At 44.9% G+C, this 103,843-nt stretch overlaps 2 protein-coding genes across 6 annotated transcripts; both read left to right on the forward strand.

Annotated features, from left to right (window-relative positions):
- The first annotated feature begins 3,501 nt into the window (after positions 1-3,501).
- Positions 3,502-51,139, forward strand: GMPS (guanine monophosphate synthase). Of its 3 annotated transcripts, XR_014564344.1 has the most exons (17): positions 6,322-6,648; positions 18,986-19,167; positions 24,853-24,967; positions 31,905-32,002; positions 32,656-32,759; positions 33,808-34,001; positions 34,423-34,588; positions 36,397-36,548; positions 38,033-38,206; positions 38,762-38,867; positions 40,342-40,457; positions 41,572-41,697; positions 43,852-43,967; positions 45,203-45,333; positions 46,217-46,389; positions 47,043-48,557; positions 48,682-51,139. XR_014564344.1 is itself a non-coding variant. In XM_083739475.1 (16 exons), the coding sequence occupies exons 1-16, from the start codon at positions 3,608-3,610 to the stop codon at positions 47,142-47,144; spliced, it is 2,094 nt and encodes a 697-aa protein (XP_083595601.1). In that variant the 5' UTR covers positions 3,502-3,607; the 3' UTR covers positions 47,145-51,139. The 3 variants fall into 3 exon arrangements, 2 of the variants coding, with proteins under 2 accessions (XP_083595601.1, XP_083595602.1); XM_083739475.1 differs by lacking the exon at positions 6,322-6,648 and adding an exon at positions 3,502-3,646 and having other exon boundaries at positions 47,043-51,139; XM_083739476.1 differs by having other exon boundaries at positions 47,043-51,139.
- Positions 51,140-58,314: 7,175 nt separating this feature from the next.
- Positions 58,315-87,904, forward strand: LOC310844754 (vomeronasal type-2 receptor 1-like). 3 transcript variants are annotated; one of them, XM_083739275.1, is made up of 7 exons: positions 58,315-58,614; positions 60,553-61,003; positions 69,472-69,763; positions 72,752-73,624; positions 79,162-79,389; positions 83,844-83,967; positions 86,347-87,904. In XM_083739275.1, the coding sequence occupies exons 1-7, from the start codon at positions 58,593-58,595 to the stop codon at positions 87,336-87,338; spliced, it is 2,982 nt and encodes a 993-aa protein (XP_083595401.1). In that variant the 5' UTR covers positions 58,315-58,592; the 3' UTR covers positions 87,339-87,904. The 3 variants fall into 3 exon arrangements, with proteins under 3 accessions (XP_083595401.1, XP_083595400.1, XP_083595402.1); XM_083739274.1 differs by lacking the exon at positions 58,315-58,614 and having other exon boundaries at positions 60,423-61,003; XM_083739276.1 differs by lacking the exons at positions 58,315-58,614; positions 60,553-61,003 and adding an exon at positions 68,213-68,350.
- Positions 87,905-103,843: the final 15,939 nt, after the last annotated feature.

Below are 103,843 nucleotides of genomic sequence, written 5' to 3' on the forward strand. Positions count from 1 at the left end.
AGAAAGAGGCCTTGCCTGATGGAGTCTCTCCCCTCACCATCAGTCAAAGGCACTCAAGGAGGGTCCAAAGCAGGACTGGAGAGAGGGTGGTCTGAGTCCCAACGGAGCAGCCTAGAGGTCTGTGTTGGTCTCTGAGCCTGATAATTCTCTATCCATGCTCTAAAGCAGGCTTCCTCAACCTCAGCCCTCCAGATGTTTTTGGCCTACAACTCCCATGATCCCTAGCTGGCAGGACCAGTGGTCAGGGATGATGGGAATTGTAGTCTCAAAACATCTGGAGGGCCAAGGTTGAGGAAGTCTGCTCTAAAGCAGCACCTTTAGCAAACTACAATTCCTGTGAGCTGTGCCATTTTCTGTTTTGCCTCAGGCAGCAATATGTCTTGGGCCTGCTCCGGTGAACTCAGTGTGGTTTTCTTTTTCAATATGAAAAGGAGCACGTGGTTTTAGCTCAATCATTCTTATGTCTCTGTTCAAATACTGAGTTCAAGTAAACGTATTCCTACATACGCGTTCAGAGAGTTTCAGTCTTGCTTGAAAATAAATCTAATTGATTTCCTTATGGAAATTAGTTTTAAGAAAGTATACTTAGGATTGCAGATTGAGAGATGAAAACAGTAACATCCGAACATGGTTTGGTGTAACAATAACCACACACAGATACTTTTATTTTTTTGAAGATGTAAGGGACTCTTATGGAAGTAGCCAAAAGCATTCAGAATATTTAGGTAGACCCTTTGTCACAAGTGCTGAAAGCATTCAACAACAGCGGTATTGAAGCCTCGTGGGTCCACTTGAGATTTAAGGGACTGAAAGTCTTTTCAGGGTTGCCGCTAAACTGTCTGATTTGCTTTCGGCAAGGCCAGCTCTTTTGCAAAGTCTGATTGCATACAAAACCATCTAATCTACCAACCTTGAACTTCAGCTGTTGACTTGCCAATTAATCCAGCTTGAACTTTCAGTTTGCTAAACATCAAACGTAACAAAGCCAAAGCCGTTTGTGTACTTAAAGTGAACCTGAGGACTCAGCTAAACCAAAATCTGAATGATTTTCATCCGTTGAAAATATCAGTGTACAGTGTATTTCAGCCTTAACAAGGAGGAGTTAAAAACCCTTAAGAATATCACAAACGTGGTTGGCCCTTTTGTTAAGCAGACTGAGGCAGCTGCCTCAGGTGGCAGATGATGGAGGATGGGGAGTGTGGGCAAAATGTTGAAGGGCAGAGTTGTGTTTGCACTGCATGGCCTGCCACCCACCCACTAAGCTAGCCCACTGCCTTCAGATGTCATGGAAGATGTGTTTCAACCAGTGTTGAAATTAGATTTAACTGTCAATCCAGCTTCTTTCTGTATATGAAATTGTTGAGTATGTTGCCCTTCACCTCAGGCAGCAAAATGCCTTGTGCCAGACCTGATTGCAAAATAAAGGAAATAAATTATCACCTAAAAGCCCCTTGAACCGTGGCTCAAATTTTGGTGTGGACAAGAAGGGTTGGATCTATGAAGGTATGGAGTTGTAAAGGTGTTCCAAGGGTGTTTTCCAGGCCCTATGCTGGTTCTGAGGGGCATCCTAGGCCGGGAGAAAGGCTCTTTTTAAGGCAATCTTCACCAATGTGGCATCTTCTAAATGTCTTGGACTACAGCTCCCATCAGCCCCAGCCAGAACAGTCCGACTGGCTGAGGCTGATAGGGGCTGTAGTCCAAAATATCGAGAAGGTGCCAGGTTAATGAAGGGCAGCCGCTGGAAAAGGAAGATGGCAAAGTCTTGCTTCCTGTCTGGTTCTGAGTGGCCTTGCTTCACCACCCTCAGCAGCAGTCTTTGCACAGCTGCCACTCAAATAATGTGATAATGCTGAGAACCATTGCAGTGAGCAGGGTGCAACTCCTATCATAGGGAAAACAAACAGAAAAGTTAGAAACGGGTGGTTTTTGGGCTGATTCCAGAGCAGCCCGGCTTCCTTTACTTGACCTAGACAGGAAGTTTGACCATAGATGTTAGAGGACCCAATTCCATTGTCTGGAAGAAAAGAAGACTTCACATGCAGTGTTAGCTCCCCTGTGAGAAGTGAGAAGAAGGCTAACTCTCAGTTTCAGAGGGCCTGGTCCAGCCCCCCACCTCCCCAAGCAAAAGTTTCTCACCCCAAGACCTCTACCCCTCAATTTTGGAAAGGCAAAGAATTAAAGCAGACATAGCACCGAGTTGGGAGTGGGGAATGCAAATTGCAGGTGGATCATTTTATGAGTAGAGTTTGATGCAGATTGGTCATTTTATGTTTGGAGATAGCCCTCATTTTGCTGATAAGGGGTGTGTGAGCTTGTGTGGTGGACATGATAGTGTGGGGTGGCTGGCCACACCTCCCACCTCCCTGTGGCCCCTAGATGGTTTTGGCCCCTGAGCCAATGAAAAAGTTAGTCACCCCTGGTCTACACATTCAGTTAGTACAGTGGTACCTCGGGTTAAGTACTTAATTCGTTCCGGAGGTCCGTTCTTAAACTGAAACTGTTCTTAACCTGAAGCACCACTTTAGCTAATGGGGCCTCCTGCTGCCGCTGTGCACGATTTCTGTTCTCATCCTGAAGCAAAGTTCTTAACCTGAAGCACTATTTCTGGGTTAGCGTAGTCTGTAACCTGAAGCATATGTAACCTGAAGCGTATGTAACCCGAGGTACCACTGCATGTGGAGACAGTATTGTCGCCCCTGGCCTCACCTACAAGCTCCAAACATTCAAGTGGTGATGAGAAAGGGTTCTGCATGTGTACGATTGAATACACACAAGCCCTCCTCGTGTGTTATGATTCAGAGTAAACCAAACACATGAGGTGGGCAGCAAGGAAAAGCACACTAACTCTGCCCTTGCCCTAAACTTGTGGAGGGTGACTGATCTGAAGTGGAGCAGTGGGGGGCGGACCTTCAGCACTTGTGGAGGCTCCCTGAACATTGATTTTCCAGGTTTCTAAAGTTCAAAAGGAGCCTCATGTATAGGCAATCACTGCAAATTGAGGGTAACGCAAATGACCAGGAAAGGGCAGAGCTAGGCGTCTCAACGCTGCTGCCTGCCCCTTCATAACACATGAAGAGGGTTATTGCACCAGGTACATAAAATGCCTATTTGTGCACAATAGTGCCTGTTGTTGCCTTCATCTGAACATGTGGAGGAGACCAAGGAGGCAGGCCAGCCAGCAGGGTCCTGCTCCTACTCTCAGAATACATAACAAAAGTGAAAACAGAGCTATTGTGAGGTGGAAGAATTCTGATGCGGTGGCAGAGCTGAGCGTGCCATTTCATATTGCAGACGGGGATGGCCCTTTAAAATGTTTCCTTAAAAAAACACCACGCACACTTGCAAAAGTCTAGCACATCAGAGGAGGTCTAGCTCAGAATGTTCCCAGCTGTACTCATTTGGGACTTGAAGGGGAGGAATTATTATTCTTTGAGGCAAGGCAGCAATCCTGAAAGGCACCCACCACCACCATCTGAAGTGGTACTGTCCATTATGCCACCTCAGATCTCTTGTTACTTCTGCCTCTGCAGACCCAAAGCCTAAACTGCTGCTCTTAGGGAACAACGTGGGAGTGGGGCAGTTTACCCCTGTCTTGGTGCCAGCAAAAATGTTTTCCTTTTTCTTTTTCAAGTGGATAGCATCCAAGGTACCGTATTCCATGATGAAGTCCCTGGAGCAGAGGTACAACACAAACACACCTACCCACCCACCCCGTGGTAAAAGGTAAAGGGATCCCTGACCGTTAGGTCCAGTCGCGGACGACTCTGGGGTTGCGGCGCTCATCTCGCTTTATTGGCCAAGGGAGCCTGTGTACAGCTTCCGGGTCATGTGGCCAGCAGGACTAAGCCGCTTCTGGCGAACCAGAGCAGTGCACGGAAACACTGTTTACCTTTCCACCGGAGCGGTACCTACCGGTATTTATCTACTTGCACTTTGATGTGCTTTCGAACTGCTAGGTTGGCAGGAGAAGGGACCGAGCAACGGGAGCTCACCTCGTTGTGGGGATTCGAACCACCGACCTTCCAATCGGCAAGCCCTAGGCTCAGTGGTTTAGACCACGACGCCAAATTTAGGGGATAGTATGGCAGTTTTCATTTCATAGTGGTTAGAGTGTCTGATTATTAGCTGGGAGACTAATAATCCACACTCGGCCGTGAAGCTCACCTTGGGTCAGCCTAACCTACCTCACAGGTTTGTTGTGGGGATTAAATCAGGGGTATAGCATGTAAGCCACCTTGAGCTCCTTGGAGAAAAAGGTGGCATATATGAAGGAGAACTACCTGAAAATGATTTACAGATGGTATTTAACTCTGAATAGGCTTGCTAAGATGTACAGTATAAGACTGAATCAGATAAGTGCTGGAGATGCAATGGGGTTGAGGGTACATTCTTTCATATGTGGTGGACCTGTAAAAGGGTAAAAGAGTATTGGGAAATAATTTATAATGAATTGAAAAAAATGTTTCAAAGCACTTCCCAAAAAACACAATCAAACAACCAGTCTTTTTTTGGGGGATAATTCAGACGGAAATTCCCAGGTGTCAAAAAAGGTTATTTATGTATGCCACTACTGAGGCCCGTGTTTTGTTAGCCGAAAAACAGAAAATGAGCGAGGTCCCAACTAAAGAAGAATGGCAACTTCAACTGATGGAATATGTGCAGCTTACAGACCTAACATATAGAATAAGAGAACAAGAAGAATATATGTTTAAAGAAGATTGGAAAATGTTTATTGAATATATGTGAGGAAATTGTGTACACTTGAAATCGTTGGCAGCATTAAGATAAATTCAACAGTGTAAATAAGTTTTGATGGATGTAATAATGCAATACTGAATAGTTTAGTAGTTTATGTAAAATATGCAGGGATTTGTTATGCAAAATGAACCATGGAAAGAGAAGAAGGGAAGTCACCGATACATAAAGGTTGTTTAAATGAATAATCTAAATTGTAAAACAGTAAGTTTAATAAAAATTATATATATAAAAGAGAAAAGGGTGGCATATAAATGCAACTAAATTAGGAAGTTGTGATCAAGAACCCTGCTTCCCTTTTGCTTCAGATTTCTTGAGGACTACATACTTGCCTCAGACATCCTGGGATGGAGCCTGTGGCCAATGTACGTTCAAGTTGATAAGCGGGTTCCTAGTTAGGTAATCACAAGACGGGGACAAATTTTTAGGTTTTTAAGCTAATATAAGTAGATTAAAAATAATTATTTGGATATTTAAACTCTGACTCCTGCCCCATTTGTGGTACCTTCAAAACAAAGATTTAGTTGATCTATGTAGGCTTTCCCAAACTTGGGTCTCTAGCTGTTTTTGGACTACAACTCTCATCATCCCTAGCCAGCAGGACCAGTGGTCAGGGATAAGGGAGTTGTAGTCCAAAAATCAGCTGGAGACCCAAGTTTTGGAAAACCCTGATAGGATGGTGGAAGGAGGCAGGAAATCTGACCATTTGGTTAGTTGCCTTAAGCAACACATCAAAGGCCGGAGACCCTCTGGGAGTCCAGTTCCCGTCATCTGTGACCACTGGGTCTAATGGGAGTCGAAGTCCACCAACAACTCGGATGATCTCAGCTTCCTCACCCCTGCTATGCAGGGTGCATCTTAGTTATTTACTGCATAACATTTATACACCGCTTGACTGCTAAAAAGTGGCTGCTGCAACCCAGCCAGATGGGCGGGTTACATATATGGTCATCATCATCAAAACCCAACCGATCAAAGCGGTTTACCAAAAGATCGAGACACCCCAAAGACAATTTTTTGGTGGCATGGCTTTCGCGGACTCTCCAAAGCTGATGCCGTGACATATTTTTTTAACCCTTTACGTGCCTCGAGACTTTTGGTAGGAATCCCCCTCAGTGGCGTAGCGTGGGGGGTGCAGGGGGGCCCGGCCGCACCATCTGGGGGTTAGGGTTAGGGGGCGCAAATCCACGGGTTAGGGGGCGCAAATTACTTGCCTTGCCCCGGGTGCTGACAACCCACGCTACGCCACTGATCCCCCTCTTCCCGTTTCCCCTCCGGCCGGGCGCAACTGCAACGGGCTGCATTTACCCTCGGGTAAAAAAGCGTGCCGAGGATCGTGGCCCTGTAAGCGGGGCAAAAAACAACAACTCCAAAACCTGCATTTCCCTCCTTTCAAGCCAGCCTTTATTGCTCGAGGCGCGCGGACACCCCACGGGCGAGTCTCCCTCTTTCTATAAATGGGTAGCATTGCGTTCCCTTCCCCCGGCGGCCTCCCCGCGCCTTCTCCGTCCGCCAGTGGGCGGGCTCGGCGCGCCGCTCTTGCTCCTGCCCTTCTTCTCCCGCCCGGCGCCGAAGAAGGCGGTCCGCGGGGCGCCGGGCTCCTCCTCGCGGGCGGCGCGTCCTGGCGGGGCGGGCGGGCAGGATTAGCTCATCTCGGCCGCGGAGAGGCAGCACAGCGGCGGCAGCAGCAGCAGCCAGAGCGGCGGCCCCTCGGTAGCCTCGTCCTCCTTCCCGCCCGCCTCGTTGCGCGCTGCTTCCCGGCGCCCTCTCCCTCGGGCGGCGGCGGCGGCTGTGCGCACACGGACCCGGGCGCGCAGCAGCTCGTCCCCCTCCAAGCCTCCGGCGTTTCCAACCCCGGCCGGCTCTATGGCTGTGTGCAATGGAGACGCCAAGGTCAGTGCCGCGGCGCCGGCGGCGGGAGGGACGGGGAGGCGAAGGGGGAAGAGCGAGCGAGGCAGGCGGGGAAGGGAGAGCGGCGCCGCGGCCCCTCCGCCTTCCGCCGGCCCTGCCAGGCGAGCTTCCTCCGGGGGGCTTTGTGTGTGGCGGCGGCGGCGGCGGCGGCGCGTCGTGCCGGAGGCGGGAGCCATCTGGGGCGAAGGGCGAGCCCGGCTCCCCGCGCGGCTTCCACCTCCTTCTAGGGTGGCCCCCCACCCAGGCAAACACCCCCACGGAGCTTCGCCTCTTCAGGAAACGACACCCCTCTCCCTCTCCATTTGCGCGGCGTTCCCCTTTTGCTTCTCGCCGGGCACATGGGGAGAAAAGGCGCGGGGGGAGGGGAGGAAGAGGAAGGGAGGGTGGCTGGCACCCGCCTCCCCCAGCGCGGGCACCCGGGAAGGAAGGAGCTCGCCGAGCGCCCGGCCCCCAAAGTCCGCGGTAGTCCCTCCCCTTCCCCTCCAGGCGCGTTCCCACTGCCACTTGCCCCACATGGGCTGTTTTTGCTGCTGCGGCTGCTGCCTCCTTGCCTGGCAGAACGAGCCCCCACCTTTCTCTTTCTTTTCTTGCCCCCCACCCACCCCTATTACTGGTCACAGGAAGGCAATCAACTCCTATGCCACTGGCAGAGCGGGCTGGATTATTATTTTTTTGGGGGGGAGAGGAGAGATAAAGAACTTTTGCCCAAGTCTGATTCTTTTCAAAAGACCTCTTCCTCTTATAAGCCTAGGCAATGTCAGCTGTCTGTTATGGGGCAGTCCCCCCCCCCCCCCGCCAACCCCCTTTTAGATGAGGATTTGTGTGTGAACATTTGTACCTGACGGAAACAGTGTTTAAGAAGTGTGGTGGGCTCTGCCACGGTAAAAAAAATATACTTTTTTTACTGCATCCTCGTACTTTTACAGTTGCCTGTAAGTTCTCGTAACACCCCTTAAACTCTGCTTATCGGGATGGTCAAAGGCTTTGCACAACACACACACACTCTCTCTCTCTCTCACACACACTTACTTTTGAGTGCATGCTTGTCTGTAAAGTGTGTGTAACCCGTCTGAGAAACTTTGAGAACAGGGACGTTTTGAAAGCATACTCATTTTGAAGTTTTAATACTGGCACGGTAAGAAGTCTTGGAGGAATTGCTCTTTCCTTCCCGGTTGAGCATGGGTCAGGGGTGGGTGGGGTGGAGACAACTCTCCGGGTTCACCTTTGGAAAGCTTCCCTCCTGTGACCAAATTGCTTCTGTGTTGTCTGATGGTTGTTCCCCAGGGCACCCCAGACTTAACTTGAAAGCAACACTTCCCCCCTTTTTGATACAGCAAATATGTTACAAGTCTGTGTCTCTAATGCAAGCCTAATTCCCAAATAAGAGTTTTCAGAACTTTGAAGTTCTGTATACAGTAGATGGCAAAGCTAGAATTGGTTCAAAAGCAATAAAGTTTATATTTTACCAAGCAGACCGAGGAATGATGTGCTCCAATATTAGGCTATTTCAGAGGATGCTAATGATGTGTACATTTAATAAATAATAAGCAGGGACATAAGTGGATTGGAATGGCTTATGTCTGTTGAGTCAGACCTCATGGCCTTTTTTCCTGTTAGAGAAAACTTCGTACATTTGATTTAGTAGCAGAGACGTTACTAGACTGGTAATATGCTACAAGATGGTGGGGGGAAATAGCCAAAATCCTATTTGTCTATCCTGTCTAGACTGAATCAAATGGGCACAATCTCTTTCCCTTGGAATTCCCTTTTCTGGCTCTTCAAATAATCTGGGGAAGGGGAGTGTAGCAAGTTTCCTTACACTGAATTAAACCATTGGTCCTGCTAGTTCAGTATTGCACACACCAGGTCTGCAGGATTTCAGACATGGGTCTCTCTCAGGCCTACCTGGAGATGCTCCCAAGCCTACCTGGGGCTTTCTGCATGCAAAGCAGATGCTCTACCACTGAGCAAATGTTTAATGTTTCAGATTAAAGGCATTGATGATATGGAAGAGACATCATTTATTTCATAATTTATAAAGTGCCCAGAGAATGCCCAAGCAGTGTACAGAAATAGAAATGTAAAACCCATTGCTAAATGACCTGGTTCCAGCTCTAAGGTCCTATGATTTTATGAAGACCAAGAAACATTAAAAGCAACAGAAATAAAATAGACTGGTTTGAGAAGGCACGGGAGAAAAGAAAACACATTAAAAAAACAGCACAGTGTTGGAAGTTGCTTCACTTTTGAGACAGTGTTGGAAACTCAAGATGAATAAGACGTAGCTCAGTTGGTTAGTGCGTGGTGCTGACAACCTCCAAGGTTGCCGGTTCGATCCCATAAGGGACAGCAGCATATTCCTGTATTGCAGGGGGTTGGACTAGATGATCCTTAGGTTCCTTTCCAACTCAATGATTCTATGAGATATCCCGTTTTATGAGATAAGCTAGGTGCCAAATGGCTCCTTAAACCGGGGTTGCAGTTGGCAAAACGTCTAGTTGCTATTTTGGGGCAAGACAGCTCGAAAGTCTTAGATGGACAGACTGTGATTGATTCTCAGTTAAACATCTGGCTAGTTCAGATGGTAACCTTGAGCTAGGTTAAGAGATTTGAGAACTTAAAGAAGAAGAGCAACTTGATTCAGGGACAGTCCACATATATATTGGCCTATTCCGACCTCTTTCTTTTCCTGCTGCTCAGGCTGCACAGAAAAAGCATTTTGGCTCCAGAAATTCATTTTCCGACCGTGTAGATAAAATATAACAGATTTCTACAGGATGGGGTGTTAATGTGGTGAAAGCAGTCCAGATCCAAGGATCCCCCGGCATGCACCTCCAGATGGGTGACATCTGGCTTGAGAGCAGTACATGTGAAAAGGATCTAGGGGTCTTGGTTGACCACAAACTTGACATGAGCCAACAGTGTGACGTGGCAGCTAAAAAAGCCAATGCAATTCTGGGCTGCATCAATAGGAGTATAGCATCTAGATCAAAGGAAGTAATAGTGCCACTCTATTCTGCTCTGGTCAGACCTCACCCGGAGTACTGTGTCCAGTTCTGGGCACCACAGTTCAAGAAGGACACTGACAAACTGGAACGTGTCCAGAGGAGGGCAACCAAAATGGTCAAAGGCCTGGAAACGATGCGTTATGAGGAACGGCTAAGGGAGCTGGGCATATTTAGCCTGGAGAAGAGGAGGTTAAGGGGTGATATGGTAGCCATGTTCAAATATATAAAAGGATGTCACATAGAGGAGGGAGAAAGCTTGTTTTCTGCTGCTCCAGAGAAGCGGACACGGAGCAATGGTTCCAAACTACAAGAAAGAAGATTCCACCTAAACATGAGGAAGAACTTCCTGACAGTAAGAGCTGTTTGACAGTGGAATTTGCTGCCAAGGAGTGTGGTGGAGTCTCCTTCTTTGGAGGTCTTTAAGCAGAGGCTTGACAACCATATGTCAGGAGTGCTCTGATGGTGTTTCCTGCTTGGCAGGGGGTTGGACTCGATGGCCCTTGTGGTCTCTTCCAACTCTATGATTCTAAGATGGTGGAGATATCAGGCACTATCCTGGTACCCAGGCATCTTCACTTGGTCTCAGGTGGTCAAAAGCCAGGAGCAAAATGCGCCTGGCTAATTTCAAACACTGTTTTGAGACAAGAGAATTCCAGAGAACCGGTGCCAAAACTTAAAACGACTTACCTGAGTCCCAGCAAACTTCACCACAGGGACATGTGGCACTATTAGCAGGTCTTTATACACACACACCTGAGTGACCCAGGTAGGATGTGTGTGTGGCGGGGGAGAGGCAGCTTCTCAGATCCTTCCCAGATCCCAGTAGGAAAACCTTGACTCGATAACTCTCTTAACAAAGGTGTTGCATGTTCTTGATAGATTGCCCCAGTGAGCATTTGTTCCAGAGGCTGGCATTGCCTTCTTGTAAACGCCTTGCTTGCCTTTATAGACTTGCAGTATTCTGATCTGGTGGGTCATTTTGTATGGTAGAGAACAGTGGCTGCCTAGCTGATGTATGTAACCCACCTAATTTTGCAAGGTGGGGGTGAATGAGTGAAATAAGCATGTGTGAATAAGAGTGAGAGTGATCAGAATACGCAGCACGCAACCAGCTAACACCAACTGTGTCAACCGTAGAATTTTTATTGGACATGTTCTTAGTAATTCTGCTCTGTTTTCTCATTTCTCCGCAGAAGGTTCAGCTACTTTTTCTTTGCACTTCCAATGCTTAAGTGTGTACAGGTCGCAACACAAAAAACTTTTGCAGCCTGAGCTGTCTGTGAAAGTGTTCAGTTTTCAGAAAGTTTTCCCAGACTATGAACCTGTTATATTAGTAGATTTCTCTCCAGTCTCTTCATCTACATAAGGAAGCTTTGAACTCCTTACTTGTTGCGCAAATCTTCTGACGATTTTTGCCTTTGTTTCAGCCTGATTCTGTGCAGGGTTTTGTGAGCCCATTGAAGTCAAGGTGGGTTGTGTAACTCACTTTGTACAGGAATGCAGCCTGCTCCCTCCCTTTTAAAAACATGCATGTGTATAACATGTTAGAAAGCTTGTTTGCTGTTAGCTGCATACGCCTGGTAATACTGGAGTTTTCTAAATGCTTTCTGACAGGAGGAACGATGAGCAAGGGGTTCTCTATGGCATCTTTTATAAGTCTGCTGTGGTCACTGACACTGACTAAGGTTTATCCAGTTAGAATGCTAGTGGACTGTCCCCCTTTCAAAACTTTTCTAGGGGGTATGTTATTCTAGATGGTTGCTGGTAGCAGTTTAGCTTTCTCCATGATGCCTCCACAGTTTCTTCTTTGTGGCCATGGAACGTGCGTACCAATGTGGAATATAATATAGCCATCCCTAGCCTGGTACCTAACAGATGCTGTTGGACTACAACTTCCAACATCTGGGACCATTAGTGATGCTGGCTGGGACTGTGGAGCTGGAATCACAACAGCACCTGTGAGGGTAACAGTTCCTGATCCCTGTCATAACATCCAAATCACAAACTCAGTGGCAGTTCTGGTGCCAGTTCGACATAGCTACAAGCCCTAGCATCCTTGAGCACTAACCATGCTGCATAAGGCTGACAGGAGCTGTAGTCCAAGAGATCTGGAGGGTACCAGGTTGGGGAAGCCTGGTGTAATGTGTGCAGATGAAGACGGCCTGTTCTCTCCCCCTCCCTTGTGTTAAAGTAAAGGTAAAGGGACCCCTGACTGTTAGGTCCACTCGTGACCGACTCTGGGGTTGCGGCGCTCATCTCGCTTTATTGGTCGAGGGAGCCGGCTTTTGTCCGCAGACAGCTTCCGGGTCATGTGGCCAGCATGACTAAGCCGCTTCTGGCAAACCAGAGCAGCACACGGAAATGCTGTTTACCTTCCCGCCGGAGCAGTACCTATTTATCTACTTGCACTTTGACGTGCTTTAGAACTGCTAGGTTGGCAGGAGCAGGGACCGAACAACGGGAGCTCACCCCGTCGTGGGGATTCGAACTGCCGACCTTCTGATCGGCAAGTCCTAGGCTTTGTGGTTTAACCCACAGCACCACCCGTGTCCCTTCCCTTGTGTTAGGGAAACTGAATTATCCTTGATCAGCTGTAGTTTCCTGGGAGTCTGTGCTCATAGGTGGGTGAGTGCGTGCTGCTGCTCTTTTTGGGGAACTTGAACGTTATGATTTTGTCAGACTGAGCCCCCACCCCCTTTCCACATTCATCTTTGAATCAATTTCCCAATTGCTTCCTCTTGCCGGTTCCACGTTGGGGATGTTTGTTATGACCAAGCCTTGTCAGGTGCGAGGTTTGACAAGTAACAGTCATCGTGATAAGTTAAACACATAGCTGTCACTAGGGAAAGTATAAGAAATATTCTCCACATGATGTAACCAGTGGATTTGCCTTGTGAAAAGTGAATGTGGCAGATGGGCTGTGGGAAGACACATTAGATACAGAGAACTGCTCCTGTATGGATGACCTTTGTTTCTCAACTTAGAAACAAAAGGGCAGGGGGAGAATTCTGTATGAACATTGGCATCTGTGAACTCAGAACAGCTCTGTGAATTGAGATGAGTGCATGCATGTGTCAAGCATGTCGAACGGACTTCATTTAATGCTGGGAATCTGTTTGCCTTAAATTGTTAATTATCCCTGAGTATGCTGATTCTGAGAATATTTTGATGAAAAGGTCCAAATCAATCTTTAGCTGATCTTCAGAGGCCTGTGGTAGAAATTGCACTTTTTACTTGGGCAGCAAAAGCTTTTTTAACATCACCTGGTCAAATGGCATTTAAATTCACTTGTGATACTCACTTTTCAGTGCAAAATAATCTTGGATGGTAGTGAATATGATAATTTCCATCCATCCTTCTCTGTAAGTACTTAGGGTGGATTTCAGAGATGTAAAAATGCAACATTAGGTAAAGGTAAAGGGACCCCTGACCATTAGGTCCAGTCGTAGCCGACTCTGGGGTTGTGGCGCTCATCTCGTTTTCAGCTTCTGGGTCATGTGTCCAGCATGACTAAGCCGCTTCTGGCGAACCAGAGCAGCGCACAGAAACGCCGTTTACCTTCCTGCTGGAGCAGTACCTATTTATCTACTTGCACTTTGATGTGCTTTCGAACTGTTAGTTTGGCAGGAGCAGGGGCTGAGCAACGGGAGCTCACCCCGAGGCAGGGATTCGAACTGCTGACCTTCTGATCAGCAAGTCCTAGGCTCTGTGGTTTAACCCACAGCGCCACCCGCGTCCCACCCAAGCTGGGTCCTAAAATATATATATCTCTTAGGTGTCAAAAAGCCTGAGTAAAGGAAGCCTATGATGAAAACTGTACAATGAAGGCACCAGATGTGCCTTTCTGGGCAGGGAATTCCATAGTATAGGGGCAAGGTAAGGTGTATAGATTTGATTTATATTTATTTGATGCCTTTATTTCCCTTCTTCCTTTCCCAGCTACTTACATAGCTAGTTGGCATGCGCATGCCACACATTCCACCCACCCACCAGTAATGTCAATGACTTTTGCTAAACCAGTCCTGATGTTTTGAGTGTTTTGACATTAGAGCAAAGAAGGGGTTCCTTTTGCAGAATAGGCTAGTATAGGATTGGGCTCCCATCTTTGTTTCAGTTTGGGGTATTCATGATCTCTAGAACTTGCACAGGAAACTGCCAGTAAAGCAAATCATGAGATGACTTTAAAAAAATATTTCATCATGTAATTGGTTTGTTTGGTTGATCAGTCACAGATAACTGCAGACTTCTCATGAATGAGATGATTTATTTCAGTGCGGACGCTTGTGATTTGAATTAATCTACACAATCTGATATCTTGAAAAGAGAAGAAAAGGGCCTATTGTAATTTTATTCTGACCTCCCTTGTCTCCCGTCACAGCCTTCTTTCCTGAATGAAGTTTTTCAATTCAAATGTTCTTAGCTCGTTAATGATTTCCCCTTTATCTAATTTCAGTTGTATTCGAAACTATGTGCCATGTAGAATCCTACTATTGCAGCTACTGACCACAGTACTCTGCATTCACTTAGAGTGAATCCACATGATGGTATTATGACAGGGGTCAGCAAACTTTTTCCGCAGGGGGCCGGTCCACTGTCCCTCAGACCTTGTGGAGGGCCGGACTATCTTATCTATCTACTTATCTATCTATTCCTATGCACACTGCGAGGGGGACAATAGTCCTCCTCCCCACCCACCCCAGCCCCAGCCACCTTCTTGGTTTGCCGCCTGCCTCATTCGCTGAAGGGCTGGCAATGTTGGCACGAAACGGGCATCCTCCCCGCCTAGAGAAGGAAGGTGCTGTGCTTGCTTTCCCAGGGGCTGCTGCTACTATCACCACCACTGCTGCTGCTTCTCCTGAATACGTTGCCTATTGCTCAGGCTGACTGAACGTCGAATGGTTAAGTCATGTCATAATACAGGGGCCAGCAAACTACGGCCCCTGGGCAGGGTCAGGCCCACCTGGGTCCTAAATCTGGCCCGTGCCGCGAAGCCAGAACCTGCCGCGGAGCTGAGACTCCTGGCAATGGCAACGGAGGAAGAGGCCGAGTGGCGGTGGCTCTGCCAATCAAACGCCACTCCTGGTTTACCTCAGCGCGGTGTGGGGACATCTCTGCCAATCAAACACCGCACTTGGTTTGATGGGCAGAGCCACCACCACTCAGCCTCTTCCACCGCCACTACCACCTTGGTGCTCCTGTGGGCTCAGTTTGGTTAAGTTGTGATGTTAACCATAGTTAGCATGCAAGAGGATGGTAAAAAGTAAAGGACCCCTGGACGGTTAAGTCCAGTCAGAGGCGACTATGGGGTGTGGCACTCATCTCGCTTTTCAGGCCATAGGAGTGGCGGTTGGTCCACAGACAGCTTTCCAGGTCATGTGGCCAGCATGACTAAACTGCTTCTGGCACAACGGAACATCATGACGGAAGCCAGAGCTCATGGAAATGCCGTTTACCTTCCTGCCACAGTGGTACCTATTTATCTACTTGCACTGGCATGTTTTTAAACTGCTAGGTGAGCAGGAGCTGGGACAGAGCAATGAGAGCTCACCACCGTCATGTGGATTTGAACCGCCGACCTTCTGATCGGCAAGCGGTTTAGACCATAGTGCCACCCATGTCCTGTGTAAGAGAGAGACCACAAGTGGGGAAGGAGGAAAATAGAAGGGAGAACGGAGAGGAAATAAAAGTTTCTGGAATATTGTTAGCCACCGTTAGTACTACTTTACTAGGGGAAAGGAATGTAAACGGAAGTAGAAAAACAAGCTTTGCCCAATGCATCCCCCTTCAATGTTCCATTTGTGCTTGTATGGCAGAAGAGCCTTTTGTATTTTGTTTTGAAAACAGATGCAGTACATATACACTGCAAACCTCTAAACCCCGAGGATATTGCTATATTTAATCCTCTGTTACTTTTGCATTTGGCAGTTATAGTCTCTCTCTCTCTCTCTCTCTCTCTCTCTCTCTCTCACACACACACACACACACACACACACACACATTACAAGATTGCCTTAACACCCAGTCGAAATCTGTAATCTTGTATCCAGTTGCACTCTTATAAAATCAAACTGATTAGCGTGAGATGCATGCAACACATGACTGACTGCAGTATTTTAATGTGGAACCCATTCCGTACCTCTTCCTTAAGAGCATGCGTGGAATGATGCATAGCAGCCTTGATTTCTTAAATCAAGAATGATTGCTTATTCACAAATGACATCCAAGGCTCCCTGATGCCATGGACATTAGGAATTGAACCATGGTTGCTGGAACCAGACTGGGACCTAAGTCTGGTGAGTTTAGGGCTTTAGGTAACATGAAACCTCTGGGTTGTAGAGGCCTAGTATAAAAATACTTGTGTCTGTGCCTGACCAACAGAACAGTACCGTCTCCAACTCCAGCTCCTAATTTTGGGGATCTTTTATTGCCCAAGTTCATGCACACCTGAGCCATAAACAGTGTTCAAAATTAGCCAGGTGCCAGACTCGTTTTGCAACTGTTGCAGTTCCAGTTGCGACCACATGGAGATTTCCGCATGACAGGTTGGCGACTGGGGAAAGCAAATGTCATTTAGAGAAGGATCTGAAATATTTTCCTTGAAACAGTTTTATTCTGGATTGTTTTATCTAATGTTTTGATGTGCTGTAAAATGCTTTGAGCTTTGTTCTTTAAAATATAAAGCGGTATAGAAATAGAATGAATCTTCATCATCATCATCATCCCATTGGGGGTGGGAACAGTGCCTAGGCATTCCATTGTGGCAGCCTATGCGCCAAGGAGAAAATGCTTAATTTAGCACAGTATAAAGGAAGTGTTCTGTCTGTGAGTTGTTTTCTTCTGATTGCAGTCAGTCTCTTAATTTAAAAAAATTACTAAAGTGTGTGTCAGGGCTGCGTGAAATCTGGTTTTCAACATTGTGATATATCACCAGCTAAATATTGTGTTATACTAATATATCACAATGTCTGAAATACGGATGGAGCTATGTAGAGGCATTGGCTGGCTTCACAGTTTTCCCCACATCCTGATTTTTGCCAGTGAATGCTTTTGTGATTTGCTGCCCACTGTGTGGAGCAGGGGACAGCTGAGCCAAAAGAGTTAACAGGGGCTTCAGGAATTGAGAGAAGCATTGACTGGCTTCATGGTTTTTCACTCATTGTGGTTCTTGCATAGCACACACACACACACACACACACGTCATGATTCGTGATATATTGCCAGGTCAGAAATGATGAAACTGATATCACAATATGGACTTCAAACGAGTTTTGAAGCCCTAATGCGTAGGTCATTTCAGTTCATACTGTGAAGGAGAGTATTATGGTATGGGCAGACCTACAGTGGTGCTCCGCAAGACGAATGCCTCGCAAGACGGAAAACCCGCTAGACGAAAGGGTTTTCCGTTTTGGAGGCGCTTCGCAAAACGAATTTCCCTATGGGCCTCCTTCGCAAGACGAAAGCCCATAGGGAAATCTCCAGGACAGCGGGGAAGCACAGCGCGTCTTCCCCACTGTCCTCGAACCTCCTCCGAAGGCTGCCCCGAAGGCTGGCGGTGGGGCGGAGAGACCTCCTCCCCCCGCCAGGCTTCGGAAGGCTCCTCCGAAGGCTGGCGGTGGGGCGGAGAGACCTCCTCCCGCCGCCAGCCTTCGGAAGGCTGCCCCGAAGGCTGGCGGTGGGGCGGAGAGACCTCCTCCCCCCGCCAGGCTTCGGAAGGCTCCTCCGAAGGCTGGCGGTGGGGCAGAGAGACCTCCTCCCACCACCAGGCTTCGGAAGGCTCCTCCGAAGGCTGGCGGTGGGGCGGAGAGACCTTCTCCCCGCACCAGCCTTGGGATGGCTGCTCCGAAGGCTGGCGGTGGGGCGGAGAGACCTTCTCCCCGCGCCAGCCTTCGGATGGCTGTCCTGAAGACTTGCAGTGGGAGGAGGGTTTTCCTTCCCACCGCCAACTTTCAGAATGCTGTTCTGAATGTTGGTGTGGGGAGGAAAAACCCTCCTCCCACTGCAAGCTCCTGGAACAGAGGAGAAGCGCTGCGCGCCTTCCCCTCTGTTCCCGTACCTGTCCTGAAGGCTTGCGGTGGGGAGAAAAGCCCTTCTCCGCACCGCCAGCCTGGCAAGCAGTCTCCATAGGAACGCATTAATTGATTTTCAATGCATTCCTATGGGAAACCGTGCTTCGCAAGATGAAAAACTCGCAAGAAGAAAAAATTTGCGTAACGAATTAATTTCGTCTTGCGAGGCACCACTGTATTTGTATGGAAGTAGCCCCATTTATTCCCTTCATGAGTGCAATTCATTTATTTATATCCATCTATCAGTCACTTCCCTTGAAATACCTCAAAGCAGTTTCACAATAAAAACAATTTCACAATTTCACATATACACATATCATATTTTTTGTTCTATAAGACTCACTTTTTCCCTCCTAAAAAGTAAGGGGAAATGTGTGTGTGTCTTATGGAGCGAATGCAGGCTGTGCAGCTATCCCAGAAGCCAGAACAGCAAGAGGGATTGCTGCTTTCACTGCACAGCGATCCCTCTTGCTGTTCTGGCTTTTGAGATTCAGAATATTTTTTTCTTGTGTTCCTCCTCCAAAAACTAGGTGCGTCTTGTGGTCTGGTGCGTCTTATAGAGTGAAAAATACGATATATACAACTATAGACAATTTCACATCCTATACCACCTGAATCTCTTAAGCTACGCTTCCAGATACATCCACAAAGGTTGCTAGAATATGCATTTTATTAGCCCATGTGTCTCTGCAGCTAGTGCTAGTAATTTATTGTGACACATCCTTAGCCTGATTAAGGATGCAGTCTCATCTCATTTCTAAAATCTTCCCATCCTGTTTACCTGAAAGTAGTACGTTTTTGCCCAAGCTGAGTGGCTGTTACAAGCTTCCTCTTGGGTGACCCTCTCCCATAAAAGTGTTGCTAATTACTAGATGCTGCTTCTAGCAGAAGCAATTGCAAAAAAGGAAGGAAGGGTTAGAGCCCTAGGAAGGGGTGCAAAATGACCAACATTGCATCTATATTCATTAATAAATAGTGTCTGTTAAACTTGACTAATGCAACGTGTTTTTCCTAAATTTTCTATTTATTGCATATAATGTTACAGTCTAGGGTTGTTGTTGCTTTTTTAAAAAAACCCATGCATTCTTAATTATTCCAAGAGACTTCCCAAAGCAAGAGCTTGCAAGTATCTTAAATAATTAACTTAGCTACTTACTTCTCATTTTAAAAGTAGTTTAATTTTCTGTTCTTGCTCTGTGCTGGTAATCCGAGTGATAAAAGTGTTTATGTAAATAATGTTCACAGTTGGAGAATGCTGGAGAAGATCTCAAGGATGGTCTCTGCCGCTACGATGGAGCTGTAGTGATACTTGATGCTGGGGCGCAGTATGGGAAAGTCATAGATCGCCGAGTCAGAGAACTGTTTGTCCAGTCAGAGATATTCCCTTTGGAAACACCTGCCTTTGCCATCAAAGAACAGGGATTCCGGTAAGATTGGTTCTGTTTTGTGTTTTACATTTTAAGTTCTGAACTTCGTCTGGGAAGCCAGAAGGAGGACTTGCATGGTGCTTTTATGTAGAACTTGACTGTCAAATCAATTTTCCGATATCAGCTTTGGAACACCTAGTGAGGGATGTACTGAGGAAAATGTACATGGTTTCTTATCCTGGGATTATTATACCATTAGAGCAGTGATGGCCAAACTTGGCCCTCCAGCTGTTTTGGGACTATAATTCCCATCATCCTTGACCACTGGTCCTGTTAGCTAGGGATGATGGGAGTTGTAGTCACAAAAAACAGCTGAAGGGCCAAATTTGGCCATCACTGCATTAAAGGGTGGAGATGGAGGATTGAATGTTTGAATGCTTCCCTTGCCAGGCAGAAGACCAGTACAGGATAGAAGTCTACTCTAGAACCTTCACTATAACCTATGTTTCTCCTATGTTTAGGGAGTGTTCCATAGAGGGGGCATTTAGTCATTCAGTTGCCAGGAATATTGTGAGATGATACAGAACAAACAACATACTGCCCTGCTTTTTTTTTTTTTAAGCAAATGCAGATTGGATCTGACACTCAACATATCAGATGTTAAAACATGCAAAATCCTTCTGAAAGCATTCTGGTCTTGAGAGGGAGGGGATTTGGATAGCCAAGCCATCAAGGACCATCCTGGAATGTCCTTTAACATGCTCACATATAGCAAACACTGGGTCAGATTCAAGTTCAGTGGTGGGATTCCTGGCTTGACCCTTTTCAGATCAGAAGACCTTTGAGCTTTCCCTCTACTGAGACACTGGGATTGTGGGAAGTAAGGGTTGAATGGAACAGAAAGATCAAGTTGGGTGTTATCAGCATGCTGAGGACAAGCTCACTCGGAACCTTTCTGCTGTTTCTCCCCCAGTAGTATTAAGGTGGAATCCATCGGGATTCCTTAATAGAGAGATGAGGGGGAAAGACAATAAGCAATTTGCTTATTTTACTCTCTGGACCTTTCAGTTGAGGAGCAAGTACCACATTTTTCGCTCCATAGGACACACCGACCATAGGACGCACCTTGTTTTAGAGGGGCAGAACAATAAAAAAAAATTCTACCCCTCTCTGCGCAGCGCCCCTTCAGCAAAGCGGCAGGAGAAATGGAGCCCCTTCCATTTCTCCTCCCGCTTAGCTGAAGGGGTGCTGCACCTTGGCTGAAGGCCTACCCTTCAGTGAAAGGAACCCGAAGCCTCCAAACTCCTGCTGCGCTCTGGAGGCTTCAGGCGGCTATCTGGAGAGTGAGATGGGTCAGTGCGCACCAACCGCTCTCGCTCTCCAGATAGCCTCGGGTTCCTTTCGCTTGTGGGGCTGGCGGTGGGGAAAGCCGAGCTTCCCTCACCGCCAGCCCCGGGAAAGCCACCGCCAGCCCCAAAGAGCAGGTTGGGGAGCAGCAGAAAGGCTGTATGCAGACTTCCCGCTGCTCCCAGAGCTTGTCAGGGCTGGCGAGGGAAGCCTGGCTCCCCCCCCCACCCCAAGCCCCAGGGACCACACATTTGCTCCATAAGACGCACAGACATTTCCCCTTAGATTATAAGAGGGGGAAAAGTGCGTCTTATGGAGGGAAAAATACGGTAATTGCTTTTCAAGCAGCTATTTGAACAGTCACACACTTAGACCAGGGGCAGCTCGCTTGTGGCCCTACAGATGCTGTTGGACTCCAACTCCCATCAGCCCCAGCCAGTGGCCAAGGATGGTGGAAGCAACCTTGACTTAGAACTTCCAGTGCCACAATTGTGGCCTAACAAGATTCACAGGACAAATGGCACCCAGTCAATGTCAAAGCAAGCATTACTGGTAAAAAACAGATGAGTGGTACAGCAGCCGTAGGAAAATATTATTTTAGTGCTTAAGATAAAACCAGTGGTGGCTAACCTTTGGTCCTCCAGGTGTTTCTGGTCTACAACTCCCATAATCTCTGACTATTGAATATGCTGGCTAGAGCTGATGAGGTTTGGGAGTCCAACAACAAATAAAGGCATGCAATTTAGCCACCTCTAGGATTTGCCAATGAGAATGAATTCAAACACGCTTGTAGGACTGAATGCAGAAGGTAACAGCTTAAACCTCCTAGATTTCAAGTCCATTTACCTCCCCATAAAAAGCTTTTCTTATCAGAATGTTAAAAACGCAGTAGCTTCAGAGACAAGAGGTGTGCACTTGTTTTCCTAAACCTACCAGTTCTGTGGCACAGTCTTTAAATGCTATTATTGCAGCTGGTTGCTTGTTTTTTTGTTTAAAACCAGAGCTCTGTCTTCTGTTAAATGGAAGGAGGGAGCGTCTGTTAACAGAGTGAGTGGCAGGAGTTGAACGAGTAGATGATGTGCGGCCATTTCATAGTTCAACAAGGCTGTCAACAGGAAAGTAATCCTCATAAATGTCTCCCAGAGAGGTCTGGAAATCCAGCCAGTTCCACGATATCCTGAAGTGGGTTAGGATATTATAAACCAGGAGTTGTGGGATGTGGCAGCATAACAACCACATACTCCTTCCTCCCACTTCCTTTAAATGCTTGTTTGAAACACCCAGCCCCTCTCTAGATTGTCTTCACAACAGGAGTAAAGGTTCACAAGGAATCTGTTCCTGCATAAGATAATGGGCTTCCCATGACAACACTGTCTTCTCTAAATTTCCTGTTCAGATTATTCTTTGCCTGATGCATAGATTGCCTGTGTCTTGCTCTAAAACATGCCTGTTTTCCTTTGGAAAGATTGTGACAACAGAAACATTCACAACTTAAGTTCAATACACAGAAGAAAATGCCCCCTCTGTATCTGATTCTCCCAAGGGAATATTACTTTCCCATTTTTGTTACAAAGTCAAATAAACAGCTTGTGATTTCCTTGAGCTGAAGCTGTATAAAACACACACTCCGTTTCCGCATTCCAGCGAAAAAACTTGGAGATTATTCTCCCTCCCCCCCCCCCCCCCCGCTTCACTTCTGCTTATTTTTGTAGATGACAGTAGACATAATAATGGTCTGTCTGAACATTCATAGTTTGTATGAACGGCACAGGGACTTTGGTTCATAAATCCAGCAAATGTCTGAGCCAAATGGCGCTTGCAGATTTATTACAAATTCCCACATTAAAAACAAACTAAACAAAGATTAGTTGCCTGCCTGCTCAGCTTATTTGTAGCCCACCCTTATCCCAAGAAACCTATTTACAGTGGTGCCCCGCAAGACGAACGCCTCGCAAGACGGAAAACCCGCTAGACGAAAGGGTTTTCCGTTTTGGAGGCGCTTCGCAAAACGAATTTTCCCTATGGGCTTGCTTAGCAAGACGAAAATGTCTTGTGAGTTCCTGCGGGGTTTTTTCCCTCCCCCCCTTTTCCTAAGCCCTAAGCCGCTTATCAGCTGATCCGCTGATAAGACGCTTATCAGCTGATCCGCTAAAAGCCGCTAAACCGCTAATAGCGCTAATCCGCTAAGCTGTCAATGGGTTTGCTTCGCAAGACGAAAAAACCACTATACGAAGAGCCTCACGGAACGGATTAATTTCGTCTTGCAAGGCACCACTGTAAGTGTAAAACTTTGAGCTGAGCAGGAATCGTAGTGATGAGTCTCACGTGAATTACACCCCCTCCCATCTGAACGGCTTCTGTCCCAGAAGAAATGTACCACAATTCTCCCGCCCCTTAAAACCTATATGTTTCTTTAATAGAGACTCTCAGGAGGTAGGAATAGGCATAGAGCCTTCAAGAAGTGCCTTAAGTAATTAGGGCACCTCCTTAAGGCCCTAAGGGCCAATTTGTGCAATCAAAGGATCAAGTGGCTTAAAGTCCATCAGGTTGCATGCTTTGAAGTTGGCCTGTGAGGATGCTAAGTTAACTCTTTCCCCTGACAGGATTTTTTTTAAAATAAAAAATTTCATAGCAGAGGGAGATTTCCTTCCCCTGCTGCAACACAAGGGGGAGAATATTTGAATATGTAACACCCCCACCCTTCTGGGTTCACACATCCTGTAGTGGTGCTGTCCACAAAAAACCTTGCTGCTTGTTTGTATTGTGGACCCCTAAGAAAAAGAAAAGAGTGTTAAAAAAGAGCCTCAAGCCAAAAAGACTTCAGCTGAAAAGTTTGCCCAAGCCTACAAATAAAGTGCCTATTGCAACACTGAAGTTCGATATCAGAATTATAGTTCCTCTCCCCACTTATTTCCAGGCGTTTAAAGTCAACTTGGTTAACAAAGTGTTAAGTAATTTCCAGAAATCTTAAAAAAAAAAATCATTAATACAGTGGAAAGCGTTCCATAAATTGTCTTCATATGTAAATCTTTTACAAAGAGTTTTTACTACATTAGTGAACTCTTTTTGGTAGCTTTTAGATATATAGTATCCTTCCCTGTCTTTTAAGTATTTCTAGATAATATTTAGGATTCTGTTCTGGAGATTTTCCAGAGACAGGACGATTTGCTGTTCTAAAATAGCTGCTGAGAATGCAGCTAGTGTCACGTAACAGTGTTACACATGGGAGACCAGAGTTCGAATCCCCACTCAGCCATGTAACTCACTGGGTGACATTGGGCCTAACCTACTTCACAGGGACACACACACGTTTATGGTATACTGTCCCCAGGGTCAACCCTGTCACCGTCTTGTTGTTTGGCAAATACATTTTTGTTGCTTTTAGGCAACACCTGTGTTCTAGTACAGCTACCATATATTTCTGTGTATAAAACTAGGTTTCCCCCCTAAAAAATAATGTCCAAAATTTGGGGGTGGATAGATTCCCCCCCCATTTTCTTAAATTGGAGTCCCCCCAAATAGGGGGCATCTTATACATGGGGGCGTCTTATAGATCGGAAAATACGGTAATTCTGTTTCTAACTATGTTTGTGATTTTTATTGTATATTTTTTAAACTTTGGTTTTAAATAACTTTGAGATATATATATTTAAGTGGGATATACCGCATTTTTCAATGTATAACACACCCCGGGTATAAGAAGCCCCCTCTTTTTTGGGACTAAAAATTGAGAAAATGGGGGGGGGAATTGCCCAGAGTTGTTGAGCTTTTTTCCAGAGGGGGTTTTTTTTTGGGGGGGTGCCATAAATCGCTCACCTGCAGGGCCGCAACAGCCAAACACACACACACCGACAAAGCCACCAATCATCTGCACGAATAAAGGACTATACTGTTGTATAATAATGTGAAAATGCTAATAAACTATAGGGTGTTTTTTTTAAAAAAAGTTTTCACAACACCTATAAGAATTATTCTTTGTAAGAATTAACAAAAGAAGCCTCAGATTCTTGAATCAAAAATACCCCTCAACCTTTAAACTAGGAGTTGTGAGTCATTGGCATATATCATAATTTTTGTTTTTGCTGGATGCTGAAATTTCGAAAGGCAGAAATCTAACTATAGGGTGGTTCTCATTTGCTACTAATTTTTTAAAAGCTGCACTAATGAACATCTTTTTTAAAAGTCTTTTTAATGTCAGTCATGAGAATTCACTGTTCCAGTAAAGCACGGCTTGCTCATTTTATAGATCAGGATGCCGCAATTTTATTTATAAAGGTTTTTTGTTTTTGTTTTTGAAAGTAGGTATTAAAATGGAAATTTAATTAATGTGGTTTAGTTCCAAAAAAATCAATCTTTACTTTTTTATTTTTTTAAAAAAATTACCTGTTTCTTTTGCAGGGCTATTATCATATCTGGAGGACCAAATTCAGTTTATGCAGAAGATGCTCCCTGGTTTGACCCAGCAATATTTACGATAGGAAAACCAGTTCTTGGAATCTGCTATGGCATGCAGGTGCAAATATCATTTTATGGCTGTATGTTTTTGTAGCTCAGTTAAGAGCAAATTGCTGGCTTTTGTGTGTGTTGTATAAGCTGCACAATGCATGAAAATTATGTTTGAAGTTGATTTAAGCAGATGCAGATAAGGACCCTTTTGAAAAAAAGAGAGAAATGGCTGTGTATTAATTCCTTGCATATCACGCTCAGTGCAGTCCCAGGTGCAATCTTTGCATGGATACAAGGATTTTGCAAGCACATCTGTTGTTCAAAGTGTACAGAAGCCTGCTGTGTGGTGATTCATGAGCCTTTTGAGGCCATCACTATTGAGGGAAAAACATGCATAATTTTAAAAACAAGGGATGGCTGTGGCCTGTCAGTTATATTAAATGGGCTTGTATTGGTATTTAAGTTTGCTTTGATATTTAGCATTTACGCAAATTAATCTGGGGGCTCTCATTAAGGCACTGTGAGAACTTTACATGCACAGACTTTAGGTTTACTTATAAAAAACAAGCGCTTAAGATATATGAATTCCTGAACGTGAATATTGGGAGCCTGCTCTGTCGGCTCCCAATCCAGATAACAATACGAGAGGTGGTTTGGAGGGAAATGTTGCAAAAAAACAAAACAACCTCAAAAAGTTAAGAGGGCAGAAAATAAGCCCCGATGATTGGAAGACAAATGCATCAAAGCAGGACGTTATCAAGAATGAAATGTCAGAGAGAGAGAGAGAAAGTGTGTTTTAATAATTTATTAAATGAGAACAAAGAGCAAGGCTGCCAAATATTTCAAGAGAGAGATTTCCGTGCCCAAAGGGGTCGTGAGAGAGAATACACAAGACAAGGAATAGCACAACGGAGAGTGGAAGCTTAGTAAGAAGATTAGTATCTGATGAATAGTGAGACCAAGGAGGAGAATAGAGAGAAAACAACTAAGATGATAACAGGCCAAGACCGTGAAGAGGCTTGGAAGTCAACGGCAGTCTCGGTTCAATAGAGGAAACCAGTGGAGAGAACCCTTAAGAGAGGTGCAACGTGATTAAAGCATGAAGAGAAGAAAATGAAGCACTTGGGGAAGTGTTGAGAATAGAGATAATAGGTTTAAGTGGACGGGTAGGAAGAAATAGTAAGCAAATGATTGCAATAATCAGCGTAAAATAGAATAGGGAGTTTGTTAGAATAGGTAGCTATGAAAGGATGGCGTTTGGAAAGGCTAGACCTGACATACCTTAGCTGGAGCGAAAATTGGAGTGGCGTGAAGGAGTGACAAGGCCTCAAGTTGTGACCAGCAGAATGAGTTGCCACGGAGGAAGAAGGTTTGAATACAAGAATCAAGAAGAGAGAGAGAGAGATCTTCTGGAATATAGGTTCTGAAATTTCCAGGAACAAGAGCACAGAAGAAGAGCAGCTGATGAAAGAGGTAAATCCGAACTTAGAAAGGCCAGGGGGATGACCGAGAGGCAGGAGAATTGCATACATTAAAATGAGCATGAACTTCTAAAGCAAATGGGAAAAGAGCAATTGGAACTGGCAAGACCATGAGAACCGTTGTGGTTTACCCAACCACGTGCCCTGCAGGATGGGTCTAGTGGGAAAAGTTTAATGAATGGTGAAATAGAGAGCAGGGGCTGAGCCTAAGGGTGTCAGCAAGGGAAGTCCAGCTTTCTGTGAGAGCAGCACGAATGAGGCTGAGAGGTCCAATGTGGCTGTGTTTCTCTTTTTGAAAAGGAAGTATTTTATACAGTTCATTTTTTTACATCGGAGGTAAGTGATATGAAACGTGTTTGGGTTAGGACTATACAGTAGTACCTCGGTTTACGAACTTAATCCATTCCTGAAGTCCGTTCCTAAACCAAATACATTCTTAAACCGAGACACACTTTCCCTAATGAGGCCTCCCGCCGCCCGTTCCCTTCTACTGTTCAGCTTCCGTTCGTAGACCGAGGTAAAGTTCGCAAACCAAAACACTACTTCTGGTTTTGCGGAGTTCGTAAACCGAATAGTTCATAAACAGGACTGTTCGTAAACAGAGCTACTACTGTATTGCACTCCATAGTCATCTGCTTTGCCACTGTGAGAACAGAGTATTGCTGAATTTGATAAGCCTTTGGTCTGTACGAGATGGGCAGGTCCTGCGTTCTATTTAAGGGTGAAGTCTAAACCCCAGAAATCATTGGAAAGCCCTGACTAAATTTGGGGAAGCAAAAGCTGGTTTCTGCCTCTACAAATTCCGAAGTATGTGTTGTGCCAAGAAGTGGGACTATCTCGGTGTTGTACTGCAGCGCATTAGTGTGCAAATCCAGGAACAACAACACCAGCCCCATGACTGAGCCTGAGTGAGCTTGCAAAAGACTGTGTACGGGGTCTGCTCGTCTCTGTGAAATCAAATACCGCTGCTTAAAAGTTTGCTGCAACAATGTGGAAACAGTCAAGCGCGATGAATGCCGTGTCAAAACAGAACTCCCTCAAATAGCAAGGCTTTGTGAGAGATCAAATACACTATGGTGAGAAATAATAATAAAGCAAGTTTTCAGATTGCTCGCTGAAATAGTCATGCTTATACGCACAAGGAGTAGTCTGTCGTTGGCGAAGGCTGTAATCCAAGATAGAAACATTGGCCCCACTGGTTGAGTGGAACGGATAATCTTCTGCTATGATGCGATGCTGAAGGAATAATGAATGGCTTTCCCCCCATCTGTATGAACACTGTAATAAAAAAGCAGATACTCTAGTGCTTTAGTAATACATATCACTAAAGGAGCTGGAAACCAGGAATAGCAGTGCCTTGCATGTTTCCATATGTCCAGTGCAGACATAGAATCATAGAATTGTAGAGTTGGAAGAGACCCTGAAGATCATCTAGTTCGTACAGGGGATCAAACTTGCAAGCTTGGCATCATCAGCACCATGATCTAACCAACTGAGCTATCCTGAAGGGCAGTGCACCTAGATCACTTTTATGATGGTTTGGACACACACCCCTGCCTGAATGCACCCTTTAATGGCGCCTAGTTATCGCAAACAGTAGATTAGGCGGTGAAGGTCCTGTGTGAGTGTCTGGAGGCGGTTGGAGGATGGATGGTGGCTAACAGGTTGAAGTTGAATCCTGACAAGGCAGAAGTACTTTTTGGGGGGGACGGGACGGGTGGGTGTGGACGACTCTCTGGTCCTAAATGGGGTAAGTGTGCCCCAGAAGGACCAGGTGTGCAGCCTGGGAGTCATTCTGGACTCACAGCTGTCCACGGAGGCGCAGGTCAATTCTGTGTCCGGGGCACATGTTTATCAGCTCCACCTGGTACGCAGGCTAAGACCCTACCTGCCCACAGCCTGTCTCGCAAGAGTGGCGCATGCTCTACTTATCTCTCACTTGGACTACTGCAATGCGCTCCACGTGGGGCTACCTTTGAAGGTGACCCAGAAACTACCACTAATCCAGAATGTGGCAGCTAGATTGGTGACTGGGAGCGGCCACCGAGACCATATAACACCAGTGAGACCATATAACTCCCAGTACGTTTCTGAGCACAATTCAAAGTGTTGGTGCTGACCTTTAAAGCCCTAAACGGCCTTGGTCCAGTATACCTGAAGGAGCGTCTCCACCTCCCAACGTTCTGTCCGGACACTGAGGTCCAGCGCTGAGGGCCTTCTGGCGGTTCCCTCGCTGCGAGAAGCCACGTTACAGGGAACCAGGCAGAGGGCCTTCTCGGTAGTGGCACCGCCCTGTGGAACACCCTCCCACCAGAAGTCAAAGAGAAAAATAACTACCAAACTTTTAGAAGACACCTGAAGGCAGCCCTGTTTAGGGAAGCTTTTAATGTTTAATAGGTTATTGTATTTTAGTGTATTGTTGGAAGCCGCCCAGAGTTGCTGGGGAAACCCAGCCAGATGGGCAGGGTATAAATAATAAATTATTATAATGTTATTATTAGGTGACAAATCTGTTTTAAGGTTATAGCACTCTGACTCCAGATAGGGCCATCCAGGAAAATCCAGACCAGGCTTCCCCAACCTCGGCCCTCCAGAATTTTTGGGACTACAGTTCCCATCATCCCTGACCACTGGTCCTGCTAGCTAGGGATCATGGGAGTTGTAGGCCAAAAAACATTTGGAGGGCCAAGGCTAAGGAAGCCTGATCCAGACCCTGAGCACAGAACAGTAGATGTTCTTCCACATATAGGGAATTGGAAGAATAGAGGAGCGATGCGTTCTGAGCTTTAGCCTTGAGCAGTATAATCCAAGGACAGGTGAGCCAATTCAGCTGTCAGTGAGATTAAGGCCTAAGCATTTACAAGCAATTGAAACTGGGTTCAGTGGCTATCCAGTGACACGAGATGCGGTTATCCAGTAGATGTTTTCTTGTGATTGTAGCTTGAAGCAATTTTCACACCTCCAACGTTCAAACTGCTTATTAGACTCTGCAGAGGATTCTTTTAGGTGTGTAAAGAATCATTTTTTTTATTAGAAATGGTTTTGCAAACAATAAAACAGCAACAAATACAGTGGTACCTCGCAAGACGAATGCCTCGTAAGACGAAAAACTCGCAAGACGAAAGAGTTTTTCGTTTTTTGAGTTGCTTCGCAAGACGAATTTCCCTATGGGCTTGCTTCGCAAGACGAAAACGTCTTGTGAGTTTGTTTCCTTTTTCTTAAAACTGTTAATACCCAGGGAATCAGTGCTTCGCAAGACGAAAAGACTCGTAGAACGAAAAAACTCACAGAACGAATTAATTTTGTCTTGCGAGGTACCACTGTATTGAATATGTGCTCACTCCTGCCAACTTAGCAATTCAAAAGCATGCCAAAAAGTGCAAGTAGATAAATAGGTACCGCTCCGACAGGAAGCTAAACAATGTTTCCGTGCACTGCTCTGGTTCGCCAGAAGTGGCTTAGTCATGCTGGCCACATGACGCGGAAGCTGCCTGCGGACAAACGCCGGCTCCCTCGGCATATAGAGCGAGACGAGTGCACCAACCCCAGAGTGGTCCATTACTGGACCTAACGGTCAGGGGTACCTTCACCTTTACCTTTACAATCAATTACCACAAACCCTTTTCAGAATGCTTCAGAGCCAGTAGCTCTGTTATTACATTGTATTATTGGATCCCCCCCCCCCAATGTATGCTGAGAAACAGGCAAATGCACCTCTCCTTTGTGGAGGTTAACATAAGTAAAAAAAAGGGGGGTAGGGGTAGCCACACTTCCCCAAATTTACCTTGCTGATTTTTACCTGAAGCAAATCTACACTTTGATGTTATTTCTTCAAAAGCAGTTTAGGTGGTTGTTAGGTGTTCCTCAAGGGGAAATCCCTAGGAAACCTCCAAAACATTCCTCAGCGGTAAAATAGGGCCTTGTGTTCAAATCTGAGCTCTGCCAGGAAACCTTTATTTCAACCTTTGTCCTGAAATTGGGAATGGAACAGATTAGGAAACAATCCGAATCTGCGCAGCCGGGTTGTGTTTTCAAGGAGCGTATAAGCTTTGTGCTCCAGACCAGTTCAGAATGTGCATTGCTGTGTGGAATTGACCCAACCGTGATATTAGTGTTACGCAATATTCAAATGCATCCCCTCAGTGTTTTGGCTGCTGTGGGCTCTAGGGATGGGGCCAAGGGCAAAAGAACTAAATAGGGCATAGGAAAAAAATTAGGCATGCATTTATTTGTATTGCCAAGTGAGCAAAGATGATGCTAAACAGTGCTCCATAGCCTGCTGAAGAATAATGTAAATTATCTCCCTGTGCCTTGGGAGGCTAATTAAAGAGGAGACATATAACTCTTTCTTATCCTTTAGCGGAAATACTCTCAAGATTATAAAGATGCTGGGAACAGGCCTTCTGGGATGTTTTGCAGCCCTATTGATTGCGGGCCTGACAGAAAATTGCACTGGGCTCTGTGAGGTTTTCTCCCAAATAAGTGTTCTTATTTTCTTCTCTAGTCACTGCAGTTGGAGGCGAAATATGATAGGCTACATAACTGGTTCAGTTAGCCAATCTCTCCCAGTCAAGGAAATTTGTCTAAACATTATTTGCGTTTGCTGGTCTCCTGGCAACCCATTCTTCTAGGAATGTACAATTTTGCCATAATACAAAACATAATACAGTACAATAATAAATGTGATAAAATGCAACAATGGTACAGGGGAGAAAAGTAAATATATAGAAAAGGGTATGGTGATCCCAATGGAAGAGGGAAATAATATTGAATGCTCTCAGGGCAGACTAAAGCCGAATAATTTTTAAAATAAAATTTAATGTTAAAAGTGGTAAACAATGCTAAAGTGCATGGATGAGTGCAACAAAAAAAAAAGTCTTCACCTGGTGCTGAAAATATGTCACTATGGGTACCAGGTGAGCATTCTGCAGTGCGGGGCAGCTACTGTGGTGTGGTGTAGTGGTTAAGAGCGGTAGTCTCGTAATCTGGGGAACCGGGTTCGCGTCTCCGCTCCTCCACATGCAGCTGCTGAGTGACCTTGGGCCAGTCACACTTCTTTGAAGTCTCTCAGCCCCACTCACTTTAAATTTGTGCTTTTAATGCAAGCTAGATACCCGAAGAAAGGCAGAAGCAGCTAATAAACCTTCTCTTTCCCCTCCATAGCATTCCCCATCATTCAGTAGCTAGTAGGAATCCTTTGGAATTAAATATAAAACAAAATGAGAACCAGTCTATTGCTGTATAGTGGGTAGAGGGGAGCAGCACAGGCAAACATAAGAGAGGCTGGATTACGAATCCCATGGAAATTACATGCAGTGTTGAATTTTAATATCTAAATTAGCTGCGGCTTTGTCGCTGGCTATGGGTTTCCATCATGCTGAATGAGTTGCCTGATCCCTGGCTCATTTGTGTGTGGTGATGCTGGTGCAAAGGGGGAGGGGAGCCCAGTGTTGTTGATGGTTCAGTGTTGCTGATGGTAGGACTGGATTGTGGGAGCTCATTGACTTTTTCTGATTTTGTCAGATGATGAATAAGGTGTTTGGAGGCACGGTACACAAAAAAGATGTCAGAGAAGATGGAGTCTTCAGCATTACACTGGATAACACATGTTCACTGTTCAGGTATGCAGATACTGGAAGGGGAAGCTAATTTGTGGGACAGCCTTGAGGTTTATAAAGGGCAGTTTTTAATGGAAACGTGTAGGTTGAATTCAGCATTTCACCAGCAGGTCAAAGACTTACCCCTCCTCTCCTCCTTCAGCCCCCTGTGCTCCTCCCCAATTATCATACTTTTCTGTGTATAAGACTAGGTTTTTTCTTTAAAAATTATGCTAAAAAGTGGGGATTGTCTTATACATGGATAGTGCATAGGGTGGACATTTGATTGGTTGTTGCTGCTGCTGCAGCTGTCAGCGGCATGTTATTGGTTGCTGCGTCAAGGGCTGGTGTTGATTGGCCGATGCTGTGGCAATTGGGCAAGCAATTGGCAGCTTCTGCCAGCGGGGGACAGACAAGGGGCGGAATTTTCGCCGTGTGGGGGTGAGCCATCTTCCCCCGTATTCTTCAATTCGAGTCCCCCAAAACAGGGGGCATCTTATACATGGGGGCGTCTTATACACAGAAAAATACGGTACTCTCCTCTGGACATAATCTGTTCCTTCTGAACCATTTTGAAGAAATATGGAAAAATGTTAATTGGTGCAATAAATAAATAGAACTATTGTATACTTAAATTTGCATTAAGGGTGATCGTGTTTTTTCCTGTTTTTACTTAGGGGACTTCAGAAGGACGAGATTGTGCTCCTCACTCATGGAGATAGTGTAGATAAAGTAGCGGATGGATTCAAGGTTGTTGCACAGTCTGGAAATGTTATAGCAGGTTTGTATTATCCTCACTGTTAACCATTGATTGGCTCATAAAGAACCTGTAAAGCAAGAATGTGGAACAAAAACAATGCAAAGCTAATGGGCGATATCCAACATTAGCCATACTGAGAATGAACCCATTGAAATCAACAGACTTAAGTCTATTGAGTTCAGTGAGTCTAGAGCAACTTAGGAATCTCCCATATCTGTACATTCAAATGGCAAGCATTTTGCATCTTGGATTCCTAGCAAAGCTTAAGAATTTAAAAATGTGTATTGGCATGTATATTCCAATTGAAACAGAAAAGTGTGGCCCTCATCTTAGTTTTCTGTTATAAATTGCAAGGAGTTAATTTTTTAAATAGTATTTTAAATTAGAGAAGTTTGGATACCACATTGTTGTGATCATCTTGCAAAGGAATTCATGTGGGAAACAGCTTTGACCCCGATCACATCATGGGCATCACAGTTGATGGTTTGGCACATTCAGGATAATTTGGGTGGTTCTGAGCTTGCCTACTATCATGCGTGGGGAGCAAGCCACGATTCCTGCCTCAGTGTTATGTCCAGACAAGGGTTTATTTCACTTGAATCGTGTTCAGTAAGCCAAGAGCAATCCTTACTACAAAAAGAAAGTCTTATTCTGGTATTTTGTTCAGCGTATACTGTTTGTTTCCTTGCCTCAGATTAACCACATTTAAGCCTCACATAGCTGAATTCTCTATGTGTTTTAGATTTTTCTCTTGTTTTTATATTGGTTTTAATGTATGCGTTCTTTATTGTTTAAGTTGCTTTGTGTTAACTTTGTCAAAAAAGTGACTAATAGGTTAATAATAATAATAATAATAATAATGTGCATCTACACACAGAGTAACAATAGTATATGCTTAGATTTCCTCAGGAAGGATGGTGGTAGATACAAAATTTAACCATACTTTAACAAATACTCCCCTCTGGTTAGTTTTATTGTTGATTTGCAATTCACTACCCAAATATAAATGGTCTCTTGTCCATATTGATGTGATTCTTAAGTGTTCTGACTTTTCTTTTCACACCCCAAGCTATAGCAAATGAATCTAAAAAACTGTACGGAGCCCAGTTCCATCCTGAAGTTAGCCTAACAGTGAACGGAAAAGCAATGTTGAAAAACTTCCTTTATGATATTGCCGGCTGCAGCGGCACCTTCACTGTTCAAAACAGAGAACTGGAGTGCATTCGAGACATAAAAGAAAAAGTAGGCTCGTCAAAAGTCCTGGTAAGATTTTGAAAGTTTGATTTCAATGCTCATTCCTCTTCATAAGAATAGCAGTTGCTTATGATGCAACTTACTGCTTCCTGTTTACATGGTTCAGCCCAGCGCTCGCCAACCTGGTGCCCTTTGGATGTTTTGGACTACAACTCCCAGCAGCCCCCTGTGCTGGCTGGAGCTGCTGGGAGTTGTAGTCAAAAACACCTGGAGGGCATCACGTCAGCAAAGGCCGCTTTAACCTATTGTCATTTTTTACAAAAAGAGTGGGATGCTATCCTACCATGTTTGGTGTACTGTGGCTTTGATACTTCAGTAAACTATGGAAAGGTAGTAAAGCAAATGAAATTCAGTGAGTAGATGAAGGCATTTTTCTGTTTATTGAAATTCATTTTAATGATTCTCACCCTGCCCCCATCAACCCTTGCAGGTTTTACTCAGTGGAGGCGTGGACTCAACAGTGTGTACAGCTTTACTGAACCGGGCTTTAAATCAAGACCAGGTGATAGCAGTGCACATAGATAATGGATTCATGCGCAAGAGGGAAAGCCAGTCTGTGGAAGAAGCACTCAAAAAGTTGGGAATTCAAGTCAAAGGTACAACAGCACTCCCTTCTTCACAAATACAAAAAATGTAAACCCCCCCCCCCCCGAAGTTCCGGTTTCTTTCCATAATGCTAGTTTCTGCATTTGTCAGTTAGTTAGTTTTAACATTAATTTGTTTCAGACCATTAACTGCTTTTCAGTGTCTGTAGCCCAGAAAATTCAGATTCTTCTGCAGCTATAGCTAGTGGCTTCCAAATGTTGTTGGATTCCATCCCATTCTGCATGGCCAATGGCCACAAGTGATGGGACCTCTCATCCAACGACTCTGGGAGTGCACCCCAATTTAGGATTTTATTATTCTTGGAAAACATCTGCTGGAACTTCAAACCACCAGGACAGTCTGCTGATTAGAAATAAAACTTCTCTTGGCACGATGTTAGAAGCTACCCCCTCTGTCGCATATCTGTCTCCTGTTTTCAGGCTCACCCACACTCCCTTTCTGCCCCATAAACTTCCCCTAGTATGCCTGTGTGGCTCCAACTTTCCCTTACTCCCCTCCCACCCCCTTTCACAGCTGCAGAGAGCATGTAACACTGGTCTTGAAAGACCTACATTGGCTCCCAGTACGTTTCTGAGCACAATTCAAAGTGTTGGTGCTGACCTTTAAGGCCCTAAACGGCCTCGGCCCAGTATACCTGAAGGAGCGTCTCCACCCTCATCATTCAGTCCAGACACTGAGGTCCAGCTCTGAGGGCCTTCTGGCAGTTCCTTCACTGTGCAAAGTGAGGTTGCAGGGAACCAGGTAGAGGGCCTGCTTGGCAGTGGCGCCTGCCCCGTGGAACGCACTCCCATCAGATGTCAAGGAAATAAACAACTATCTGACATTTAGAAGACATCTGAAGTTTTTAATGTTTGATGTTTTATTGTGTTTTTAATATTCTGTTGGGAGTCACCCAGAGTGGCTGGGGAAACCCAACCAGATAGGTGGGGTATAAATAATAAGTTATTATTATTATTTGCCATATTTTCCCATGAAATGTTTGGTTTAATGCATTCTCCAGTGGCTCCGAGTTAGGATAGTTGTTTGTTCTCGGAAAATGCCTCCTCTTGGTTAATGGCCGAGTCCGGAAGCAAGAATGACACAGACTTTGTGAGGTAGTCCCTCTGCTCCCAGACCAGATGTTGACAATACTCCTTGCCTGTAATCTCCGATCCTCCCATGTCTCCATTGTAAGGTTTGCAGAGCAGGGATCTGTCTCCTGGTTCTGTTGCTTTTTAAAGTGTCGTGTCAATAATAGCGATAATATAACAAGCCGCCTCATGTTGTCATCTTTTGGGATTACTTACACACTGTCATGGAAGAAAGGTTACTCTCATTTTTCTGTCTTGTGGGTAATGACTAGCTGCAGTTTACAATTTTGCCTTTTATTATGCCAATAAACAAGAGTCTGTAAAAGCCAGCGTTCAGTATGTTTTTACATTGTACAGTTTAGTTGCCAAATTGTTTTTTTCTTTAGTACCCTGTGTTTAAACTGGTCTGTCCCCCCCCCCCCCAATTGATAAAGCTATAGTACAGGCATAGGCAAACTCGGCCCTCCAGATGTTTTGGGACTACATCATCCCTAACAGGACCAGTGGCCAGGGATGATGGGAATTGTGGTCTCAAAACATCTGGAGGGCCGAGTTTGCCTATGCCTGCTATAGTATAACTTGGCGGGGGGGGGGAGGAAGCAAAGGAAATGTTTTGTTAGGGGGAAAAAGATGTTTTAGTTGGCCATGTGTAAGGGAATATCTGAGCATGTGAGTTCTCATATCATTTCAGAGTTTTTCTTAATAGCAAACCTTATCTGTTTCTTCAGTGGTAAATGCAGCTCATTCGTTCTACAATGGCACAACAACTCTGCCCATCTCCGAGGAAGACAGAACTCCACGAAAAAGGATTAGCAAAACACTGAATATGACAACAAGTCCCGAGGAAAAACGCAAAATTATTGGTGACACCTTTGTGAAGGTATCTGTTCTAGAATTTAGGGAGAAACTTCAAATGTGCCCTTTCCCCTGCCCTAGTTTTCAAGAGGAGGATGTTGAATTTTCAGTTTTAAAGTTTTACATTTGCTAGCGCGCTCTCTCTCTCTCTCTCTCTCTCTCTCTCTGTGTGTGTATGTGCCCATTAGCTGATTTGGGCATTTTGCTTCCAAATTACAATCTCTAGACATGGAGCTGAAAAAGCCTCTTTTCTGTTAATTCAGCAGTTCCCAACATTTATGGGATGCATTCTTGTTCAGAGATGTGCTCGTAGCATGACCGAGACATTGTCACAGTGATATTACACCCCAAAGGGTCAAACACCATCTCATTATGAAGACCTTAGATTACCTCCTTTAGGATATATTTAAAGTGTAATGGCTAGTTAGAATATACTGTTCTTATTGTAATACGTCCTTATTTCACTTTTTCCTTGGACTAGAGGCCTCAGGTTAAATGAATTGGTGGTAGCTCCAGATGTTTCACCCAGATGTTTCTAGTCAGTTTGGGTCTGTGGTATAGATTTGTAAGGAGATCCGAATAGGAATAACAAGATTGAGCCTTACTGGCTTGAGAAGTGTTGTTTTCCTTTTTTTCAAGGAAGTTCCACATCTCTGGAATAGCCAGGAAGATCACTGAAATGGTGGAATTAGTGGATTATGCAAGGGCTGCAGCTCCCTCCTCAACAGAGTACCTATAACTGGAGTCCAGCTTTTAATGTAGATGAAATGCAATAGGCTTTAAAGTAGAACCCATCCTTTTGTCCAGTAGAGGTTACCCACTATCATTTGCATTTTGTGTACGCTCAGAATGACCATTTTGTAATTCCACACTGGCAGGGCAGGCCGGCCCTTAAAGCACTTATTCTCTAACCCTGACACTTAATTCACAAATAGCTATAAAGGAAATGCTTGCATCATTAGAAAGAGGTTGCTGCAGCAGCTGGAACAGACTCTTAAGAGTTTATTTATTGCTAGCTTGGCTAAAAAATAACGAATGCATTTTTGCTAACAGCTTGCATGGTTAAAAAAAAAAACTGTGGTAGAAACACAGTGTGTAAAATGCCAAACATTAATCTCATACACACACACACACGCTTATTGTTGTGCCAACAGAAATAATACATTTAGTACATTGTAATAGTGCAATATCTGCGGTTGAAAAAATATGAAGAAGGCTACATTGTTGTACAGTTCATTGTTTCTTCCCAGCGTTACAGAGTTCATAGCTTTGGTAAAATCAGTTGTTACATTAACAATAAAAGGGGATGGATAAATGTTGGTAAATTAAATTTATGCTTCCTACTAAGTGGAAGGCACGGAGCATGAATATCTCCTTATCATGCAGAGAGGGCTGCAGTTCTCGAGGAAAAATGAAGCCTACAGTTTGTAATAAAATTTGAGGACTTGATTACAGGGAAGCATCTTCTCTGCTTCTCTTTCCTCTTCTCCCACCCCCAAAACCCCGCAGATTGCTAATGAAGTTATTGGAGAAATGAACCTGAAACCGGAAGAAGTCTTCCTCGCTCAGGGAACGTTGAGGCCCGACCTCATTGAAAGTGCTTCTGTGGTTGCCAGTGGCAAAGCAGAAGTCATCAAGACTCATCACAACGACACAGAGCTCATCAGAAAGCTGAGGGACGAGGTAAATAGAAAGTTACGTCTAATTGTTCAGATGGGCCGGTTGACTGTGGTAAGCGACACAAGACCTGTTGCATTTCCTTCATGGCTTTGTATGTAGCGTTGAGCAGTATTTTCAAGTAACGCTTTTAGAAATTGGTGGTGGTCCTATCATGTATAAAGGCCTTCTTCCACCCCCAATACTAACCCAACATCTCATGGGTATTTGTATACAGGACAACTTACAAAGAGATTTTTATACTGGATAAACAGAACAACCATTTCAGATCCAGTCTATGATATAAATCAGAATTTGTTCTGGTTTAGTCGCCAGGAGACCAAAAACAGTTAGACTGCATTCATTTTACGGAATGCATTTATGCCTTATTGCAGCAGTTTCTAAGCTTTGAATCACTTCCCTGTTGGCTCCTGCGAAGTTTTCGTTGGGGTGGGAGAAGCGAGGTTTAAATTACAGTCCCAGTTGTATAGCGGCATCGTTGTATTAGATTTGTTTTCTCATTAGTTCTGTATTACTCCAAAGAGAGGGCCTGAATGCGAAATGTGCTGTTTTCCATTGCAGGGGAAGGTAATAGAACCACTGAAAGATTTCCATAAGGACGAAGTGAGAGTGCTTGGGAGAGAACTGGGTCTGCCGGAAGAGCTGGTCTCAAGACACCCATTCCCAGGTACAGCCATACCTCTTGTTACGTTCGTTTCAGGTTGCATCCCACAGCGACCCAGAAGTACCGGAAAGGGTTACTTCCAGGTTTCGCCGCATGCACAGATGCACAAAATGACGTCATGCGCAGAAGCAGCGAATTGCAACCCACGTCTGCGCAGACGCGGGTTGCATTCCTTTCAGGCTGCAACCAGAGGTACCACTGTATAGGTGGTTTCTGTTCCAGGTTTTGAGGGAACTTTGAGCAACACATCCTTCACAGGGGCCTCCTCTCTCAGTGAGTCTATCTCCCAGGGGGCTCTTAATGGCAGACCCCCTTCTCAACCATGGTGATCCTTGATGCTGCCCAGGGCATCATCGCATTAGCAGAATTCACCAAGAAGTGGATCCACCACTGCCCTTCTGCAAAAGGAAAGATTTTCTGTTCGTGGAAGTGTGTATACAGATGACTGTGGTTGGAGCCTGACTGACGGACTATAGACAGTGTCAAAACTTTGCAGTAGAAACTCTATTGTAGTCAAAAACAGTTTTAAGTGGAATCTTTTTAAAAACTATAACTTTTACTGAATTTGTATGCAATTCCAACACAGCGTATTTGTATGGTGCCTTTCCATAATTCAGCAGTGCTCAGTGGGTCTCACAACATCAAAAGTTTAACCCGGCTCACTAACGGTTGCAAGGCGTCACAAAGTTTAAATGGTCATGAGCAATAAGCTTATGGAAACGCCTCCTGTTATTAAATGAGCAATGAAATTTAACAAGCCACTGATAGTTTATAATTAAACCATTAACAGCAAAAATAATACACCTCCAAATCTTGACCCTTAGACCAGGCATAGGCAAACTCTGCCCTCCAGATGTTTTGGGACTACAACTCCCATCATCCCTAGCTAACAGGGCCAGTGGTCAGGGATGATGGGAGTTGTAGTCCCAAAACATCTGGAGGGCCGAGTTTGCCTATGCCTGCCTTAGACAATGCCCTCCCCACACAATCTGTAGCCATCCTGAACCGCAGAAACAGTCAAGGCCCTGGCCTCCCAAGCCAGGTGAAAATAAGCCAGATAAGCAGGGAGCAGGTCTTGCAGGATTCACTGTGTGATTGTCTTTCCAAACAATGCAGAATAAACTATTCCAAGCTTGCCTTTCAGCTGAAGAATGTGAAGGGGTTTGGACTATTTGGTGGGGAGGAGAAACGGAAGCCAATTATAGGGCAAGGAAGATCAAGGAAGTAGCACATGGAGCTGGGAGCAGGAGTGAGCATACAGCCCTTTTTTTCAAGTGAAGCATCACAATAGGAGTAAATAGTGCTTCAGACCTCACTGCTGCTTTTGCATATGCAAGCCAAGCGTGTTGCAAATAAATGGCACCATGGCCAAAACACTCATAAGTGCAGTCATGTACGTAGCATTGCTGAAATACAAATTGCCACTTATATGTTGGTAACTGATTCCACGGTGCTGTTCCAATATTGTTTTTTTCAGGTCCTGGCCTTGCAATTAGGGTAATATGTGCCGAAGAACCGTATGTTTGCAAAGACTTCCCTGAAACGAACAACATTTTGAAAATCATAGCAGACTTTTCTGCGAGTGTTAAAAAGGTAATTAATTGTGACTAGAATTGAAGGGTATAAATTCCTATGCGGGTTATGATAAGCCACTGCGATAGATAAGCTTGGCTTAATTGTCCCTTTATTTCAATTTCCTTAAGACACTTGCTGAAGAACCCTCAAGACATTATTCTTTCTAGTGCACTTTCTTCCCATCCCTCCTGCTCCATATCCTCACCTTCCTTTCCTGTGTTTCTCATCAGATTATGCTGGCTTTCCCTGTCAGTTCTCCTTAAGCCATTGTTTGCAGAGTAGGCCCTGCAGTTTCTTTTCTTCCTTCAATAAAGTTCTCGAGATGAATCCCCTCCGCTCCCCATTTTATGTCTTCTGTCTTGGTTTCTACCCTTATGTTCTGATCCTTCATAGCCTAGCAATTTAAAACGGGTTCCCTCTTTTGTATTTGTTATATCAGATGTAGCTAGCATGGTGCCCTCCCAGTGTTGCTGGGACTACAACTCCCAGCATTCCTTGCCATTGGCTATGCTGGCTGGATTGGTTGGAGTCGGAATCCAACAGCATTTGAAGAGCACCATGTTATCTTGCATTTATCACAGGAGTAGCCAAGCGCAAGTGCAAGGGATCAGCAAACGTTTTAAGCAAGGTCCCTCAGACCTTGTGGGGGGCCGGAATATATTTTGACAATAAAAATAAAAATGAACGAATTCCTGTGCCCCACAAATAACCCAGAGAAGCATTTCAAACAAAAGCACACATTCTACTCATGTAAAAACACCAGGCAGGCCCCACAAATAACCCAGAAATGAATTTTAAAGAAAAGGACACATTCTACTCATGTAAAAAGACGTTGATTCCAGGACCATCTGCGGGCCGGATTTAGAAGGTGATTGGGCCGGATCTGGCCCCCGGGCCTATGGATTATATATTTGTACCGTGTGTAGTAGATGATGCGTGGTTTAGAAATAACAAATTGGACCTTAAACTAACATGATATGGCAGCAGTGGTCTAGCCACACTCCTGGCCTCTTTGTTGAAAAACCCCTTATTTTCCAACCTCTGCCTTTATGCAAAACACTAGCTTCCAGTGAGATGTAGCCGAGTAATAATCTCAGGTGTTTTGATTGGACTTTTCCCCTTTGCTGCCCAGCCTCACACTCTGTTGCAGAGGGTCAAAGCATGTACAACTGAGGAAGACCAGGAGAAACTGATGCAAATCACAAGTCTACATTCGTTGAATGCCTTTCTGCTGCCAATCAAAACTGTAGGAGTACAGGTGAGTGCATTGCCGCTGTGGTAATAATACGTAAAACTTGCATGGCTAGATTTCAGGTAACAAATTTAGTGTTTTTGGAGCCAAAATAGAGTACATCCAAAATGGGTTGGGATTAAGCAATGGAAGAGCTATTTTTTAAAAATATATATGTGACAGCCTCTAAATGTCTGAATGGTCGCTTTGGTAAGGCTTGGAAATACTGAAGCATTCTTAAGATTAAATAGCATCACTCACACCGTATTCCATCAGGTTCAGGCTTCCGTTGGAGAAGCAGCAGCTGGAGGCTCATACATATATTCCTACCAATTTGCTCACTGCAGACAAAATTCTGCTTTTACCTGTTCTGCTTTTATAAGACTCGTTTTACTGTCCTCCTTATACTGTCCTATTATTATTATTTTTGTGCTATTTTTCTATGCCACTTAGAGATACTTGAAATACATTGGGGCTGAGAAATGCTTTTCAATAAACAAGTAAACAAACAAACAAACAAACAAACAAACAAACCAGTTCTGCTTTCCTGGTGCAGTTCAGGCACCTGTCAGACACAAAGCCAATTAAAGGCTCGGAACTGCATGCGTTGTAGCTTTATTGGCTCTGGGAGATAGGCCAGTTGTCTGTTCTGGACAGAGTCCCAATCCCTCTGAAAGAAGGGGCTCGCAGTTCAGGGCTGCGCATGGATTCATCTTAGGTGCTTAGAGGCTCAGGTGGCTAGGAGTGCCTTTTGCCAGCTACATCCTTGAAAAGGTCTTGCCTCAACCTGGTGATTCCTAGACTGGCAATTTGATCATTGCAATGCATCATGTGTGGAACACTTGAGCTTGGCCTGGATGCTGTGGCCGATTTAAGATGCCACAAGCTAGAGTTGATGATAACTCTGGTGCTTAAAAGCTTGTACAGTCGTACCTTGGAAGTCGAATGCCTTGTGAGTGTTCCGGTTTGCGAATGTTCTTTGGAACCTGAACGTCCGCCGGGTTCCTGCAGCCAGTCGCAAGCCGCACCTTGGTTCCCAATTGTTTTGGAAGTTGAAAAGACGTCTGGAACGGATTCCGTTCGACTTCTGAGGTACGACTGTACTGGCTACCCATATGCTACCAATAGGCAGGGTGATACATCAATACATTGTCCAAAATTGGTTTGAAGCCCGTATCATGATAACAGTTTCATAATGTATGACTTGGCAATTTATCGAGAATCACAGTGTGTGCGTGTGTGCGCATGTGCATGTGCACTATGTAAAAAATTCCAATATGGGGGAAACCGCGAAGCCGGCCATCACTTCTCTCATAGCTCCTGCTTCCTGTTGCTTATTACTATAAAATAACAGCTGTTAAAGGTAAGTAAAAATGCATCAGTTTTAGACCCCTAAGTAGTAGCAGCTGCCAGTACTCCGTTTGCCTCTGCATAGTTGCATCCTTATTTCAGACATCGTGATACAGTGGTACCTTGGTTTACGAACTTAATCCGTTCTTAAACCAAAAGCGTTCTTAAACCGAGGCGCACTTTCCCTAATGAGGCCTCCCGCTGCCGGTGCCCTTCCACTGTTCAGATTCCATTCTTAGACCGAGGTAAAGTTTGCAAACCAGGACACTACTTCCGGTTTTGCGGAGTTCGTAAACCGAATCGTTCGTAAACAGGACTGTTCTTAAACCAAGGTACCACTGTATAGGTATATCACAATGTTTAAAACGGGATATCGCACAGCTCTACCTTACCAGTCCTTGCTGCAAGGCCCTTAACTTGGGTCCAGGGTACAGACCACTTGATGCTTTATATTCCTGTCTGATTCCAGAAGTATTCAGGGGAGTCATGTTTAGTGGTTCCCCCATGACTGAGATGCAAGGCTCATATCTGCCAGAATCTGTGCATATTCAGCATTCTGTGCCTGGTTCTCTGAAGCTGCCCCTTGACTGACATCAGGTAGGACCCCCCTATTGAATTTAAGGCATTTTGGGTAGGCATAATTTCATCAGGCATTTCAAGTAAGCTTTTCTGAATTAATTTTTGCTAATTTAATCCTTTGTACCTCTTTTCCAACATCACCGTACAGGGCAGTGTGCAAAACGGTATATAACTTGTTGCAAGGAAAGAACTCGATGAGGTTTCAGCTAATGCAAATGTTTCAGCTGTCGATTTTGTTTTGCTGCTTTTCAGGGTGATTGCCGCTCCTACAGCTACGTATGTGGGATCTCCAGCAAAGATGCTCCACACTGGGAGTCCCTTATGTTCCTATCCAGACTCATCCCCCGCATGTGTCACAACATAAACCGGTATATATCTGCAGTATTTAAAAAAATACAGCTGCTGCTGATTTTGTTGTTTGCTTACATTATTGCTTAGATAAATTTTTAACTTACACACGAGAAGTAAAAACGAAACTACCGTATAGAAGAATATGCTACTGCCTTTCTTGAGTGCTTATTATAAATTGGAGATGTAAAACTTTTGGAAATTTTGAAGCCAGCGGGGCGGGGATCTTGTTTTAGGATTGCTGGGAATCGAAGTACATATGCAATACCTTCTTATCAAACCTAAACTTATTTTATTGCTTTAACCACATTAAATGCACCAGTTGCAACGTATTTATCAAATAAAATTGTACTTCGGCATAGTCATAACATTTATGACAGAATTGCCTTGACTCAGAAGTAAGCCCCACTCTGTTTAGCGGCGCTTACTTCTGTGTAAGCACACGTAGGCTTGCATGCTGCTACGCTGAGTGTGTCCCTTTGAATACATGCCTAGGATTGCACTGTTAGTGTCAGAGTGAATTGATGGGAGAGATGAAAAGGTTGACCTTAAGAGAGAGAAGCCACGTCAAAAGCTTTTGGTATCTTGAAACTTGTAGGCCAGAGACCATCAAAGCGAGGCCAGCAGCAATTCACAAGCAATAAAGGCTCTGTAAGCTTATCTCATGAAGATGGCAGGCACCCTTCTAGGTGGATCTGAGTATTGTATGTGTCTGTTACAGGGCACAGGAACTAAAATGCTCTTCATACTACAAATTCAGAGTAAAGCCTTGTTTTTTAAAGAAGCATTCCACTCGATTCAAAAAGAGAAAATAATTCATTCAAAAATGAAGGTAGCACTGTATACTGGAAAGCTAAGTGTCAAGTGCTGCAGGCATGAGTGCTCTTAACAGTGGGGGCTTTTAAAGCAAGGAAAGGAAGCAGACTTTTGCTTTAGTATTGGAATAAAAAGACTGCACGTATTCTGAATGTTAATGTTTTCCAAACGGGATACCTGGCTTTTTAAATAAATGATGTAACGACTGCCTGGGGGAATTAAAGGCACTGTGCACCCAAGTTTTACATGGTTGGACAAAGCCAGAATTTATAATACTGTCTGCTATTCTGGTAGTTTATAGATATATTGCTCATCTTTCCCAAACCTGGCACAAGAAGTTGGGACGGAAACTCCTTTTAGCCCTAGCCAGCGAAGTGCTTGCATTATTCAGTTTGCAATATACCACACACTCCAACGCTTCATTTTCATCCCTCTTTAGAGTTGTCTATGTGTTTGGCCCACCTGTCAAAGAACCTCCCACAGACGTTACTCCCACTTTCCTGACAACAGGAGTCCTCAGCACATTGCGGCAAGCTGATTTTGAGGCTCATAATATTCTCAGGGAGTCTGGTTAGTATGTGCATTTTTTTCAGCGGAAGGTCATTGCTTAGTTAATTGCTAAGCGGTCTGCTGCCCTTGAGTTGCCATTGGCAAAGACCACTTAACAGTTTAGAATTCGTCAAGCAACCCAGATTTTGGTGCAAGACAATAAAGTAAAAGTTTGCATAACAGATGTTTATTTTGTAGAACCCTGGCTTCAGAAAGTTGAATTTTCTTCAGGGACCCTGCAATTTCTTGATTTTGTAGCAGAAATACTACATCAAAAGTGAATCACGTGAAAGCTTTAAAAGAAACTACAGTGGTACCTCGGGTTAAGTACTTAATTCATTCCGGAGGTCCGTACTTAACCTGAAACTGTTCTTAACCTAAAGCACCACTTTAGCTAATGGGGCAGCCTGCTGCCGCCGCACCGCCAGAGCACGATTTCTGTTCTCATCCTGAAGCAAAGTTCTTAACCTGAAGCAGTATTTATGGGTTAGCGGAGTCTGTAACCTGAAGTGTATGTAACCCGAGGTACCACTGTAATTTGATTAACCAAGAGCAGTTTCTGAATTGTACCATAGAGTACAGTCTGTCCTTATGCTTCTCTTTGTTTTCGTTTGTATCCTGCCCTTCCTTAGAGGAGTTCGGGATGGCAAAATGAGCTCCCTCCCCCTATTTTATCCTGACAACAACCCTGTGACATAGATTAGGCCAAGATAGTGATTGGCCCAAGACCAGTCGTGACCTTCACGACTGAATCGGGAGTAGGAATTCTGGTCTCCCAAGTCCTAGTCCAGCACTGTAGTTGAGGGTCATTCCTGACGATCTGCTCTAATCATTACGCTGCGCCGGCTCTCTCGGTCCATATAACAGTTTGTTAATTGCACTATTCTTGCTTTCCCATGCCAAGGTTATGCCGGAAAAATCAGCCAGATGCCAGTCATCTTGACACCGTTGCATTTTGACCGAGATCCTCTTCAGAAGCAGCCTTCCTGTCAAAGATCTGTGGTCATTCGGACCTTCATCACTAGTGATTTCATGACGGGTATTGCAGCGACACCCGGCAATGAGATACCAGAAGAGGTAAAACTTTCAGAATAATCATTCGGAACTGCCTTTTCTTTCTTTGCTAATATGGAAACTGTGCTTGTTCCTTTATTCAAAATAGTTTAAAAGTTCGTTTTTGTAGCACAGAAATAAATGTGTGCTCTGGCCCTTAAACCGCTCCTGGGCGATGTATCAGTACATTGCCCAGGCCTATACTGTACAGCTGTACCTTGGATCCCGAATGCCTTGCAATTCTAAGTTTTGGCTCCCACACACCACAAACTCGGAAGTGAGTGTTCCGGTTTGCAAACGTTCTTTGGAACCCAAACGTCCGACAGGGCTTCCACGGCTTCCGATTGGCTGCAGGAGCTTCCTGCAGCCAACCAGAAGCCTCACTTTGGTTTCCGAACGTTTTGGAAGTCGAACGGACTTCCGGAACGGATTCCATTCTACTTCCAAGGTATGACTGTAGTAAGTTTATGAGCTTCTCCAAAATGTTTGCCTGATTTTTAAAAAAATTTTTGCAAACAAAGTTTGATGCACCATTCCTACTCCCTTCTAGTTGGGTAAAGTAGTCTAATGAATACCCTGTGCCTTACATTACAGCCCCAATTTATCCCTCATTCAAACCAGGGATCCTGTCTACTTAAGTGCTCTTCTCACTTTGTTTTGTTCCTAAATAAACGCAGGTTGTGTTGAAGATGGTGGCAGAGATTAAGAAGATTCCTGGCATCTCCCGGGTGATGTATGACTTGACTTCAAAACCACCAGGAACAACTGAGTGGGAATAATTATTCCCTCCCCCTCCTTGTATGAAAGTACTGTATGCAGTTTTAAATTATATCAGAAACCATTCCCAGTGTTGACATGCAGTACTGTGAAACAGAGTCGCTGGAGCTGCTGCTACATCATACGTGATTCTCTCCCCCCCCCCCTTTCCTGGAGCATAATCTGCAAATTAAGAATGATGTTGGGGGGTGGGGTGGGGCGGGGAGCAAGGTAAGTGGGCTGAGGATACGTACGGGTAAATAATTAGGGCAGTGTTGCCTACGTGCAGATAGATTCATATTGCTTTGCCTTTTTTGGGGTCTTATTGACTGTTTCTACTGTTACGTCATTTCAATGTCTCTTTTTATTTTTTATTTTTATTTTCTTTTGTATACTGTGTAAAAAGAGACCGTTTATTTACATTTACCAAAACCAATGTCGGAACCTATTAAAATAAGGGGAATGGGGGGGGGGCGGGGCGGGAAAGCGACCAACAACTGCTTTTGAAACAGATTTATTATAAATAAATATTTTGCCAAATGGAGTAGTAGGTATTGTTGAGTTGTGGAATCAATGTATAATTTGTTTTGCTGCGTACTGTATGAATTCCTGTTCCGTATCGTTTGGAGTATTAAGCCCATGGCAATAAGTGTTGACTTTTAAGACAACAATAACACCTGGCACTCAAATAATGACTGTGTCTCCCCCCCCCCCCTTGCTCTCCTGTCCCTCCTCCATAATGCTTTTTAAAGCAAGTTTTGTTTAAAAATGTAAAAGCATACATTTCCCCCACCGTGCAGTGATATCTATATTTAATGTACATTAAATCAGTTACAAGGGAGCCAAACATGAATTATGTATACAGTTGGAAATCCATCTTGCGGTTCAGGCAAAATCAAAGGGAGGAACAATCCACCTTCTAGCCATCAAAATCTTATCTGCCCTTTCTCAGTTTTTGTCTTTGTCTTTATGCCGAACTATCATTCATACCGTTGGGCTTATATTTTATATGAGGCTGCTTTGGAAAAGCAAGGGAGAATAATTGCTCTCTGTGTACTCCTTTCCAAGCCAGTGTGGTGTAGTGGTTAAGAGCAGTAAACTCGTAATCTGGTGAACCGGGTTCGTTTCTCCGCTCCTCCACGTGCAGCTGCTGGGTTACCTTGGGCTAGTCACACTACTTTGAAGTCTCTCAGCCCCACTCACCTCACAGAGTGTTTGTTGTGGGGGAAGGAAGGGAAAGGAGAATGTGAGCTGCTTTGAGATTCCTTCGGGTAGTGATAAAGCAGGATATCAAACCCAAACTCTTCTTCTTCTTCTAAAATGTGCTGATTCATATGTGATTGGGTTTTGGAGGCAGCAGGGCCTAGATATAAATTAGTTTGTGCATTTCTTGAAAAATAAACCACCAATAAGTCAGAAGGGTTACCGTATTTTTCGCTCTATAAGACACACTTTTTCCCCTCCTAAAAAGTAAGGGGAAATGTGTGTGCGTCTTGTGGAGCGAATGCAGGCTGTGCAGCTATCCCAGAAGCCGGAACAGCAAGAGGGATCGCTCCGCAGTGATCCCTCTTGCTGTTCTGACTTCACTTCGCTGGAGAGGCGCAGCGCAGAGAGGGAAAGCTATGCAGCGCCCCTTCAGCGAAGCGGCAGGAGAAACGGAGCCCCTTCCATTTCTCTTCCCGCTTTGCTGGAGAGGTGCTGCGCAGAGAGGGAGAGAATATCTTTTTCCTTGTTCTCCTCCTCTAAAACTAGGTGCATCTTATAGAGCGAAAAATGCGGTAAATAGAGTTAACCTCTCGGCTCTGGTTTGGTAAGGATCAGAAGCTGGGTGGTTTTCAATATGTGCGGGTATTGAGCCACATAGCTTCATCTGAAGTGGAGTTGCTTCTACAGCATCTTGTCAGGGTAGATGGTCAAGAGAACAGCGTTAAGGTCACACCCACATCCTATATTTAAAGCACTCTTTAATCCACTGTCAATCATGGCTTCCCCCAAAGAATCCTGAAAACCCCTTACTTTGTTTAGGGTGCTGGGAATTGTCGTTCGGCGCCTCACAGAGCTACAATTCCCAGCATCCTTAGCAAACTATAGTTCCTGGGTTTCTTAGGGGGAGGCCATAGCTGTTAAGATGGTAGAAGAGGGCTTAAAATGCTAGAATAAAGAGAATAGGGCTGGAACAACTTCACTCACCCATTCTGAATACGGCCTTAGCGCACCACAAATCACTGTAACCTTACACAAACTTTGATTTGTACCCAATAGATCTCAAGTGCCCAAGTATTACTGTGTTGATTAGCAGGATACAGATGACCATTCCGCCATGCATTGATGGATCGGAAGGTCACTGCAGGACAAGAGAAAACTTGTGGAGGGGCAGTGAACTAGTCACTTCTGTTGACAAATGTCCTTCTGCTCAATATGATTTTCGCTGTCATTATGTGAATTAACCAAGACATGGCTGGTTAAGATGCAGGGGTCAGGGCTCGCTGGATGGTCTTGCTGGATGTGTGGTAGAGCGTCTGGCTGGAATAAAGCAGAGGGACGGATAAAGGGGAAATAAGGGCAAAAGGTACTCGCTATAAAACCATTATTATGATGGGGCAGGTGTACCTGGCGTTTGGAGAGCTGGGATGAGCTGGTGGTTCTCTTGCTAACTTGCCTCACCAATGCCACATGTTGTCTCCTGAAGACCTTTCCTGCAGAGGTCTTGGAACATGTACGGGAGCGAGTAAACTGGGTGGCACGGACCAGTGTGTAGGAATGCAGTGGGCGAATCATAGAATTGTAGAGTTGGAAGGGACCCCCCAGGGCCATCCAGTCTGACCCCTTGCAATGCAGGAATCTCAACTGTGAAGCATCCATGGCAGATGATTTGCAAATCTGTTTGCCCTGTTTCATCCAAACCCAGGGTGTGCAACAGAAGTGCTTTCCTGTATAGTCCGTGTTTGGGAATGGGTGTGGTCAAGTTGAGCAGAAGTGCAATCCAGACCCAAGTGTTTTCTTAGCAAACTCTACTAGGAAGTCCTCTTTATGCCTGCTGGTGAGATTATGGCACCTGAGAGTATAATGTAATGATCACTTGCAAGCTCTTGCGTGGTGGGAACTCTTATTCAGATGCCTCCTAGACAGTCAGGTTCATAGCAGGGGGATGTTCCTCGAGCTATTGCTGTGCTTTGACATTGTTTACTTGGCCATTTTAAATGTCCTTTTTTAAAAAAGCTGATGTTTAACATAAAATATGTAACCCTATTATAGTTATGGTCCAAGCTAGAGAAATGAGGTATATATAATGCATGGTTCCATTCATAAGAGCCAGAGGTTTTAACTGAGTGGTGTGTCTACTGACGGTAACCTTCGCAGCTGGAGCTAAGAGTATTTTGTGTCCATGTTCACTATGTTAGATGCACAGATAGTCAAATTATAGGATTTCCATCTTAACAAATGTATACGTTTAAGTCAGCTCTGGGCTATAACTTTATAAGCTTGTTTTGTTTTTTTAAAAAAAGATTCATGAAGAAAATGGGAGTTTGGCAAACTTTATTAAGAAGATTAACATTGCAGCCAGAAGCAAACACATGTGTAAGAGGCATGATTGGTTAAATCTGAATCCAGATTCCAGTATTGTATGGAGCAGGGTATTATTTTTATTTTTTATTTTAAAAAAACCACACAGTTAGTTTGTGAGGGAAGTGGAATGTAGCTTCATCGCCATCCTTCCAGTCCTTGAATGTATTTCAATGTGTTCATTCATGTAATCTCAGCCGGATGGAGAAACACAGATTGTCGTCTTCTTGTGGTCCAGAAGGGAATGTAGCTTATGAATGCGGTTGCTCTTGTTCAGTTTGTTTACCCCTCTCTAGTCCTTCAGTGAGACATGTCAACGTATTCAAAGGAATTTGTATAGGGAAATAATTCCTAGCATTCTCGTTTTTTTAAAGAAAGAAAACATTTTCCGCTTGTAAATGATAAGTACTGTGAGCCTTAATTTTTATCCACAAATAAAAGTTACCCATTTGGATACTTGTGTGATTATTATTATTATTTTAAAGACACTCCTTCCAATTTGTTCCCTAAATGATTAAGGCCTGCTGTGGACAACGGTTGGCTCTTCTGGGTGAGCAGAGGAATATCACGGAAACAAACCATGACAGGACAAGCAGTGGAGAGAAGCCATCGGGTGTCTAGAGCTTCAAAATGTGACCTGAGTATTTTGCGGCCTAGTCCAGAACCCCAGGCTCAAGCACCCTTCCTATGAGACATATCACTTAATACAGACTGGTCTGCTGGCGAAGTCAGACTGGAAATGCAAGGGCGAATAGATTTTTTAAAAAAATGTTTTAGAACAAGTGTTTCCCAAACTTGGGTCTCCAGCTGTTTTTTTCGGACTACATTTCCCATCATCCCTGAACACTGGTCTTGCTAACTAGGGATGATGGGAGTTGTAGTCTACTTCTGTGTTAATTCTGTGCATCCTGGAATGGATTTAAATACCCTTTTTCATATGAATGATGTACTGTATTTTTTGCTCTATAAGACTCACTTTTTCCCTCCTTAAAAGTAAGGGGAAATGTGTGTGCATCTTATGGAGTGAATGCAGGCTGCACAGCTATCCCAGAAGCCAGAACAGCAAGAGGGATTACTGCTTTCACTGTGCAGCGATCCCTCTTGCTGTTCTGGCTTCTGAGATTCAGAATATTTTTTTTCTATTTTTCGTCCTCCAAAAACTAGGTGCGTCTTATGGTCTGGTGCGTCTTATAGAGCGAAAAATACGATAAGCGTAACCTTGTTCACCATCCAGCCAAAACCCATATTTTAGATGTGTCTTTTGCTGTGCAGGAGCTGATGGTCAGTTAACTGTATGGTTAACTATACAGATCAATGGTATGCATGTCTACTTCAACAACAGGTTTGTTGTTAATGAGGCTTACTCCCAGGTAAGTTGGTAATGATGGCAACCTAGGCCTTGCCATTGGGGGAAAATGGGGTTCTTGCGCCTTTTTATCTCCATAAGCGGAACCAGCAGGACATAGCTGACTCCCCATGGTAAATAGGAGGCCTAGGGGATGGGAAGCAGAAGCAACGATGTGCACATTCTTTCTAATGTTGTGTTACGCCTTCAAAATGGCAGCCATTTTGCGACTGGTGACCTCAGCACTCTCGCAAAATTCAAAATGTTCCCATTGGTCCAAGACTGTTAGCGACTTCAGAGTGCGAAACGAGGTTATCTGGAATATGGGACTGAATAACATGCGGCAAGTGATAGCCAATATTATTGTTATTCTCTTTTTACTATATGTGTTAGCAATACACATCCATACGTAAGGTAGGATCCCAGGGAGTAGGTTAGTGGAAGGTTATATTCCTCTTCTTGGTGCTGTTTTCAATGCTGTCCAAAGAATTACAGCAATGTCGCAGGTTCCGCTTTTTATTTTTGACCACAGAATGCCTAAAGGTAAAGGTACCCCTGCCCGTACGGGCCAGTCGTGACCGACTCTGGGGTTGCGCGCCCATCTCGCTTAAGAGGCCGGGGGCCAGCGCTGTCCGGAGACACTTCCGGGTCACGTGGCCAGCATGACGAAGCTGCTCTGGCAAGCCTGCACCAGTGCAGCACATGGAAACGCCGTTTACCTTCCCGCTATAAAGCGGTACTTATTTATCTATTTGCACTTAAGAGTGCTTTCGAACTGCTAGGTGGGCAGGAGCTGGGACCGAACGACGGGAGCTCACCCCGCCGCGGGGATTCGAACCGCCGACCATACAATCGACAAGTCCTAGGCGCTGAGGTTTTTACCCATAGCGCCACCCGCGTCCCTTTAAGCCTCCTTAAAGGCTCAAGGCTGTGTTTCTAAACTTACTTAGTAGTAAAGACCATTAAAATCAATGGGATGTGCTTTCAAGTCGCCATGCTTGATCAGAATGTTAAAATGCTTGTGTTGCTAGATGATTGGGAGCTACAAGACTTGTATATAAAGCTTGCTTCAAGGATCCTTGTAGGATGCTGAACTCTTACTTAACTTTGCTTCCTCTTGAGTCACATTGAGGAGAAAGTCCTGTTGTCACACGGATACCCATGCCCTTATAAGGGCTTATATTTTGCACAAAGCTTGGAAGCAAATTAATTCTAAGCCACAGCAAGAGATTTTCAGTATTTCTTGCGATTCTTGTCATTTTCTCAGGAAGTAAGCTGGAAAATAATTAGTATTAGAAAATGGAATTGTGGCTTTAAATATAAATATCTGCATATGATATTTTGCAGTGGCTTGGTTTTTTTGTGTGAACATTTTCTTGTCTTTGTACGTGTTCAGAAAATGAACCGCGCCTTCAAAAAGTTCTGGGACTCCTACGAACTTGCACATTCTTAGTGGACCATTATCTTTCTATATATTCCCCAACACACTGTCACTGCCTAACAAGGTAACGAAACAGGCCTAGGAAAGCGGTTCAGGTGAGAGTTGGCTGGGTGCTTGGTGCTCCCTCACTTTGTGCTGCGGGAAAAATGGTTTCACCTGAAGTAGAGGAGAGGGAATAGGGAAATGACTAGCTTTTATTGCATGCCAGTTGTAATGGAGGCCGCTGTTTTTGTAATATAGAGGCCTCCTTATTTTCATCCTGGGCAAGCCTGCTGTGGAAGGAACAGTTGTGTGATTAAATGCAAAGTGCTAAAGTCACAAATCTTAAGTTTTGCCTGCCCTGCATGAAAAATTAAACCAAAAGCCCTTTCCATACCAATACCTGGCAATAAATGTGACTGGCGTAATTTCATATTTTTTTTCAAGTACATTTTTATTAAATTTCCACTTTAAACAACAAACAATAAAATTCCACTTTCATCTACACAACTCCTTTTCCACCGCTCTACCGAGCAATGACTTCCCTCCCTCCCGGCCACAGGCTTTCTTTTTCAATCTACATCTCACAGTTTCTTGTCCTTTCCAGAAATCCACGTCGTAAGATTTATTTCAGTCCTGTTAATGTCTTCAGACTTTTACAGTTATTGCTTATATAGTCAATAAATTTACTCCAATCTCTTTGGAATTTTCATTCTTCCTGGTTTCGGATCTTGCAGGTCAGTTTTGCCAGTTCCGCATAATCCATCATCTTCGTCTGCCACTCCTCCAACACTGGTAACTACTGTAATTTCCAATTTTGGGCTAATAAAGTTCTCGCCGCTGTCGTGACTTGTGTAATTTCAAAGGGACGAACAAAATTAAGAATACTTTTGCAGAGCTAGACAACTGTGTGTGTGAAAACATACATCTCCCTCTATGTCAAGTGTTTTACTGCCACCTGGTGTTTTAAAGAAAGAGTAGCATACTTGCTGACTTTAGTAGCTTTGGGTTAGTTTATATTATAACAACAGAAGATCAGTAAGTGCAGGAAGGCGTTGTTTCTGATGATATATTTAAGTACAGTGGTACCTCAGGTTACAAACTTAACTCATTCCGGAGGTCCATTCTTAACCCGAAACCATTCTTAACCTGAGGCGCGCTTTCGCTAATGGGGCCTCCCGCTGCGCAGCCGGCATGAGATTTCTGTTCTCATCCTGGGGCAAAGTTCACAACCCAGAGCAATTACTTCCAGGTTAGCGGAGTTTGTTACTCGAAGCGTTTGTAACCCGAGGTACCACTGTATTTGGGTATTCTGCTGATTGTGTGAAACAACTTCAGAATGCAAGGCTGGAAAAAAATGTGCGGCAAAGAACATTTCTAGACACACAGATTATGTCCACTCTCAATGGTTAGCTCCAAATAAAATAAAGGTGGATGAAGAACTTTAAAACCATAATGGTTCAGGTCACCATCATCAGTGAATGTTTAATGCAGAGTGTGAACGGTAAGTAAAGGCATGTCATTCTTCCCAGGCATGGTATTTCACTGCCCCCTGCCCTCTCAGGGCCCCCCACCAGGGACTTTAAACACTCTGTTGGCCCTGTACATGCTTAGTCCTCATTGGGCTTTTGGGGAAGGTTGCCTCCCCCCGTTTTTTTAAAGTGGCTTTTTTGTACTTTTGCAGATGTCAGAGTTCCTCTGAGCTCGCTACGTTAATACAACACTTGCTTTTCTGTGGTGGTGTTTCAGCTACAATCCTGTTGGTGCTCTCTGCCAGTATTTGCAGTAGATGTAATTGTATGAAATCAGGCTGGAGGTCCAGGAAAGATGAAAATATGTAAAAAAAAAAAAAAGAAGAAGAAGAGAAAAAAGAAAACTCATCAAAGTTCTGCTGAGGTCTACTTAACAAAGTTTGAATCTCCCATTTGCACTCTGTCTCAGGAACCAGCTCAGATAAAAAGGTCACAGAGCACTTAGGAGACTGCAGTGCTGTGCTGTGTTGTCATAGCTCTATTAAGCAATGGAAGAAGTTGATGTTCCAGCTTTTTATCTGCTGCCTTTAAAACATGTATATCTAAACATTGCATCCTTTAATTTTTTAATAACCAGCATATTATCAGTGTGAGGTACAGTACTCTTGTTGACATTGTTGTTGACGTTGGGCCTAATCTGCCTTGCAAGGTGTTTGTGCTGATTAAATGTCACAGGAAAGAGCACTAAATATGTTGCCTTGAGCTCCTAGGAGGAAAGGCTGTACAGTACATGATTGTGAAAATGAATAATATAGTTGACCTGCAATGCCCACTTTGCAACCGTGGTTTTTTTTAAATGTATTTTTATTAAAGATTTCTTGGTTGTTCAGGCTCCTTCTGAGCTAAATTTCCACCCACCCACTCCCTGGTTACACTATGGCAGCTCTGGGGTTTTTTGCAGCCTGCTAACTGAACAAATAGGTACATATTAAAAATAATTGTTTTACAGAAGAATGATGTTTTCGGGGGTTTTTTTAATAAAAAAAAATTGTAACCACCACTTCCGCCTCCAGCCTTTTGATTTCACAACTCTGCTTTTCTCTTCTTCCAAACATCCTAATCACATAATTACAAGATTTAAATAGGTAGAGGAAGGAAAAAGGAAAGAGGAGTAGGAAGGAGATACAATGGGGGCCGTCAAATTCACAGCTAGACTCTCACATCTCCCTGAATATCAACCTTCCCCTTAGAATCATAACTGCAGAGGAAAAAAGAAAAGAAAACAAGACTTCTGCCTTCACTGGATCTGTTCCCCTGGTGCCCATTTTGGATTTTGTAACCTTCTGGGGTTCAGGTGTTTTCTGTTGCTACCAGGTAAAGACAAGTAGTGACAAGTCGTGAGGTGTTTATATTGGCTTTTAGCAAACATCGCCCCAGAGGATCTTAGGACGGCATACAGTTTTATACTATGTTCTCACAACAACCTGGTTGGGTAGGTCAGACAAGAAGGAAGCGACTTATTCGTTGCCAACCAGAAGCAATTCAAATGTAGATCTCTCTGGTCATCATCCAACCCTTTCAGCCCAGTGCCTAAGTACTCTTGAGACCAAATCCCACTCCTCACAGTATCTATTTATTTAATTCATTTATATTCCATCTTCCAAAGATCTCAAGGTGGTGTATTTGGTTCTCCTCATTTCATCCTCTCATTTCATCCTGTGAGGTAGGTTAGGCTAGGAGATAGTGACTGCCTCAAAGGCACTCAGGGAATTTCATGGCTGAGTGGGGATTCAAACTCTGGTCTCCCAGGTCTTCGTCCAACATTCTAACCATTTTGCCACACTAGCTTCCAGTAGTCATGGTATGATAGGTCATAAGAGGATAAGAAAAGTCCTGCTGAATCAGATGAAAGGCCCATCTGGTGTAGCATCTTGTTCCTAACCATGGCCATCATCTAGGCAGAAGATGAGGGTAATAGCCCTCTCCCAGTGTTGGTGGATTTATATTCCATGAATTTATTTGCCTAACCCCCTTTTAAAGACTAAGTTGGGTAGCCATCACTACACCTTGTAGAAGTGAATCACACAGCACAAGGCTGTGCTGAGTAAAGAAGTCTTTCATCTTGCCTGTCCTGGATCTTCTATTCAACTTCATCTGATAACCCTGGTTCCCTATAATAATGTAATAATAATTTATTATTTATACCTCGCTCATCTGACTGGGCTTCCCCAGCCACTCTGGGTGGCTTCCAACAAAATATTAAAATACAGTAATGCATTAAACATTAAAAGCTTCCCTAAACAGGGCTGCCTTCAGATGTCATCTAAAAGTCAGATAGTTGTTCTCTTTGACATCTGGTAGGGGGGTGTTCCACAGGGCGGGCGCCACTACCAAGAAGGCCCCCTGCCTGGTTCCCTGTAACGGGTCCTCGCAGTGAGGGAACCGCCAGAAAGCCCTCAGAGCTGGGCCTCAGTGTCTGGGTAGAACGATGCAGGTGGAGACGCTCTTTCATATCTACTGGACCGAGGCCATTTAGGGCTTTAAAGGTCAGCACCAACACTTTGAATTGTGCTTGGAAACGTACTGGGAGCCAATGTAGGTCTTTCAAGACCGGTGTTATGTGGTCTCGGCGGCTGCTCCCAGTCAGCAGTCTAGCTGCCGCATTCCGGATTAGTTGCAGTTTCTGGGTCACCTTCAAAGGTAGCCCCATGTAGAGCGCATTGCAGTAGTCCAAGCGGGAGATAACCAGAGCATGCACCACCCTAGAACTCTAGTTACGCAAGAGTGAGGTAAAACCACCTCTCCATTCATTTTCTCCACATGTAATTTTTAAAAACTCAATCATGTCTTTCTCCTCTTCACACCTTTTCCCCCAACTAAAAAAATAAATAAATACAAATCTTGCCTCCTTTCCTCATAGGTGAGGTCTTCAGCTGATCATTTGTGTTGCCCTTTTCTGCCAATTTCCAAGAAGTGGCCATTTCTCCCACCATGTACCCTGGCCTTCCTTGACATATAGAGATATATTATTTACCCACATCATAATCTTGCTAAAGTACATAGCACATAAATGGACAATGTAATATTCAATTGGTAAACCAGAGTTCCAACAAAAGGTGAACGGCAGGGTCAAAGAGCAACCAAGTCCACATTGAGTGATGTATCATTTGATGACAACATGAGACCCAGCACTATTCAACGGGGCATTTGGAAAGTATGCAATACATGTACCAAAATCTAGGGTGGCTGTTCTGTGTTATGGTATAACCATCCCATTTTTGGCAAGAAGTATAGGTAGGTTGCATATTTTCAGTGTTCTAAGCCTACAGTAGAGATTCAGCCAAGATGGTTGTTGCATTACACAGAGCTACAGTTCCCAGAGTGGTTTAGCAATCAATCGCCCTTCCCAGGGAACTCTGGGAATTGTAGCCATGTAAGGAAAAGGGTGTCCTAGCATCTCTCTGCACCTTTAATAAACCACAGTTCCCAGGATTCTTTGTGGGAAGCCATGAGAGTGTTGAAAGCAGTGCAATACTGCTTTAAATGTGCAGCGCAGATGGGGCCTTCGTCACAACTCACTTTAATTTGGTTGAAGCCACTGTCACCTGCATAGACAAAGAGACAGGGCCTAAGAGCATACCCCCGGATTTCTCTAAAATGCACCTCCAGCATGCTGGGGTCCCTCAGTAAAGGTGCTGACTTGGAAAAGACTCCCTGGGGAGACCTCACCTGGAGTACTGTGTCCAGTTCTGGGCACCACAGTTCAAGAAGGACACTGACAAACTGGAACGTGTCCAGAATGGTCAAAGGCCTGGAAACGATGCCTTATGAGGAACGGCTAAGGGAGCTGGACATGTTTAGCCTGGAGAAGAGGAGGTTAAGGGGTGATATGATAGCGATGTTCAAATATATAAAAGGATGTCACATAGAGGAGGGAGAAAGGTTGTTTTCTGCTGCTCCAGAGAAGCGGACATGGAGCAATGGATCCAAACTACAAGAAAGAAGATTCCACCTAAACATGAGGAAGAACTTCCTGACAGTAAGAGCTGCTTGACAGTGGAATTTGCTGCCAAGGAGTGTGGTGGAGTCTCCTTCTTTGGAGGTCTTTAAGCAGAGGCTTGACAACCATATGTCAGGAGTGCTCTGATGGTGTTTCCTGCTTGGCAGGGGGTTGGACTCGATGGCCCTTGTGGTCTCTTCCAACTCTATGATTCTATGATTCTATGAATGACTGAAAGCTTCTGCTTTAAAAGGAGGAGGGGCCCCTGTCAAGAGGCCAGATGTGGCTTACTGGGTGTTCACATCTGGCCCATGATCTGCCTGCCTTGCTTTTGCACACAGGCAGCAGTTAGGCTTGGAAAGAGCCTCCCATTGGGGAGTTTAAAATGGGTAGGTTGTGTTGATCTGTTGCAGCAAAGAGACTTGTGGCACCTTCATACGCTAATGCAGGGGACCTTTGCAGCAGGGGGCCGGTCCACTGTCCCTCAGACCTTGTGGGGGGCTGGACTATATTTTTTTGGTGGGGGGGAATGATGCAAGAGCACCACAAACCCCGGTGGCTGCTTACCTGTGTCTTGCAAACAGCAGGGGCTGGCAGTGGGACGATGAGCAGCGTGCAAAAGGGCTCCGGAGAGGGGCTGTTTAAAATGGTGGCTGCTTGAGCGCTGCTGCTGCTGCTGGCACCAACAAAGCCAAGTCCCCTTCCTCCTCTAGGCAGGGCGGGGAGAAGCCAAGAGGAGGGAGGGAGGAGGTGGCACCGCCATCGCTGTGTGAGGAAGAGGGAAAGAACATGCGTGCTGGCGATCCACATGGTGATTCCGGACCGTCCGTGGGCTGGATTCAGAAGGCTATTTGGCCTGTTCTGGCCCTCAGAACTTAGTTTTCCTACCCCATGCCCTAATGTGTTACGGTATCCGTTGCCATGGACAAGTGTTGTGGTTCCCACACTTCCCCCCCAGGAATGTTTGGAGGAAGCCATGACTGTTTAAAGTGGCACCATAGTGCTTTAAGGGACGCGGGTGGTGCTGTGGGTTAAACCACAGAGCCTAGGACTTGCCGATCAGAAGGTTGGCAGTTCGAATCCCCGCGCCGGGGTGAGCTCCCATTGCTCGGTCCCTGCTCCTGCCAACCTAGCAGTTCGAAAGCACATCAAAATGTAAGTAGATAAATAGGTACCGCTCTGGCGGGAAGGTAAACGGCGTTTCTGTGCGCTGCTCTGGTTCGCCAGAAGCGGCTTAGTCATGCTGGCCACATGACCCGGAAGCTGTACGCTGGCTCCCTCGGCCAAAAAAGCGAGATGAGCGCCGCAAACCTAGAGTCGGTCACGACTGGACTTAATGGTCAGGGCTCCTTTACCTTTATAGTGCTTTAAAACTGTGGCGTGAATGTAGCCTAAGTGTCCTCCATGTTTGATCCAGCAATGATTCTTAAATCTTTGTTGTTTATTTATCCTTGTACGCAGGCACCTGCGCTAAAGATCTAAGCAAAAGATGGGAAATAATGGCATCAGTATGAGAGAAGGGAAATGCATGAAAAGGTGTGGGTCACTCCATTTTTATTAGTGGGGGAAGGAGCAGTTCTTTTAAAAATAATAGTAATAAAAACCACAACAACCTTTCCTATCCTTCCAGTACTTCATAGACGAGGTTGTGCCTTGGCAGCTGTCGCAGCAAAGAGAATCCGCCTGTGTGGATCCTCATGGGAGCAGTCGTTCTCCTTCATAGGCTGGCGAACAGTCAACACGCGAGAGTCTCATAAAAACCCTCTGCTCTTTTTTTGGGAAGCAGCAATTATTTCCTTCCAGCGGCTCAGAGTTAAAATGGCCCGTGCAAAGTTCTGGCTGCTCACAGGGCTGCTGGTGCAGGCCTTGTATGTGTTTGAGCCCACCCGAGGCGAGGAAGAAGACGCAGCTGGGGAGGAGGGAGAAGAAGAATGCCGGCTGCTTGGGAAGTTTGATCTGCGCGGCTACGTGAACGCAGAGGATGCCATGCACGTAATTGGAGGGATGTTCCCTATGCATTTCAGGACCATCCTGGAAGAAGATCCGACCAGCACGCCACCCAATTCACCAAAATGTGAGGGGTAAGCTGCTTCCTCCTTTTCTCTAGTCCTCCAGAGAGTTTTGCCGTATACAGAGTCAGAACCGTCGGTCCATTGAGTTCAGAGTTGACTGGCAGGAACTCTGTAAGGTTCTGCAAAGGGATTTTCTCCCAGCCCTAGCTGGGAGATGCTGGGGATGGAAGCTGGGACCACATGAAAAAGATGTTCTGCTATGGAGTGGCAGCATTCCCCTTGCTTGAAAAAACAACTGTGGCAAGGCAAGGGTGTGCATGTTGTTATTCATGGTGATAGCCGGGCAAAGGCTTTCTCAATATCCCAAGCTGGGGACAGACAATAAATGCATCAGAGGCCGAAAGGGGATATATAATATAGGTATTGATGCTCAGGTGGGTAGGCATTTGCTACTTTTGTCCTGCCATCACCTCTGTTGGAAAGGGCTGGTGCTCAGAGGGAGAGCATCTTGTTTTGCATGCAAAAGGTTCCAGGTTCAATCCCCAGTCATCTCCAGGGAGGGCTAGGAGAGATTTCCTGCCTGAAAACCTGGAGAGCTGATGCTAGATCAGGACCAGTGGTCATGGATGATGGGAATGGTAGTCCACAGACAGCTGGAGACCCAGATTTGGGAAACCCAGTGCTAGACTCATTGAGCTGACTCATTGCAAAACAGCATCCCATGCTCCTAATCAGATATGGAAGGTATTTTGAAGTTATAAACTACGAGCAAAGGCCAGGCGTCAGGAGGCAGTTTATCTGAAGTGGTTTTCCTGCTTGGTTGGCAGCATACCAAAGGGATGGCCACCCATCCTTTGCTTCGGTAAATACCAGCGAAGCAGAGCCCACCACCTCCCGAGGGAGACTGTTCCGCTGTCAAACACCTCTCTCCATTAGGATGTTGTTTTGCCATAACTTGCTTCCCTGCAGTTTCCACCCATTTGCTTTTAGTCTTGTCCTCTGGGGGCAGGAGAGAGGTGGGCTGAACTCATGGAGCAGAGCCCATTGAGGGCATCTTGCCCGCCAAAGCATTGAGCCATCACTGCTGAGGACAGAGCCTACAGTGGGATGAGGGTTCACACCGTAAGCAGCAATGCTTCTCTCATGCTACCTGGGATGTGGGTTCCGGAGATGAGGGTTATTGTTAAATAAAGATCGCTGGGTTGGATTTGCCATAGCACCAAGGATATGGCTCCATTAGCGCAAGCATTTATGCTTGCCTGATGAAACAATCACCCCTCTCCACCCTCACGCACTGTTCTGGGGGTCATCCTGATCCTCTGGAGGAGATTTGGGAGAGCATGCAGTTGTGCTCGTGTGCTCAGATCCTGCTTGCAGAATTCCCACAGGCATCTGGTTGGCCACTGTGGGAACAGGAAACTAGATTAGATTGGCCACTAGTCTGGTCCAGCCATCTCTTCTTCTTACATGTTGGAGGGTCCTCAAACTGGTATTATTATTATTATTATTATTATTATTATTATTATTATTACTGCTGCAAGAGTGACCATGTCTTCACATAGCAGGGATATCAGATGGTGCAGCAAGCATTCTCCAGAGGATATAGAACTAACAAGAAAGCAGATTCTGTCTGGACATTAGGAGAAGCTTCCTCCATGGTAGGCTGAGGCACCGTGTTGTCCCCCAAGATTGAGAGGGTCTGGCATGTGGCGGATGTATGTGATGTCACACAAGCATCACATGCCGTGTGTCGTGTGCAATTCCTGTCACTGTTGCCCTTCGGTATATAGCACCCTCTCCCAATCCTTTCCCTCTGACCTCTCCTCAGTGTCTCGCCACCAATCCCTGGGTTCTGAGCCTTCCTCCTCTGGGATTTCCCTTGGGGGTCCCTGGCTGGGGCCTCCCACCACTCCTCCTTGTCCAGTCAGTCCCTGACAATGAATTCATTTAGCTGGAGTCTGTCCCTGGAGTGGAATGAGGAGGTACAGTGCTGAGTGGGTAGAAAGGATTACACCACTTGAGACTGCTGGTGGGGGAAAATATGCATTTTGGAATGGCCTTCCCCAACCTTAATGAACTCCATGCAAATTGTTCATTCATTCATTCATTTATTCATACATTTATGTCATGCTTATGTGACAAAATGGTTTCTATATGCCAAATAGAGCACTGAGACAATGTAGGAAAAGATGGAATGGAAACTTTCTCCCTGATGATTTCTAATTGGCAGGGAGTCTACCATCCATTCTGCCACATCAGCGTTTTCCCATCTCATTCAGACTTCATTCTGTCTGCTATTATATGCTAACAGCCCTGTGCATGGCTTGCTTGGGAATTCTAGGGACGCCTGCCCCCGCCCTCCACCAATGTGGTTTTTTAAATCAGTGGTTTAAATTAGTACCGTTTTGAAAGGTTCTGTCAGCCATCTTGATTCAAAATGGCATCCAAATGTATCCAGTCATAGATAAGAACCAGCTCCTTGATCTGAAAAACAAATCTGGTTATGATAACTTAAGAGGCATGCAAATGCGTAGCAAACAAAACAAACTTTCTAAAATATGAAGTAGACGTAATGTATAAATATATGCACTTTGTATATGTGTAATCTCCCAGTCTGAATCTGTAGCAACGAAACAGCAGAGGGCTATGGCTGTTGTTGGTGTTTAAATTTACATACTACCCTTCATCCGAAGATCTCAGGGCGGTTCACAAGATAAAAACACAAAATTAAAGCACAAAATAAATACAGTGGTAACAAAGAGTCGGACACGACTAAACGACTAAACAACAAACATCTTGGTTCTCAAACCTAATCTGTTCCGGGAGTCTGTCCCACTCCCGAAACAGTTCGAAAACTAAGGCATGGTTCCAGTTGGCTGCAGGAATTTTCTGCACTCAAGCGGAAGTCGTGTCGGACGTTCGGCTTCTAAAAAACGTTTGCAAACTGGAACACTTACTTCTGGGTTTGCAGCGTTTGGGAGCCAATTTCTTCGACAACTAAGCCGTTCAAGAACCAAGGTACCACTGTAGTTAAAACAAGAACAAAACCATAACCCCCCTCCCACATTTACCTATCCATCACATTTATCTATAATATGAACTGTATTTATTTATTGCCATGAGGTTCTACAATTACCGTATTTTTCGCTCTATAAGACGCACCAGACCATAAGACGCACCTAGTTTTTGGAGGAGGAAAACAAGAAAAAAAATATTCTGAATCTCAGAAGCCAGAACAGCAAGAGGGATCGCTGTGCAGCGAAAGCGATCCCTCTTGCTGTTCTGGCTTCTGGGATAGCTGCGCAGCCTGTATTCACTCCATAAGACGCACACACATTTCCCCTTACTTTTTAGGAGAGAAAAGTGAGTCTTATAGAGCAAAAAATACAGTATGTGTAATGGAAAATGCTGTCTCTTAACCAAGTTTGGTTTGTTTTTTTTCTTCTGCTTGTGGCAAAAAGGGCAATCAATCAGATATTAACTCATTTCTTACAAGCACAATCTGCTAGCATCACTTACCTGGAGAAAGTTGCTCCATGATCCTCTAATCCAGGGGTAGAAGACCTAAGGCCTGGGGGCCGGATGCGGCCCAATCGCCTTCTCAATCTGGCTCGCGGACTGTCTGGGAATCAGTGTGTTTTTACATGAGTAGAATGTGTCCTTTTATTTAAAATGCATCTCTGGGTTATTTGTGAGGCATAGAAATTCATTCATTCCTCCCCCCCAATATAGTCCAGCCCACCACATGGTCTGAGGGATGGTGGACTGGCCCACAGCTGAAAAAGGTTGCTGCCCCCTGCTCTAGTCAGAAGAGGGACTTAATCACAGAGGTGTTAAAGACAATTCACAATGTCCTGGGGTCCAAGGCTATTTAGAGCTTTAACTTTCAGCGAACACCTGAGATTCCACCTGTGCTGGGTAGAAGAGTTCTGCCTCTATCTCTTTTTTCACATGCAGATTTTTGCATCATGATTTTCCCTATGTAATGTTCTCAAATGTTACTCCTATACAGGAGAACTGCACTGCAAAATTCAGGGAAGTGTGAATTTTGAATAATAGTTGTGTTTTGGTATGAATGTTTTTTGGAAAGTACAAATTTGTGAGGTTCACATTGAATTTCTCCTTCACCCCACCGCCACAATGGCTGGTGCTGGGGGAAGGAGTTCCTGCAAAAATATGGACACCCTCCTTTTAGTAACCAGCATTTGCTTAGCTTTGCAAACTGAGTTTACGCACCAGCCCAGGCCTCCTGGTGCCGATGGATTTCTGAGCAGCTGTTTCAAATAAAGCTCATTTAATTAATTGTAATCACTGATTAGTTCCATGAGGGAATGGATTAGAAGGTAGAGATACGGCATTGAAAAATAGTTACAAGAAAAACGGTGACATTAGAAATATTAAAGGCTTAAAGGAAGCTTTAAAACTTCATGTGCCCTTTGCAGGGAGTGAATTGGTGTGTGTGTATCTCAATATCTGCAGTGCACGTGAGAGAAGATATTGGCAGGGGAGTTGTATAGGCAATGCTACATTCTCCCACCTGCTCTATAATTAACACACACATACACGTTTTCAGGGAAAACATAAATAATATGTTTTCAGTGAAAAAATAATGTGAAAGAAAGGAAATGTGAAAAGAAAGGGGGAAAATAACCAAAACAAGAGTGTATAAGTCAGGGGTCAGCAACCTGCGGCTCCGGAGCCGCATGTGGCTCTTTTACAACTTTGCCGCGGCTCCGGGGCGGATACTAGCGAGGGGAGGAGGCACATTGTGCGCCCCGACACTCCCCACTGTGGTGGGCGCTGTACTGGCTGTGACATCGCATGGGGGCGGTGCGTGCATTAGTCACGCACCGTCCCGACGTCGCCTTCCCGCCCGCCCGGTACATTGTAAGGGGCATGTATGCTGGTCACTGCATTGAAAGGGGGCATGTACGCTGGTCACTGTTTTGAAGGGAGTGAAGAACACACACACACAAAAAGGTAAACTGTTAATTTAACGTTTATTTCTATGAGGAGGAGTAATTCTGAGGGGTCAAACAAAGAAATAATAAAAAAGTGACAAAAAAGTTATTTTTATAATGACGAGTTTTGCGGCTCCCTTTTTTTTTTCCTTCGGAAACGGGTCCAAGTGGCTCTTTTTGTCTTAAAGGTTGCAGACCCCTGGTATAAGTACTTACTGTAAGTGATACAATTAATCCAATAAATGTTTTTCTTTTCTGAGGCTGGCAAGGTTTATTTTAACAGGCCACTTTCCACCAATCCTTTGAGACTTAATTGGGGAATGTATCTCTCTCTCTCTCTCTCTCTCTCTCTCTCTCTCTCTCTCTCTTTCTCGTTTTTATTGGTCCAGGGTGAATGCTGGCAAGTGACAAAAGAATTCACTGTGGCTTCTGTAACAATAAAGTATCTGGCATCAATGATTGTTAGGAATCGCAGCCATCTCACTGGGAGTAATACCACGTACTGGAATGCATTGCCAGATCGTGGGGTATGCACTCTGAATACAAAGCAGGGATATAGTTGACCTTTCTACCAACTGCTATGTAAACTGGAAGAGAGTCGTAGATTTGCTTCTTGCTCTCTTCTGGGAATTCTTTAGCTGCTAAACAATAGGTAGAGGGTATTTAAAATGTACTATTATGGAAGCCTTAGCACCGGGACAGAAAGGGAGACATCAGCCCTGTGGGATCTATAGATGGTATTTGGCTATGTTTTAGTCAGAGTAGACCTATCTTAGACATGGTCAGTACTTTCAGTGGGTCATACTACTCTATGTTGTTGTTTTTTTACTAGAATTCTAAGGTCCACCTGCCAGAACCAGGTAGAAACAGTGATTCAGTCAGATGAACTTATTCATACTCAAGCTTAGGAATTTGTGACAGTCATTCCTAGAATCAAACACAAACTCCTGTCACATAAAAATCCACTCCTTGGTTCTTTCCAAGCATCTTTTTTTTAGGGCTCCAGGGAAGGGCCATAGATCAGTGGCAGACGATCTGCTTTGCTTTCAGAAAGTCCCAGGTTCTCCTAATTTCTCCTAATTTTGCATGCAGTACTGCCTACTATACATATATTTGCCAGATCCCGTCAATATAATACAGTTCTACTAACATACACATTTTTATGCATAGTAAAGGTAAAGGGACCCTTGACCATTAGGTCCAGTCGTGGCCGACTCTGGGGTTGCGGTGCTCATCTCGCTTTATTGGCCGAGGGAGCCGGCGTCCAGCTTCCGGGTCATGTGGCCAGCATGACTAAGCCGCTTCTGGCAAACCAGAGCCGCGCACGGAAACACCGTTTACCTTCCCGCTGGAGCGGTACCTATTTATCTACTTGCACTTTGATGTGCTTTCGAACTGCTAGGTTGGCAGGAGCAGGGACCGAGGAACAGGAGCTTATCCTGTCGTGGGGATTTGAACTGCCGACCTTCTGATCGGCAAGTCCTAGGCACCACCCGTGTCCCTTATTTTTATGCATGCATCCTCCTAAAACATGCATTTTCATACCTACTGTTTTGTTGGTGTCTCACACCGCAAAATTTAGCAAGGTGTGAAACACAGGATACCTCTGTTACAGCCTGAAAACCTCTTAACGCAAGGCCTGGAGAATAATGGAAGTGTTATATTTTCCCTGAGTTTCCCCAAATGATGTCAATCTAGAGAACAGGAAGGTCATAAAGGAAGTGTTTTGTTGTTGTTTACTCTTGGCCCTGAACAAGTCATACTATTTCAAAAACTAGAACTAATACATCCACCTACAAAAAACAGAAACCATCCTTTATAAGCTTGCAGAGGGTTCAAGCAAAAGCCCATCAGGCACAGGAAGAAAAAGCACATGGAGTTGAGGGTGGAGCCAATGAAATTGAAAACTCTGCCTGTTTCTTCTCTTTTACATTAGGGCAATGTATGTGCTTATATCACCGGTTCCCAAAGTGGGCTGACTACCAGATTTTGAAAAGCTGGTATTGCTGGACCAAGTTCATCAATGTTGTTGAATTAATTAAACTCAATACTTTTCATGGGAATAAATGTGCAATTAATGGTTATTATTGTTGGAATATTATTATATTATTATCTTCCTTAGTGGGTTGTGCAAACTGCTATTCAGAATAATGCTTTTTATAGGCTAGGGGGGCACTGGGGATGAATTTATGGAACCAAGGAGACAGTGCCCTCCCACCCAAATTTGGGAAGAATTGCACTATACCTTTAAAGCACATTCAGAGCACATTCTTTCTCTCAAAGAATTCTGGTAACTGTAGTTTGTTAAGGCTTAGGAAATTATAACTGAGGTGGGGTTAAACTACAGTGCCCAGAATTCTTTGAGAGAAAGAACAGGCTTTGAATAGGCTTTAAAGGTGCAGTGTGTCTATGGCATAGACTCTATGCACCAGCATGAAGAAACCTAAAGATGCAGGTGAGAGCTGGTGTAATGTAGTGGTTAGAACTATGCATGAGCAAGGTCTCAGTGGTTAAAGCCTGGCCTCAGCACACATCTGCAACATGGAGCAATAGTCCTGGCTTACTTTACTACATGCTGAGAAATAGGACTATCATTTGGTTAAATGAATTTTAGTTGATTGGGTTTAGTTGATTAGATTTATGGAGTAGAGAAATCAGTGTACTGTATTTCACGTTAATGCTCCTATTCTATAAATATAAAAGGTAAAGGGACCCCTGACTGTTAAGTCCAGTCGCAGACAACTCTGGGGTTGTGGTGCTCATCTCGCTTTACTGGGTGAGGGAACCGACGTTTGTCCACAGACAGCGATCATGTGGCCAGCATGACTAACATACTGCTTCTGGCGAACCAGCACACAACATACTGCTTCTGGCAAACCAGAGCAGCACACGGAAACACTGTTTACCTTTCCGCTGGAGCGGTACCTATTTATCTACTTGCACTTTGACATGCTTTTGAACTGCTAGGTGGGCAGGAGCAGGGACCGAGCAACGGGAGCTCACCCCATCGTGGGGAGTCGAACCGCCGACCTTCTGATCGGCAAGCCCTAGGCTCTGTGGTTTAGACCACAGCGCCACCCGCATCCCTCTATAAAGATACTTTCTCTTAAATGAGTCGTCTTGATTTTGATGAAGTGAAGTTCCGAGTAAGGATGCTTAGGATTTCAGCCTGGTTTTAAGTGCCAGCATAGCAGGGATAGACTCCAACACCTATTAGCCCTAGCCAGCTTGTCCAATGGCCTGAGATGGTGGGTGTTGTAGTTCAACAGCATCCTGAAGGCTACAGTTCCCCATCCCTGGAGCACATGATTCAGTGATTTGCTACAATTTGGATGCAGAAAGTGCTTATCCTTGAAGTAACCATGGGGTTCAGCAATGGGAGTGGGCAATTACTTGCAGGGAGGCTTCTTCCACCTCACCCCATTCTGGCCCCATTTGTGGAGCTTGCTTCTTCTACCGCAGTACTCACCAGTATGAACAACCTCTGGTAAATATGGAGGATGCAGCTTTCCTTTTAGCATTTTTCTTTTCTTTTAGAGAAAGTCCTGCATGCGTTCATATTCTTCTTCTTTGCAGGTTTAATTTCCGGGGTTACCGCTGGGTCAAAGCCATGATACACGCCATAAACGTCATAAACAAGGATGAGGATCTTCTGCCAGGCATCAAGCTGGGTTACCAGATCTACGACACATGCTATACAATGTCCAAGACGGTCGAGAACTCCTTGGCTTTCCTCACTGGGCAGAATGAAACAACCCCTGTGTTCCGATGCAGCACCGGTGCTCCTCTAGCAGCAGTCGTTGGAGCTGGTGGATCAACTCTTTCCATTGCATCCTCAAGAATCCTAGGGCTTTACTATTTCCCTCAGGTATCATGAATCCTGGAAAGCAGGGGTACAGAACCTCAGGCCCGGGGGCTGAATGCCTCCCTCTAGGTCTCTATATCTGGCACTTGGGACTCTCTCCAGGCCACACCCCCTGTCCCAGGCCACACTTACCACTGGCTTTGCTTTTTACCTTCCTTGCGTATTTCTTCCTGGCTGGACTGTCCTTGAACTCTGGTCATGCTTCTTGCTTCTCTGATGGAGGACAGAGAGGGATGTGTGAGTGTGTAGAAACTAGCCTATTGTACCAAGGTAAAAATTGTATTTGTTGCTCTACTGACTGTGGCCTGTGGCCCTGCCCAACATGTGGCCCCTGGAAGGTTGTGCAGAAGAAAATGTGGTTCTCAGGGTTTCCCGCCACTATAATGTTTTTACTGTAAAAAACCAACAGAAGGTCATCTTCTGACATCAGAAGGACATGCTGTAGGGAAGGGGAAATTATGGCTTTCCAGGATTGCAATGCCCTTCAACCACAGTAAGCATGGTTGATGGTAAGGGATGTTGGGAGTTTGACTCCAACAACATCTGGAAGGCCACAATCTCCCAATCCTTCATATACAGAAAACATGAGCAGCAGAGCCAGGAATGGAGTCTTTATTCTCCAGAACAAACCACATTCCCTCTCTCTGGAAGTTTTGAAAGGTGTTATATGGAAAATAGCAGTGTATTAGAACTGCCAGCAAGTCCTGCCTCTCCAGCTTCTTTACCTTGCCTTCCATTCTAGCTCATTGGTCCATTTCTCTAAAGTGCCCATGGCTGAGCCTTGGCTTGAGGGTGAATGGGTTGGTCAGTTCTCAACCCATGTGGCAACAGTCTGCACGATGCATTCTGCATTCTGCAAGGAATGGGGTGGCAGATTTTTGCAATTCGACATCCTTAGCAAAGTCCAAACAAATACTATGAAATACATTCTGAGCTTGAGTTACAAAAATCATGACTACTAAACAAACAAGTACAGAGGAGCAAGTCTCATCCCTCCACAAAAGAGTTGAAGTAATGCTTTCTTCTTTTGAGTTCTAATTTGCTTTGCTATTATGAATTGTTTTGTGGAAAAATCTCTTTTGCAGGCCTGAGCTGTGGCCCACTTGACCTTCTTCCTGCAACTGTTGTATCATTTTCCTTCACATTTTCCTCTTTTTTTGCATTTTTTATACATGCCCTTCTTAAATCTCAGCTCATCTGTAAGCTCTTTTTGCAGCCACATTGGTTTCTTTAGATGCCTCCCACTTCAATTTCGTGTTGGAACCATCTGTATTTGTGCCTTCAGTAGAAAGTTTAAGAAAATCCCATCCATATTGGACTCCCCTCTCTTTGAGTATTTCTGACCATGGAATCTCAGCCAGTATTTCCTTAAGCTTTTTGAAATCAGTCTTCTTAAAGTCCAGAGTGCATGTGTGACTACACTCATCTTTCCCTTGCCTGAGTACAATGAAACCCAGGAGGACATGATCACTTCCTCCCAAGGTTCCCAGTACTTTCACTTTGTCAATCAGTTCCTCCCTGTTGGTGAGAACTAGACCCAAGATAGATGATCCTCTTGTTGCTCCTTCCACTTTCTGGGAAATGAAATTGTCAGTGAGGCAATGGAGGAATTTGTTGGACCTTACATTCTTGGCAGAGTTTGTTTCAATAGATATTGGAGTAGTTGAAATCTCCCATAAATAGTATATCTCTCCTTTTGAAGATTTGGTGGTCTGCCCTAGGAAGGCATCACCCAAGTCTTCACTCTGGCTTGGAGGTTTGTATTAGACACCCACAGTAAGTTCACTGTTGTTTATCTCTCCTACAATTTTTGCCCATATGCTCTCAATCTGCTTTCCAAGCTCCAGGTCATGGATCTCTTCATAAATGGACACATCCTTTAAATATAATACTCCTCCTCTCTTCCTGTTTTGTCTATTCCTTTTGAACAGATTATACCCCTCAATTTCTACATTACAATCATGAGTCTCATCCTACCAGGTTTTAGTAATGTCTGTTAAGTCAGATTTTCCATCCTGTATTAAGATTAAAATTCTTCTTGCTTGTTTCCCATACTCTGTGCATTAGTATTGGGACAATTGAAACCATGAGTCATTCCCTTGAGCTGCTTCCCTTCTTGTAGTTTCTTGCCAGTTAGAAGGTTTATATAGCACCACCTCAGCTTCCTGTGCATCAAAGCTATTACCAATCCCCCCCCCCTGTACCAGGAGTTCCCCTGTCGCCTGTAATTGTGAACATAAAGTTAGAAAATATTAGTTTCAGGGATCAAAGTCAGGTTGGAGCACTGGTGAAAAATCTCATAAGGAGGGACAAGGCCAACTTTTGGAAGTAGGACCTGGTTAAGACAATTCTGGAGGCAGTGTTGATTACAGGCAAGAATCTGAATCAAAGTGTCTGTCTAAAGGAAGCTAGATGGCATCCTGACAGATCCTAGCAAAATCAGTCTTCTTCTGTCCATACTCCTTCGTTTCAACAAGAACCAGCTACTTGAAGTGTGGGATTATTTCCCATCACCCTGCTGTTTCTTTGGCCCTTCTTTGGCTCAAGCAGTCTGTCTTCCCAGTGCCCTCCTAGATTTGGATAATACATGTATGTTAGTTTCCCTTACCCCTGCCTGCCTCTTACTGACCTTTCTGCTGCTCCTTCAGTTCCTGGTCCTTAGTCACTTGGTGATAGGAAGAGAACACTATTTGTCCATTTAGATCAGTGTTGTCTACTCTGACTGGCAATGATACTCCAGGGTCTAAGGCAGAAGTATTTCCCATAATCTGCTATCTGATGTCCTTTGAACTGGAGATGACATGAACTGCACTTGACATGTCTTGCATGCAAATCACATTCTACTAATGAACTGTAGTCCCTCCTGTTAGCCTCCATTGCTCTCAGTCAACAGAGATGTCCAGAAGTAGCAAACAGCTGAGAAAAAACAGTAGCGCATGGGACAGCAACATTTGCCTCAACCTTGCTTGTTTTTCTCTCTTTTTCTTTTAGGTTGGCTACGCCTCCTCTTCTTTACTTCTCACTGATAAGTACCAGTTCCCTACCTATCTTCGCACTATTCCAAGCGACGCTGTACAGTCTAAGGGAATGGCAGACTTAGTTCACCATTTTGGCTGGAGATGGATAGGCACAATAGCAGCTGACGACGATTATGGCAAATACGGCGTCAAAGCTTTTAAAGAAAAAGTGGAGAACACCTATACCTGTATTGCTTTCTCAGAAACAATCCCCAAAATTTACTCCAGGGAAAAGCTTAAAAAAGTTGTCGAAACTATAAAAAACAGCACTGCTACGGTAATTGTGGTCTACTCATCTGATATTGACTTCCATCCTTTACTGGAAGAGATGATGGTTAGCAACATCAGTAGTAAAACCTGGATAGCAAGTGAAGCATGGGTCACATCAGCCTTAATCGCTAGGCCTGAATATTTTCCCCTCCTTGGTGGGGCTATTGGTTTTGGTGTACGAAAGGGTGACATACCAGGCCTCAAAGAATTTCTTCTCGACGTGCGTCCAGGTGAAGATCCTGAGGATGACATGGCAATTGAATTTTGGCAGTCTGCGTTCAACTGCACTTGGCCGAATGCCAACATATCGTATAATACAGACAACAGAAAAAATGTAACTGGCCATGAGAACAGAGTCAATTTTGCTTCGGATGTTTTGTGCACAGGAAAGGAGAATCTTGCAGAACTTAACAATACCTACCTGGATGTTTCAGAACTTAGGATAACTTATAATGTCTACAAGGCTGTATATGCTGTTGCTTATGGCCTTGAGCAATTACGCACCTGTGAACCAGGAAAAGGACCATTTATATCCGGCCCTGACTGTACCAAGATAGATGAGTTTGAGCCCTGGCAGGTAAGCACCAATTTATTAATTTATTTCAGACATATAACAACAACATACATATACATAATAACATAATTCATCCTAACCCAGAAGCTGGTGTTTAAGCAATACATACAAAAGAACAATCAAATAACATAAGTTATTATTCCCAGACTACAATTTATACAGAAGCCGATAAACAGTTTAAGTTAACCATTTTTTTTTATATAATGTAGGGGCATTTATGTATATGTTTTTAGCCATATACATAATAAAGCTGTGCCATTCATTCCCCAAGTACAGTGGTACCTCAGGTTAGAGATGCTTCAGGTTACAGACGCTTCAGGTTACAGACTCCGCTAACCCAGAAATAGTACCTCAGGTTAAGAATTTGCTGCAGGATGAAAACAGAAATTGTGCAGCAGCAGCGCAGCGGCAGCGGGAGGCCCCATTAGCTAAAGTCGTGCTTCAGGTTAAGAACAGTTTCAGGTTAAGAACGGACCTCCAGAACGAATTACGTTCTTAACCCGAGGTACCACTGTAGTATTCATGCTTCAGGCCTTGTGCAAATTTTATTTTATTGTTTAATTTTCCCACAAGTGCTATTTGCCATACTTTGTTGTACCAATTTGCCCATGAAACACCCCCTTAAATTCTTCTAGTATCTCATTATTATGAGCCTGGCTTCTAGTAGAAGATAACTGATTAAAGGTTTAGACTGTAAGTTAATATTGTCTCTCTTGAAAAGATTGAGGAGACCCAGCCCTGGACATTTAGAAACATTTTGTCCAGTAATTGCTTTTATTTGGACAAATATGTTCTCCCAGAACTGAGCCACATTCACACATGTCCACCACTGTTGTAAGTTTTGCTAAGATAATATAAATGTATAACATTCTTTTGGGTCCTCTTGCCAATATAATGCTCCCCTCTTTTGACCCCTATTCTCTTTGGGGGAACCTTACAATTCCCCCAAATGTTTTCCAAAGTTGACCCGCTGACAGCTACTGTTTGAATAAATTGATGCATGCCTTTGGACTTGCTGCAGTGAAAACAATGAAAACTCTTGTAGAACATTAAATTATTATAGCATAAGCTTTTGTAGACTACAGTCCGCTTAGTATTATCCTGAGTTACAGATCAGAAGGAAATAAATGCAGAAAAATGCAGGCAGCATTATTAAGTGTAGCCATTCACGAAAAGCAGTTGTTGATGACACAGACATTCTAGCACCAGGAAACCAATGGACACATGTCGCATGAGAAATCTCACTGAATTTTGCATAAAGGTAAAGGTAAAGGGACCCCTGACCATTAGGTCCAGTCGTGACCGACTCTGGGGTTGCGGCGCTCATCTCGCTTTATTGGGCGAGGGAGCCGGCGTACAGCTTCCGGATCATGTGGCCAGCATGACTAAGCCGCTTCTGGTGAACCAGAGCAGCACACGAGAACGCCGTTTACATTCCCGCCGGAGTGGTACCTATTTATCTACTTGCACTTCGTGCTTTCGAACTGCTAGGTTGGCAGGAGCAGGGACCGAGCAACAGGAGCTCACCCCCTCATGGGGATTCGAACCGCCAACCTTCTGATCGGCAAGTCCTAGGCTCTGTGGTTTAACTCACAGCGCCACCCGCTCCACTTAAATCCACATTTTGCATCCCTCCACTTAAATCCACATTGGACTCATAGGCTGTGACTTCTCTCAAATGGTATTGTAGGAATAGATGTTCTCAGGTGCCTCATATAGTAGGCTGCTGTTCTTCAAGCATAAATAAACTCTCTTAGCTGGTATTACAAGCCCTATCCTTCCTGAAACCTGGACCCCCCTTCAAGCAAGAAGAGAGGCAACAGAATTGACACACGTTTAACAGTCCACTCCATAGTGCACTGCCAGGCAAAAGAAAACTGTTGTGGATACAGGAGAATCAAAATCTTCTGTACAAGACCTTCTGTATAAGATGTTCTGCATGACAAAAGAGAATTGTTGCATTCTCCATATTTCCATAGTAGTTTGTATATTTTTTTAAAGTCCTTGTGAAAAATCACTAGCGCTTTAGTGTGACTTTCCCCTAATATACACATTATGCAAAGCAATTTTTGCAAATGTAAATTTAAGAGAAGCATTCTAATGCACACTGTACTCTACAGTATACATTTTTGTACACATATTACTTGGCCGGAGAACTACATTGTGAAATTCATAGAAATGCAAATTTCAAAAGAGGGCTGTGTTTCAGTTTGGGTACTGTTTCAGAAAGTGCAAATTAGGTAGGTTCACTTTTAATTGTAAACTGAACTGAATATATCCCTCATCTCTACATACATACATACATACATACATACATACAGTGGTACCTCTGGTTACGAACTTAATTCGTTCCGGAGGTCTGTTCTTAACCTGAAACTGTTCTTAACCTGAGGTACCACTTTAGCTAATGGGGCCTCCTGCTGCCGCACAATTTTTGTTCTCATCCTGAGGTAAAGTTCTTAACCCGAGGTACTACTTCTGGAGTCTGTAACCCGAAGTGTTTGTAACCTGAGGTACCACTGTACAAACACACAAACACAATCAAATGCACAAAGCCATTTCCCATGAAAACAAAGCGTGGTCTGTAGAACGGACCCCAGAATCCTTTGCAGGCATTTGTCGACTAATTAATCTCATACATTTCTGCAAAGACAAGAGGCGGCATTAAAAGGTTTGTGCAAACCAAACCTAATAAGAACACAGAAAGCAAGCGAGTAATATTGCCTGGGACACAGAAGACGTCATTCATAGATTAAGGACTGTATTCAAGGAAGGTGTCCCATTTGCACAATGACTTAATGGCTCAGCAACAAACAAGGGCAAAGACTTGCCCCCCCCATTGCGGGGGCATGTCACATGGCACGTCACGTGACGTGTCCCGCCCCTACCTAGTGGGCTGGGTCACAGGGACATCCTGCCACTGTGATGCTGGCGCTTGTGTGCTGGGTGGGGAATGTGAAGCACGGAGCTGGGCTCTGGGTCAGCTTCCTCTTGCCCGTGTGATATTAGCCGGAAGGTGGAGGTGGAGCAGGGCCGCTGGGCTCCACATTCTGCCTCCTCCCCCCCATGCAATATCAGTGGGGTGGAGGAGTGGGACCACAGGATTTTGGGGGAGCCTAGCTCCCTCCTTGAAAAGTGGGGGGGCCCTGAAGACCCCTAAGCCCCCACCACCTGGTGCACCTGGTAAAAAAAAAAGGTATCCCTACCACTTCCCTCCACCTCCCAAATCTGTTCTGGGGCTTGCCTGAACCTTCTGGAGCAGATTGGAGGGGGTGCATGGAGAAAGGAGAGGGAAGGGAAACCCCATTTTGCAAACAAAACTCCTTGTACAAATGGGGCGACTTCCTTTGATAGAACACCTAAGTTTGCCTGTGTATTGAAAGTCAATAATAATAATAATAATAATAATAATAATAATAATAATAATAATAAATTTATTTATATCCTGCCCTCCCCAGCCGAAGCCGGGCTCAGAGCAGCTAACAACAATAAAAGAAACACAGCATTCTAAAATCAATTCATTCTAAAATCAATTCAAAATCAAATTAATGGCAACCATTGGGCTAGAGTTCTGTGAGGATTACCAAAGGAGGGGGTCAGACTGTGCCTTGGCCAAAGGCCTGGTGGAACAGTTCTGTCTTACAGGCCCTGTTATAAACAGAAGAGCCTAAAAAATCAGATCAGAAGGACACAAAAGAATATCTATGGCATTTCCAAAAGCTGGGGCAATCGCTGAAAAAGCCCCATAGGGAAGAACCTGGATCAGGATTCTCAAAGATGACCTTACCATATGGGGAAAGGTGCTTTCTGTCAGTCTTTGGCCATGGAGGAGGTTTAAAACAGGAACCTCAGTGCTGAAATGGCCACCAATAAGAATATAATAATAATTTATTATTTATACCCCGCCCATCTGGCTGAGTTTCCCCAGCCACTCTGGGCGGCTTCCAATCAAGTGTTAAAAACAATACAGCGTTAAATATTAAAAACTTCCCAGCAGGGCTGCCTTCAGATGTCTTTTAAAGAGAAGATAGCTGCTTATTTCCTTCACATCTGAAGGGAGGGTGTTCCACAGGGTGGGAGCCACTACTGAGAAGGCCCTCTGTCTGGTTCCCTGTAACCTCACTTCTTGCAATGAGAGAACTGTCAGAAGGCCCTCGGCGCTGGATCTCAGTGTCCGGGCAGAACGATGGGTGTGGAGACGCTCCTTCAGGTATACAGGACCATGTGCCGCCCTGCCCTAGCTTAATCTCCCAATGCGTTTTCAAGAGCATCTCCCGTGGAGTGCCACCACAGTAGCTAATCCTTGAGGTTGCAAATAGTTAACGAGCTCTTTATAGAGGGACGAAGCCAACAAACCTGATGCAATGGGGGGAAATGCCAGCTTTCTGTTCAACAGTAGCAACAGAACCAGGTGGATGTGCTGGTGCATACCTGCTCTGGCAGGACAAGTCATCCTGAAAAACAGTTGACTCACATAGTCTTGAAGCCAAATACAGACAGAAAACATTTAGTCAATGTTCTGCAAATATCCAAGAACGGAGAGGATCTCTTAAGAGTGTGTGGCATCACAGTGCAAATATGGGGTGGGGTGGGGTGGGGCGGGGCACTTCAATAACCTGACCCGAAGCCAGGGATGAAAAACAGATACCTTCCTGATTTTTGTATTTATTTACTGAAATTCCCAGCAGTTCATGTGAGCAGGGTCATGGCTAGGCATGATGGGAGCTATTGTCCAGAAACTTCTTCTTTTTGGGGGCTGGGGGTGGGGAGAGGGATGGTCACAGGTTCCCCACTTTTATCCTAAACCTTTCAAAACAGTAGGTAAAGGTAAAGGGATCCCTGACCATTAGGTCCAGTTGTGGCCGACTCTGGAGTTGCGGCGCTCATCTCGCTTTATTGGCCGAGGGAGCTGGCGTACAGCTTCCGGGTCATGTGGCCAGCATGACTAAGCCACTTCTGAAGAACCAGAGCATCGCACAGAAACGCTGTTTTACCTTCCCGCCGGAGCGGTACCTATTTATCTACTTGCACTTTGACGTGCTTTTGAACTGCTAGGTTGGCAGGAGCTAGGACTGAGCAACGGGAGCTCACCCCATCATGGGGGATTGGAACCGCTGACCTTCTGATCGGCAAGTCCTTTGACGTGCTTTTGAACTGCACTTTGACGTGCTTTTGAACTGCTAGGTTGGCAGGAGCTGGGACTGAGCAACGGGAGCTCACCCCATCATGGGGGATTGGAACCGCTGACCTTCTGATCGGCAAGTCCTAGGCTCTGTGGTTTAACCCACAGCGCCACCCGCAACCCTTTCAAAACAGTAGTAGTACTAATATTTGATACTGAGCCTGGAAATGAATTGGTAACCACAGGGCCACTGATTCGAACCCTACTTGCCTCCCCATCCCACAGGCACACATATCCAAGAATTCTGGCGCCTGGATTTTACAGAAGCTGAAGTGTTCAGCCCCTTGCTCAGAGTATTACATTCATCCAGTCTGGATGAAAATTTGACACATCCTTACTTTTGTCTCCTGATTTGTAGCTAATGTACTACATGAAGAATAGAATGACATTTTCGGTTCTTGGAGAGGACGTACACATAGATGATAAGGGAGATGTGTATACTTCATATGACATTCTAAACTGGCAAAAAGGTGAGAATGGCGAAGTTGCCTTTGTGCCTGTTGGAACATTTAACATGACGACGGAAAACGATATGGAATTTCATATCCAGAACGACTCAATATTTTGGAATAATCCAGCAGGAGCAGTAAGTGAATTGCATTTTCTATGCCTTCCTCTAGTTCAGTCATTTCCAAAATGGGTGGTGCCACCCCCTGGGGGTGTGGAATTACCTGGGAGGGGGGTTGCTAAGAAGCAAGTGGGTGGCAGGGGGAAAGCTGGTATCGGTGGATGAAGTTCATCACTTTGGTTGAATTAATTAAGCTAAATCGTTTTAATTGGATTTCAAATATGTTAAATGTGAAATTAACTGTTACTGTTTTGAATTTTAATGTGTTATCTTCTTTATTGGGTCATACAAATCACTATTCTGAATAATGCTTTTTATAGAGTAGGGGGCACTGGGAATGACCTTATGGAACCAAGAAGGTGGTGGGCCATAAAAGTTTGTGGACCACTGTTCTAGTTTAACCATCCATGCTACTACAACTCACACAAATTTCACAGGAATAATAAGAATAAGAATAATTTATTATTTGTACCCCACCCATCTGGGTACCCCACCCAGCCACTCTGGGCACCTCCCAACAGAATAGTAAAAACACAATGAAACACCAAACATTAAAACAGGGCTGCCTTTGGATGTCTTCCAAAAGTCAGATAGTTGTTTACAGTATTCCCTTGACCATACTATTCTTATATGTATGGTTCCATTCAGTAGTTTATAGACTTTTCACATCTTCAGTGGTTTTCTCATATTTCCTTCTAAGATTGACAACCCCAATGGACATAAAGTGAATTTCAGAAGAATTTATATGATTTCCCTTGAGAGTCCATGTGGCAACTGGTGGGATTTCCACCTGTCTCTTTTTGTTTGTTTGTCTGTCTGTTTGTAAAGTTTGTTTGTTATAAGCAATCTGGCTGTTTGTAGTAACCCTAATTTTAAAACAAGTCTAACGATTGCTCTTTGAGGAACAAGAATAAAAGGGGCTCAATCCTACCTAGTATGCACAATATTGGGTTCGGATCCAGGCTCACATCCCATGCTAGCCATGGGGCTCATTTTCACTGCTGTTGTTGGAAATCCAGAGCCAGCACTGCCTGACAGCCAGAGTTGCATGTGCAACAGGGCCTGACAGCTGGAAGTCCGTGAGCAGATTGTGTGAGATTTTCAGAATACCTGTGGTTACCTCTGAGTTTCCTCCTCCAGGGGGCAAATAGCAGCTGGGGCCAGGATGTTCATTCGGAAAACAGCCAGGAGAAGAAGGGCAAACACCAGCATGCCATCACTGTCCCTGTGTGATTCTCTCCCCCCCCCCCAGCTGCTATTTCAATTAAAAACAACTGCAGTAAATTCACCGACAGATCTTCCATAACCAGTGTCACATCTATCTGTGTCCCTTGATAAAACAAACTTCATTCTACTCTCACATGCCCTTTCCTTCTAGATTAACACCACAGTGCTATAGATTCTGGCTACTGTTTTCAAACCACAAGTGAGGAAGTGTCATGTTAGGGCTTGTTCTTGTGGCATCTGCAGCAACAAGGAGCCTGCAATGACTTGTTATCTTGCCCTGGAAGATTCTGGCTATAAAAGTCCCAAAATGTCTTCGATGGAGACATAATGCCCTCTTTCCACACCTCCTTTGAATAGGCTTTTCAAGTGTCTACACAAGCAAACACACACACACATTTTGTTGGACGTACCATAGTTCAGTGGTAGAGCACTTGCTTTGCATGATGAAGGTGTCAGGTTCAAGCCCTGGTTTTGGTGTTGGCAATGCTGCCAGTGTGAACAACCCCCCCCCCCATATATATAACAAAATTAAAAAGAAAATATGCCACCCATCTGTTAACAAAAATATATTATATAAAAAGTAAAATGTTACTATGAAATAAATGTTACATATACAGTGGTACCTCGGGTTAAGTACTTAATTCTTTCCGGAGGTCCATTCTTAACCTGAAACTGTTCTTAACCTGAAGCACCACTTTAGCTAATGGGACCTCCTGCTGCCGCCGTGCCGCCAGAGCACGATTTCTGTTCTCAACCTGAAGCAAAGTTCTTAACCTGAAGCACTATTTCTGGGTTAGCGGAGTTTGTAACCTGAAGCGAATGTAACCTGAAGCGTATGTAACCCGAGGTACCACTGTACATAAAATAAGGTTCTTCCATCCTTTAAGACTTCCGTCTCTCTCAGCGTGGGTCCCTCATTTTCTCAACACCTGCATTTGTTATAACAATTAACTTAAGATATATTGTCTGTTTTCTTTACACCATATTATATTGCAAGAGTGAGTCAAAGCATGTTAAAGGTTTCATATGGGAACAATGTTCTATTAAGTTTACAGTGGTACCTCAGTTTACGAACTTAATCCATTCCGGAAGTCCATTCTTAAACCAATACCGTTCTTAAACCGAGGAGTGCTTCTCTAATGAGACCTCCTGCTACCGGTGCCCTTCCACCATTCGGATTCCATTCTTAGACTGAGGTAAAGTTCTCAAACCGGGACACTACTTCTGGTTTTGCAGAGTTCTTAAACCAAATCATTCGTAAACAGGACTGTTCTCAAACCGAGGTACCACTGTGCTTTGTAATTATCCCATTCTTAACTGAACTGGTGTGTTGTTTGGTTCCGAATTCTCCCTGTCAATTTTGCGAGTTCTGCATATACAAATTTTTTCACCTGCCATTCTTCTTTTTGCCAGTGTGGACAAAACTGAGTTTAGTTGGGCCAATGGTTTGACTCAGTATTAGGGTTGCCATATTTTGAAGAGCAAGAAAGGGAACACGTTTGCCAACTTCCACTTTTAACTATGGATCGCTTTGACGGCTCTAATTTTAAATACCCCTACCATATGTAGGCTATAGAAGCTGTTATATATTCTAGTAGCAATATTCTAAACGTTCAACAACTACAACATCATAATAATACATATTGCTCCCTCACTTGCCACATGAAAGTATTTGGGCTCATGTTCACATCTTTGTGAATGTAAGTATGCTCACAATTTTGTGAACAGAACAATTTATTAAATTGTTAAACATGTACGGGACTCTACTTAAGGGCAGGGGGGGTGTTAACTCTTGCCCTCCCAGACTCCTCCTCCAAGATCTTGTAGCTGAGCCAGTGTCCTTTTAGTTCAGCCACAAGAGACGGGATTTATACAGTGTGTAACTAGTTAAGATGCTGCTCTGTCGTGATTCTCTGCTGCAGACTAGCTTAGCTGGGTGCCTTAGATCTGAGACCAATGCACTAGAATATTTTTCTTGGGCTAGTGTAAAACAAAAAACAACCCCCCCTGTCATTTTGCCAAATTTTAAAAATCCACCCGGACAGAAATTTTTATCCTGGAAAGGAGGACATATCCTGAAAAAAGAGGACATATGGCAACCCTAGTCAACATAAAGCAGATTTCTATATTTCCCAATCCAAACTGCCTTGCAGAACTTGACTGTGCACATATATTGCATATATTACTACTTATCATACTTAGCTGCTGCTCTAAAGTCTTGCAGAGAGCAGGGGAAGTGGTAAGGCACCCTTCCTTTATTACTATTATTATTATTATTATTGCTCACAAGACAACTGGGCTCACTGCAAGGTGCAATGCCAATGAGACCACACAACTACCCACCATTTAAATTTGTTCAATGGTACCAATATGTATTAGGGATGTGGGTGGTGCTGTGTTCTAAACCACTGAGCCTAGGACTTGCCGATCAGAAGGTCGGCGGTTCGAATCCGTGCAACGAGGTGAGCTCCCATTGTTTGGTCCCAGCTCCTGCCCACCTAGCAGTTCAAAAGCACATCAAAGTGCAAGTAGATAAATAGGTACCACTCTGGCGGGAAGGTAAACGGTGTTTCTGTGCACTGCTATAGTTTGCCAGAAGCGGCTTAGTCATGCTGGCCACATGATCTGGAAGCTGTCTGCAGACAAACACCGGCTCCCTCAGCCTATAGAGCGAGATGAGCACCGCAACCCCAGAGTTGTGGACGACTGGACCCAATGGTCAGGGGTACCTTTACCTTTACTGATATGTATTAATTGGCATGCACCTTTGTCTCATGGACCTGTGTCCCAGGTCCAAAAGGTGCCTAGCAATGTTCCTGGTTGAGAATCTCCTTGAGAGCTACCTAACAAGGCTCTCAGTCAGGTGCATTGCTAGGCACCTAATGAACTCAGGACACATGGATGTGATTGTAGCTGAGTAAAAATGGCCTCCCAAGTTCTCCACCATTTTTGTATCCTGAGGGATTCTCCAAGGGCAGGAGAAATCCCCCAACAGTTTTTTGAGGGTGTCCATTAGCAATGGCATCAGCATGACTTCTCATTTCCTCCCTCCCCCCACCGTCAAAGATTTCAGCATTAGCAGCAACTGTTGTGGGCAGCCTGCCATTTTGTATCTCCACGAAAGGCCTAGCATCATTCCAAGTCACTGAGGAGGGGGAAATATAACAGCCACAATAGTCACCTCCTTGTTGCATGGCAAAAACAGATACATAGGAGAAATAATAGGTCTTTTCTGTGCCTTTCAGCGTCCACGCTCTACATGCAATCTGAACTGCCAACCTGGTTATCGGAAGGGGATCCTGCAAGGAAAGCCCTCATGCTGTTATGATTGTATAAGGTGTGCCGAAGGACAGATCAGTAATATAACAGGTATGGATGCCTATCAGCATTTTAGCCAATGGGGGAAAAGAGGACATTTGTCTAGACCCAGGATGGGGAACCTGAGACCTTCTAGATGTCAATGGACCACCACCATCCCTCAGCATTGGCCATGCTGCCTGGGGGAAGCTGAAGTCTAACAGCTTTTTTTGGGGGGGGGTGGCTCCCCATCCTTGGCGTAGACTCTAGAGAGCTGAAAATTAACTCAAGTCCAAGTCTTGCATTGGTTCAAACTGGAATCCTATATTCCACTACAATTGTAGTTTCTCTTTCCTTCCTTTTTCTTCAGAGGCTTCATTGGAATAGGGAGGAAGAGAGTATGAGCTGAAGATTGAATAGGACAGATTGAGAGGATAGTGAATAAAGGAAGTCTGTCACTTGGCAAGAGACTATCTGAGGTCTAATTCTCATTGGCCTTTTTTGTACTTGAGTACTGAATGTCTGCATGAGCATGATTCAGGCAGTAGCACCAACAGCTGCCAAGTGTGCATCCACACCTTTCATTCATGCTTTAGTGCCCTATAGAACAGTACTGTGTGCTTTAATTACATGGAAACTCTGAGCTGAAGAAATGGAAAGGATCATGGGGGGAGGACTTCTAAGTAGGCCATAGAGCTTTTTCTTTTGGATTTCTTTTTGGACACACACACACACACACACACACACACACTTATATTTAATGTTTTTAAAAATTTTCCCCTTATCCTTTGATCTTAATTTATAGCAGACACTTTCTATCAAAATTTTGCCTGAAAGGTGGCAAGGGTCATGGCTGGCACCACAAAGTTGATGGTGATGGCATTATGCTTTCTTTTAAAATACAGTTATGCTTGCACAGTTAAGGAAATTCTGGACAACGAATCAAAGGTGCTTTTATCAATTGATTGAATGAATTGCATCTGCTAGAATGTGTATATTGGAGTGGGGGAAGAAACAATAGTTCTGAAGAGGGGAAATCCTTGGGTGAGATCCAACTGTCGTAATCAGATTGGACCCCTTCAGACAAATGGTCTTAAGTTCATTGATTTAAGTGGGCTTACTCTGAGTGTGCCTAAAACACCCCTGGTGTTTTCGATGGTGCACACATTTGCTGCAGGAGGGAATACTTTCACAAAGACAGTGCTAGACGCAAGCAGTTTCTCTAACTTCTTGGATATAGGCTGACTTCTGAGTATATATGTATAGAACCGCACTATTAATGTTATAGGTTGACCTTTCTCAGACTTGGGTCCCCAGACATTGTTGAATTATAACTCCCATCTTCCCTAGCCAGCAGGACTGGTGGTCATGGATGATGAGAGTTGTAGTCCAACAACGTGTGGGGAAACCAAGGTTGAGAATGGCTGTTATAGTTGTAAGATATTAAACTGCTGCAGGTCACCTTAGAACCACATATATTAAAATACACCATAGCTGAGTGGGGACTTGAACTAGGGCCGCCCCTCTCCTAAGATGGTACTCTAACCACTATGTCACTCTGGGTCCCATGTGCCTTCAGTTTCAATCTTTCCGCTCCTATAGCTGTTGAGTTTGTTTTTAGGGCTGCTGAGCGATCTTGTCATCAGTCACTGGAGGCTGAATGGAGGGTGAATGGGGCCCCTCCCCAACCTCAGCCTGTCCTCAGCCTGTACCCACCTGCCTGCCTTGCTGCTTACAACTAGTTAAGGGGTGGCTTTGCTTGTGATTGCCCATATCTCCTGGTTGCCTCGTCATTAACTCTACAGCAGTGGCTAGTGCTCATTAGAACTGGTAATCAGTCACTTCTTGGATTTCAGTTTGCTGTTCATGATCACAGGTCCCTAGTGAATGCCACACAGTAGATCCTGGTTACCCTAATAGTCTTTGACTATGACCCACCCTTAACCTGGAAGACTACCCTCTAATTTGTAACGTGTGACAAACTCTCTGGGGTTGCTTAGTAGTGAGAAAAATGCATCCTGCGTTCATGGGTACATTTTGAACCATTCGGGACAATAATCAGAAGGAAAACTAAGGCACATTTTACCTTTTACATACACTCACCTTTCTGTATTCTCCATCCAGACAAGTAAAAAAGGCACCAGAATCATAGAGTTGGAAGGGACCCTGAGGATCATCTGGTCCAACCCCCTGCAATGCAGGAATATGCAGTTGTCCCACACAGGGATCAAACCTGCAACCTTGGCATTATCAGCACCACGCTCTAATCAACTGAGCTATCCAGGCATTAGTAGAGGGCACATTCCACTCAGGCATAGGGTGTGAAACAGGGGCAGAGAGGGGGGTGGCCTGGGAGAATTCCAAGAGCCAGATAGAGAGAGAGGTCTGAAGAGGGCTTGAGGCTCCCCTATGGCATTTTTTAAAACAATTAGTTTCTGGTTTCTTCTCCAGATGCAAGGGAATGCACAGGCTGTGAGGAAGATTACTGGTCCAACAAGGAGAGAAATAAATGTGTGCTTAAGGAGGTGGAGTACTTGGCTTACGAAGATGCTTTAGGGATGACATTGATTGCGCTGTCTGTGTTTGGGGCTCTCGTCGTCCTGTCAGTGACTGGCGTATATATCAAGTTTAGGAACACAGCTCTCGTGAAAGCCAACGACCGGGAGCTGAGCTTCCTCATTCAGTTTTCTCTTGTCGGAACCTTGATGACTTCTATCCTCTTCATTGGTAAGCCAGAAGACTGGTCCTGCATGTCCCGGCAGGTGACCTTAGCCTTGGGTTTTTCCGTCTGCCTGTCTTGTGTCCTGGGAAAGACAGTGACGCTCTGCCTGACACAGCTGGCCATGAACTCAAAGGTTGCTGAGAAAGCGCGGATGTTGGTGAAGCCGATTTGCCAAAAGATCATTGTCCTCAACTCTGTCCTTACCCAAGTGGGCATCGTCTGTGCCTACCTGATCCTGAATCCTCCTCGCATGTACAAGAACACCCAGTTCTCCATCACAAAAATCATTTATGAATGCAACGAAGGCTCCATCCTGTACTTGTGTGTCATGTTTGGCTTTGACGTCTTCCTCGCTATCCTGAGCTTCCTCACGGCCTTTGTGGCTCGCAAGCTGCCCAATAACTTTAATGAAGCCAAGTTCGTCACCTTCGGGATGCTGGTCTTCTTCATCGTATGGATATCATTTGTGCCTGCTTATTTAAGCACGCGAGGGAAGTTCAAAGTGGCCGTGGAGATCTTCGCCATCCTGGCTTCCAGCTTTGGTTTGCTGGGCTGCATATTTGTGCCGAAATGTTACATTATCTTGCTGAAACCTTTAAGAAACACAGAAGAAATCGTAGGCGGAAGAGCGGCCACCAACGACAAGAGCGCACCACCAACTTCTGCCTCGTGCACCAGTGAAGTTAACAACACTACTGTCTCTACGGTTCTTGAAGATTAGAACTTTTAAAGCTTTTCGCCTGTCACCAGTTCCACTAGTTTATTTGCAGACGTTTTCCCATCTCTATGCTGAGAGAAAGAAGATGGCTTACCAAAGTCCCCACCCCCTTCTGCTTGTTGGGGAATAATAGCACAAATAAAGCATAGCTGATTGCTTGCTGAGAAAATAACAGAAGGAGCTTTGTATTTTCACAACGACATATAATAGCTTGGATCCAACCCTCTGCAAGTGGAAAGAAATTTCTGCTCACACAAGGGAAGGGGCCACAGGTGCTCACCACCACCAGCAGCTGCAGCCTCCCCAGCTACGTAGTTCAGGAGGGTTCCTTCTCTCCGGAGAGGCTTTCTGGTGTGTGCGTTTATGGAGGAGGCAGCAGGAAGGAGAAGATGGGAAGACTCATGGTTCCTAGGATCCAGCTCCTACGATTCTACCTATAATAGGCCAGCCATTCAAAACCATGCAATCAGTGACTTTTCCATGTAAAAACCAACCCTCTCAGCATAGTATCAACTAACTGCATGAGAGTGCCTCTGATATTTTCCAATAAATCAAATTATTTACAACTTGCTTCATGCTATTTTATGGTTACGGGGAGGCGATCTAATTAGCGTGGAACAAAGTGGCATGATTGTTTCCCACGACCTAGGAACTATGGCGATTTTAATACAGCCTAAAATTGCATTAGTCTAGAGGTAGCCAACATAGTGTCCTCCAGATTTTATGGACTACAGCTCCCATCATTCCTGCCCAGTGGCCATGCTGGCTGGGACTGATGGGAGTTGTAGTCCAAAACTTCTGGAAGGTACCAAGTTGGCCACGATTGCATTAGCTATCCATGTTGCTGCTGCTCTTCCTGAAGATGCACAAAGCAAACTATGGGAAAGGACCATATCTCAGCAGAAGAGCATCTGTCTTGCATGCAGATGGTCCTAAATTCAATCCCTGGCATCTCATGTAGGACTGGGAGAGAGACTCTGGTCTGAAGCCCTGGAGAGCCACTGCCAGTCCGTGTGGACAGTACTGAGCTAGATAGACCAATGGTCTGATTCGGTATAAGGCAGCTTCCTATGTTCCTAATTAGTCAGGTAAATTGGTTGCCATGCTCACCAAATGCATGGGCTTCCAGTATGAGCAGGCCAAGAAATTTGTGCTTGTTGCAGCTGGCCCCTTGGTGACTAAAGAAAATGGGCTTGTAGAAGAATTCCCCCAAAACTGATTGTGCAAAATGACTTATCGTTCAAGATGCATTTTAGAAAATATGGGGATAAATGTCCTGCTCTAAAAAGAGAGAGGGTTTTGGCAGAGCCGCAGAGCCACCCTCCTAAGGCCAGTGACGCTGCTGCTTACCTGGGTTCAACTAAGCTGGGATGGCAGTGGGGTCAGGACCCCAAGGCTGCACCATTGGGTGTGCTGCTGCCAACCCGCAGCTCCCATCAATGCAACAGTGTAGCTCCAACCTTGTTACCCCTCCCCCCCACAGCCTCAGCCCTGTCCAGGTAAGCAGGACTGAAACCATCGTTGGGAGGGCAGCTCCACCCCACAGTGCTCTCCCCTGCTGAGGGAGGGGTAGATTTACTGAGGAATGCTGCTGGGAGACTTCTGCAGAAACAGCCAAAATAGGGTAGTGAGTTGTAATAACAGCACTGCCTTGGCTGGACTGGAGCATTCCATCATCCCTAGCATTGGCTCTCCAGCGGTATGGAGGTAGTATTCCCTGCCTGTTTTCCCAGCTCCGTTTATTTCTGTTACTGTTGGTTTTATTACAGGGAACAGAGGCAGTGTTTACTGAGACCTCTAACAGCCTGGAATGCTTTGTAACTTATGTGCCTTGCGTTGTATACACCTCTGCTCTTCGTTGAGCCAAGTTATTCAGAGAGAGGGAAACCAATATTGATTTGTTTGTAAAGGTTGTTTTCTGCAATGGTTTCATCAGAAGGAGCAAATTGTCTGGCAGCTGGGACTATGTTCATGTCCATGTGCATTTTGCCTGGGAAGCATTCTGTTTTTCAGAGCTTGCCAAAAAACTGTGGCAGCTACCTCCAGAACAGGAGCTACCTCCAGAACTGAAACAATGCAGAACAGGGATTTCTGCATTGTTTCTGCATTAACCATCTCACCAGATGAGGCCCAGTTAAATGATGCAGCCCTTGAGGTGGACCTCATTACTGTGCCTTCCATCACCAGCCTTTAAAGCCATGTTTTGTTGGCCTTGTGAAGATGTTCTTCATGCACATGCAATTGACACATAGTCAGAGGACAGGAATTGTGCATGGTGTCCCCACCCCATGGCATGATTGGACTGTACATATGGGCATATGAGCTGTTCACATGTGCATGCCTTGCAGGATCTGTAGGCTACAGGGCTGTAGCTCAGCAGCAGAATACCTGCTTTGCATGCAGAAAGTCCTAGGTCCAGTCTCTGGCATCTTCAGGCAGGGCTGTGAAAGGTTCCCTGCCTGAAATCCTGGAGAACCTCTGCCAGTCAACGAAGACTAGGGCTAGGGAACTTGAAGCCCTCCAGATGTTGTGGGCATCTATCTGCCCCAGGGGGCATTGGTGATGGTCAAGGATGATGGGGGTTGTAGCCCACCAACATCTGGAGGTCCACCAGTCACTATCTGTGGCATAGTAAGTGAGCTAGATGGGCCAATGGGAATAAGGTCCCCAAGCATACAGACCCTGTGAGCTGACCACACTTTGATTGGATATACCTAGACACAGGAAACTGCAGTCCACATTAGCCATGAACAAACCGCTCAGGTTCACTTTCTCTCAACATCTTGTTTTTTCAGTCTTTTAAGTTCTCCACATTTCTGCACCAGTTTGTGCTTTTCTGGGCGGTGACAGGAAAAGTTCCTCGTGAAAATTTTATCTGCATTTTAGTGCCATTTTCTCCTAATTTACAAAGTGCAAGCAATTTCCCCTAACATAATGCATTTTTGTACATTATTTTCTGAACATCTGCATTTTTTTAATGTACACTTTACCTGGGTACATGCATCTTTATATGCACTACTTGGCTGGAAAACTGCATTGCAAAATTCAGAGGTGTGCAGACTTGGAAGGATGGCTGAGTTTTGGTTTGTGCATTGAATCAGAAAGTGGAAATCAGGCAAGCTCACCTTTAAACGCATTTCTCTTCCATCTCTAATGCCATGTGGCCAGTTCTGCACCCCCTCAGATGGAAGGAGAAACTATCTCATTGCCAGCAATGGAGTAAGGTTCAGCAGACGATCGAGCCAACTTCTCACCTTTGAAATGTGTGTGGAGGGGGATAACACAATATTTTCCTTCAAGCAACGAAGGGTCTGCTCTGGTCCTACACAGCGAACGAAGAGCACCTGCAGAGGTAAAATGTGTGTTGCTGGTTTGTATGCCTTACTTGCATTGGAATCGCTTTTTAGAAAAATGTTTTGCAAATTCCCCCCTTTAATTCCACTAATAAATAATCACATGAGAGATGGGTAAGTTGGCTTGTAGAGCAGGCACAAAACTAAGACTTTTCATTAAAGAAAATTGCCTGGTCAGGTTTAACATGTTTCAGTGCGTATGGGTGAGCATCTGTTTTGGCCCTGTGTCTTATGGGCACTCAGGGGAAATCTGCTGATGGTGCTCTATAGCCTCAGGAGGCGGTGTTCTGTTTCTTGACCTCAGATGCACCCAGCAACGTGACACTTGTTCTTGATCTCGGCAGAACTTTGGCAAAGGACAGCAGTGACTCTGGGCTGGTGGGATGCTGCTCCCAAGAGCATTCTGGCAGAATGAGTTTCGAGTGACATGCAGATGCATGTCTGGAACAATTCCAGGCTTTCCCCAAACACCCAAGGACTTCCTCCAAATGGCATTCATGTATCTCATTGTGCGCACAGAGGCATATTTTAAGGGCAATGGACATTTCCACAAAGACAACTCAGGAAGGGTTATACTACTGCACTGCGTCAACTGTATCGAAGAACATAGAGAGTCTGCTAGACTCAATGGCCCATCTTGCCCAGCGTCCTGTTTTTGCAGTGGCCAACCAAATACCATGGGCAAGCACATAAGCAGGAACTGAGTGCAAGAGCACTCTACCCACTTGCGATTTCCAGCAACTGGTCTTTGGGGGCATGGCTGTCTCCAGCAGTGCAGGTGGAACAAAGCCATCATGGCTGGTAACCATTCAGAGCCTTATCTTCTATGAAAACCTATGACCCCTTATTCCTCAACCCGAGGTTCAATGTAAGGATGAGGCACATGGTAAACAAAACTGGATTTTTATCTAAACACAATGAATGACAGTTAAAACTTAATGGTTTCTGTGATGAGGCACACCACTTTGTTTCAGCTAAAACCACTTTACAGAAAGAATTGAGAATTCTACTTAAAACTTCCACTTTTAACCAGTTTCTGAGCTTCTCCTAAAATGACTATTTGTTCTAATAATAAGAAAGACACACCCAGCCCTTTCTAGGATCCTTTCCTTCCTCTCAGGGTAATAATCACAGTTGCTCTATCTAGCAAATTCCTAACCACACAGCTAATCCCTTTCCAGGCTCTATCTAAGCCCTATCTGAAAGTTTAACTGTTGGGTACCAACTTTTAACTCTGCATTCATTCCTGATTGGTTGGATGACACCCTGCCCAGCCTTGATTGGTTACTGTGTCTCCATGAGGATGACTGTCCATCACACCTGAGCCACCACCAATCCACTACACTGACTATGGGAGGAACTATGTTCAGAAAGACAAGGCTATACCTGCGCTGCAGATGCACCAGGGGAAAGTTGGTGGCTCAGTGGCAGAGCTCAAGTTTGGTATGTAAAAGGTCTCAGGTTCAATCCCCAGCATCTCTGGGCAGGACTGGGAGGGACCTGTGTCTGAAATCATGGAGAGCTGCTGCCAGTTGGTGTAGGCAATATTGAGCTAGATGGACCATTGGTCTGACTCAAAGGAGCGTCTCCATCCCCATCATTCAACCCGGACACTGAAGTCCAGCACCAAGGGCCTTCTGGCAGTTCCCACACTGAGCGAAATGAGATTACAGGGAACCAGAGAGAGGGCATTCTCACTAGTGGCACCCTCCCAGTGGAACGCCCTCCCTTCAGATGTCAAGGAAATAAACAACAATTTGACTTTCAGAAGACATCTGAAGGCAGCCCTGTTTAGGCAAGTTTTTAATGCTTGATATTTTATTGTGTTTTTAATGTTCTTTTGGGAGCCGCCCAGAGTGGCTGGGGAAACCCAGCCAGCTAGCCAGGGTACAAATAATTAAATTATTATTATTATTATTATTATTATTATTAATTCAAAATAAGGCAGTTTTTCACCTTTCTAGGATCTACTGGAAGGGGCATGAATGGTCCTCACTGAAAGGCCATTGTCGAAGTCTGATCAAAACAAGGAGCTAGGCTTCATTTGCCAGGCGCCCAGCACTAAATCAGAGCAGTATTACAAGCAGGAAAAGCTGCAAGTCACCCACCAGGGAACTTAAACCCCAGTGCAATCTTTTAATTGAAAGCTAATAATTTGCTTTCACATGAGCAATGCAGAGCGCAGCTGACCACCTTCACTATGACATGCAACAAAGATCTGGATGTTTTGCAGGAAACAGTTTGTTGGATTAACTGATCTGTGCAAAGCGTTAATATACTCAGTGCTCTCCCCACCAGCTTCATGAAGAAATCCACCACTTTTTCCTCCCCACTTTCAACTGCCTGTGTTGCAACTGATTGCATTGTCCTTTCAGCAAAGTGCAGGAGGTCCACCGGGAGCCCCAGCACAACATACTGTAAATTGCTGTCATAATCAACTGAGTGACTTTAATGAGCTTACTCTACTTCTCTAATTCCATGGGCCATCAAGAGATTTATTGAGCAGGGCTGCTGTTTATTACAGGGTTCAACGTTCAGCCAAGGCTTTGTGTGGATAATGTCACGGCAAACGTGCCTTCTCTTCTCGGAGAGCAATGGGGCTGTTAGTCGAAAGTGCAGGCAGCATCCTAGAAAAACACTTTGGCTGAAACTGGGGGGGTGCCAACCTGTAGGATGACTCCCTGCAATTTTTATGTTTTTCAGGGGTTTTTTGTGTTTTATGTTTTTCAGGTTTTTTATGTGTTTCAGATTTTTAGGCTTTTGAGAAGCACAGCCGTACAGAGACAACTCTCTATGTATTGAACTTCCACCAACCACCATAATCATGCAGGCAGAGCCAGTGCTATCATTAGGCCAACTAGGCAGATGCCTAGGACTCAGAGCTGACCATTGAGGGGCAGAGTTTTATACAGATTAGATTTTGTTATAGCTTATAGGGAAGTTTTTAATGTTTGATGTTTTATTGTGTTTTTAATATTCTGTTGGGAGCCATCCAGAGTCGCTGGGGAAACCCAGCCATAATTAATTAAAAATACATAATTAATTATTATTGATGATGATGATTGCTTCCTGATAATATTTTACTTTTATTTTTAATATTTTGAAGAATTTTATCACTTTTGAAGTAAATAGTACATTACAACCCCCCCCATTCCCCCCCATTAGAATTGCCTTTCATTTATTACTATGAGACATTTGCTTTTGAAAATTGAAATCAACAATTTTTGGGGGGAAGACAGATGCCTTTGGTGCAAAACAGCCTGGCATCAGCACTGCATGCGGGCAATATGTTATTAAACAAAAGGAGCAATTCCAAAGTAAATCTCCACAATGCAGCGTGTGATTCATGCAACATTGATTTTTCCACCCCCCTCCTCCTACCTCTGACTGGAAGCCTTGGAGGGGGAACAAAGCCATACTTGCCAGAAATTGAATGGGAGGCATGAAGAACTACACAAAGCAGCTTCAAAGACCAGATCACATTATTTGGCACAATGGTTTCGACACAAGATCCCTTTTCTGCTATGATGATGGGTTGGCAATCATGCAGCCACAAAGGGTTAATTTGTCTGTCCTTCAAGAAGTCTGCTGCAGGCCGTGTCATATATTTTTAGCACTTCTCTTTTTAAACAAAGGCAAAGGGTTCTTGATATCCCTGCCTATGCCTTTGAGAAGGGGAATTGGAATGATGGAAGTTCATTACCATGCCTTTGCAAAAGCCCTTAATCTTTCACAAGCGTTAACAACATTGGCAAAACAGAATCAGACAGACCATTGATTGGTCCATCTACTGTCTACACTGACTGGCAGTAGCTGTCTAGGGACACGGAAAGGGGGCATACATACCCAGCTTTACTGGGACCTTCTGCACATGAAGGAAATGCTCTACCACTGAGCGACTGCCCCATCCCCCAAACAGCAATTCTTCTACGCTCTATCCAATAGCCGTCAGCAAGGTTGTCCTGTAGCTTAGAAGATAAACGTTGTGGGCTTGTCCACACTTCTGCCTGTCCTGCACCTAGAAAGCATGGGTCTAAGTGGTTTTGCCCTTGCCCTGCCACCTTCCCTGGGAAAACCTGCTCTTTAGCAAAGCAATCTGGAGAAACCCCGTGGATGTTTGCTCTGATTCAGCAGCAACGATTGGGTTTCCTTGGGGAGAAGCAGCAGGACAAGGGCTAGTCTGGAAGAGCCCTGTGTGTCGTAGCCCCGTCTCAGTTCTGTTGCTGAACATGCAGAGGCTAGGAGTCTCTGAGGAACACTTGCTTGAGAGCAGAATCCATATATGAAGTCCAACAGTCCAGAGATCAGGGAATCCAGATGATTGCAGAGCCGAAGGTCCATGTGATGGCCTGGGATTCACACTTGGATGCTGAACCTGAGGGATCCCAGCCTGCACAGGATTCCCCGCCTCCAGAACCAGCTGGGCCGGGGCTGGGGCATGAGCCTGAAGGGTCCTCACCTGTGCTGGATCCTCCGCTGCAGGCACCAGCTGAGTCTGCTCTGGCTCCTGAGGTGATGGAGGACCCATTGCATGCAGGTGCTCCACTCTCAGCCCCATCAGGGGAAGGTGAGGTTGCCTCTGGGTCCAGTAACCCTCCAGCCTCTCCTGAGCTGCAGAGGCTCAGGGCAGAGAGGCGGAGGGAACTAAGTTCCCGCAAGAGGAGTGCTCACCTCCAGGCCAGGAGAGGCGAGTCACCTGAGGATCGGGGCTGCTCTATGTCTCGGGACAGATAAACGCCGACCAGCCCCAGACCCAAATTGCGGGAGCAACATGGTTGGTTACTAGTTCCTGCTTTCCTGCCTGAGCTCCTGACCCGCCCTGGCTCCCTTCTTGCTTGCCTGTTCCTGACTTCACCCAACAGCCTGCCCTGCACCCAGTTTCAGCTACTATGGACTGCATCCACATTGCACCTTTGACCACGGACCGGACTTGGACCTCGCCTCTCGGGTAACCCACGGGACCAGCACAGTCCAACAGGAAGCAGCAAGGTAGGACCAGGAACTACAAGTGTTGTTTCCAGCATCAGACTACTGCTGAGAGCTCTGTTTAAGAAGGCCAGAGCCAGCTGGTTCTCATCAGTACCTTCTCCTCTGTGAAGGCTGATCAGATGCAGGTGGAGTTACTTCACCTTCTCCACCTTCAGGCTGCTGTTAAACAGGTGAAGCTGACTCCTGGCCCATGACAATGTGTGAGAAACTGTTGACTCCCAGTTCCTGGCTCCTGACTTGCTCCAGACTGCTGACTGTGGCCCAACTCTGACAAAATATGCAGGCCATATTAATTTTGCAGTTTGCCCTTTCCCATGCACTTTCCCTGACACTCTTTTAGGATTATTTGAAATATCACCAAGGAAAGAGGCCCACCTTCAGATTAACAATTTGAGAAGTAAATCATCCTGTGGAAAATCTGCGTCGCCACCTACCCATTCCAGGAAATGAGTCAGGTTTGAGGTCAGCTTGAAATACGGAGGCCTCCGTTTAGAAATGCCTTGCTCTCCACTAGGCTCTGTAAATTAAACAAGGGGCGTTTATTTATGGCCCTGTGAGCATAACCAAAGTGATAAATGGGGCACTTGAGGAGCTGCAGTAGGAGGAAGGTGATCTGACGTGAAAATGGCAATGCACTTTTTACTATCACTTAGGCAAAATTGCCCTTGTCTTTAGTGGCAGACATTTTGTAACCATCCAAGAACAGGTTAGCCCTTGCTCAGTGCAAAGGATCCTAAGGGTTATTATTGGGTAGCAGGCTATGCCTTAGTGTAACTGGATTCCAGTTGTTTATTTCAGCCAGGAGAGGTGAAGTTTTCACAGCTGAGGGTCACATACTAGTGGTGTGGGGGGAACAATGGACGGAGTGAGCTCCCGTTGCTGTGTCCCAGCTCCTGCCTACCTAGCAGTTCGAAAGCACACCAGTGCAAATAGATAAATAGGTACCACTGCGGTGGGAAGGTAAAAAGTATTTCTGTGTGCTCTGGTTTCCATCAGTTGTGCCAGAAGCGGTTTAGTCATGTTGGCCGCATGGCCCGGAAAGCTGTCTGTGGACAAATGCTGGCTCCCTCGGCCTGAAGCAGAATGAGTGCCGCAACCCCATAGTTGCCTTTGACTGGACTTAACCGCCCAGGGGTCCTTTACCTTTTTACCTTTACATCTGGGTCATGCAAAACCTGGAGGTTTCCATACACATACCTAGGGTTGCCATATTTCAAACAGTTAAAAACCTGACAAAAAAGTTGTTGGGCATTAGTACAGCGGAAGAACACATTCCAGTCAAGCGAAAGCACTCAAGGAGGTGTGGCCTGGGAAGAGGACAAATTGGAGAAACCTGGAGGGCTGTCACAGACACCCTGTCCCTGATTGAAGCCCATTTCCTCCCCCCTTCAGTTGAAGTTCATTGCTAGCACTACCATATACATGCCCTGGGGTGGTGTTTTTGGGGGCATGCATGGGTTGCACTGTAATCCTTACACAGAAGTAGGGACAGAATAACTGCTTGGCGTGACGTTGTACCATCTTCCTATAAACATATCAAAACAAATGTTCCATAAAGAGCTGGTGTCATAGGAGTTCCCTGAATTTTTTTTTTGCACAAACAAATCAGGAAGAAAGCTTGATAAACTGGTCTCTTGAAAGCAGAGTTGCTATTCTGCCTTAAAGCAGAACAGCAATGATCTGGTGCTGCTAAATTGTCCATATCGGAAACATTCCTGGTGTGTTAAGGCAGATTCAGACAAGTTTCATTTAAGCTGATGGCTTGCTCATATGATCAGAGATATATGCTTACATGAGTCTGACCAAACTGCGGGAGGCAGTGGAAGACAGGAGTGCCTGGCGTGCTCTGGTCTATGGGGTCACGAAGAGTCAGACACGACTAAACGACTAAACAACAATATGCTTACAGTATAAGGAACTAATCATTTGAACTGTGTTTTCTTTTTAATTGTGTGGAAGCGTTGGAGTGCAAAGAGTGGCATAGAAAACTCATGCAAATGAACAAACAATAATTTGGAGATTTCTCCCACCCCATTTACACTCATAAAATGAATCTCAGATTCATATTCTGACTTTATAACTGCTTTCACAAATAAAGCAACCCCTGCTTCACCCTACACAGATTCATTCTGAAGGAAGGAAACTAGCCTCTGGATGAAAATGCCTCTGCTTCTCTTCCCATGATTGGAATACCTGATTGTTCCTGATCATGTAGAGAGGACATTATGCAGTGGAGGAGACTGTTATCTTTTCCCCCTCTCTTTTTAATAATGAACTAACCTTATTTTTCTGTAGCAATTCAAAGAAAATAATCAGGAAACAGTAATTAAAGCCCACTCCCGTTCTCCAAACAGAAACTGGCATCCAGGCAATTAAGCGGGGCTGTTCATGGAGTTATTCATCACTAATGCCCCACTTATCCTCAGGAAGCATTAAAACAGGCTATTTAAGGGGGGAAACATTGCTTAAGATCGGAAAGGACTTTTGATAAACGTGACTCACTTGTGTGCAAGTAAACTAGTACCCTGAGGCCAAGTGTTGCCATATAATATTGTATTATATTAAGAACTTGTATGAATCCTTCATTCTAATTCTGAATCCAGTTAATTGTGAAAAAGCAATGCCTGTAGAAGGTAAGGGGGGAAGGTAAAGGACCCCTGGATGCCTTTGAACTGCTAGGTTGGCAGGAGCTGGGACAGAGCAATGGGAGCTCACTTCATCGCGGGAATTTGAACCACTGATCTTCTGATCAGCAAGCCCAAGAGGTTCAGTGGTTTAGACCACAGCGCCACCCGCGTCCCAATGCTTGTAGAATGCCTGTGGAAGCAACCTGTGTCTGGAGTTGGCAACAGGTAGAGGCATCTTTACAGAGTCTGAGGCAGGATGGATGGCAGTGCTGCCTTGCCTTAGGAGCCTATTTGCTTCCAATATGATCTGCATGCATCCTTGTAGACATACAACTATTAGGCACGATAAGGTGCCAACATTTCCTCATTGCAATCAGACTCTGAAAAGAGGCCACCCGTGGAACCTCCTACCACTTGGGGAAGTTGGGTAAGACACCTCTTTTTATAACCCATGGGAGCTCACTTCATCGCGGGTACTAAGCTTGGATTCTAGAACAACAGGCAAATAGGATCCTAGAATGCAAAAACTGACTGGCTTTCAGGAAAAGACCAATTAAGGTCCAGGAGGAAGTTAATCAGCCTATTAGGTTGGTAGGATTGTAGACTGCAACAACTGATTGGCCTGCAGGAAAAGACCAATCAGGCTCCAGGAGGGAAGCAGAATCAGCCAATCAGAAGGGACTCATTGTATTTATAATGTATATAAAAGCCTGAGGTTTAGGGGGCAATTCTATCACTGTTTTACAAGCTGCAATAAAGAGCATGAAATCACTACAGGACTCCGAGTATATTTCAACCCATCAGTTCAAAAGGAAAGGTTTTGTCAACCAAGGATGAGCCTGCAAATTCTAGGAAGGAGGGACAGTGGAAGTGACAGGCTCAGATTGTGAGGAGACGATTATTACAGCCAGATGCTGTCTGTCTAATTTGCTCAGCGCCGTTTGTGGCAAGAAAAATACAACAGCTGCTTTTCACAAGGGAAAGGAGAAATACTTGTTCAAGCTGTTCCAGTTAATAGCTGGCATTCCTTTGGGACTGAGGCCTCAACACCAACACACTGCTGGCTTCACCTTAATAGAGGAACACTCCGCTTGTTCCCAACTGTGCCTCATTTACATCTTAACTGTTCATGTTATTACCTCTTTTCTCTTTTGATGGTGAATATCTTCTCTGTCTACGTGTGTGCAGAATGCAACAGAAAGCACCTTGTACTGGACTTTGTCAAGTCCTGGGCTGCATCCTTGGCTGAAGCAAATGGGTTGTGATCCATCCATAGCACTGAGGCAGCTTCCACTCTTGCCTTGTTTTCTCAGAGTAATTGCTTATGATCTTGCTGCCATGGTTACTGCTTTGCTTTTGTTTTGTTAGCCTCCTGTAATTTCAGGGTTGGCCCAAGTCATTCTGCTGCCCCAAGTGGCTGCATTGCACAGGGCCTCTTGTACTGTTGCAGAGAAAGGGGTTGCTTAAAAAAATCCCTTAAAAAAACAAAGTACCCCCGCCAAAACCTACTCTCCTAAGTCTTGGTTGCTTATGTGGTCCATCTTGTGGCCTTGCTTTCTCCTTACAAGCAGGTTGACAAACCTCATACATGGTTCCCCCTGCTCTCTATTTTATTAACACCCATACATGGTAGTTTAGGCTGAGAAATGGTGATTGGCCCAAGGTAAGCTTCAGGGCAGAGTAGGAATTTGAACCCTGGTCCTCCCGGTGCTAGTCCAATACTCCAACCACTGCACAACAATGGCTATCAGTTCTGGAATGCTCTCCCTGAGGTTAACCAGCTATTGACAGGAGTGAGCCAGCAGTAAATCACACCGAGGAAGCTGGAGTTAACTCTTTATTAGCCAAAACAGGGTCTGCACAGGAGTGTCAGGCCTAATGAGCCCACAGACTCATCTCCGGCAGGTCTTGCCCCCATGAAGCTGTTGCTGAGGCTGAAGGTCCCCTCCTCCCCACAGCCATCTAAGTCCCCACCTCTCCAGGGTTTCCCCCAAGCAATCTGAGACTGCGTTTGTGTGAAGCTAACTTTCCTCCACCCTCTTCATGCCTCTTCTGGTTCTGGGACACCAGAGGGGAGGGGAGCTTGTCACAGCAGGAAGGGGAAGCACCCATGCCTCTTCACAAGGTGGAGTCATCTCTGCCTCTTGGCCTCTCCTGCTTCAGCTTCTGCTCCTGATCCTGGACTTGTCTCTGTCACAGCCTCTTCCTGCTCACTAAGCCCTGTTAACTCTTCATCTTCCAATACCTCCTCTCTGTCTTCTCCCTCTGACCACTCATCATCCCACCACCAACCCGCTTCTACCCTTGGGGGTTGCCCAGCTTGGTTCTTGCCCCTCCTGCATACAGCCAGTCCCTGGCATCTATTTACACTAGCATCATTTTGGCACCTGGTGCAAACCTTTTCTATTTTACTCTCTTTCTCTCTGTGTGTTGTTTTTCAACTTTGTAAGCTATCCTGGATATTTTATTGATGGACAGGGAATAAATCCAATAATGTTCTCCCACGTATTACATTTCCAGTGAGAAGGGAGGGAGAGAGAAAAATAACATATGAGTGCAAGGTTATTTCATAATCCACTCCCTGCTGTGCTAATTTTCTGATTGGTGAGCTTTTTTTTTTTAAAAAAATAATAATTAAAAATGACTCACAGCCTAATATAATCCATTCAATTCTTCCACCTCCACTTCCCTGACATTTCATTCCATGGCATGTGTAGATCATATTTCATTCACAGCATTCCAGTGGGAAGAACAGGAAAAGAACAGTGAAGATGTCTAGTGTCTAGAATCCAGATTGGTGCTTAATAGGGAAGGGGTGGGGAACATTTTTCAGCCTGAGTGCCACATTCTCTTCTGGCCAATGTTCTGAGGGCCACATGGCAGTGGCAGGCAGGGCCAGAGGCAAAAGTGGGTGGAGCAACTGATTCAAATGTTACCTTTGTACTGTAGGCTTGTACACACATAAACTTCTGTCCTTCATAGAGAAGGCATTATGAGAGTTGAAGGACACATTACAGCCAGGCAAAAAACATACGAGTGTGAAGCAGGACCAGTGAGGGATGGTCCAACGTTTCTCCAATGAAAATAGGGACATCCCATTCCGTAATGATGATTTTACTATTTATACCCCATGCATCTTACTGGGTTGCCACAGAAGAAGAAGAGTCTGGATTTGATATCCTGCTTTATCACTCCCCTAAGGAGTCTCAAAGGGGCTAACAATCTCCTTTCCCTTCCTCCCCCACAACAAACACTCTGTGAGGTGAGTGGGGCTGAGAGACTTCAGAGAAGTGTGACTAGCCCAAGGTCACCCAGCAGCTGCATGTGGAGGAGCAGGGAATCGAACCTGCTTCACCAGATTATGAGTCCACCACTCTTAACCACTGCACCACACAGCCACTTTGGGCAGCTTCCAACACATATAAAAACATTAAGCATTTTTTAAAAAATATCCCTTCCCTATACAGGATTGCCTTCAGACGGCTCTGGGGTCCGATAACTCCATACCCTCCAACAATGAAAATAGGAACATCCTAAGGAAAAGTGGAACATTCCAGGATCAAATCAGAAACTGGGATGGCTTCTCTAAATCAGGGACGAGCCTGGAAATAGGGACACTTGGAGGGGTCTGGGGATGTAGCCAGGGGTGAGTTACAAGGGCCAGACAGGAAAGCCAAGAGGGCCACATCTGGCTCCTGGACCTGCATCTCCCCCTCCTCCGTGAACTATGTGATATCCACTCCTTTCAGAATGGGGACAAAGCAGAAAACAGCAGTGGCTTAGTCACTACTGAAGAGTGTTTCCAGGTGATTGCATATTATGGGTGATGGGCGCAGCTCATCCAAAATCTACAACTGCTGCAAGCCCAGGTTAACTAGAATAATTTTTACAAACTGCATTGCTACCAAAAGGGCCTTGCGAAAACAGCTACCTAGCTTTAGGACCAGGTAGTTTTCAGCTACCTGCCAGGTGGGATGTTTTTCAGCCTGTTGGCCAGAAGAGGGCCAGCTAACCCCAAAGAAACTAGCTTATGAATAGTCCTAAAAAACAACAACCCGGTAACCAAACACGACATGGCAGAGCCACATTTCAAAAAGCCAAACTTGCCTAAGTTCGGATGTCTATATATTATCACGCCGAAGGTTTATTTTTATGGATGGAGAGGCCATATTTACACCCTGTGGGGAACCATGCATCTCTTGATGAGGAAATTATTTCAAATAGGAGCAGCGAATGTCATCAACCTGTTGATTGTGAGGAGTGAACTGAAGCACCCACTTAAGCTGTGTCCCACAGGGAATGGGTGAGGCTGGCAACAGCCCCTTGGGAGGCCTTTGACAAATTGTTTATTATTAGCTCGGAAGCCAGGAAACAGACCACATGGCTCCTTTGTTCAAACAGGCTTTTGCGGTAAATGGAACACAGCGGGCCCTCTCCACAAAGCCAGCCTAGCACAGCGGTTTCTCCGGCAATTGGCTTGTAGACCGCCTCTATCGCACTTCAGGAAATGGCAGATGAAACGGCCCACGTGTAACTGGGTGGATATACATAGCTTTGCTGCAAAGGGTGGGATAGGCATGCTGCTTCCCCCTCCTTTTAACAAATGCATGATGTTCACACTTATGACGCACATTCAAAAATCGGAATGCTCAACCTTCAGAGCAGGACCATGAGACGCACTGAGATAGATACCTAGTTCGTTACTGGTTAGTCTAGTTGGAATTGGCTCTCCAGGGTTTCACACCCTCCAACATTTCTCTGATGAAAATAGGGATGTCCTGTTTAATAATAATAATAATAATAATAATAATAATAGTATCCCACCCATCTGACTGGGTTGCCCCAGCCCCACTCTGGGCAGCTTCCAACAGATACAGCTTTCCTATACAGAGCTGCCTTCAGATGTCTTCTAAAGGTGGTAAAGTTACTCATCTCCGTGGCTCCGGTCACATAACTCCATACCTTCCACTATTTCTCTGATGAAAATAGGGACAGCCTGGGGAAAAGCAGGACATTCCCAGACACCCCCTCCCCAAGTGTCCCTATTTTCCAGGGACAGTCCCAGATTTACAGAAGCCATCCCGGTTTCTGATTTGATCCTGGAATATCCCACTTTTCCTTAAAGGTAAAGGCAAAGAACCCCTAACATTTAAGTCCAGTCACGAATGACTCTAGGGTTGCAGCGCTCATCTTGGTTTATTGGTCAAGGGAGCCAACATTAGTCCGCAGACATTTTTTCCAGGTCATGTGGCCAGCATGACTAAGCCGCTTCTGGCGAAACTAGAGCAGTGCATGGAAAAGCCGTTTACCTTCCTGCCAGAGCGGTACCTATTTATCTACTTGCACTTTGATGTGCTTTTGAACTGATAGGTTGGCAGGAGCTGGGACTGAACAATAGGAGTTCACCCCATCGCGGGGATTTGAACCACCGACCTTCTGATCGGCAAGCCCTAGGCTCTGTGGTTTAGACCACAGCACCACCCGCATCCCGCTTTTCCTTAGGATATCTTTATTCTCATCAGAGAAATATTGGAGGGCA

Source organism: Podarcis gaigeae (genome assembly GCF_964106915.1).
Source record: "Podarcis gaigeae genome assembly, chromosome: 5".
In the NCBI taxonomy this organism is placed as follows: Eukaryota; Metazoa; Chordata; class Lepidosauria; order Squamata; family Lacertidae; genus Podarcis; species Podarcis gaigeae.

Excerpts from the sequence above, each read along its gene's own strand:
- GMPS (XM_083739475.1), top strand. The coding sequence starts at position 3,608 with ATGTTTTCCTTTTTCTTTTTCAAGTGGATAGCATCCAAG. Across the intron at positions 34,589-36,396 it reads GTTGGGAATTCAAGTCAAAG|TGGTAAATGCAGCTCATTCG; the intron begins GTACAACAGCAC and ends CTGTTTCTTCAG. Across the intron at positions 43,968-45,202 it reads ATGTGTCACAACATAAACCG|AGTTGTCTATGTGTTTGGCC; the intron begins GTATATATCTGC and ends ATCCCTCTTTAG.
- LOC310844754 (XM_083739274.1), top strand. The coding sequence starts at position 60,447 with ATGCATGAAAAGGTGTGGGTCACTCCATTTTTATTAGTGGGGGAAGGA. Across the intron at positions 61,004-69,471 it reads AATTCACCAAAATGTGAGGG|GTTTAATTTCCGGGGTTACC; the intron begins GTAAGCTGCTTC and ends TCTTCTTTGCAG. Across the intron at positions 83,968-86,346 it reads ACAGATCAGTAATATAACAG|ATGCAAGGGAATGCACAGGC; the intron begins GTATGGATGCCT and ends TTTCTTCTCCAG.